Source organism: Sciurus vulgaris, assembly GCF_902686455.1.
Source record: "Sciurus vulgaris genome assembly, chromosome: 3".
In the NCBI taxonomy this organism is placed as follows: Eukaryota; Metazoa; Chordata; class Mammalia; order Rodentia; family Sciuridae; genus Sciurus; species Sciurus vulgaris.
Genome location: NC_136463.1, coordinates 189,349,098 through 189,485,876, shown reverse-complemented (window position 1 = coordinate 189,485,876; position 136,779 = coordinate 189,349,098). Strand labels below are relative to the sequence as shown.

Below are 136,779 nucleotides of genomic sequence, written 5' to 3'. Positions count from 1 at the left end.
GTCTCAGGACTTACAGAGCGACTAGTCCAGTGTCCGTGCACAGGAAGCCAACCAGCAGGACCACCACCAACGCCAGGAGGGCCCAGAAGCACCTGTGGGCAGGACTCTCAGTGCCACTCAGGGCCACCCAGCGCACCACCCGCCTGTCCTGGAGTCCATCCAAGCCTGTGGGCCATAGCCCAGCAGGGGTCTGGGCCCCTCGTCCTGTGACAGCAAGTGGTGAGCCCCTCAAGTGCCGCCAGGGTGGGCGGGCAACCAGGGCTCCCCTGTTCTGCTCAGAACAGGTCACAGGGGATGCTGTGAACTGAACTGTGCCCCAAATCCACGGCCACCAACATGGAGCTACCAGCTGCTGTTCCCACTCCACACTTGCTGTTCCACCCAGCCAAGTCCCAGGCCTGCAGAGGGGACTCCTGCCTCTCTGCTTCTAACGCTGCCAGGAGGTCTGGACACTGAGCTCAGGAGCCACCTGAGGGGCACCCAGTGGCCACAATGGCAGAGTACCAAACCCTGAGAGGCTGGGCCGGGCTCCCTGGTCCTCCAGGTCAGGTAGAGAAGCCCACGAGGGGCGAGGTCCCCCAGGAGGTGCCTGCACCGAATGAGGGGTTAGCTTCGCAGCCTGAGTCGTCTGTGATACCAACTGGCCACTGGCTGCTACTCCAGGGAGGAGCTGCAGTGCCCCTGAGCAGGGTGACCAGCTCTATAATACATCAGAGTGGAACCCTCACCTGGTAAGAGCCACGCACAGCCTGGCGCGGGGCCCAACCCCTCACAGCCTCCCCTTGTCCCCCACAAGCCCCTTCCTCAAACACTGAACCCTGTGGGTCTCCCAAAGCTCCAGCACACACTGACCATCTGTCCAGTGGTTTGCCAGCACCCAGGCTGGGCGGGAGCAACCCTGAGAGCTGAGGACAAGGCCAGCCGGCCACCGCCTGTGCCAGCTACAGTGCCCCACAGCCCCACACAGCCCGGCTAAGGAGGGGCCCAGGGCAGGCACACCCGGCCCTCTGCACCCTCCCCACTAGCCTGTCCTGCTCTGTGTAAGTGTGATGGCAACACCAGACCTGGGATCACGCCAGGCAAGGGTCGGTTCCGTTCCACTCTCGGCTAGCCCTGGTTCCTACCTTCTGGACTGTCAACAACTGCCCTAGGAGTCTGATCTCCCTCTTGAAATGCCACAGCTGCCGGTGAAGAGCCTTCTTATCTGTGAGCAGCTTCATGCTAGAGACCCTGCACTGGCCTTCAGCGGCAGAGATGAGGAACGTTTTTTTTAAATGCTTTTTAGTTGTAGATGGACACGATAACTTTATTTACTTATTTTTATATGGTGCTGAGGATCGAACCCAGCGCCTCACATATGCCAGGCATGGGCCTACCACTGAACCACAGCCCCAGCCCCAGGAATTTTTTTAAAAAAGAAGGAAAAGCCCTAACAATAGGATAGGTCTTAGATGATGTCAAATAACCTATAAATATTGTGAGAAACTGTGGATCAGGGCTCAGAGTTTGGAGCTTTCTTTTCCTCTGGGCCCACCAGCATAAAATACAGTTTGGCATTCTCTTCGAGTAGCTTGCTCCTCCTCGGCCAGTCTATTTCCCGCAACATAAAGACAAACAGAAATTTTAAACTTTTTAAAAAATAAATTGTAGTTCCCTGGTGCAAAAGAGAAAAGAACTTCCCTTCTGAGAGTATCAGTGTCACACACTGGTAACTGAATGCTTGCTCTGCCCCTCACTTCACCCACGAGATGGAGAAAAACCTCTTTAAAAACTTGCTAAGCCCACTGCCTGCTTCACGGCCAGCACCCTTAGGCTCCTGGGCAGCCTGGGCAGCCTCCTAGAACGCTGCTCACCACAGCAGGGCAGCTGGCCCCTGGCTCCAAGGCAGTGGTCTGCTCCCTGATGTGCAGATCAGGAAGTTTGCTCTTCCTTTGTATAAAGTCGATCAGCCAATGCAGGTTGCCACCCAGTACCAGGTGGACCTGAGAAGAAGTCCATGTAAGAGGAGGTGCTGTGGAGTCCTCTCATCTGAGGGCCAGCAGCTGTCCATCTGGAGACCATGGTGTGAACCTGCCAGAACTCCTGAGCATGCCCAGTGCCCGTCCTTCTCCACCCGGACAACCCCAGGCCCTAGTCCATCTCTGCCCGGAGAATAGGCCGTGCCCACACCCCTGCCCAGCGACCCCAAGCTGTCCCATCTCTTCCACCTCACCCTTCCTCAGCCTCTGAGACCCTGTGGAGCACCTGGACGCCAGAGCCCCAAGGACAGGGACGGTGAAGCCCGCTCCTCCTCAGCCTGCCAGGGCTGCCACCTGCCCAGCCAGCAGAGCTGCCACATGAGCCACGTCAGTCCTGCAGGCCAGCTGAGGCCAGAGGAGGGGGCAGGCAGGGCCTTGGCCTTCTGGTGCCCAAGCCCGTCCTGCTTCTCCCCAGTGCTCAGGACTACTGTGGGGCCCAGGCGAGCCCCCAAGAGAGACAGCACTTTCCTGCCAGCCCCTGCCCGCCTCCCACTACCTCTGCTTGGGCAGCCGTGATGTGTGGGGCCACAGCCTGTTCTAGACCCTAACATAACTCTGGGAGGACCACTGACCACGGTGTCTGCCTGCAGAAGAGGGGTCTGGCCCCTCACAGTGACCAAACCCTGTCCAGGAAACTCCTTCCCCCCAGGGTGGCAGCTGCTCCTGCAAGCAGCACACACTTCTGCAGCCCTTCCCATCCGTCTCGAGAAGCTTCCGTGGCGAGCCAGGCCTGGCTCAGAGGTCCAGCCACTAGCTAGAACCTGCTCCCACAGCCCCTGAGAGCGAGACCTCCCCTCCTGGTGACACCCTCCATCAACCCTCCAGACTGTCTGGCACAGGCCCCCGTGGAAGGTCCAAGAGAAAGACCACCAGCCCCACAGCCTGCACCACCCACCAGGGACAAGAAGGGCGACGGGCCTGCCCCGGAGTCCTGCTGCCACACGGCTGTCCCCAGGTCCTGGCAGGCTGTGGGCAGCAGGCCTGCCCTGGGAGCCACTCCTCCCCAAGCGTCCTTCAGCAGAGCTTGACTAGGGTTAGGGAAGCTCCCAGGATGGCTGTCCCCAGCCACCTGGGCACCGTGCCTTCCCCTGGCATGAGTGCCCCATGGAGTCCTGGCTGCACCCTGGCCAGGGGTGGCCTGCTTCCCAGCCAGCCCGGCTCTGTGGGCATGGGTCTCTCCACAGGTCAGAGTGCGGTGCCAGCACTGTGTCCCCTGGAGACTGGACTGGCTCAGATGCCAACCGGGCTTCTCCAGGGACACGCAAAGTAACTCCTGAGGGACAGGCAGTCCCTCCTCAGGCAGGCTGGAGGCACACTGATGGCAAGAGGGAAGTGCCCGCCTGGAGCCATCAGCCAGCCAGGGCTGGGCTCAGCCCTCCCCTGGCCATATGTGACCAGCACCACTGGCCCAGCTCCCCTCTCTCCTGCAGCCCAGCCAGCCTCTGTGCAGGCCACCAGCCTCCCAGGGCCCAGCTGAGCACAGGGCTCGCAGCCCTCCTGAGCCACACAGCCTCCCATGGGGCCACCATGGGGCCACATGCCCCACCTCAGGGCCTCACAGCCATTCATAGGTCCCCACAGCCCTTTCAGGGTCACATAACCCCCATGGGCAGCTCTGTCCCCTGGCAAGACTCCCCCAGACTCAACACTCTAGGAATGCAGACTTGGGGGCGGGCCCATGGCCTCAGGGGAGTCCCCAGCAGTGCCGGGAGACCAGCACAAATGCCCGAGTCCAGGACTCCCCGACCCTCCTGGTAGCTGAGAGGCTGTGCCTCCGTCGTGGTGTGGAAGGCCACTCAGGCCTGGGCCATGTGGGCCTCTGCAGCCCAGAGGCATCTCAGGGCATGGGGCTCTGCACGACCCCACTGTCCTCACTGGGCAGGTTGGGTCCGCTGTAGGCACTGGAATTGGGCGACCAATTGGCAGGTGACCTCGTCTCTGCTCCAGGCAGCTCCACAGACTGCCCAGGGCCACAGACACCTTTGCCGGCCTGCACTGCCCACGCTGCACCTCTCCCCAGGCTGTGGCCTTCTGCCTTCCAACAAGCCAAGCTTGCTGGCCCAAGCATTGCACAGTTCTAGGAAAAGAGACAAGGGGCTGGTCAGTGGGTTCAGGCTGTGGCAGTGACTCAGCACAGCCCAAAGAGCGCGGTGCCCAGGGCTGAGCAACGGTGTGGTGTGCTCAGGGCTGCCAGCCTGTGTAGCAGGATGTGAAGCCACAGAGGAAACATAAGAAGCCCACCCAGGAGCCCAGAACCCGTGCCAAATTCCTAGGCACCTTGCAGGCAGTGGGCTTACGCAGATGGCTCCTCAGAGCACAGCAGGGTCTGTGCAGATGTGCCCTGGCTACAAAGTCAGCCGACCTCGGGGACCCTGGCAGCCAAGGACCTGAGCGTGGCACCTCCCCCAGGGAAGTGAGCAGAACCCCAGCTGTGGACCTTCACAGCACAGCAACATGCTATGAACATGCAGCACAGCAACATGCTATGAACATGCACATGCAAACATGCAGTCCCCGAGCTGGGCCTGAGGGTGAGGGTGGGGAGGCAGCCAGGATGGAGGCCCCCTCCCTCCCTCAGCCATGAGCCGGAGGGGCTCCGTCAGCTGGCTGGACCTGAGCATCCATCCTCAGAGTCCATCCCAGGTCTATGGCCCTGCAGGGGAGGCCGTGGGACCCGGCCAGAGGAGGCGGACTGCACTTTGCAGGAGTCTCCCACACACGTGAGCCACAGGATGGAAGTGCAGAGTCTGAACCACCCACGTCCCCAGAACTGAAGAGAACCCTGCTCTGATCCCAGAGGGGAAGCAGCAAGCCTGAGCTCAGCCAACCACCATGGCTGCTGGGGCCCGAGGGATTGCTCCCAGCCTAATGCAGCTCAGGCGTCCCCTGCCCTCTGAGCGTCCCAGACTATACAGAAGCGTCAGAGACTCACACCCCAAACACAGGGCCCAGCCTTGGGACGGGACCAAGACCTCCACACCAAGCCAGTCCCATCCCAGAGCCCCCTCCCTGAGCCATCAGCCCAGACACCCAGGTGGTACCCAAGTCCCCACGCTGGGGGTGCAGCACAGACCCCACAAGTTCCCAAAGTACCAAGGACCTGCCCTGGAAGAACAGAGGAGTCTCCTGTCTGAAACGAGACCAAATGGCCAAACTCAGGGACATTCCAAGGTCAATCCCCAAAGCCAAACAGACTTCCTTTTAAGGACAAACAGGAGTTCATTGTGTACTTCTCAGAGTGTCCAAGAAGTGAGGTGCCCCTGTCCACCTGCTGCTGGCCCAGGGCCTCACCTCAGCAAGCTTCTCCGCGCAGAGGGCATGCTGGCCTCAGAGCCCCCAACGCCACCGGGTAGGTCCAGGTGCCCCAGTCCCCCAGGCTTGGGCACCTGCTGGTTACAGCTCCCCAGGGTGCAGGCACCAGGCAGGTGTGGAGGCTGAGCAGAACATGAATCTAAACCCCCAAGAAGCTCACCTGAGGCTCAGGTGTCAGCCACACCCTCTCTCACCTCAATCCCAGGGTTTAACTGTTCTGCTCTTGGGAAGAACCGGACCTTCTGGGCTCCTTCCCTGCACCTCCCCTCCTCCATCAACAGGCAGGGCCTGGCAGCTGAGGTGTGTCTGGGGAAGGTGGGCTTGGAGGAAGCTGTCCCCACTGGAGAGGGGCCCACACAGACCAGTAGGGCTTCTGCATCCAAATAAGGACATGAGCAAATGTTCTCATCTCTGCATGTGGAAGGCTGAGAATCTGTGGATGAAGAAGTAAGGCAGAGCGGGAGGTGGCCTTCTAAAACCTTCCTTTACAGCAGGCAAAGCTTTTGAAATCTTGGGGCACAAGAACTTGTGAAAGAGGGCACTGGAGCAAGAAATGAATGCAATTATCTACTTGTAGATTTCATGGCATGGAATTTCACTTCTTTGCCCAGGAAATAAGCATCATTCTGAGATGAATGACAAACCACAGAAATATTTGGTACATTTGGTCCTAAGAGTTAAGTCTGTATGAATAAAAGTTTTTTGCAAATCAATAAGAAAACAACAAATACCCCAAAGATGCACAGGTCACGTGTAGGGTCAGACCCCTCTCCCCATCCAAGGTCCTGCCATGGGCCACCTGAGTCTGAGTCCGCACATGATGGCTGTGCCTTTGGAGCCTGGTGCACAGGACACATATCTGGGGTACTTGGCCCCCCAAGCAGCCCCATCCACCATGTCCACTGAACCTCAACTCCAGATGAGTGCTGGCCAGTGACACAGGAGGGGGAGCGTGCCCCACTGTCAGTGGGGTAGGAATGAGGGGTGGGCTGTGACTTGGAGGTCTTTGCCTATGGCATCCCACTGCCCAGAGCGCAGAGTGGACATGGGCACCCAGAGACTCTCCAGCATGGCCTCACTGTCCTCAGAGATCCTGAGCTGGGCAGCCTTGAGACCGTCCTGGCAGGAGCCCAGCACAGTTTTGGGCCCAGCTCTCAGCACAGTAGCTCCCGTCCAGTGCTCCAGAGTGTCCAGCTGCCAGTGAGACCCCTTAGTGGTACACAGACCTTTGGAGAGCATCCCCGTCTGAGGTCAGTGCAGAACCCTCTGCGGACGCCCAGAGTTGTCCCGGAGCACAGGGCTGCAGACCAGCCCCTGCTGCAAACAGCAGATAAGCAGGCCGTGGGGGTGGCAGGGCTGGCTGGACTAGTTGCTCTCTCCGGATGCTCCCTGTGCCCCACATTCCACCTTTAGACAGGCTCCTGCTTCTCCTTCTTCTCCTGCCCAGGCTGCCCAGGTGCAGGAATGGCCCCAGCAGCCTCTCAGACACTTCTGTGGTCCATGCTACAGTGAGTGGGGCTGGCAGGCAGCAGTGGGGAACCTCCTTCCCAGTGGGGCTCAGCTCCCCAGATGCTGAGTGACTCTGGGCTCTGAGAAGGAAGAGCAGGCCAGCTACCTTTGTGCCCCTGGGGCAGGTCCAAGATGAAGATCAAGAATGGATGTCCAGCTGGCCAGAGGGAGGCCAGTGGGCCCTGCCCACAGACCACATGAGGTGAAAGGTGTGTGGCTGCGGGCCCTCTCGGATGCACCAGGCGCTCAGAGTTGGTGACTCGGGACACCGAAACACAGTGTGTGCCGGAGTGCACGTCCTTGCCCACGGGACCTTGGACAGGTACTGCTGGCCCACCCACTGCTTCACCAGGGATGGTTCCCTGTGCCCAAGGCACTGCCTGCATTCAGAGCAGCTGTGTCCATGTCCTGGACCCACAGTAGGGACACATCCCAGCAAACTCGGGGCAAGCAGGTGGAGCAGAGAGGCCAGGGAAGCACAGGCTAAAATCAGCAAGCTCAGCTCACTCCAGGCAGGGGTGAGAGGGCAGGACAAACATGGCTCCCATGGCAGAGGTTCAGGAGAGGCGTCCTGCCCACAAGGGGCGCAGTAGCAGTGGGGTCGCACAGCAGGGGCATCCGTCCAGCACACCCTCCCAGACCCGGGCTCAGTGACACCAGGCGGACCCCTGCCAGCCGCCCAGCAGCCAGCATACGCCAGCGCACACAGGCACCGAGGGCCACACCCCACACACGCTGTTGTAGCTGGTACCTGACCCCAGGTCTCCTTTCCAGAGTTGTGGGGTTGAATGTGGTTCACACCTCTTGCCAGTCCCCCTAAATGTCTCTGGCTATCCTTTGTGCCCATCTTCCCTCCTATCCCAAAGGCCCCAATAGCCACAGAGCCCAAGAGTTGGCTCTGGGCACCAGACAATCTGCCATAAACAAAGGGATTACCAGCTGACTTCCTGGGCCACTGTTCTGTGGAGCACCTCTTTGCACCTGCTGGACTTGGGCCAGCTAGGAGGGGCGGCTCTGCCTGGAACACAGGGCCAGGAAGGCCAACTGCAGACCTGCCCTCAGGCACCACCTGCCCCCACCCCGCGTGCCAGCCACGTCCAGGGCACATCTTGGCATACCCAGGAGTCCTCCCCACCCACTGCCCTGCAAAGTGCTGTTCTAGAAACTTCACTTTGATTCACTCTTTCCACAGGGCATGAACCCAAGGGATGAAACTGAGACAGTGTATGAGACAAGCCATGTGCATGAGGCCACCCGGGGGCCTCCCAGGCTGTGCTCCCCAGACCCCTGAGGTTGGAGGAGCTGTCCTGGGGGCCTCCACCAGGGTCCAGGGAGGAGCAGCAGGGGCAATGGGCACCCACACTGCAGCCCTCCACAGTGACAGTGTGGCTGCCAGGGTGCACTGGGGGTCTGAGGGTCCTCCAGGGCACCCCCCAGACAGCAGAACAGCGGGTAGGTGTTCAGCTTTCCCGGCTGGCTTCAATTCCCATGAGCCACAGGAGCCACAGGAGGGCGATGTCAGGGACAGCCACTCCGTGGGGTCTAGCCAAGAGCAGGGCCTCCTGGGTCACGTGCCCTGGGGCAGTAGGGTGGCCACCACCAGCACCGCATCTCCTTCAGACACCTGAGTCCTGAGCACCCAGGGCAGCTCTATCCATGGCCTCCCAGGAACGGCACCTCCTGGAGGGTGTGGCCCCTTTGCTGGGGGCAGATTCCCCCAGCTGCATACCCCACACTTCCCCAGGGCCGAGACCACGGGGCCACCCCTGGCTGAGGCCTCCTCCTCCCAGGACCACAGGCCCCAGGTGACCCAGTGCGGTCTTGCATTGTGGCAGCAGCGAGTGCAGAGGTGAAATCAGAACCTACCACAAAACAGTCTCCCAGTGCCCTCCACAAGGACGCCGGGGTCATTTCCTCCCGTCTACATCAACCAGCAGATTCCAAGAGGCCCATCTCCCTGGAAGTGACAGTCTTGTCACTTTTCCCTGCTGCTCTAACAGGTTTTTCCGGACGTGTGAAAACTCACAGCCTGACATGAGTGATGTGGTGTGGGCAGCCGGGCTTCCTGGGGCAGCTCTGCCTTCAAGACCTGCAGCCATTTACACAGCACAGAGGGGTCGGGCGTCTTGGAAGCACCCCTCTGTGACTCATGAGCAGAAGCTGGCCACATGTGGCCAGGAAGCAGGGGAGCAGCAGGGCCCCTGGCCCCTGTGAGCTCCAGGCACGGTGCCAGGCAGCCAGCAGGGCCAGGGCGAGGCTGGCATTGGCAGAAGTGCCTGGCACGTGCCCACCCTGGGCTCCACGTCACCATGGCTGTTCAGGCCGGGCCACTGCTCAGATTAGCCGCGGGGCCTTCCCCCTGCAGCATGCCAAGAACCACAACCCACCACATCCGGGGGCCCCAAGGACGTCCGGCTCCCAGCACTGGTGTCTATCCAGTCTGTGCTGAGCCCAGGTCTCTGGCAGAGGCTCTGAGCCCTGGTCCAGCCGGTCACATTAGCCTCTGCTGACGACAGGAGTCAGCATGCATCCCAGGGTTGGGCGGGGCTCTCAGGCCAGGGCTGAGGACTGTGGGTCCTGACTTGGCCAGCCAGTTGTGAGGATGTCCAGAGGAACAGGCAGAAAGACCTGGAGCTAGCCCTGGGGGACAGCAGGGATGCGTGGACGGGGTCGCCAGGTTGGTGGTGTTGGCCACCCACTCTGGCCCACACCTGTCTGACCTCTGGGTCAACAAGGACCACAGGGCCTGGAGAAGCACCAGCCTCCATCCCCAGGGCCCGAGCTTGGCTCAGAAGGGCAGACCCCAAGCCTCACTCAGGAACTCTCATGCAGCATGCCCCAGGGCTGCCTAGGCAGACCTGGCCAGGAGGGCAGAACGTGGCCACAGGTACAGGGGACTGAGCCAGCTCCCAGGCCAGCACAGGAGAGGCCCCTAGAGCTGCAAAGAGCTGGCCAGGTGTCCTGACACGCCACCTGCTGGCCAGCACAAGGGCTTCAAATTGCCCCCTGATTGGTGTGCTGGACCCAAGACCAGAGAGGACACCCACCTATGCCAGAACATGGAGGGTCCATGACCAGAGGACCCTGGCCAGGGAGGAGGCCTCTGAGGGGCAGCAGGGTGTGTCCTCCTTAGAACAGCCTCTCCCAGTGCCTGGACCCCCTTGGGTCAGAGGAGGGGCCCTCAGATCCAGCTCACTTGGGCCCACTGCGAGAGTCACATGAGGACCCTTTCTACCCAGCCCCCAGCTCAGGTCCCACAGGAGTGGACACTGGGGCACAGTGGACAGCCACTCCTGATAGCTGGCCGAGTGGGGTCCTGGGGTCCCACTGCCCCTGACACCCAGGTGGTGCCATGTACATTCCATGACAGAACCAGAAAGGTAGGGGTCATTCCACTTTTTACTGGAAATTCACAATGGACAGAAGAAAATGTGCCCGACCTCCCAGACTGCCCAGGGGCCTCAGGTCAACAGGGTGCCCAGGGAGCCCGGCTCAAGCCTCTGGCTGCAGAGGAGTAAGCGTGGGCAGCCTCCTGTGGCACAGGCACCTCTGTGCCAGGGCCCCTCTGGCAGCTCTGACGCTCCCTGAAGCAGCAGAACCAGAGCTGTGGGCATCTCCAGCCTGAGGCCTTCGAGAAAAGGGGGACGACCAGGTCACCAGGCCCAGGCTGCTCGCCTGGCGGCCGGGTCCCTCCACCCATCACTCCAGGTCATGGTGGTAGCATGGCTCCCTGCCCATAGGCCTCTTCCCAAGGGCTGGGCTGACCAAGTGGAACCAGTGAGACCCGACTGTGGGGTGGGGACCCCTCTACCACAGCCCCACAGGGCGGCAGTGTCCAGGAGAGGCCTGCCCAGGGCCCACACCCTCGACCCAGTGTTGGTCCTGGTCTCTCCAGCAGGGGACAGGTCACCTTGCCTGCCCCTGGTGCTGAGGGCTGCAAGACTGCAGACTGACCCCAGCGCTGCGTGCCGCCATGGAGGCCCCATCAGGCCCGGGCGGGCAGTGTCTTGTAGGGGTTCAGGATGCCCCTGGGGTCCAGCAGGGCCTTGACCTGCCACATGAGCTGCACAGCAGCAGGCGGCTTGCTGTGACCAAGGGCGTCCCTCTTCCTGAAGCCCAGGCCGTGCTCGGCACTGATGCTGCCCCGCCGCCCTGCCGTCCAGGCATACACATAGGGCTCCAGGGCGTCCAGCAGCACTGCACTGAAGGCCTCCGCCGTCACATTCAGGTGAAGGTTGCCATCCCCTGGGGACAATGCATGTGATCAGGCTGGACAGGGGACCCAGGCAGTGCCCAAAGAGCCCTCCCCTAGAGCCCCAGTATGCCCCTCCTGCCACTGGCCGCCTGGGAGAGGGCCTGCTGTCCTGGTTCTGTGGTGACAAGGCGGTCATTGTGTCCTGGGCTTCCGTGGCTTCTCTTGTCTTCCCTGACCACCACCCCACTGACCTCCATGCTCCTTCCACCTATGTGGTCACCCCTAAGGTGGTCAGTCCAGGGTTCCCATCTCCAGACACAAGTGTCCACTAGTCCCATCCAGTGCTTCCATGCTGACCCTGACAGCCTTGGGCTGGGACCTCAGGGTTGCACCCCCAGGGCCTGACCACAGTGGAGGGGCAGGCAGCTCCACCTGGTCGTCCCAGCGGGGCCAGCACCGGCTCCTGTGCTCGACATTCCACTGCCCAGCTTGGCCCCCAGCTGGGACCCCAGGATCGAGCCTTGATCTTGGCTTCACGGTGGGGACACCCTGAGCACAGGCAAGCTCAGCCCTGTCAGTGGCAGGAGCCACAGAGGCCTGGGCCACCAGAACTGGGGATGGGCAGGTGGGGACAGCCTGGCCAGGGCAAGGGGCAACAGGACACAGCAATGACAAGTCACAGATGGAACCAGGCATGACACAGGGGACACAAAGTCATAGCAGAGCTACCCAGCCCAGGGGGATTCAGCCTGTACACCACAACCAGACTTGATGCTCGCAGATGGCAGGAGGGACCAGGGGGCCTGTCAGACTCAGGTGCAGGTAGATGACCCAGCAGGGGTTGAGGACCCTGACCACCCCGGGGCGGGAGGCCAGGAGGTGCTCACTGCCTCCCTCTGCAAGACCTGCCCTCAGGAAAGCAGAGTGCTGGGTGTGGCCTCTGCACTGCTGCTGCCGGGAGGCCTGTGGGGCAAGGTGGGCATCTGAGGCACGTGCTCAGGGCGCAGAGGAACAATCCTCCTGGGCACGCTTGTCGCAGTCCACCAAGTCTACCGAGGGCCTGGGCCGGAGGACACTCTTCCTCCTCCAGCCTGCTGGGCAGCTCAACGGGGACCGCGCCCCACAGGTGCATCTGGGGTGAAGGCCACTGAGAGCAGCCGCATTGGGGAGCCCAGGGCGAGGCCTGGGGTGGGCAGGGAAGAAGACACCCACAGGAGCCGGTGGTCCCAGGACCCAAGCTGAGCCAGGGGACAGGAGGGGCTCCAGGGCACTGCCCACCCCCACAGCACTGCCCCAGCCGCCGGGGCAGCTGGTTCCCACAGAGGAAACTTGACCACTCTTGAGCTGAGCCAGGACAGAATGCCACCGCGCAGAACCGGTCAACAAGCCACACAGCCCCCAGAGGACCAGGGAAAGGCCTGGATGCCCAGAGTCTCTCCCAAGAGCCCAGCACAGGCTGGGCAGCAGAAAAAATCAAAGAGCTTCTGGACTCAAGGAGTCAGGGATCCGCAGGAGAGGCAGGAGGTGGGAGACCTGGGCAGATTCTGGAGCCAGAGGAACACAGCTGAGTAGCTCCTGACACTGTGGAAGGCCGTGGGCCAGCGGCCCTAGCAGGGCCAGCAGAGTGCACTGGGAAATCAGCAGCAAGAGGCCACACACCACTGCTGTCACAGGCTCACCACGTGGCCTAACAGGAGCCCAGGGAAGGCACCCTGGTAGGAGAATCCGAGCTCTCCACCAGACGGGGTCAAGGCCCAGACACAGCGAGGCTGCAACCAGCGCAAGAGGTGAGGGAGGTCCAACAACCAACCTCAAGAAGGATGGGGCAGAGACACCAAGACCCAGGGCTCAAAAGGCAGAAATGAATGCTCCTGACAGAGACGGCCAGTGGGAAGGGACCACAGGATGAAGTAGAGGAGAGGGATGAGGAAAGGGACCAGAGGACAGACCAGAGGGAGGGACCAGGGGGTGAACCAGAGGGAGGGACCAGGGAAGGACCAGGGTGTAAACCAGAGGGAGAGACCAGGGGGTGAACCAGAGGGAAGGACCAGGGAGGGACCAGGGGGTGAACCAGAGGGAGGGACCAGGGAAGGACCAGGGTGTAAACCAGAGGGAGGGACCAGGGGGTGAACCAGAGGGAGGGACCAGGGGGTGAACCAGAGGGAAGGACCAGGGAGGGACCAGGGGGTGAACCAGAGGGAGGGACCAGGGAGGGACCAGGGGGTGAACCAGAGGGAGGGACCAGGGAGGGACCAGGGGGTGAACCAGAGGGAGGGACCAGGGAGAGACCAGGGGGTGAACCAGAGGAGAGGGACCAGGGAGAGACCAGGGGGTGAACCAGAGGGAGGGACCAGGGAGGGACCAGGGGGTGAACCAGAGGGAGGGACCAGGGGGTGAACCAGAGGGAGGGACCAGGGAGGGACCAGGGGGTGAACCAGAGGAGAGGGACCAGGGAGAGACCAGGGGGTGAACCAGAGGGAGGGACCAGGGAGAGACCAGGGGGTGAACCAGAGGAGAGGGACCAGGGAGAGACCAGGGGGTGAACCAGAGGGAGGGACCAGGGAGGGACCAGGGGGTGAACCAGAGGGAGGGACCAGGGAGGGACCAGGGGGTGAACCAGAGGGAGGGACCAGGGAGGGACCAGGGGGTGAACCAGAGGGAGGGACCAGGGAGGGACCAGGGTGGAAACCAGAGGGAGGGACCAGGGAAGGACTAGGGGGTGAACCAGAGGGAGGGACCAGGGGGTGAACCAGAGGAGAGGGACCAGGGAGGGACCAGGGGGTGAACCAGAGGGAGGGACCAGGGAGGGACCAGGGGGTGAACCAGAGGGAGGGACCAGGGAGGGACCAGGGGGTGAACCAGAGGAGAGGGACCAGGGGGTGAACCAGAGGAGAGGGACCAGGGAGAGACCAGGGGGTGAACCAGAGGAGAGGGACCAGGGAGAGACCAGGGGGTGAACCAGAGGGAGGGACCAGGGAGGGACCAGGGGGTGAACCAGAGGGAGGGACCAGGGGGTGAACCAGAGGGAGGGACCAGGGAGGGACCAGGGGGTGAACCAGAGGGAGGGACCAGGGAGAGACCAGGGGGTGAACCAGAGGAGAGGGACCAGGGAGAGACCAGGGGGTGAACCAGAGGGAGGGACCAGGGAGAGACCAGGGGGTGAACCAGAGGAGAGGGACCAGGGAGAGACCAGGGGGTGAACCAGAGGGAGGGACCAGGGAGGGACCAGGGGGTGAACCAGAGGGAGGGACCAGGGAGGGACCAGGGGGTGAACCAGAGGGAGGGACCAGGGGGTGAACCAGAGGAGAGGGACCAGGGAGGGACCAGGGGGTGAACCAGAGGGAGGGACCAGGGAGGGACCAGGGGGTGAACCAGAGGGAGGGACCAGGGAGGGACCAGGGGGTGAACCAGAGGGAGGGACCAGGGAGGGACCAGGGGGTGAACCAGAGGGAGGGACCAGGGGGTGACCCAGAGGGAGGGACCAGGGGGTGAACCAGAGGAGAGGGACCAGGGAGGGACCAGGGTGTAAACCAGAGGGAGGGACCAGGGGGTGAACCAGAGGGAGGGACCAGGGAGGGACCAGGGGGTGAACCAGAGGGAGGGACCAGGGAGGGACCAGGGGGTGAACCAGAGGGAAGGCCTAGTCACAGGGTGCCCACCAGTGGTCCTCAGATGCAGAACCAGAGAAGCTGTGCATGAGTCCAGATGCAGAAAGAGGAGATGGACACACACAGAGAGGGATCTGGGTGCCCACAGGTGCAGGAGAGGTCAGGAGAGGGACACAGTTGCCTTCTCGATGTTCACTGATGGACAGTCAGTGCAGGGCACTGTGGTCTGGCCAAGGACCCCACTTTGCTGTCGTGGGACAACAGCACGGATGCCCCCAGCCTGCCAGCTGGGACGCCCACCAGATGCCTACCGCGCGAGGACTCCACCAAGCATCAGCACCGAGTGTCTGGCAGTGCACAGCCTCACCAGTAAAGGGAAGGTGCACAGAGGCACCGACCAGAGGGTCACAAGCTGGAGGAGGCAACGAGGGACATGGAGGAGGCCGAGGAGGCCGAGGAGGGTGAGAGTAGCCCAAGCCCCCTCCCAGCACACCAATCAGCCCCGAGCTCTCAGGGACAGCGTCTGGCCACCTGGATGGGCAAACATCTTCAGGCATGGTCTCCAGCAGACTCCACCCTGAGGACTGAGGGCTGCAGAGGCAGGGCTGAGGGGAAGTGTGCAGAGGCCTCAAGGACAAAAGGTCCCGCTCACCAGGGCCAGGCCGTGGGGCCCACCCCCTGCCTCCGAGCCTGCCCTCAGACATAGTGACAAGGAAGACGGATCCCACCCTGGGCAGGGACCCCACCTCTCTGACAGGGGTGCCAGCTGCAGCAGGAGGCAGACAACATGGACATCTGTGGGGTCTGGGCCAGCTGACCCCACCAGCTACAGAAAGCTCACGCTTCCAGTGCTCATGACATGGCCCTGAAGGCTTCCCCCACCATCCAGGCACATCCTGGCCAGTTGCCCAGCCAACAGGCAATGGGCAGGGTTTCTAGGTGCTGGGGATTGAGACCAGGGATCTCTATCACTGAGACACATCCATGGTCCTTGTTGTTCTTTATTTTAAGACAAGTCTATGCAGACTTGCCCGGGCTGGTCTGGAAGCTGGGATCACAGGTGTGCGCCAGTGCAGTGGCTCGTCAGCCTTTAAAACAGCTAGAAACCACCTGACGTCTGAAGACCAGGAAGCACATTTCTGTACAACCTGTGGGTCAATGAAGACCGAGAATGGAGAGAGCAGGCATTTGCACCAGAGGGTGGCGGGAGCGGCCTCCAGCCCCAGGCCCAGCCAGCACAGCCCTGCAGCAGGGGTGCCATCAAAGACCGGGGTGCCATCAGAGACCGGGGTGCCATCAGAGACCAGGTGCCATCAGAGACTGGGGTGCCATCAGAGACTGGGGTGCCATCAGAGACCGGGGTGCCATCAGAGACCAGGTGCCATCAGAGACTGGGACGCCATCAGAGACTGGGGCACCCTCTGCGTGAAACTCAGGCCAGGCCAAGACTGTGCAGTAAGAAGAGGAACAACCAGAAGACTGTCACCCATGTTCCCTGCACAGGACAGAGGTAGAGGAGAGGCAAGGGCGGCTAGTGGACACAGAGTGACATGCACTGGGCCCCTGTCACCACAGCCCAGGAAGCCCACATTGCCAGTGGAGTGTCACATGGGTCCCAGAGCCAGCTGTCTCTGCTTAGGTGACAACAGTGTCCTCACCAGGCCTCTGAAGTCACGCTGCTCCTGACAAAGAACGTAGCAGAAACACCTGAACACAGCCGACTGTGGAGGCCACCTACTCAGAGGAAGTCTACATACACACAGAAGGAAAGTCAATGGCCCATGAGCCAGCACTCTAAAGTTAGAGAAAGAACTGAATGAAGCTCAACGCAAAGGGAAAGAAAATGACAGAGGCATTGGCAGAAAATAAGGCCATGAGAGGAAGCCAGTGTCTGAGAGGAGCATCCAGGAAGGTCAACCAGAACCCAAGGCCCCAGGAGAAGAACAGGCCAACCAGAACCCAAGGCCCCAGGAGAAGAACAGGCCAACCAGAACCCAAGGCCCCAGGAGAACAGGCCAACCAGAACCCAAGGCCCCAGGAGAACAGGCCAACCAGAACCCAAGGCCCCAGGAAAGACCAGCAAGCCAACCAGAACCCAAGGTCCCAGGAGGAGAAGAACAGGCCAACCAGAACCCAAGGCCCCAGGAGAACAGGCCAACCAGAATCCAAGGTCCCAGGAAAGACCAGCAAGCCAACCAGAACTCAAGGCCCCAGGAGAAGAACAGGCCAACCAGAACCCAAGGCCCCAGGAGAAGAACAGGCCAACCAGAACCCAAGGCCCCAGGAGAACAGGCCAACCAGAACCCAAGGCCCCAGGAGAACAGGCCAACCAGAACCCAAGGCCCCAGGAAAGACCAGCAAGCCAACCAGAACCCAAGGTCCCAGGAGGAGAAGAACAGGCCAACCAGAACCCAAGGCCCCAGGAGAACAGGCCAACAAGAACCCAAGGCCCCAGGAAAGACCAGCAAGCCAACCAGAACCCAAGGTCCCAGGAGAAGAACAGGTCAACCAGAACCCAAGGCCCCAGGAGAACAGGCCAACCAGAACCCAAGGCCCCAGGAGAACAGGCCAACCAGAACCCAAGGTCCCAGGAAAGACCAGCAAGCCAACCAGAACTCAAGGCCCCAGGAGAAGAACAGGTCAACCAGAACCCAAGGCCCCAGGAGAACAGGCCAACAAGAACCCAAGGCCCCAGGAAAGACCAGCAAGCCAACCAGAACCCAAGGTCCCAGGAGAAGAACAGGCCAACCAGAACCCAAGGTCCCAGGAGAAGAACAGGCCAACCAGAACCCAAGGCCCCAGGAAAGACCAGCAAGCCAACCAGAACCAAAGGTCCCAGGAAAGACCAGCAAGCCAACCAGAACTCAAAGCCCCAGGAGAAGAACAGGCCAACCAGAACCCAAGGCCCCAGGAAAGACCAGCAAGCCAACCAGAACCCAAGGTCCCAGGAGGAGAAGAACAGGCCAACCAGAACCCAAGGCCCCAGGAGAACAGGCCAACCAGAACCCAAGGCCCCAGGAAAGACCAGCAAGCCAACCAGAACCCAAGGTCCCAGGAGAAGAACAGGCCAACCAGAACCCAAGGCCCCAGGAGAACAGGCCAACCAGAACCCAAGGTCCCAGGAAAGACCAGCAAGCCAACCAGAACTCAAGGCCCCAGGAGAAGAACAGGTCAACCAGAACCCAAGGCCCCAGGAGAACAGGCCAACAAGAACCCAAGGCCCCAGGAAAGACCAGCAAGCCAACCAGAACCCAAGGTCCCAGGAGAAGAACAGGCCAACCAGAACCCAAGGTCCCAGGAGAAGAACAGGCCAACCAGAACCCAAGGCCCCAGGAAAGACCAGCAAGCCAACCAGAACCCAAGGTCCCAGGAGGAGAAGAGCAGGCCAACCAGAACCCAAGGTCCCAGGAAAGACCAGCAAGCCAACCAGAACCCAAGGTCCCAGGAAAGACCAGCAAGCCAACCAGAATCCAAGGCCCCAGGAGAACAGGCCAACCAGAACCCAAGGCCCCAGGAAAGACCAGCAAGCCAACCAGAACCCAAGGCCCCAGGAGAACAGGCCAACCAGAACCCAAGGCCCCAGGAAAGACCAGCAAGCCAACCAGAACCCAAGGCCCCAGGAGAACAGGCCAACCAGAACCCAAGGTCCCAGGAAAGACCAGCAAGCCAACCAGAACTCAAAGCCCCAGGAGAAGAACAGGTCAACCAGAACCCAAGGCCCCAGGAGAACAGGCCAACCAGAACCCAAGGTCCCAGGAAAGACCAGCAAGCCAACCAGAACCCAAGGCCCCAGGAGAACAGGCCAACCAGAACCCAAGGCCCCAGGAAAGACCAGCAAGCCAACCAGAACCCAAGGCCCCAGGAGAACAGGCCAACCAGAACCCAAGGTCCCAGGAGGAGAAGAGCAGGCCAACCAGAACCCAAGGTCCCAGGAAAGACCAGCAAGCCAACCAGAACCCAAGGCCCCAGGAAAGACCAGCAAGCCAACCAGAACCCAAGGCCCCAGGAAAGACCAGCAAGCCAACCAGAACCCAAGGCCCCAGGAGAACAGGCCAACCAGAACCCAAGGTCCCAGGAGGAGAAGAGCAGGCCAACCAGAACCCAAGGTCCCAGGAAAGACCAGCAAGCCAACCAGAACCCAAGGCCCCAGGAAAGACCAGCAAGCCAACCAGAACCCAAGGCCCCAAGAGAACAGGCCAACCAGAACCCAAGGCCCCAGGAAAGACCAGCAAGCCAACCAGAACCCAAGGCCCCAGGAGAACAGGCCAACCAGAACCCAAGGTCCCAGGAAAGACCAGCAAGCCAACCAGAACCCAAGGCCCCAGGAGAACAGGCCAACCAGAACCCAAGGCCCCAGGAAAGACCAGCAAGCCAACCAGAACCCAAGGCCCCAGGAGAACAGGCCAACCAGAACCCAAGGCCCCAGGAAAGACCAGCAAGCCAACCAGAACCCAAGGCCCCAGGAGAACAGGCCAACCAGAACCCAAGGCCCCAGGAAAGACCAGCAAGCCAACCAGAACCCAAGGCCCCAGGAGAACAGGCCAACCAGAACCCAAGGCCCCAGGAAAGACCAGCAAGCCAACCAGAACCCAAGGCCCCAGGAGAAGAACAGGCCAACCAGAACCCAAGGCCCCAGGAAAGACCAGCAAGCCAACCAGAACCCAAGGCCCCAGGAGAACAGGCCAACCAGAACCCAAGGTCCCAGGAAAGACCAGCAAGCCAACCAGAACCCAAGGCCCCAGGAGAACAGGCCAACCAGAACCCAAGGCCCCAGGAAAGACCAGCAAGCCAACCAGAACCCAAGGCCCCAGGAAAGACCAGCAAGCCAACCAGAACCCAAGGCCCCAGGAGAACAGGCCAACCAGAACCCAAGGCCCCAAGAAAGACCAGCAAGCCAACCAGAACCCAAGGTCCCAGGAAAGACCAGCAAGCCAACCAGAACCCAAGGCCACAGCAACCAACACAAAGAGAACAAGAGGGTCCTGAGTGCCCACCCAGGTGCAGGGATCTGGAATTCTACCAGAAGTGGACAAGTTCCTACAGGAAAAATGCACCAAAACCAAGTCCCAAGGAAAGGCAAAGTTAAATAGACAATAACAACGATGAAGTTGTCCTATCATCAAAAACGTCACCCTTCAAATAAAAACAAAAGCCAGAACCCCAACTCACACGTCTTCACTGCAAACCCTGCCAACCCTTCAGGGAGAACATGCCCCAGGCCCACAGGCAGCCAGGCCACAGCGCCCTGAGCTCTGAACTCTCGGGGTCTCCCTCTGTGCCCGTCTGCAGCCAGCATCTGCCGTCCCTTGGGAGGGTGCTGCTCTCTGCGGGCACTGTCTGCCATCTGCCATCTGCCAAACCCCAAGTTGGGCCCCTCCAGGCTGGAGGGCTGGCGGGCTGCTTAATGTCTCTGTGCTCCTTTTCCGGGATGGAGAGCCCAGCACCACTCCTCAGAGCCACGCAGCTGTGAACCGGCCCGCACCCCTCTCCATGGGCAGCACCAGCACCCCATCCTACAGACCCCCAGGCAGGTGGCCCCGGGCTGCAGGAGGGTGGGGGCAACAGAAGCAGATCCCACAGCCCTGCCACCAACCTGGAAACTGGGATCCAGGTGCCAGGCACCAAAGGCTGCAGGATTCCAAAGAAGGTATTTCCTGCCCCCAAAAGCCCACCCAAACTGGCTCTGAGCAACTCATTGTGCTGGAAAGCCTAGGGGCGTGAGGAGCCCCATAAAGCCCAGGCCTGGGCTCCAAAGAGGGTCTGTGTCCTCCTGCCCTGCGTCCAGCAAAGCCCGGGGCCTCAGCAGGCTGGGCATGTATTCTGCCATGACAACTGCATAACGGCTCTTTTTCAAATAGTCAAGAGCAAGGAGCACACGGCCTCCTCACGGGTCCCTCAAGCCCAGCACAATGCACTCAACTGCAGAGATGGCCACGGTCACTCACCCAGGTGGCCATAGCCCACCACGTGCCTGGCACGCGAACTGAGGCGGGCTCGTAGGTCAGCCACCAGGTCATACAGCTGCTCCACGGGGAGGGACAAGTCGTACTTGTACACGTAGCCATCCCGGCTCAGTGCCTCCGTGATCCTCTCCCGCAGGGCCCACAGCGCCTAGGGTGGAGAGAGAAGGAGCGGTCAGGACACGACTTGGCCAGGCCCCTGCGCCACTGTCAGCACGTCCACATCCCCGGAGATATGGATGTTGGTTCAGTTCCAGAACCAACATAGGACTGTGACCCAGGACCAGTAGAGGCCCATTCACACAGGACCAAGCTCTGAGGGACCCCGGGCTTCGAGACACTGGGCAGCCCAGGGCCCTTCCAGAAGGGGAGCGACAGGGTACCAGGTGCAGCTCTAGGTCTCAAGGACAAGCAGCTGTGCAGGGCTACTGCACAGGGCCAGGGACCCTGGAATCCAAGTGGAGGCAGGAGCGGGCAGGGTGGGGCAGGGGAGGGGTGGGCAGCAGAGCAGAGGGACCAGGCTGCAGGAGGGGGCTGCCAGAAGGACCCTGGGCAAGGCTGGGAGCAGCAAAGCACTGGTGGCTGGGGCAGAGAAGCCTGGCGGAGCAGGCAGAGCGCCCGGCGGGCAGGAGAGTGCCCATCCAGAAAGATCACCTGGTGGCTTTCTTGGTTTTCTCCTGCTATTGGAAATCTGAAGCCACAAGGCTCAGTGGTCCTGAACAGCTTCCCTGCACCATGACCCAGACCCTGACCCCTACCTATGCTGGCCAGAGAGACCCCACAATTTCAGAGGACATACTAAGTGAAATTTCTAAAAGATAAGCACTTTCAATGCTAGAGAACAAGCAATCCCACCCAACACCCACCCCACTCTCTACCAACCCCTTCAGCTCCTCCTCTGGAGGGTCCTGATGGATACTGCTGCCCACAGGCTCCTCCACCCTGGCACCGTCTGCTCATCCCAGCAGCTACAAGATCTGCTTTCCCTGCCTGCAGCCCCACCCCTCTGCTCCAGCCCCGCCCCTCTGGAACATTCTAGAACATGCGGGAACCTGCCCAGCTGCTCCTGCATCACCAGCCCGGCTCTGGGCATCAACCTAGACTGGACCAGGATGTGGGAGGGCTGGGGCAGGTGTCCAAGGAAACTGGTGGGCAGGCTGTGCAGGCCTGTGGGCAGCTCCGGGAGGGATGCAGGCCTCTGCTGCCCTCCCCAAAGACATCGTCTGCTGGCCGGGGCCATCACTAGCCAGCAGCCACCGTAGCTGAGGCCCGAGGTCCCTGCTCTTCCTCTCTGTGAGAGAGTGGAAGGCAGCTGCTGTGGCTGGGCCCCAGTGACGAGGGGGTGGAGCGAGTGACGAAGGAGAGGAGTGCCCTGGCCAAAGCACCTGCCGGGCTGACCAGAGCACACAAGGGCATGCCGGTCTCCCAGTCAGTCAGATGGACTCCAAGTCCTGCCAAGTGAGCAGCCAGCCAGCACCAGCTCAGCACCCCTGCCCCCTGTCCCCAGGGGCAGAACCACCACCTGAGGGGAGGAGCCAGGGAGGTGGGAGCGGGCAAGGGCAGTGGCCATGGCAGACACAGGACCAGACACCTGCAGACGGGCTGGGGCAGCCCTGGCCGAAGGCAGCCTCTGTAGCAGGACCGCCAACTGCAGAGACCCTCAATGAGTAGCTCAGCAGCTAAGTGGCTCCTCACAACAGGACAGCTAAAGCCTGGCCAAAGCCCAGCCCCACAACATGAGAGCCCTGCCCACCCACAGCCCTGAGGCGCCTTCCTGTCCCCTGCTGGCCACTCACCACAGAGGAGGTCTCCCTAGTGCCTGGCCCTTGGGTTCCCACTGGGCCCTCCTCCTCAACCTTTCCTCTGGACACTCCTCCCAAGACCCACCAGAGTTCCACTGACTGCCAGCTGCATCAGGGGTGCTGGTGCTGGCCACACAGCCCTGTCCACCCTGCAGCATAGGGGTGGGGGCACGTTTAGGTATTGATGAAAATTATCTAGACACCAAGAACACACGTTCCACCCCAAGAGGTTCTTCTACCCACATTCAGAAGCCCCGCCACGTCGTGGCCAACGACCTAGTCTGGAGACTCTCCAGGCCCTTCTACAGCGACGGCAGGAGGGCGGGAGCACCTGGGCTTTGCTCTCGTCGGTGGCCACGGTGCCGTCGGTCACCAGGCCTGAGCCCAGCACCTGCTCCAGAAAGCAGCTCAGCTTCTCAGTGTCGTGCTCTGTGCTGGAGCCCGAGGTCTCGACCAGGAGGTAGAAGGGACTCTCTGGAAGGGAGCAGAGAACAGAGCAAGCAGCGCCCGGGGTGTGGCGTCTGTCAGAGACTCTCCAGGCCAAGGCCCGGCAGCCCAGAAGCAGCAGCTCCCTGGACAGGCTGAGATCCAGACGCTCCACCCAGCTGCACTGCTGTGGGACGACATGGGCTCTCAGCACTGGCTTGTCCACCCTCACCAACACCAGCGCCCAGGGAGAGGCCACTGTAGGCAGACACCCACCAGGACCTCAGCCTGGGCTAGTGCACAGAGCCTGCTGTGTGGGCTCTCAAAAAAGATTCGACCAGGGCTGGGGAGACAGCTCAGCTGGTAGAGTGCTTGCCTCACAAGCACAAGGCCCTGAGTTCGATCCCCAGCACCGCAAAAAAAAAAAAAAAAAAGATTCAACCAGTCCAGGAGCAGAGGCCAGGCCTATGCTCCCAGAGGCTCAGGAGGCTGAGGCAGGAGGAGCACAAGTTCAAGGACAGCCTCAGCAACTGAGCAAGACCTGTTTCAGAATGAAAAATAAAAAGGGCTGGGGTGTAGTTCAGGGGTGAAGCACCCTGGGTTCCACTGCTGGTACAATAAGAATCCAACTGTGCATCACTTGCGTAGGAAAGTGTCAAATCTGGAGTTTGTCAAGGCTACTGTGAATTTGTTCTGCATTTATTGAAATCAATGCATTAAGATTTCTTCCAGAACGACATCACAAGTTCACCCTACTACAGAGAGGACACTAGTGTGAAGGACAGCTGGCCCACACAACGTGCCATGGCCACACAGTGCTCTGCCCAGGGACCCTCTGTCCACCCAGAACCCCTGAGCTGCCCAACATGTCCCGTGGCTCAGGAGGAGCAGGAAGGGTGCCACCCAGCTGCTCAGGGCCAGTACCTTGTACTGGGTTGTCCAGGCGGAGGTGCTGCTGGACCAGCTGCATGCATCCAGCATCCATGAACTCGAACGCAGACAGGATCTCTCCCAACATCCCCTTGCAGGTGCTGAAGGTCTGCAGGACCTCTGCAAAGCCAGGGCAGCCTGCAAGGTCACAGGGCATCAGGGGCCCTGCAGCGACAGCATGCAGAGCCACCCCACACCCTGGCCAGGTCTCCTTCAAGTAGCAATGCCCATCTGTGAGGGCAAGGAGGTGTGGCACGACAGGAAACACCCGCAGCTGGTCAGCATGGACATCTCAAGGTCACCACCGGTGTCCAGATCTGGACAGAAAATGCCTAGGAATTGCCACACAGCACTCAGGACAGTGGTGGAATCAGGGGACTCATCCTGGAAAGCCGCCAACAGTGCCTGATGGGGACGTTTGGAAACAGCTGTTTCTCAGCACAACCATCCACTCCTGGGAACTCGCCCAGGACAGTTACAGGACACCGGGACCTCACCATAGGGGCGGGGGAGCCACTAGCACAGCTGACCACAGGGAGCTGGCCACCAAGTGTGGAGGCAGAGGAAGCCAGTGGGCATGCGAACAGGTGACAGCCCGAGACCCCATGGAGGGTGCAATTGCCCACCTCGGGGATGACCAGTGCCCCTAGCAGAAGAAAGGGCAGTCCTGGCCAAGGCCACTCCACCTTGGGGCTTCTAGGGACTCAAGGAATCCTTCCTGGGAGCTGAGTACATGTAAGAATCAGCAGAAACACAGACATTAAAACAGCGCCCCCACACACACAGAGCTGGAACTGCCTGATCACGAAACACACACATTAAAACAGCGCCCCCACACACACAGAGCTGGAACTGCCTGATCACGAAACACACACATTAAAACAGCCCACACACACCACACACACACACACACACACACACACGGAGCTGGAACTGCCTGATCATGAAACACACACATTAAAACAGTCCACACACCACACACACACACACACACACACACACACACACGGAGCTGGAACTGCCTGATCACGAAACACACACATTAAAACAGCCCACACACACACACACACACACACGGAGCTGGAACTGCCTGATCACGAAACACACACATTAAAACAGCCCACACACACGACACACACACACACACACACACACACACACACACACTACACACGGAGCTGGAACTGCCTGATCACGAAACACACACATTAAAACAGTCCACACACCACACACCACACACCACACACACACACACACACACACACACGGAGCTGGAACTGCCTGATCACGAAACACACACATTAAAACAGCCCACACACACGACACACACACACTCACACTCGGAGCTGGAACTGCCTGATCACGAAACACACACATTAAAACAGCCCACACACATGACACACACACACACACACGGAGCTGGAACTGCCTGATCACGAAACACACACATTAAAACAGTCCACACACACGACACACACACACACACACACACACACACGGAGCTGGAACTGCCTAATCACGAAACACACACATTAAAACAGCCCACACACACCACACACACACACACACACACACACACACGGAGCTGGAACTGCCTGATCATGAAACACACACATTAAAACAGTCCACACACCACACACACACACACACACACACACACACACACGGAGCTGGAACTGCCTGATCACGAAACACACACATTAAAACAGCCCACACACATGATACACACAGAGCTAGAACTGCCTGATCACGAAACACACACATTAAAACAGTCCACACACACGACACACACACACACCACACACACACACACACACACACACACACGGAGCTGGAACTGCCTGATCACGAAACACACACATTAAAACAGCCCACACATACCACACACACACACACACACACACACACACACACGGAGCTGGAACTGCCTGATCACGAAACACACACATTAAAACAGCCCACACATACCACACACACACACACACACACACACACACACACACGGAGCTGGAACTGCCTGATCACGAAACACACACATTAAAACAGCCCACACACACGACACACACACACTCACACTCGGAGCTGGAACTGCCTGATCACAAAACATGCACATTAAAACAGCCCACACACACGACACACACACACACACACACACACACGGAGCTGGAACTGCCTGATCACGAAACACACACATTAAAACAGCCCACACACACCACACACACACACACACACACACACACACACACACACACACGGAGCTGGAACTGCCTGATCACAAAACACGCACATTAAAACAGCCCACACACACCACACACACACACACACATACACACACACACACACACACACACACACACACACACGGAGCTGGAACTGCCTGATCACGAAACAGTAAAAAATAGTCAACTGTGTTTAAGGACAGGAGCACCCGAGAGGTACAGAAAACTATGAAAAGCAACAGCACATGTTTGAAAAAAGTGATGAAACTTCTAGAATGAAAACTCCGACGGGCACACCTGAAACTCAGGGGAAGGCCCTCTGTGGAAGTCTGACAGCACCCCAAAGGCAGCAGAGGCGGCACGTGAACCTGACCACAAAACAGGGCTCCAGAAGAGGGTGGCGGGGCAGTTCCACGCTAAGCCCACCACCTCCCCAAGGAAAGGCCACACCAACTGCCCTTCAAGCGGCGTGGCCGAGCATCTCCCAAGTCACAGGCCGAGAGGAGATGTGTGCAACACACAAAGACCTCTGAAGACAAGCGGAAAGGAGCAGGCGGCCGGCCAGGCGTCAGCAGGAACAGCCTCCCTCCAACACGATGCAGACAGCGCACGGAGGAAGCCAGGGCCAGGCTGCTGCTGGACGCCAGTGGACTTCAGAAGCAAGGGGTGCAGGCAGCTCCGACACACTGCACACATGGTAGCGGCCTGCAGGATGTGGCCAGGACAGACCTGCAGGACAAGATCCGGTGGGATGCCTGGTGCACAGCAAGGGAGCAAGAGAGCCCGTGAGGTCATCACAATGGAGACCCAGAAAACAGGGCAGAGTCAAGATGCAGAGGTCACGAAGGTCACAATGGAGACCCAGAAAACAGGGCAGAGTCGAGATGCAGAGGGCAGAAGGGCCTGCAGGAGGGTGGGCGACCTGCTGTCCACTTCAGAAGACTGTGGCTTGTGAGCTTCCAGCCCAGGCTGGCAACAAGGCCATGCTAGGCAGCTGCCCCATCCAGACGGAGGCAGGATGGAGGACGCGGTGTGAAGGGAATGAGGGACGCTGTGGGCACTGCTGAGCCACAGACTGAGGAGAAGATGCTGCTCCTCCTCGCAGGCCACCAACTTCCCCACAGCTGACAGCCTCCCCTCAGAACCTCACCCCACACACCACTGAGGCCGCGGCACACTGGGGTGCAGGAGCCCAGCACCTCCATTCCGTGACCACAGGCAGGGAAAGGCTCCCGCCTGCAGGCCTGCTCTGTGGACCAGGAAGGCCAGGCTCGGTCCCAGCACCCCACTGGCCCAGCCTTGCACCAAGGCAAGGCCCAGAGGGCCAGAGCTGCCCCTCCACCTTGATAAGCGGGGCAGGAACACCTACCAAGAAAAGCCACGTTCACAGCCTTGGGCCTGGGTGGGCACAGGATGGACACGGCAGTGATGACCCCCAGGGTGCCCTCTGACCCAATGAACAGCTGCTTCAGGTCATAGCCTGTGTTGTCCTTCCTCAGGGAGGTCAGGCAGTCCAGGATGGTGCCGTCAGCCAGCACCTAGGAGGGGAAGAAGCGGGCCTCACACACTGACCGTCTCCCAACAGGTAACCTGCTGGTCACCTGCTCCCCACCCTCTGGCTACCACACCAGGGAAGCCAACCTAACCCCAGGGCACCCAGAGAAAGTGGCCATTCCTGATCCCAGCTCCCCTAGCCCAGTAGTTAGGGGATGAAAAGGGCTTGGGAAAGACCAGGAAGACCCACCCAAGCTCACTGAAGAAGGGTCCTTCCCAGCTGGAGCCAGAGCCCAGCCTCCCTCCCCACCCGGCTAGGAAGCCGATTGCCACCTGCAGGGGGATGGGGGGCCGCCTGAAACAGGACACCCACCAGGGAACAGGAGGCACACCCATGGGGACAGGGCCTGGACACAAGAGATGGCCCTGCATGGAAAGCTGCCTGCGTCCAGAGAGCTAAGCCTGAAGACAGAGGTGCAAGATGCAGCTCAGGAGCAGGAGCTCAGGAGTGGAGGCACCAGCGAGCACTCAGGGCCCTGCGTCAGCGGGGGCGGACAGAACAGAACCGGTCCTCCAGAAACCAGGACACACAGGGCTGGTGAGGGACCAGGGACATGGACTTCAGGGTCCTGGGCAGCTCTGCTGGCTGGCCTTGGTGGCCACCCTTCACACTGGCTTCTGTGAGCCTGGCCCAGACAGAGGCCTCAGTGCTTGTCACATGCACTAAGAGGCAGTGACATTGTGTCCTACAGAAGCCAGAGCCGCGCTCAGCTCCAAGGTCCTGGCAGCCTGCAGGTCCCTCGGGGCCTGGGCCAGGGTCTGCTGAGATCTACGATGGCTGCAGCCCAGTCCACCTGGGCCTGAGAACAGCTGGGGAGGCAGAACCCGGCCTGCTCACCACTTCCAGGCCCAGCACGGTCCCACGCAGGGAGCCATACCGCAGAAACCGCAGGCCGCCCGCATTGGTCGCCACATTGCCCCCAATGTGGCAGCTGCCCTTGGCTCCCAAGTCCAGCGGCATGACGAAGTCCCGCTCCTGCACGTACTGGCTGAGCTCCTCCAGCACACAGCCTGCCTGGCAGACCAGAATCCCTGCAGAGAGCAAGAAGGGCTGTTCTGGGCCCTGGCTCCCAGACCAGCAAGAGCTCCCACCGCTGGGCCACCCTGCACCTGGCCACCCAGGGAGCACCTGCCCCAGAGCCAGCAGAGCAAAAGACTTCCAGGCCTGCCTCCCCCGAGAGCAGATGCCCCCAGACCTCAGGGTCCCTGTGACTGCAGAAAGGCAGCACTGCAGGACACTTCCTCTCTCCCCCTCCCCCTCTCCCTCTTTCCCTCTTCCTCCCTCTCTCCTCCTCCCTCTCCCTCTCTCCCTTTCCCTCCCCCCTCCCCCTCTCCCTCTCTCCTCCTCCCTCTCCCCCTCTCCCTCCCCCCCCCAGGGCTGAGAAGACTGCCACAAGGCAAGTAGTCCTCAACTCAGGTGACCTCTACCCCCAAGACTGACAATGTCTAGACACATTTTGGTGGGGAGGCCGAGATACCCTTTGACACCCTGGTCACAGGTGTGGCCAGCATGACCCCAACAAAGGCCAAGAGTGTGCTGGACAAGCCCTACCCTGGACAGACACCACCCCTGCACCCTCCAGAAAGGCCTGGTGGCCAGAGTGCAGGGTCCACAGGGACCAGAATGTGAGCCCACACAGACCCACCCAGAGATGCAGGCAGGCCATCGGGGTCCCACGCACACGTACACGCACAGGCCTGCCTGCCAAGCACACGCCCCACCCGGTGGGCCACCTGGGCTTACCAGACACTCTGTCAAAGCTGGTGACCTGGTTCATGAGGGCAGTGGACAGGATGATCTCATCAAAGACAGGGACGCTGCCCCCCACCAAGCCCGTGTTCCCTCCCTGTGGGTTCACAGCCAGGTTCCTCTCGTGGCAGTGCCTGCGGTGAGCACAGGAAGGACATCAGGCCAGTGTCTCTGCTCCCAGCACTGCCCCCAAATCTGACCCCTCCTAAGACCCTTCTGCCAGCCAGCAGGCCACAGGCATCGCACAGGGAAAGGGACCCCAGCAGGCCGGCCACGCACCTCCAGGGGAAAGCCCCAGGCTCACAGGTCTGCAGTCCTCAGACCAGCCTGGCACCCAGGGTCAGCTGCAGTGCCTCCTCCCCAGCCAGGCGCGCATGGCAGCCTGAAGCAAGGGCTCCAAGGGGTAGGAAGCAGAGCATCAGGTGCTCCCACCCACTGGGCAGTCTGTCCATGCACATTCAGGGAGCCAAGCCTAACCCAGAGGCAGCAGCACAGGGCCCAACCCCAGCGTCCGTGTCCCCACGTGACCCTGCCTGGCATGCTCCAAAGCCCCCGTCAGCCACGTGCACCCCAGCCTGTTACCTGAGGATGCGGGACACCTCCTCGGACGAGCGGGGCTTCAGCATCACCTGGCTGCAGCCTGTGACAGAGGTGGGCAGCCAGGACAAAGGGCAGCCAGCACAGCCAGGGGGCAGGCCCCAGAGGCATGGCTGGTCCTCACGACTCAGGCCCCAACATGCACCTGGGAGAGCAAGCTGTGCAAGGGCCCAGGTGGCACGCAGGGCAGAGGCGGGGCCAGAGTGCTGTGGTCAGTGCTGTGGGTGCTGTGGGGACAGTGAGGGCAACCTGGACCCTGTCTGCAGCTCCTCTAGTGCAGGGTCCTTGGAGACTATGCTGCATGCTACTCCCGGGACTTCCACCAGCTGGCAGGATACGGGCTGAGTGTCCGGCTTAAGGTCACTGTGACAGCTGCCAGTCGATGCCCTTCCCAACCTACCCACCCTACACCTTTCACCTGGTTCCTACAGTGAGGGAGGCTGAGCCTCCCTCCCCAGACTCCTTGATTTGGCTGCCTGTTCTCATAGGGCAGCTTCTGGGTTCTTCTCTCATTGCTGGTATGCAATTCTTTCTGCCTGTACCTCTCTGATGCCCAGAGATGGTGGGGGGAGCCTTTCTAGGCTCAAGAGTGGCATTCCTGACCACTGGCACCCAGCAAGGCTGGGCTTCTCCCTGTCCTTTGGACTTCTCTGAAGGCTCTCAGGTGGCAGAGGTGGCGAGAGACCACAGGGACTCTGGGAAAAGCTTCAGTCAAGTTACACACAGCGCCCATCTTACTTCTTATTCTGAAAGACACCAGGTTGCCGTTCATCACACACACCTTCTGCTGGATGGGCTGCTGCCCGGCTGGGCTCTCCACCCACCAGAGATCCTGCGGGTTACTCAGAGCACTCTGCTGACAAGACTGAGCTCTGCAGGCAGGAAACCCCCCACGAATCTGCAGCAGGGCCAGAGAAACACGAGTGCCCCCCCGAGAGTCTGCCCCCTGCAGCAGAGGACAGGCAGATAGGCCCTCCCACTCAGTGTCCTCTAACAGGCAGACAGTGAAACAAGGGATGCGGTCATCCACAGGCTGCTTTCAACTGAGAGAAGAGGGTCGGGAGGCAGGAGGGGAGGACCCAGGAGGAGAACACCCTACGCTGAGAGTCCACCTGGAAAGGCCTGCCACTGCCCAGACAGGAGACCCACCGCAGAGCCCCTCCTCCTCTCCTCGGGCTGTCTCCCCACCACTCTGGCCAGGTGCTTCTTGGCAGGATGCCATCCTCTGGGTTTGTGAGAACCAAGAGGCACACTTCCATTGGCCTGGCCAGGGCCAGACCCCAGAAGCCGCAGTTGAGAATGGCCTGCACTCTGGCCTCCACCCCAGAGCTGGGCACTGCAGCCTCCACCATCTTTCCAGCAACCCCTAAGGACAGGGCTCCTCGTGCACCCCCATTGCCCCCAGGCCTCCCCTGGCCTATCCCACCACTCCTGCACCTGAGGTCCCATCGCTGTCCCAGCCTGGCACCCCAGCTCTCCTCTTGGTGACCTCCTCAGACCTCAGCGTCCACCTGTGTCAGGTCAAACCTACCTGCTGCCTGATTTGTAAACAAGCCTGCCTCTCTGTGGCTGCCTGCATGCTAAGCATCTGCAGAGACCATCAGCCTGCAGGCCTCAAACACTGACTACTCAGTTGCTTTTGGGTTGGGTATGTTTTTGGGGGGCGAGCTGCAATGCTGGGGCCTGGACCAGGGGTGCGCTACCACGGAGCTGGATCTCCAGACATGGTCTCTGCACTGCCTGGCAGGGCTGGAACTGCTCCTGCCTCAGCTCCTGTGTCGCCGAGACCTCAGGCATGGCCCCCACACCCAGCTCCACTGCCCAGCTGTGTGGAGAAAGCATGTGCTGGCCAGCCACACACACTCCCCCACACCAGGGGCTCCAGCAACAGGCCAGCTGCTCAGGGCCTGTGGTGCACACCTCAGAAACCTCCAGGCCAAGCACCGACACCATGCTGACTTCAGCTCACCCTCAGCTCCCTGGCCATCTGGCCCACAGCCAGGACCCTCGTTCCAATCCCAACCCTATCTGCACCTCTCTCTCCCAGTCCTCGCCCACAGACTGCTCGAGGCTTTCCATCGCTGTGACACAATGCCTCAGAAAAACAGGAGGGAAGATTTATTCTGCCCAGGTTTCAGAGGTCTGCATCAGCGCAGCTGGCTGACATGGGCATGAGTCCAGGCAGAGACCAGGCGGAAGGGAATGGCAGAGGAGAGCCCATCCAGAGTACACCCTAGTGACCGGCCCTGCAACGAGTCCCCACCCCTGTGGGGTTTCCACTTCCTCCCAATAATGCCATCAAATACAAATCCACTGACAAACTGACCCAGCCCTGATGTCAGAGCCCTCAGGCCCCATCACATCCTGAAGGCCGCACCTCTGATCACTGGTACACGGGGGACCAGGCTTCAACACACCTGGGAGCCTGTGGGACATTCCAGATCCAAACCACGACACACTTCCATGTCACCCCTGGCACCCTGTCCCCACCATGGTGCCCTGCCCAGCACACTCCATGCCTCCACCACCTGCCTCTGACCTTCCCTCACCCCCGGCCCCACCCCTGCATCCTGACCCTCCTGGCTATTCCCACCAACTCCGAACCTGCTGGAACTCTTTCATCTTAAGACCAAAATGTTGCCTTCAATATCAAGAGTAAATGAAGAGGCCGGGGATGGTACCACCACTGCCACTGTACTGGCACGCTCTATTGCAAAGGAAGGCTTCGAGAAGATTAGCAAAGGTGCTAATCCTGTGGAAATCAGAAGAGGTGTGATGTTAGCCGTTGATGCTGTAATTGAGGAACTTAAGAAGCAGTCTAAACCTGTGACAACTCCTGAAGAAATTGCCCAGGTTGCTACAATATCTGCAAATGGATACAAAGAAATGGGCAACATCATTTCTGACGCAATGAAAAAGGTTGGAAGGAAGGGTGTGATCACAGTAAAGGATGGAAAAACACTCAATGATGAATTAGAAATCATCAAAGGCATGAAGTCTGATCGAGGTTATATTTCTCCCTACTTCATTAATACATCAAAAGGTCAGAAATGTGAATTCCAGGATGCTTATGTTCTATTGAGTGAAAAGAAAATATCTAGCGTCCAGTCCATCGTACCTGCTCTTGAAATTGCCAATGCTCACCGGAAACCCTTGGTCATAATTGCTGAAGATGTTGATGGAGAAGCTCTAAGTGCACTTGTTTTGAACAGGCTAAAAGTTGGTCTTCAGGTTGTTGCAGTTAAAGCTCCAGGTTTTGGTGACAACAGAAAAAACCAACTTAAAGATATGGCTACTGCTACTGGGGGCGCAGTGTTTGGTGAGGAGGGTTTGACCCTAAATATCGGAGCTGTTCAGCCTCACGACTTAGGAAAGGCTGGAGAGGTCATTGTCACCAAAGGTGATGCCATGCTGTTGAAAGGAAAAGGTGATAAAGCTCAGATTGAAAAGCGTATTCAAGAAATCACAGAACAATTAGAAACCACAACTAGTGAATATGAAAAGGAAAAACTGAACGAATGAGTGGCAAAACTGTCAGATGGAGTAGCTGTGCTGAAGGTTGGTGGGACAAGTGATGTCGAAGTGAATGAAGAGAAAGACAGAGTTGCAGATGCCCTCGATGCTACAGGAGCTGCTGTTGAAGAAGGCATTGTTCTGGGTGGGGTTGTGCTCTGCTTCGGTGCATTCCAGCCTTGGAGTCACTAACTCCAGCTAATGAAGATCAAAAAATTGGCATAGAAATCATTAAAAGAACACTCAAAATTCCTGCAATGACCATTGCTAAGAATGCAGGTGTTGAAGGATCTCTGATAGTTGAGAAAATTCTGCAGAGTTCCTCAGAAGTTGGTTATGATGCTATGCTTGGAGATTTTGTGAATATGGTGGAAAAAGGAATCATTGACCTAACAAAGGTCGTAAGAACTGCTCTACTGGATGCTGCTGGAGTTGCTTCTCTGTTAACTACAGCAGAAGCTGTAGTTACAGAAATTCCTAAAGAAGAAAAGGATCCTGGAATGGGTGCAATGGGTGGAATGGGAGGTGGTATGGGAGGTGGCATGTTCTAACTCTCAGAATAGTGCTTTACCATTATTAATGAACCGTGACAGGAAGCTCAAGGCAGGGTTCCTCACCAACAACTTCAGAGAAGTCAGTGAAGAAAATGACTGAAGAAAAGGCTGGTTGATGTTTAAGAAAATCACTATAACCATCAGTTACTGGTTTCAGTTGACAATACATAATGGTTTACTGCTGTCATTGTCCATGCCTATAGATAATTTATTTTGTATTTTTGAATAAAAAGACATTTGTACATTCCTGATACTGGGTGCAAGAGCCATGTACCAGTGTACTGCTTTCAACTTAAATCACTGAGGCATTTCTACTATTATTCTGCCAAAACCAGGATTTTAGTGCTTGCCATCATCAGATGAGAAGTTAAGAAGCAGCCTTTCTGGAGAATAAGAATAATTGTGTACAAAGTAGAAGAAATATCCAATTACGTGCAACTTTTGTGTAATAAAAATTTGTTTAAAGTTAAAAAAAAAAAAAAAAAAAAAAGACCAAAATGGGAAAGGAGCTGTCCTGGACCCTGCTCCCACCAGACCCACGCCCCTCCCCGGACGGCCGTTCTGACGACAGAGACGCCATGACTCTGGCCTCTCACCTGCAGCAACTGCCCCACACACACCCTCTCCCCACAGCCCTGTCCACCAGCTTCTGGAACACACTTCCATGGCTCTGCTCTCCCCCTGGCTGGCTCCCACTCTTCGCTGACTGTGGTCATCCAGCTGTGGGACCCTGGATCCAAGGGTGGCCAACTGGACCAGCCCCACTCCCTTGCCAACTGCCCTGGTTCTGAGGAGCACGTAGGCTTTGTGCTGCCTACTCACCCCTGAGTGTCCTTCCAGATTCTGCCACAGGCTTATGCTGGAGGCTCAACCTTGAAGAAGTCACAGCACAGAGTCACCCCTCCTGACGCTGCCCAGGCACGTGCCCTGAGCACCCAGCACCCAGCAGGACCCCTACCCTCCAGCCCACGCAGGCCTAGGCGGTGCTCACTAAAATCTGCAGACTCACTGCCGAGCAAGTCATCAAGTTCTGAACAAGGATATGTTTAACAATAATTTTCTATTTCAAATAAAATATTTCCTTTTTAAAAAGTTCTACTGGGCTGGGGAGAGATAGCTCAGTCGGTAGAGTGCTTGCCTTGCAAGCACAAGGCCCTGGGTTCTATCCCCAGCACCGCAAAAAAAAAAAAAAAAAGTTCTACCAACCAGCCTTTAGTTTATATTTTCTGCAACACCCTGAGGCTCAGTTGTTTAAATGGCCAGAAGTTAATGCAAACTCTCTCCAAAAGAAACCACATGAAGGTGCTTTCCAGCGTGATTGACAAGCCTCTGGACACACATGCTCACCTGGCCAAGCCTATGGACCCAGAAGGGAGACCAGTGCTGCCCCACCAGGTGCTCAGGGTGGCGGGATATGCAGGAGGGGCCACCACAGGCACAAAGACCTGAAAGAACAGCCCCGAAGTAGATAAGCTGTCCACAGCAAGGACGGCCAGGAAGGGCCACTTATCAGAGAGGAGCCCCTGGGGCCAAAACCAACCAGCAGCTGGCTCTTGCCCATTGAGGCTCAGATGTGGCCAGGGAGGGGCCAGTGGGGGACACCTACCCAACCCCAGGTATGGCTTCCTCCCCACTCTTGGAAGCCCACCAGGATAGCAGCTGCTGGCCCTGGGTGTCAGCAGGGAGCAGAGCCCAAGAATGGAGAGGCTGGTGTGGGGTTTGCCATGCACCCTTGTGCAGGGGACACTCAGGTTCATCTGCCTAGGGCCTCCAGGCAGGGGCGCAGCATGGCTGACCTCCTGCTGCCCGCCTGCTCAGTGCACAGGTATGGCAGGGGAGCCCTCCCTCCGCTGAGGGTGCTCCTGCAGTGCCAAGGGGCCCAGTGACGTCAGTGTGTCCTGCCAGCCTGCAGGGCTCAGCCCCTCCACCATGAGCCTCCGAGACCTCAGCACTGCACTGTGCCATGACATGGTCTGGAACCTGCTCGGGGTCTCACAATCTGGGAAGATTTGCCCCACAACAGTACGAGCTGGCAGGAGCAGGGCCAGCCTAGGACCTGGGTTTTCAGGTTACACGTGTCACTGTGTTGTCGAGTGCTTCTCTGCTACACCTCTTCACCATGACAGCAAGAATTCCATGTCAGCAGGCCAGGCACAGTGGCCACACCTGCAATCCCAGTGGCTCAGGAGGCTGAGGCAGGAAGATCAAAAGTTCAAGGCCAGCCTGGGCAACTTAGCAAGACCCTGAGCAACTTAGCAAGACCCTGTCTCAAATGAAAATTTAAAAAGGACTTGGAACAACTCAGTGGTAAAGTGTCCCTGGATTTAATCCCCAGTACCAAAATAAATAAGTAAATAACCAGTGTGAGCATGCAAGCTATATTACCTCTGAATCATTTTAAAAGAGAAAATCCAGCACTGTTATCAAGAGGGTCTAGACTGTTAGGTCAGACTGCACTCCTGCACTGGGGGCAGGTGTGGGAGGAGTGGGCAGACAATGGCCAGACCAGCAAACCTGCCTCTTGCTCTGCTGGGCTATATGGACCCCAAAAGACACATCTACACCTTAACCCCAGGAACCTGCAGAAGTATCCTTATGTGGAAAAGGCTCTTAACAGCAGCACCTAAGAACCTAAGATGAGGTCAACCTATGTCAGATGGGCCCTGAACCCAGCACGAGTGTCTCACTTGACGTAGGAGTGACAGATGGGGAGGGGCCGCATGAAGCTGAGGCAGAAGCTGGAGTGCTGCTGGCAGAGATCCAGCGCCTGGAGAGGCAGGAAGGCCCCAGGAGACTCAGGCAACCCCCTGCTGCCCAGGCTTCTGGTCTGTGGAACCGAGAGACCGGTGTGGGCTTGGGTTATGGCAGTCCCCAGAGAAGACAGCAGCTGGTCAGAGCACCAGGGCTGGCCCAGCGCTGGACCCACAGGCGTCACATTGAGGAGCAGGACCTCCCTGTCTCACAGCTCGGCTCTTCTTCAGAGGCAGCAAGGGGTGCATGTGACAGGGACCCACACTTCCTGGCTGCACCCCAGGGTCCTGACTCACCTCGGGCCATCCTCAGCCAGTCCACATTGGATGCCTCAAGTGCTTCTGGGTCTGTGACAACCCTGCCAGGGACAATGTGCTCGAAGGCCACCAGGTCCTCCTCAGACACCACAGAGAACGGCAGCCGCTGCACAGGATAGCGCTCCTGGGTCAGGGTCACTTCAGGGGTGCGGGAGGCCACTGAGGAGAAGCCTCTGTAGGCCAGGGGGCCAGACATTCCCCCAGGGCATCCCAGCCACCTCCTCTGTCCCACCGAGGCTCTGGGAGCACAGGCCTGGAGGAGCCATAAAGACCATCTGGGCACACGACACAGCTCCATGGCTTCTGTCCTGAAAAACAAGGGATTGGACCTGTCACTTGGGAACACTGGGGCAGAGAAGAGAATCCCTCCCAGCCACAGCCCACAGCACGTCTTCTCTGGGCAACTGAGGCCAGGGCTGTGGGACAGAGCAGGCCTGGGGGGCGCAGGGGACACAGCCCTGGGCCCCAGCACGGCCACCTGCACAATTCGCTGGGGGGAACTTACTGCATGCAGCCTGTGGCAGGCACCTTCTCTCTGGGTATCATACTCCAACATTCACAGAACCCATGACCCATGACCTCCTTCCAAGTCCTTTCTTTTCAGAACAAAACCGGGATTTAAGGTGCTAGAAGGAAAGGGCAGACACCACTGCACTGTGCACCAAAAAGCAGCTAAAAGGTGAACCCATGTTGTTGCTACAAGTTTAAAAATGCTTCCATTAAAAAAAAACACAGCAGGCACAGTGGCACAGACCTCCCAACTGCTTGGGAGGCTGAGGCAGGAGAAGCACAAGTCAACTTAATGAGAAGCAGCAAGCAGTAGAGGGTCCCTGTGTTCAACCCCCAGAACTGGGGGTGGGGTGGGGAAGAGAAGGGCTCCTGAGTGTGCAGTGGTCAGGGTGGACAGTCATGTACCAGTTCTCACACGCAGCTATTTGCACTTCACTGGGGTGGACACCTGAGCCACACACGTGGGACAGCCGGGCCCCCTCCTTCACCTCGGAGCCTCTGGAAACCGGGTCAGACCCAGCTCTGCTGCAGCAGGACCTCACTGATGTGTGACGGGCAGAACCAAGATTAAAAGTGGTAGTTCGGTGGCATTCCCTGGTACCACATGTTCAAAAAGAACACACTATCTACTTCCAAATAGGACCTCCATGCAATGGGAAGAAATAAAACTATCTACAGATTTTTAAAGTAAGAGGTCTACATGGGCCTAGCCACAGTCCTTGCCAGTAACTGACACAGGGAGAGCCAGGACCCCACACCAGGACGGAGACTGGGAGCAGGGGTCAGGCTGGACAGTGAGGCAGGATGACGGGGCCTGTTGCACCGTCCCCAGGATCCTTCTGGGACCCACAGAGCCTCCCCAGGATCAACTCGGAACCCAAGAACACCCCAGGGTCCTCCCAGGACCAGAGACGCCCCCCATGTTCGCCCCCGACTGGAGACACCCCAGGGGCGTCCCTGAACCCAGACCCCCCCACCCAGGATCCCCCCAGGACCTGCAGACCCTCCCCAGGATAGCCTCGGAACCCAAGAACACCCCAGGATCGTCCCCAGGCCCCGAGACCCCCCCCCCACAGGACCGTCCCGGGACCCAGAGACCCCACAAGCTCACCCCAGACCCGGAGACCCCCCCACAGGACCGCCCCGGGACCCAGAGACCCCCAAGCTCGCCCCAGACCCGCAGACACCCCGGGAGCCTCCGCGGACCCAGAGATGCCCCCACAGGACCTCCCGGGAGGCGCTCTGCTCCCCGCCAGGGCTCGCACCTGCCAGGGCTGAGGCCAGACCACCGCGAGGACCCGGAGACCCAGCGACGGCGCGACGGGACAGGCCCCGCCCCTCGCCTCCCGGCGGCCTCAGGCCCCAGTGGGGACTGCGCCTGCGCACTGGCCCCCGCCCGCGTCCAGACCCAGGCCCCGCCCCTGCACCGCCCCAGGAGGAGGCTGGCCCTGCCCAGCGGGCTCCGCAGCGGGCTCCGCAGGCCACAGGATCCTGAACATTCCCTGTGGGCCAACAGCCCAGGAGGAAGGTAAATGCTCACTTATTAGTCCTACAGTGTGGCCCCTACCCGGGGTCTCAAGGCCTCCACCCCACAGGAGCCCTTTCTTCCCCGGAGTACTCCAACCCCCAAGGAGTCTCTGGGCAGCAGGGCTTTGTCTGCTCAGGGTGCCTCCATGGTGTAGAACAGCAGCTCTCAAGCTGTGCCTGCCCCGAGCAACTCCATGGTGTAGAACAGCAGCTCTCAAGCTGCACTGCCCTGAGCGACTCCATGGTGTAGAACAGCAGCTCTCAGGCTGCGCTGCCCTGAGTGACTCCATGGTGTGGAACAGCAGCTCTCAGGCTGTGCTGCCCTGAGCGACTCCATGGTGTGCAGAATAGCAGCTCTCAGGCTGTGCTGCCCTGAGCGACTCCATGATGTGGAACAGCAGCTCTCAGGCTGTGCTGCCCTGAGCGACTCCATGGTGTGGAACAGCAGCTCTCAGGCTGTGCTGCCCTGAGCGACTCCATGGTGTGCAGAATAGCAGCTCTCAGGCTGTGCTGCCCTGAGCGACTCCATGGTGTGGAACAGCAGCTCTCAGGCTGTGCTGCCCTGAGCGACTCCATGGTGTGCAGAATAGCAGCTCTCAGGCTGTGCTGCCCTGAGCGACTCCATGGTGTGCAGAATAGCAGCTCTCAGGCTGCGCTGCCCTGAGCGACTCCATGGTGTGGAACAGCAGCTCTCAGGCTGTGCTGCCCTGAGCGACTCCATGGTGTGGAACAGCAGCTCTCAGGCTGTGCTGCACTGAGCGACTCCATGGTGTGCAGAATAGCAGCTCTCAGGCTGTGCTGCCCTGAGCGACTCCATGGTGGGAACAGCAGCTCTCAGGCTGTGCTGCCTGAGCGACTCCATGGTGTGCAGAATAGCAGCTCTCAGGCTGTGCTGCCCTGAGCGACTCCATGGTGTGGAACAGCAGCTCTCAGGCTGTGCCTGCCCTGAGCGACTCCATGGTGTGGAACAGCAGCTCTCAGGCTGTGCTGCCCTGAGCGACTCCATGGTGTGCAGAATAGCAGCTCTCAGGCTGCGCTGCCCTGAGCGACTCCATGGTGTGGAACAGCAGCTCTCAGGCTGTGCTGCCCTGAGCGACTCCATGGTGTGCAGAATAGCAGCTCTCAGGCTGCGCTGCCCTGAGCGACTCCATGGTGTGGAACAGCAGCTCTCAGGCTGTGCTGCCCTGAGCGACTCCATGGTGTGCAGAATAGCAGCTCTCAGGCTGCGCTGCCCTGAGCGACTCCATGGTGTGGAACAGCAGCTCTCAGGCTGTGCTGCCCTGAGCGACTCCATGGTGTGCAGAATAGCAGCTCTCAGGCTGCGCTGCCCTGAGCGACTCCATGGTGTGGAACAGCAGCTCTCAGGCTGTGCTGCCCTGAGCGACTCCATGGTGTGCAGAATAGCAGCTCTCAGGCTGTGCTGCCCTGAGCGACTCCATGGTGTGGAACAGCAGCTCTCAGGCTGTGCTGCCCTGAGCGACTCCATGGTGTGGAACAGCAGCTCTCAGGCTGTGCTGCCCTGAGCGACTCCATGGTGTGCAGAATAGCAGCTCTCAGGCTGCGCTGCCCTGAGCGACTCCATGGTGTGGAACAGCAGCTCTCAGGCTGTGCTGCCCTGAGCGACTCCATGGTGTGCAGAATAGCAGCTCTCAGGCTGCGCTGCCCTGAGCGACTCCATGGTGTGGAACAGCAGCTCTCAGGCTGTGCTGCCCTGAGCGACTCCATGGTGTGCAGAATAGCAGCTCTCAGGCTGTGCTGCCCTGAGCGACTCCATGGTGTGGAACAGCAGCTCTCAGGCTGTGCCTGCCCTGAGCGAATCCATGGTGTGGAACAGCAGCTCTCAGGCTGTGCCTGCCCTGAGCGACTCCATGGTGTGGAACAGCAGCTCTCAGGCTGTGCTGCCCTGAGCGACTCCATGGTGTAGAGCAGCAGCTCTCAGGCTGTGCCTGCCCTGAGCGAAGCCATGGTGTGGAACAGCAGCTCTCAGGCTGTGCCTGCCCTGAGCGACTCCATGGTGTGCAGAATAGCAGCTCTCAGGCTGTGCCTGCCCTGAGCGACTCCATGGTGTGGAACAGCAGCTCTCAGGCTGTGCTGCCCTGAGCGACTCCATGGTGTAGAGCAGCAGCTCTCAGGCTGTGCTGCCCTGAGCGACTCCATGGTGTGCAGAATAGCAGCTCTCAGGCTGTGCCTGCCCTGAGCGACTCCATGGTGTGGAACAGCAGCTCTCAGGCTGTGCCTGCCCTGAGCGACTCCATGGTGTGGAACAGCAGCTCTCAGGCTGTGCTGCCCTGAGCGACTCCATGGTGTAGAGCAGCAGCTCTCAGGCTGTGCCTAAACCAGAGTTGCTCTATGTTATAAAGCAGTAACTTGCCATGAGCTGCTCCATTTTGAGTTTACGTTTTGAGGTGGATGACTCTGTACAAGTGAATAATCCATCTTCCCAGCACCACCATAAGACACAAACTGAAAAATTAATTGTGCTAGTACAAGTGACCACCTGTGGACTTATGAAATTAATCGGAAGCACACAGATGCACAGGCATGTCAAACTCATTTGAATTAGAATAACTAGTCTCTTGAGCTTATCGAACACACCAGACCATCAAATGACTCAAGCCCCTCCCTCGAGGCACATAAAAGGGGAACATCCCAGGAGTGGACACAGGTACTCTTACCCTGTCACCAGGCTTGCCCAAGAAAATGGCCACGGCAAAAAACCTCCAAATCTTATCCTCTGGTTTTAGAGGAGTCCCCTGACCCCTACCCAAGTCCCACTCTGAGCCTTGAACTGACACTCTAAGCTGACACAGCCTGAAACGGCAGGCTGTGTGGACCCTCTGCCTTAAAAACCCTCACTGACCACCTGCAGTGGTGCTGAGACTCCACCCTCATCTCTCCCTGTCCTCTCCGCTCTGCGTCCTGTGACTTTGCAGCTGTTTTAACCCTTTCTCAGTTTTTCTGTGATCTCATTACATATCATTGTGTGACGTGTGACGTGTGACTTGAGTGCATGGACATTAGAATTAATATCGCACTGGAATGGAAGGACCTGTGATTGCCGGATTGTGACCGCAGGTGACCCAAAATAAATTCAATAAGCCCTGACTGTGGAAACACACAGACTTCTTTATCTATATTGATGCCACAGCTCAATCGTGAGAGTCCTCTTCTCTCCAGGGGTCTGTCCCCAGGGGCCTCCACCTCTCCAGGGGTCTCTGTCCCCAGGGGCCTCCACCTCTCCAGGGGTCTCTGACCCCCAGGGGCCTCCACCTCTCCAGGGGTCTCTGTCCCCAGGGGCCTCCACCTCTCCAGGGGTCTCTATCTCCCAGGGGCCTCCACCTCTCCAGGGGTCTCTGGCCCCAGGAGCCTCCACCTCTCCAGGGATCTCTGTCCCCCAGGGGCCTCCACCTCTCCAGGGGTCTCTGTCCCCAGGGGCCTCCACCTCTTCAGGGGTCTCTGTCCCCAGGGGCCTCCACCTCTCCAGGGGTCTCTATCTCCCAGGGGCCTCCACCTCTCCAGGGGTCTGTCCCCAGGGACCTCCACCTCTTCAGGGGTCTCTGTCCCCAGGGGCCTCCACCTCTCCAGGGGTCTCTGGCCCCAGGAGCCTCCACCTCTCCAGGGATCTCTGTCCCCCAGGGGCCTCCATCTCTCCAGGGGTCTGTCCCCAGGGGCCTCCACCTCTTCAGGGGTCTCTGTCCCCAGGGGCCTCCACCTCTCCAGGGGTCTCTATCTCCCAGGGGCCTCCACCTCTCCAGGGGTCTCTATCTCCCAGGGGCCTCCACCTCTCCAGGGGTCTCTATCTCCCAGGGGCCTCCACCTCTCCAGGGGTCTCTGGCCCCAGGAGCCTCCACCTCTCCAGGGATCTCTGGCCCCCAGGGGCCTCCACCTCTCTTAGGGTCTGTCCCCAGGGGCCTCCACCTCTCCGGGGGTCTCTGTCCCCAGGAGCCTCCACCTCTCCAGGAGTCTCTGTCCCCCAGGGGCCTCCACCTCTCCGGGGGTCTCTGTCCCCAGGGGCCTCCACCTCTCCAGGGGTCTGTCCCCCAGGGGCTTCCACCTCTCCAGGGATCTCTGTCCCCGCAGGGGTCTCTACCTCTCCAGGGGTCTCTGTCCCCCCCAGGGGCCTCTCTAGAGGTCTCTGTCTCTCCAAGGGCCTCCACCTCTCCAGGGGTCTGTCCCCCAGGGGCTTCCACCTCTCTAGGGGTCTGTCCCCCAGGGGCCTCCACCTCTCTTGGGGTCTCTGTTCCCCCAGGGGCCTCCACCTCTCTTGGGGTCTCTGTTCCCCCAGGGGCCTCCACCTCTCCGGGGTCTCTGTCCCCAGGGGCCTCCACCTCTCTAGGGGTCTCTGTTCCCCCAGGGGCCTCCACCTCTCTAGGACTCTCTGTCCCCCAGGGGCCTCCACCTCTCTAGGGCCTCTGTCCCTCTAAGGGTCTCTGGTGCCCTGACCAACAGGCAGACACCCCCTGGGTGATGAAGTCTCAGTGCAGGAGGTCTTCCTGAAGGAGGGCCAAGGGCTGAGACTCTATGCAGGGACTCCAGAGGGCAGCCCTCTGCTCAGCACCATGCCCAGCCCTGAAAGCCACCTACTCCCCAGCACCATTGACTCTGCAGGCACATCTGCCAAGCAGCAGCCTCCTGAGCCTAGTCCCCGCTGGGGCCCGGGGGCCCTCCCTGCACGCCCACTGGGGTCCAGGCACAGCTGTAGGCTGCTGCTCCCTGCAATCATTGTTACCCAGGGCGCCCTTCTGCCCTTTGAGCCTGCTACACCCTAAACTGAATCATTAAAATAACCCTGATGGCTTTGGAGAAGGACTGATCTCCCCGCTGCCTCCCTCCAGCTCATCTGGTTCCACTTGTCCTGGGTGAAGGACAGAGGATGTTCTGTGGGACGTTTAGCTCTGATTTTGACACAGCAGGGTACAGGAGTCTGCCCAGGGCTGAGGCGGGCTGCACAAGTGTGTGCTTGCTTGGCCACCTGGCCAGCAGGTCCATGAGGCCTGTGGCAGTCGGCAGTGGCCTGCTGTGTTCCAGGACAGGACGAAGCAACACCCAACTGGACCTGCGGCTGCAGTTGCCACCACAGCCTGTGCCCCAGAGACTGCATTCCCTCGGCCCTGCCCACCTGTGCAGGCAGATCGGTTAGAGTGCATGAAGCGCCTTGCCCAGCACCACTCACGCAACACAGCCTTCCACTGTTGGGCATTTTGGCCACAGTGATAAAAGCTGAGCAACAAGTCCACCCACCCTGACCCAAGAAAGAACGAGGTCTTCCTTTCCCAGGCCTCGGGCACCTGCGAGTGGCTGAAGGTGACCTGGGCATGCCCAGCGGATGGAGCAGCACTGGTGGCAACTGCCAGTGTGGGCCCAGTGGTGAGAAGCTGTGACCCAACCAGGTTGCCGTGAGCTCTTCTGACACTGCTCAGGGGGACTGTCTCAAGTCCTGTGCAGCTCATTGGGCCCGCCCCGCCCCCAAAGCCTTACACAGAAGCCCTGACCTCAATATTTGGAAATGGGGCCTTCAAGGAGGTAATCAGGCTAATGAAGTCCTATGGCTGGGCCCTGACCAGATAGGACAAGTGTCCCCATGAAAAGACACCGTGTTCCTGCCCTCCTCCTCCTGAGCACACGGTGGGAAGCCGGCTGTCTGCAGCCCAAGGGCAGAGCCTGCGCCAGACACCAGCCCTGCTGCACCTTGATCTTGGACTTCTAGTATCTAGAACTGTGAGAAACAGATTCAGATAAGCCTCCAGTCTTAGGTATTTTGTGGTAGCAGCCCAGGTGGACTAGGACCGCTTCCCAAGGGCTCCTGACACCCAGGCAGTCCTGGAAAGCAAGCCCCCGCTCGAGAGAGGCCACAGCTTCCCTTGCATGCCACCCCCAAGTGCCACCTATTTATGCAGGCCTCCCCTGGGAGGCAGGGACCCACTTCAGGTGCTTCAGCACAGCAGGCCCGTCTTGCCACCAACCTTCCCGAGTGCCCAACCAAGGTGAGGCCCAGGGTCTCAGCCAGGCCACAGACCAGAGCCCCCACATGACTCCCCTCCAGCACTCTGTATAGCCCTTCAAAGTTGATGATCACGGCTGGGTGTGGTGGTGCACACCTGCAACCCCAGCGGCTCAGGAGGCTGAGACAGGAGGATCATGAGTTCCAAGCCAGCCTCGGCAAAAGCCAGGTGCTAAGCATCTCAGTGAGACCCTGTCTCTAAATAAAATACAAAACAAGGCTGAGGAGGTGGCTCAGTGGTCAAGTGCCCCTGGGTTCAATCCCTGGTACTCCCCCACGGCCAAAAAACCCCCAAAGTTGAGGACCATGCCCAGTGCAACACAAGAACACAAGTTTCCCAGAAGGACCTACCCTTAAGTGTTTGTTCCAAAAATACTTTATTAAACAATATATCCATGATCTATAACATGATCCAAAAATACAGATGTGCATCTTTACATTATTTAATAAAAAGATTTACAATAGCATCTTTCCTTTACAAAGGGGACATAGATAATTCCTTGAAAATAAAATGTGACATTCATGTCAAAGCTGCATGGGACGTGGCGGAGCAGCACACCAGGGAGCCTTCACACACGCAGGGGGAACTGTCCTAGACTCTTCTTTGAGACTCCTCTTGGCACAGCTGAGGGAGGCCCACCCTGCTCTCCGAGCATCTGGAAAACCTTAAATCCTCAGTGCCCAAAGGTCCCTTGTGCCATCTCAAGCCACAGCCACCAAGCTCCAGCACTGCAGTGGGAACCTGGGCCTCACTGGTGCCATTGCTAAGTGGTCCCCGCCTGGCTCCAGAGACAGGCCAGGCCAACCACGAGCCCTCGGCACCATGGCTCCCCACAGCCCCCACCTGCCCAGGGGAGGGGATGGGGCAGCCCACCGCTCATGGTGGTCACCCAGGCTGTGTCCTTGTCCTGACTGACTCACGACCAGCACATCTGCAGGTGTGGGGCTGCCCAACAGGCTCTCCCAACACACAGCAGGCCTTCCCGGGACCACTGATGCACAGGACGGGAGGGCAGCAGACCTGCCCTCCCAGGAGTGCACGCCCTTGCCCACAGGAAACCCACACCCTCTCTGGGAGACACGCCAGTGACCCAGGGCCAGCAGATGCCCTCTGTGCACCAGGTGGGCTTGGCTCTGCAGCCACCTCCAGGGCCCCAGGTGGAAGGCAGCCAGGCCTCTGGGGCAGTGTCTGGCAGGAGCGCTGCCACCATGCTCCCTTCCAGCTGAGCTGCCCAGCGTCCCCCCACCAGACAGGAGCAGCAGCAGGAACAGGAGGCCCCAGGGCCCAGGTGGCACCCCAAGGAGTCTGCTCGTGTGTCCTGGGTCTTCCCCAAAGCTATGTGCATATTATTTTTGGTGATATTATTTTAACTGGCAAAAGTAAACATAAAAAACAGATAAACACAAAACCTTAAAAAAAAAGAAAAATAGCAAAGCCACACGAGGACATGCAGTGTAGGGGCACCCTCAGCTCCTGGATGCTGGGCAGGAGGCCGACCAACCTGGGCCTGCCACGTCCAGCACACCCACTCCCCAGGGAGCACGTGAGGTGCAGATGTGCAGCCCAGCCTGAGGTAGTGTCAGCAGCCTCTGGCGAAAGCCCTGGACTCACAGAAATGGGGACAGCAGCCGGTGAGGCCCAGGTGACCCGGCACCCAGGAGGAGGAAGAGTGAAGACGTCTTCCACAGTTTATCCTCGGTCACCTTTAAATACCTGTGTCCACCCGATTCATGAGAACACGCGGAGCTTCGCGGCTGCAGCTGAGTAATGACCTCCACCTGCTGGTTCTGAGGCAGGAGGGTCTGGGCTCTGGACGCTTCTGGCTGGAGACCCGCAGGGACGAGCAGCCAGCCCTCCACCCTCACCACCTGGCACCTGACCTTGCGGGGCCAGCGCCCACCACAGGACAAGTCCTCCGGCATGCATGCTGAGCACAGGCCCACCAGGAGCATGCAGCCAGGCCGAGGGTGGTCTCACCCTGCGTGGATGGAGGCGCGGCAGCCCCAGCTCCTTCCCACGGGGACTCGCCCTCACTGAGACTCAGCTGGCACGAGGCCCTGGGTGAGGGCCACAGCACTGAGAGAGGAAAATAACAACGTGACCAGCCAGCAGAGGGGACAACAGCGTTCCCAGTGACCTCCTTGGACAGGCGAGGCCCTCTGTGGGCTGCCTCCCACCCAGCCCTTGGTTCTCCCTCTGGTGGGACAACAGGAGCCTCCTGGTTCTCAGCAGGAGGCCCCCAGAAGCCACCCTGAGGTCCTGGCATGGATGTCACATCCCCACTGTCCCCAGACGCTGCAGTGCTGGTGTGCGGGTGCTGACTGAACAAGAAGGTGCCAGCTGCAGGGCAGCACTGTGCTGGGCACAGCAGATTCACAGGCGGGCTGACGGCTGACCCTCCTGGGTGTGTGCTGTCCAGTTGTGTGCAGCCCAGGGTGCCCAGCCAGCTCTCGGCAGGCAACTCACGCAGACAGACGAGGTCTTCGTGCGATTACAATGATTTCATCTTCACAGTAAAAAGAAGTTCCCAGAGCTGTGGAACCCAGCCTGGCTGTCAGCTGGTCACTGACAGCCTAGGACCAAGGGAGGGCCGACCACTCCAGAGGCGAGTCCCCTGGGGCCTCGAGTCCAACTGAAAAGGCAGTGCAGAGGCAGAGCCCGATCTCCTGGGAGGCACCCCAGCACCACAGGAACACCAGGTGTCCAGCCCAGTCCACAGTCCTGGGTGAGGTTGCAGCGGAGCATGGAGGAGGCACCAGCCTCTGCGCTCAGAGCACCAGACGTGCTGACGGGTCTCTGGAAGCACATGGTGGCAGTGTCCCAGGCTAACATCCCCCATACCAAGCACCTGGCCTGGCAGCCCAAGTTCACCAACACCCACCCCAGGGCCCTGGGCTGGCTCAGGGGCCGCCATGCTCAGTGCTGGGGTCTAAAGAAAGTCACTGTGGCAAGGCCCTGTGAGACTGCTCCTCTGTGCAAACAGGGCATGGTGGTTTCCCGTTTAAGAAATATCCAGAATTACAACTGGCCATCGAGTTATTAAATATCAGTCAAAATAAGGTAGTTTTAAAATGAAGAAAGAATTGCAACATGGACGAAGGAGTGTGTGGATGTGCCCCCGGAACACAGCGCGCCTCACTTCTTCTTCCTCTTATCCTGAACACATCGTGGACAGAACCTGCAGCAAGAAGGGCACAGGGGTCAGCCCTTGGGTCATGTCCATCAGTGGCCAGCGCACAGGATGCCCAGCCCTGCCCCACACCTCCAGGGGCGGACTCGACACTGCAGGGCAGCCTCCTGTCTGAAGTGGGGGGTGTGCATCGGCAGTGGCCACCGGGCCCTGGTCACTGGCGGGGCTGTGTGCTGGCCACGGAGATGTCACCCCATCAGGCTGGGGGAGGAAGTGTGGCTGCTGCAGTGGGTGCAGGCCTGTCAGGCAGACCCAGCCCTGGAGCCTGCGTGGTTCAGCAGGCCCCTGTGCTCTGGATCCTTGGACCTTCCTGCACCTGTGGCTGCTTGTGCAGGAGGCAGCCCACACACACGACAGCTGGCAGGCCTCCTGTAGGCTGTGGGCTTACGTGTGCCCAGGGCCCACCGAGCTCAGAGGCTCGGAACCCCAGCAGTCAGGGACACAGGCTGCCCCACACCACCAGCCTCATGCCTCGTGTGTCAGGATCCGAGACCAGGGAGAAGGCACCATGCCCCACCCAGAGGCACACAGATGGACAGCCGCCCAGCTCCCAGGCTGGCCCGCACAGCAGCAGCACCACCTCCCCTCCCCGCCAAACTCGCCACGTCCAGAGCAACTCACCCCAGCCCAGGCTACACACCTGTTCTTCCCTCAGCCCAAGGACTACCACGTCCTCAACCAGGCAGGGGGCACAGTTGGGGACCTGCCACACCCTCTCAAAACCCCAGGGAGTCATCCGGGCAGAAACAGTGTGCACCCTGAAGGACAACCCAGCTTGCCACCCACAGGTTGTCCATGACAGCGTCCATCTGCGCACGCAGCCAGCAGATCACATGACCAGCCTGGTGCTGCACCTACAGACCACACACTTTGCACAAGCGACAAAACTGTTTTATTGTGTTGCCTTTGGTTCTGGAAATCTCATGCTGTGCCACCAAGCTGCACCCCAGCCCCGTCTGTCTGAGTGTCTATCCACCTATCTCCATGGTGCTGGGCAGTGACCCCAGGGGTGCTCTGACACCAAGCTGCACCCCAGCCCCGTCTGTCTGTCTGTGTGTCTATCCACCTATCTCCATGGTGCTGGGCAGTGACCCCAGGGGCGCTCTGACACCAAGTTGCACACCCAGTCCTTTTTTGTTCTCATTTTTTTAAGACAGGGTCTCACTAAGTGGCTGAAGCTGGCCTCAAACTTGCCATTCTCCTGCCTCGACCTCCCAAATTGCTGGGATGACAGGCATGTGCTCCAGTGCCTGGCTAAAACCAGATTTTCTAAAATGAACTCTTAGGAACATCTGAACAGTTGCCACTGCTGGCCACAGAAACACAGGAAATACGTGGACCCCGAGGCCACTTCTCCATCAGACACAGCTCTTCCGAAGGGACGCTGGCTCCCGCTCCACCTGCTCAGAATGACCTGGGCACGAGAGCGGCACTCCCACCTTCCCTTGAGATGCTCACCACCAGGCTGGCAGCAGGGGCCACACTGGCCTGGCACACAGGAGGCCCTGGGCTCTATCTCCAATACACAGAACAACGAGAAAGGCAAAGACCACCTCCGCCCAGGGAGCCAGAACAGCCGCTGCTCAGCTGGCGACAGCAGTGAGCAACTGCAGCCGAGCGGTGCCGGACGTCTCTCTGCAAGCTCGGATCCCACCCGGCCGGGCCAGCGCCCTGCAGCGCCAGGACTCCAGCCACACCCAGAGCCCCCGACGGCAGCGAGGGGCACCACCAGCCCGGCTCCTGGACCCAGAGCCTCCCCTGGGGAGGCCTGTGCAGCAGGCGCCCCGCAGCACCCCGTACTGACCACTTTCCTTTGGGCTTTGTGGTGAGGTCCACGCAGGCGAAGTGAAACCACTCGATGGGACACTGCAGGAGAAAGGGAGAGTCTGAGTCAGGGTCTCGGCACGCCCCGGGCCGCCAGCGCCACGCCTGCCCCCCGCCCGTGGCACGCACGTCTGGGTTGTCGCAGCCGATCATCTCCCCGTAGGACACCTGGTGGCACAGGCAGTAGGTGGGCTCGTTGGGATCCACAGGCATGTCCAGCACATCCGAGGGGTGCACAGACAGGATAGTGTCCGTGAATTCAGACCTGCAGGAGGGAAGGCGCTGACAGCCTGGCAGGAGGGCGCCACCTTCTGCCCCTGGCCCGGTGCCCCAGCGCATGGCTGCGCAGATGGACGACGCTGCCCAGGAGGAAACCTGCCGTGGGCTCCAGACTGCTCGCCATAACCACCTGGCCTCCAGCTTCCCTAGGGCAAGCTGGGACCTGTTGAAATTCCCAGTGCTGCTCTGAAGGCACATTTTCAATGAAAACCTCGAAACCCCTGAGCACACAGCGCCCTCCTAAAACGGGTACCGACGTGAGCATGCTGTCAGGCCCAGACGTCGCACCAGTGACCCCCAGACCACCAGCAGGATCGAGAGGCAACAAGGGCAGCAAACTGGGGGAGTGTGACACCCTGGCAAGACTGTAGGGTGCCCAGAGGCAGCTCAACTAGGGGACAGGACCACCAGGCCTACCGACCCTCCTCAGCCCCCAGCCACCTGTGGGGCTTGCACACAACCCTACCGGCCAGGGACAGCTGACTTTTGAGAGAAGCTTGCCTGTACCCCACCCCAGGCTGATCTGGGGTCAGGGGGCTCCCCAGGGTTCCAATAACTTGACAAACATGACCTCCCACCACAAGAGGGCCAGTGCATCCTGTGCCCAGGCCCCCATGCATATACACAGAGACCTTCACCCCCAGCCAGGACCCCAGCAGCTCGGGAGCACAGCAGCTGCCCACTGGCCAGCAGCAGGCACTTGCAACCACACCCCTGTAATGCCTCCAGCCCACAGCTGCCCCTGGGTTTCTGAGCAGCAGCTGGGCCCAGATCCCTCCCCACCCTCTGCAGCCTGCTGTCACCACACTGCGTCCACACCACACCACAGGCTGGCAGAGCCTCTCACCCACTCAAGACACACACACTCAAGTACAAGGTCTACCAGAGCCCAAGAGGGCTCCAGGAGAGCAGCCCCTTTACCCTGTCGAGAATCATCTCTACCACTGTCGCTGCATCTCTGGAAACAAAAGAATTTTCTCTTTATATCTGAAATCTGTGCCACAAAAATGTGTCCAAGTTCATGTGCTCTGACAGTCTTGCTTCCAAGCAAGCCACGCTCGTCTTTTGGGTCTGTAAACAGTTCTCTCTACTTTCCCTGAGGCCTGGCACTCCGCAGCTCAGTCACCTTTCCCACCTCTGTGTCACCATGCAGCCTGGCTGCAGCCTCTAAGGTGGCAAACCCTCTGGCACTAAAGGCCTGGCTCTGTCCACTCCAACTCCTTCAGCTGGCAAGTGTGCCAGGAGCCCGAGTCACACCCCAGTGCAGTCACAAGCCCCGCTGCTCCAGATCCCTGCTGGCCAGCAAGGACACCCACAGGAGTTGGGAAACCCAGCTGTCAGTGGCTGGCCACCAGCTAGCTCTGGTTCCACAGGTGCTGGTGTGGTGGGCTCCCCTTGCTGGACAGGGCCAGTGTGCCTCCCAGTACTGCAGGTAGCCCTCAGTGTCCACCCTTTGGGATCAGGGGCTCAAGAAACTGCCCTTTGGCCCCACGCACGGACCTTCCTTGGTAGAAAGTCAGGCTCTGGGGTGCAGGTCTTGAAGGTGGAAAGCAGTCTGAGCTCTGGGTGTTCTCTCAGGACGACCCGCAGCCTGGTCTAGGAGGTAAGCGAGCCACAGGAACTCGACCAAGCACCTTCCTAGGTCCCTGCAGGGAAAAGAGCTCCTGGGACAGAGCAGGGACACTGAGCACTCCAATACCACCAAGCCCACACTGTGGAGCCCTGCACGGGCAGGTTCCTGCACACGTTCAGAACCAGGTCCTCGTGGCCACACCAGGAGTCCCGAGTTCACATCCATCTGTTACCCCCTGGGACGCCCTCTAACCCTCTGCAGTGGCTGCACAGCAACACAGAGCTTGGGACCTCTGTGCACCCTGTGCTCTAGCTGGCCTCTCCTCATGCCTCCACGCCTACAAAACAGCATAAAGGCGGCACAGCCATTCAGGGGCCACAGAGAACCTAAGATCTGCACATGAGCAGATGCAGCCAACTCCCACGGGGCCATTCACAATGGCTGCAGTGACCCACCCAGGCAAGACCCCGTCTCTAAATAAAAAAAATATTAAAAAGGGCTAGGGATGTGTCTCAGGGGTTAAGCACCCCTGGGTTCAATCCTCAGTACCAAAACCAAAACACAACAAAGCAGAAACACACGCTTCAAGATGTCAGAGGCACAGGGCAAGGGGGACGGACCTGCAGTCAAAGGAAGGTCCGCCCATCTCCTGGTCTCCTGGCTGGGCAGCCCTGATCCCACCCTGCCACGAGCCAGCCCAGACCCACACTTCCTTGACACCAGAGGTCAGACAGACAATAGGAACTTTGCCTGTGGCACTGGCTGCTCGGGAGGCTGAGGCACAAAGGTCATAAGTTCAGGCCTAGCCTGCGGAACCTACTGAGATCCTGACTCAAAGTAAAACACTGACAAGAGGTACAGCTCAGTGGTAGTGTGCTTGCCTAGCAAACACGAAGGCCTGGGTTCAGTCCCCAGTACTGGGGGAAGACACATCATGAACAAATTGCTATCAGTCAGTGATAAAGAGAAATCTTACAGAAAAAAAGAAAAAAATGACTTATTACAGGAATAAAAGTTGCACTCACCATTGCACATCACCATTCTGACTACATCAGAAGTGATGTAAGACAGAAAAGCATGAAATGTCATCATTAGTGAAAAAAGAAAGCAAGACAACCTCAAGATCTACCTCCAGCAGAACTGTCCTTCAAAAGTGGAAGAGAGGACCAGGGCTAGGACTCAACACAGAGCTTGCTGGGCACACCCAGAGGCCCCAGGTTCTATCCCCAGCACCATACAAAAGACAAAGCATTTCCAGAGAAACAAGAACCGAGACACAAGAAACTTGTGTCCATGGGTGACCCACAACTGCAGGGAAGTCCAGGCAGAGGAGCAGGGAGAGCAGGTGCCAGCAGCTCCCAGCGGGGACTTCTGTGCAAGAACCCCACCCACTGTCATCCTCCATGGCAGCACCTGGCAGGAGGACCCGACGTCCTACTGACCAGGAGGGTGCCCGTGGCCACCCCTCCCAGCCCACTACTCCCCACCCTCGCCCACCAGAATCCAGCCTCACTGACCACACATGACAGATCAGTCTGCACCCTGAGAACACACATGCAGGACAGGCTCACGCCACGTGCAGACGGGCAGTGGCTGCCCAGAGGCCGCGCACGGTGTCCACATATCCAACATGAATAGCATGCTGCGTGAGGTCCCTAGTGAGTCCACACAACAGCACACCTCCGAGAGCAGCAAGTCAGACAACAGCAGGAAAGACGGGGCACTAAGAACACACCCAGCAAGTCCCTCAGTCAGGAAGGGAGAGGAGGACCAGTAAAACAGAGGGCAGGTCGCACACCACACATCACCAACCACTAACCCGAGTGGTCCACACACCACAATCAGAGGGCAGAGACGGCCAGACTAGAAAAAAGGACTCAGTTACTTGCTACCTATGAGAAACCCACTCACCAGGCACAGTGGTGCATGCCTGTAGCCAGCAGCTCAGGAGGCTGAGGTAGGAGAATGGCAAGTTAAGAGACCAGCAACTTTTGAGACCCTGTCTCAAAAAAAGGGCTGGGGGTGTAACTCAGTGGTTAAGTACCAAAAAAAAAAGAGAGAGAGAGAGAGAGAGAGGAAAAGAAAGAAAGAAAAAAGAAAAACCCACTCAATACAAAAAATATGTGTTGAAAATAAAGGGTGAGCCAGGTGTGGGGGCACACACCTGTAATACCAGTGAATTGGGAGGCTGAGATAGGAGGATTGCAAGTTCAAAGCCAGCCTCAGCAACTTAGCAAGACCCTATGTCAAAATAAAACATGATGGGCTGTGGATGTGGCTCAATGTCCCTGGGTTCAAAAAAGAAAAGAAGAGCTGGAAGGAAAAGGGACGTATGTACCCAAGCTGGAGGTGCAGAGGCGCCTCCCGGCAGCCACCAGCCAGCTGCAGTGTCAGCAAGACAGGCGTGGCCTGGGCAGCACCGTGAGCCTGGGGTCTGACCGCCCACACACTCATCTCCTCTCCCGCAGTTTCAGAATATAATGTTCTGCCCACAGCGCATTTAAAAAGTAAGATCAGCTATCCCAGAAATTGAGACACAAACTTCTATATGAGTTTTAGGTCAAGGAAAATCAGAATGCAAATTTTGATTTTTATATTTTAAATTTAAATAAAAATTAAAAACCAACGTATCAAAATGTATAGAATGCAACTAAAACGAATTAGAAGGTGTAAAAATAAATGATCTAGGCAACTCAGATCTTAAAACGCCAGAAAAAGAAAAGCAAAGTGAACCCGAGCTGAGCAGATGGAAAGCAAAAGGCAGAAATACACAGCAGAAGCCAAGGGGATGAAGGCCAGCTCTCTCTAGGTCAAGACAGACCACCAGCATCAGGACAGGAGAGAGCGGTCACTGGGACAATTCCACCACAGCAGACCCACAACAACGCGATGTCATGGGCAGTCTGACGTCAAGAAGTCCGGAACACGCCAGACACCATGGCAAACCCTGCCATCGCAATGCCTCCCGAGGCCAAGGCAGGAAGACTGCAGGCAACTCAGTGAGACCCTGTCTGTAAATAAAATACAAAACAGGGCTGGGGATGTGGCTCAGTGGTCAAGTGCCCCTGTGTTCAATCCCCAGTACAAAAATAAATAAATAAGAAATGAATTTAAAAAATAAAATATTAAAAAGGCTGAGGTGTGGCTCAGTGGTAGAGCTAAAGAATCCTCTGGTTCAAAAAAAAAAGAAATTAAGAAAGAAAACGAAAAGAAAGTTACCTCAGTTTTTTTTGTTTGCTTTTCGTGGTGCTGGGAATTGAACCCAGGGGCACTTTACCACTTAGCCACATCCCAGCCCTTTTTATTTTTTGAGATGGGTTCTCATTAAGTTGCTAAGGCTAGCCAGCCTCAGACTTGCGATCCTCCTGCCTCAGCCTCCCAAGTAGCTGGGATCACAGGCATGTGCCACTGCACCCAGCAAGACAAATTTGTTGGAAACATATATTACCAAAACTGACTCAAGAATAACTTGAGAAAGACACCGGATGCAGCCCCAAACTGTACACTTGAGATCATGACGTTTACACTGCGTGTGAATCCTTCCCTGACAAGGCTGATTTGGAAGGCTGAGTATGGGGCAGGATGTGGTCAGCAAAGGAATGCTGGCCTCACACGGCAGCCTCTGGGTTCCACCCCAACACAACAAAAGGCAGTGCCAGGCCAGGTCCCTGACACACTGCTGTCCCACTACTGTCAGGAAGAGTGGGTGGCCAGCCCGCCCCTGGTCCTCGGTCATGCCTGCAGAGGCCTCTGGCAGTTGCTGCGTTTTTTTCTAGTGCAAAGATCACTTCAGAGATGCCAGGCCTTTGGGGCGTTCAATAAAATATCTTGAAGAAGTTCAAGATAAATGACACGTACGTTTAATAAATGCAGTCACACAATTCAACAGTAAACACACGCAAACACATTCACGTATGATCCCTGAGAAAAACACATGCACCACTTGCAGATGGGCCGGGAGACACCTGCCCTGGCACCCCGCACTCTGTGGTCCCTGAGGGCAGCGTGAGGGGCAGAGGGGCTCCGGAGTCACTGCCTACTCGCACACACTGGCCTGGGGCGCTGGCAGGGTGGACCTGCTGAGCACATGCCCAGCACTAGGGACCAGGAGCCGCCTGGCCTCGGCCAGTACAAGGCAGTCCTGCTGCCGCCACACCCCCAACCAGTGTGCACCACGCACCTTTGGGTAAGCGAGGGCAGAAAGGCCCTTACCCTCCTTTGTGTTTCTTCTTCTTAGGAGTCTCTTCTTCTGAGGTCCTCCTGCCACGGCCCCGGGAGCCTCTTTTTTCTTTCTGACCCCGACCTTCTGAAAAACAAGAGAATGACGAGAGTCACTCCAGGTCACTGTGACACGTTCTCCACGCAGAACAAGGCTCACCAACAAGAATCCACCACGCGTCCAGACGCCCACTAGACACACCCGCAGAACCCCACTGTCAACAATGACAAGACGGGAAGAACGTCAACTTGCTTTTCAACCCTCGCGCCCCGGTGCTCTCAAAGTCACTGCCGTCCATCTTGTCCTTCAGATCTGCTTCAAAGCGTGCCAGGTCAGCATCAAGCCTCCGGATGTGTTTGTCCACCTGCAAACACACACTCGGAAGTCTGACTCAAAGGTGAGAGCAAAGCTCAGGGGACGCAGTCACACGACAGCCCTTGTCCTGAGTCTCTAGTCACAGGAGCTGGACAGGCCAAGGAAGGGCTCCCTCTGCAACCACATGTTCCTACCAAGAGTCCTGCCTAGGAAGAAACAAGCACAGGCAGGCGAGGAACAGGTGTGGAGTGCAGGTAAGAGGGCACAGCTGATGTGGTCCTGACCTGAAAACCCAAAGGAGGACCAAGTTCTGGAAGGAAGGGAGGGAGGGAGAACTCCCACCATGCTTCAGGCACAGGACCCGTGCACCAAGATGGTGCCCCTGCCTCTGTTGCTGAGAACCACCATCCTTCCTGTGCAACAACATACAGCCAGGGCTTTGCCCAGAACGTGGCCACCATCCACAGGGCAGAGATAACAGCACCCTTCCAGGTCTGGAGATGACCTACAACCTCAAACTCTGCCGTGCATCCTACAGACAATGAGCCAGACCTAACCTTCTAGAAAGTCTGCTTAACCCAAAACTCTGGCTGTTTGGGGCATCCATCTGGGCAGAACCCCAGAGTGGGCTCTGAACTCTAGAAGCCCACAGCTTCAGGATGGCTTTGTGACACAGGAATCTAGGGACAGATGTGAGCTCTGCCTGCAGAAGCACCAGAGAGCCCAGGGTGGGGCTGGAACAGGTGTGCAGCAGGTGTGCAGCAGCTGTGCAGCGCTCACCCAGCAGAAGCCGCCCAGGGAGCGGAGCACGGGCGGGGCCTCACCATCTCATAGGTCTGCATGGCCAGCTGCACCTTGTCGTCACTGTACTCCTTGCACTTGCTGTAGGCGCTCTGGATCTTCTGCAGGTGCTCCACACGCTGGTCCGGAGACAGGGTCTTCACCGTGGAGATGTACTCTGCAGCCAGGAGGTCGATCTCTGCTTTTTTATCTGGTGGAAGACGTGCCGCACGTCACGAACTAGCAGCAGTCTGGCAAGGCTGAGTGCGGCAAGAGCTGGCCCAACAGGCACCAAGCCCTGCCTGGGGCAGAGCCCCTGACACCCAGGAGGCAGCTGCTCTCCCGTGGCATGCGCTCGCAGGCATGCGCTTCTGAGCAGGCGGGCACAGTGCCCTCGGGGAATCTCCAGCACCCTGACTGCTCGGGGTCCAAGAAGCACAACAAACATAAATCTGTGTTTAGACTCAGGTCTCATCCCCAAAACAGCTCACATACTGCAAAACTGGAAAACATCAAAAATCTCAAGCACTTCTGGTTCTAAGCATTTTGGACAAGGGATACTCAACTCACATGTGCAGTTTGGAAGCAGGAAATTTTTAAAAAGAAAGAAAAAAGCAGTAAGTACTGTGACTGAAGATGACGATGGCTAAGATGCACTCACATGGGGTCTGGAGACAGCTCAGTGGTGGAGCACTTGTCTGGCATAAGCGAAGCCCGCAGTTCCATCCCCAGCACTCCCCACCCTCAGCACACGAGCATGGTCCCGCATGTGCACACACATGTGCGCCTGCACGTACACACGCACGCACACACACATACACAAGATGTGACATGAAGATGTGTAAAAATCCAACAGACTACAACTGACTTTAAGAGTGCCAGTGCTCTCTCAAAGGCACTGGTGGCCCAGCTTCCTGGCTCCCCTCCAACCCCGCACTGCCTCCTCTTCCTGGCCTTGGGAACTGCTGGCTGGAGGCAGCACTCAGCTCTGCTGAACCCACCTTCTGTCCTCTGGTCCAGCTCTCGCATCAGCTGGAAGTTCCTCTGAAGTTCACAAGGAAGGTTCTCAATGCCTGAAACAAACATGGAGTTCTGTATCTCCCGGGAGAGCAGCTCTGCCTCCTGCCCACAGTACACCTTCTGTTGCTCCTCCTGTCTGAGGAGCAGAGGGATCATGACCTCTTTCTAGAGGTGGGTACCAAAATGTTCTGGCTGGCTTGAGAAGCCACCAAAGCTGGAGAAACTAGCAAGAAATGCAGGAAAAGAGCAAGTGAGCAAGCAGAGGTAGGGAGACAGCCATGGCTCCTCCGGTGGCCCCACCCCCCTCCTCACCTTAGGTCACCCCCTCAGTGAGCTGCATCCTCCAAGGCTAAGCCAGAACCCCTTGTCCTCCCTGATCTCTCCCTTGCTCTGTAGTACAATGCACCAGGCAATGGACACAAGGTGAGCATGTTCTCTCCACCCTGCCCAGCACAGCAGCTTCTGGCCACATAGGGTCACTGAGCACTGGAAATGCAGCCCACGTGACAGACAGCCCCTGCAGCCAGCAGTGGCCCTGGGAGACAGCCGGAAAGGATCCCACCCTGCTGTCCTTTCTGCACTGCACCCCTAGTCCTGGCTGACATGCCTCAGCAGGTGCCCACTTGCTCTCTCCTCTGGTCTACCCCCTTGGGTATGCAGCAGCTGCCAAGGCAATACTTTTTAGCCTAAATCCAATCTTTCAAATCTGCTATCTCAAGCACTGTGGCTTCTCCAACTGGCAGCAGCCTCTGGCTCCCCATACCTCCCCTGGCCCTCTCCACTCTGCCCAGGGGGCAGCACCCGCAGCGCCTGACCTGTTCCTTTGCCCCATAACCTTCTGTTAACTTTCAAACCACCCGTGCTCCCCTGATGGAAAGCTGCAAGGAAGCGGGAGTCCCGCTCCAGACCTGCACACAGCAGGTGCCCTGAGCACGGTGCCAGCGCAGGAAAAACCTCGGTTAAGCCCGCCTTAGGAGGCCCCCGGGTAGGCACTGACACGGAGACGCACCGGCTCCTCTGGCCCCGCCAAGGGCGCAAAGCCCAAGGGCGGAACCGGGCGTCCCTTGGGGAAGGGATGGATTCCACACCCGCTGGGGCCTCAATTACTCTTCGGGGAAAAGAGGGAAATAATCGCCCTCCCGCTCTCGGGAACACATGCTGGTGCCACCCGCAGCCCGCGCGGGCCTGCCGGGGACGTCAACCCACACGCGGGGCATCCCGGCCTCGGCCTCGGCCTCGGCGGGACCGCCCTGGTAAGAGCCCGGCAAGGCCGTGCCCCGCAGCCCGCCAGGCCCGCACGCGCTCCGCCGGCCCGCAGCGCGGACGGAGGCGGACGGAGGCGGACAGAGTCCCGGGCGGCGGGGCGGGGCCGGCGGCGGGGCGGGGCCGGGGCGGGGCGGGGCCGTCCGTCCGTCCGCCCGCCCCGCCCCGCCGTGACGCACCTGGAATTGGCGCGGCCGAGGCGGCGGGACCCCGCGCCGCACCCCCCCGCCCGCTGGCCCGGCCCGCCGCCGCCCCGCCGCCCCCGCCCCCGCCCGAGTTCCCGGGCCCGCGCGGGGGTCCGGGGCGCGGGGCTGGGCGGGCCCGCGCGCGCGGAGGCGCGGCCCCGGCGCTTACTGTCCAGGTAGTGCTCCAAGTACATGGCGGTCGCCATCTTCGTCCGCGGCCGCGCTCGGGGTCTGCGCCGGCGGGCGGGGCGGCAGCGCGCTCACTATTCATGAGTCGCCTGCGCTGATTGGCCCGCTGCGGGGGCGGGACGAGGCGGGACGAGGCCCCGGCTTCCGGCCGGCGGGGGGAGGGGCCGGCCTGCGCTAGGGGCGGGCGCGGGCACGTGGTGCGCCGCGCGCCTGAGGTGCGCGAGCTGCCAGGGCGGCGTGCGGAGCCTGCTTCCCAGCACCCATCTCTGTGGCGGGTGCGCAGGAGAGCGTCACGCCTCACCTGGGTGCCCGACCGCACCTGGCGCGCAGGTGCCTCTGTAGCAGTATGTAGGATGCAGCCCAGGAAGACACCTCGCGGAGCTGCATACCAAAGTGCCTGCAGAATGACCCGGAAAGGACCGGCAGAAGTGGGGCAGGGGGATCGCGAGTTCAGAGCCAGCCTCAGCAATTCAGCGAGGCCCTAGGCAACGTAGCCAGACCCTCTCTCAAAATAAAAAATAAAAGGGGCTGGGGATGTGACTCAGTGGTAGAACTCCCTGGGTTCAATCCCCAGCACTAAGTGTGTGTGTGTGCTTCGTGTTGTACGGGTAGACCAAGTAAGGGTGATTTTTTCCTTCTGTGTCCAGAGTATCATGGCTAGTGCTAGCCAGTGTCTGCAATGACTCAGGAGGCTGAAGCAGGAGGATTGCAACTTCAAAGCTAGCCTCAGCAACTTAGCAAGACCCTCAAAAAGGACTGGGAACGTCACTCAGGGGTAAAGCACCCCTAGTACCAAAGGAAAGTTCATTTTTAAGGCTTTCTCTCCTTCTGTGAACTCTTCCCCACCCCATCAACTATTGGAAAACAAGCATGTATCCAGTTCTGTGCTCATTATGCACATTCAAACCATAGAGGAATTAGCAAAGTTTCCCATCTCCCTAGGGTACCAGGCCTGGGGTCGCACCAAGATGGATCCAGGTGTTAGCAGTTTGGGTACATCTTCCCTGACACATCTAATGCCTAATGAGAAAGCAGACACCCAGCTGCACACTACCACTTCATTTAACTAAGTTTATTTTCACTACTAAACTATCTTTTTTTCAATTCCCTAAAAATTGAGCAGAAAGTGGCTCCCATGTCCCCTCACCCACGATTTCCTGTATTACAAACACTTTGCATTCTCATGGTACCTTTGTTACAATGGAAGAGATCATTTTGATACATTATTATTAACTACATCCCATAGTCCACATCAGGGTTCACTCCTGTGTGATGTATTCCGTGGATCTCTGCAGGTGCACCTCAAGTACCCCACCACATCACACAGAGTAGATAGTTTTACGGTCTAAGGCCCTCGTCGTCCTCCCTCTCTCTTTCAGCACCTTGTATACATGAATCATTTTATTGTTTCCATGTCTGGAAAATTTGCTTTTTCCAGAATCATACAGTATGCAGTCTTAGAAATTTTTTGCAGGGGATAGGTACTGGGGATTGAACTCAGGGGCATTCTATCACAGAGCCACATCTTCAGCCCTACTTTGTATTGTATTTAGAGACAGGATCCCACTGAGTTGCTTAGTGCCTCACTTTTGCTGAGGCTGGCTTTGAACTCATGATCCTCCTGTCTCGGCCTCCCAAGCCGCTGGGATTAAAGGCATGCAGTGCCGCAACCGGCTTAGTGTGCAGTCTTATTAAACGACTCCCTTCACTTACCAATATACACTTAAAATTCCTCTATGTGTTTTTGTGACTTGATAGTTCGTTTCTTTTTAACCTGAAAGACATCCCAATGTATGAGTTACCACAGTTTATCCATTCACCTATTGAAGGACCACTTGGTTGCTTTACATTTTGACAATTGTGAATAGAGCTGCCATAATCCCTCATGTGCAGGTTTTTCTGTGGACATAGTTTTCAACTCATTTAGTAAATGCTGGCCATCTGTGAGATGTTCTGCACAGAACTGCCAGTCTTCCGTGGGGCATGCATCCTTTATTCTCCCAAGCAATGAATGTTGCTCCTTGTTCTCACCAACATCTGATGTGGCCAGAGTTCTGGGTCATGGACATTCTAATAAATGTGGGCAAGTTCCTCACTGTTTGGATCTGCAGCTCCCTGCTGACCTTGATGTGGGGCAGGTTTTCATACCCACCTTTGGCATCCGGAATATCTTCTTTGGTCAGGTGTCATTTCGGGTCTGCCACCCCCCCAGAACTGAGGATTGAGTGCGGGAATGCTCTACCACTGAGCTACACCCCCAACCACTTTATTTCTTCTTTTGCGACAGGTCTCACTGAGTTACCAAGCTGGCCTGAACTCGTGATCCTCCTGCCTCAGCCTCTCCAGACGCTGCAATTGTAGGTGTGGCCACCATGCCCAGCTTCTGCTGCTCCTGTGCTGGATGCTGTCCCTGAACAGTGGCCACGTGTCACGGTGCTTCCAGCTTGCGTACAGGTGCATTCCACTGTGTTGGTTGCACACCTGAGCGCACTCCTTGGTGGCAGACACTGCCATGAACAAGCCTGTACACATAGCTGTATGTATCTCTCACTCAATCATCTGGTCCTGAATGAGGGACTACCTAAAAATGCAGTGCCTTACGAGAACCATCAAATTGCATGCCACAGTTTTCTCAGGCAGGGATTCCACACAGACTCTAATTCCATTCACGCTGACACCTCATTCCCAGCAGATCTGCATGCCTAGAAGGCTGTGTTCAGCTGGCTACATGAACCAGAGCACCTACCTGTGGCCTCTCCAGCACAGCAGACCCAGCTAGTAGGATAACTTGCCTGATGCTCAGGGCCTCCAGAGAGGTCCTGGAGGCCAGAATGGGGGCTGCAAGACTTCACCTGATGATGTTCCACTGGCTCAGCAAGGGTAGAATTAGACCCTAGGTAACAATGCGAGACTGGCAAGTTCATCGCCAGTCTACCACATTACCTCATTAGGGCTTCAAGATTCACATCTGAAGTGGTATTCTGCTTCAAAGACCGTAGCACCTTCTAAATGCCGATCTTTCTGATTGCTAAGGACGGCTGGATCAACTGAGGCTGCAGGCCCACCACACCAGGGAAGGGTACCCCCATAATACTCTGCTCTTGGGGAGGCTGGGTTGACTGACACTTCCACCATCTGTGACTGTGTACTTTCACCAACACCAGGTTCATCAGGCTTAAAAAAAATTCTATGCTAACTTGTTAGGAACAAAAGAAAAACTAACAATAACAAACTTCAAATTTCTCATTGTATTTCTTTTTAAAAATTTTTTTAGTTGTATATGGACATAATACCTTTATTTTTGTATGGTGCTAAGGACAGAACCCAGTGCCTCACACGTGCTAGGCAAGTGCTCTACCACTGAGCCATGACCCAGCCCTCACGTAGTAAACGTGAAGTGATGCTGAACATTATTTACATATCGTTCAGCTATTGATAGCCCTTCCATCATTTTCTTCTGTATGCCCTCCACCCATTCTCTGTAGGGACATTGGTCTTCCGTCTTTCATCTGTAAGATATATACTAATAAAGATAGTGAGGACCGGGGATGTAGCTCAGCAATAAGGTGCCTGCGGAGCATGCTTCAAGCTCGGGTCTGGTCCCTGGTACTCCACTAAAATAACACTCTGACTTTAAATATCGTCACATTGAGAATGACTTCTCCCAGATCGTTTGTCTTCCTTCATTCATACAGGACAACTGCCAACCCCTCTTGCAATCCTGTTTTAGAGACTGACAGAGAGAGGGAAGACCCCATGCCTCTACTACCACTTACAAGACAGTGCCTCAACCTGCACACAGCTGACCTTTGAGGCTTCCTAGCTGGTCAAGCGCACAAGTGTGATCCCAGCAACTTGGGAAGCTGAGGCAAGAGGAGTGCAAGTTCAAAGCCAGCCTGAGCGACTCAGAGAGCCTGTCTCAAAATAAAGAATGATCCCCAGCACCCCCCAAAAAAGAGTGACTGTGCTGTGAGGGTCATCGTGTGTTTCGTAGCACCCACCCCTCAAGTCACCACAATCAAGGCGTCCCTAACTGCCTGGTGACCAGCCCAGCAGGCATCTGGTATCTTCCAGCCCTGACAGGAAGTGCACACTGAGGAGGGAAAAGGGCCCAGATCCTCCTAGGAGAACATCAGAAGTTCTCCATGCGGTGGCCGTTTGAGGAAGACAGAATAAATCGGGAAAAACAGTGTTTGGGACGTGGCAGGGTCAGCCCATCTCCAGGCGGCTTGTTGAACAGGGGCTTGTGAGCTGAGGCAGAGCACCAGCATGACCTGGGCTTTCTTGAATTCCCCCACAGAAGCAGCTTCCCTGCCTTACAATGGCTCAAACAAATCCACAATTCATACCTGGCTTCCAAGACCTGGACATCACCAATGTCCCCTTGGGGGTGAAATCACCAACCGAGAACCAGTGTTCCTGGGGAAACCTAAGCTATTCCAACCAAGAAACCCAACTGAGACCCAGGCTTAGCAAAGACAGATTGTGCTTCTTCCATTTAGCATCCCTGTGTAAACAGTCCCAGGGAAGGGAGGTCACCCCTGCTACATGGGGCCACTCGGGGCGGTTCCTTCCAGCAGCATCTGCCCCCAGAAGGGCTCACCTCTGCATGACAGGGTGTCAGGGAGAGAGCAGTGAGGATGCCCACCCGGGGTTCGAGGTGCAGACCAGCCGCAGGTGCTCATTCCACTGACAGGAACTCAAACACCTGTCCTAAAGGCAAGGGGGACCGGGAAGGGGAGGCTGGCTAAGCAGGGACAGGTCTGAGAGAGTCTTATTCCGGAAGCAGATGAGTGAGACTATAGGCTGAATTCTGTCCCTCCAAAATCCTTATGCTGAAACCCTAACCCCCATCGTGATCATGGAGATGGGACCTTCAGGTCAAAATAAAGTCACAAAGACGGATGCCATCTGGTGGGGCTGGTGCCTGAATAAGAGGAAGAGACAGCAGAGGGTGCTGTCCCTCTGCCCAGCGAGGATGCAATGAACAGGACAGCGGTCTCCTGACCTTGTCCTCATGTGTGCAGAACCGTGAGGAAACACACTTCCCACCAGCCTGACCACGGCATTTTGTTAAGGCTGCAGGAGCAGAGGCACAGGGAGGAAGGCGGTGGTGGTCGGCACTGTGGACGCCACCCTGAGGGTGAAGCTGAGGAATGCTCACACTGAGGGGGCACTGGCACCAGCAGGCTGCTGTGCCTTTACACGTTTCCGTGGAAAAACCTCAAAAGCAGAGGGAACCTAATAGGCCCTGTAACCCCACACCAATGGCCAACCACTCAGACCCCCATCTCCTATTCACCTGTCGGGGGTCAGTGTCAGAAGGCACTTGATCCCACAGGCCCAAGGCAGTCTGTGCTTTTAAAGCTTCTGCCTGAATACGATGTATCCTCTTTGGAAGCCATGTCATCAAGCTCCGGGAAGGAAACACACAATTGGGAATATGACCACCATCCTTCCACACCTCAAATCAGACAAGGCAGGGTTGAGTCAGGGACCACAGAGCTGCTCTGCCTGTCCCAGGCAGCAGCACAAGGGTCTGTCCACCATCTGGAGTGGGGCCCAGAGCTGGAACCACTGCCCGACTTGCCTGTACCCTCCGTGCCCCGACTGCTTGCCTGGAAAGCGCCCTCCTGCCTCTCCCTCAGCATAAGCCGCAGCCGTGGTCCTGTGTGCTCAGCACATGCTGGGCCCTGGGTTCTATCCCCAGCGGGCAAAAAGAACACAAAAACTTAGCACCAAAAAACAAATAACCCACCCAATAAATGGGCTAAGGAATTGAACAGACACTTCACATAAGAAATACAATTGATCAACAAATACATGAAAAAATGTTCATCATCTCTTAGCAATTAGAGAAATGCAAATCAAAACTACTCTAAGATTCCATCTCACTCCAGTCAGAATGACAATTATCAAGAATACAAGCAACAGCTGGGCATGGTGGTGCACACCTGTGATCCCAGTGGCTCAGAAGGCTGAGGCAGGAGGATCTCAAATTCAGTCAGCCTCAGCAATTTAGCAAGGCCCAAGTAACTCAGCGAGAACTTGTCTCCAAATACAATACAAAAAGGGCTGAGGATGGGCTGGGACTATAGCTCAGTTGGTAATGTTTGCCTTGCATCCACAAGGCCCTGGGTTCAATCCCCAGCACCACAAAAACGTTTTTAAAAAGGGGGTCTGGGGATGTGGCTCAGTGGTTAAGTGCCCCTGAGTTCAATCCTGAGTACCAAAAATAAGTAAATAAATAAAAATAAAAGCAACAATAAATGTTGGGGAGGATGTGGAGGAAAAGGTTCACTCATACATTGCTGGTGGGACTGCAAATTGGTACAACCATCATGGAAAGTGCTATGGAGATTCCCCAGAAAACCTGATAATGGACCCACCATCTGACCCAGCTATCCCACTCCTCCTTTTATATACCCAAAGGACTTAAAATCAGCACACTACAGAGACACAGTCACATCAATGTTTATAGCAGTTCAACTCACAATAGCTAAACTATGGAACCAAGTTAGGTACCCTTCAACAGATGAATGGATAAAGAAAATGTAGAATATTACTCAGTTTAAAGAATATTATGACATTTGCTGTTAAATGGATGGAGCTGGAGAATATCATGCTAAACAAAATAAGCCAATCTCCAAAAACCAAGGGTCAAGCTAAGCATGGTGGCATACGCCTGTAATCCCCCGGCTCAGAAGGCGAAGGCAGGCAGGCGTATTTGAGTTCAAGGTCACCTCACCAATTTAGTGAGGCCCTAAGCAATTTAGCAAGCCCTGTCTCTAATAACAAATAAAGATGGCTGGGATGTGGCTTAGTGGTCAAGTGCCCTTGGGTTCAATCCCTAGGACAAAAGAAAACAAAAAAACACAAGCCGAATAAATGTCTTCTCTGATGAGCGGAGGCCAATCACAATAAGCGGGTGGCTAGGGAAGAGGCAGAGGCTGAGGGAGGCGCGGGGCCGGGCAGGAAGCCAGCAGAGTGAGTCGGGTGCGACCCGCGCCACCAGCAGCAGAGGCCGCACTCGATCAGGGCCGAGCGCACTCCACCGACACGCGTGCCCAGGGCGGACTTCGGGAGCGGGGAGCACAGCCTCGAATCTCCCATCTGCTGCCTCCGCTCCGTGGGAGTGGCCCGGGGTCGCCAAGCTGCAGAGGCGCCAGGGACTCGCGGCCCCTCGCTCTGCTTCCAGCAGGCGGCTCGGAGAGCGAGGTCCGGCCGGGCGCCGCGCCAGGGCACCTGAAGCAGCCGACGCGGCCCGGGGCGCAGGCCCGTGCTTCGGCCGAGCGCGGAGCCCTACCGCCCCGCCGTCCTTCTGGGCCACGCCGACCCGAGCAGCGAGGCGGCGCCTCCAGGGCCTGGCGCGCAGGCCCGCCCGCCCCCCGGCGCCGGCGTCCCCCGCACGCGGCCCGAGGCCCGGAAGAGGCGGTGCGGCCCGAGGCGCATGCGCAGGCCCCGCCCCCCGCCGCAGCCAGTCCTGGCGCGCGCCGCGGGGGGCGGCGCGGGTTTGGCGGGAGCTCCGCTGAGCGCGCGCTGGACGACATGGCGGGCCGTCGCGGGGCGCTGATCGTGCTGGAGGGCGTGGACCGCGCCGGCAAGAGCACGCAGGGCCGCAAGCTGGTGGCCGCGCTGTGCGCCGCGGGCCACCGCGCCGAGCTGCTGCGCTTCCCAGGTGCGCGCGCGGGCGGGCCGGGCGGCTGCGCGGAGCCGCTGCGCGGGGGCTGCGGGCGGCGGCCTCCGCGCCGAGCTGCCGCGCTTCCCGCGAGCTTCCCCAGCCTGCTCTCGCGCGCGCTGCACCATTGTTAAGGTAGACCGAGCACGCTCGTGTCTCCAGTGTCAGGTTGTTCACAGGTGCGACCCTTCCTCCAGCCTCTGCTCCCTGGGTACTCGGGCGCCTGGTCGTCATAGGACGGGCAATCGCAAGTTCTTCATTCCCGTCTTGATCCCTCGTACCTGCAACACTCAGCCCACAGGTGGCCTTCTGAGCTCTGGGTGGTTGCGTGCAGCACCAGTCTTGGGGTGCTCCTTTTGTGCATCTCAGGTGAGAGGGTATTACATTCGAGGACCTGGCGTTTCAAGCTCAAGGACTTCTTTTTTATGGGGTTGATAACCCATGCATCCAAGTGCTTCTGATCAGTAAGTTCACAGGTGGTCGTCTTTATAGCACACGTATTTACTAGTTTGCTGTAGGTGGTGCTGGGCAGATGGGGGCTGTTCACTTGTGCAGAAAAGGTGTGCAGTCGTCTACCTTGGCACCTGTGCTCAGGATGGAGCAGCTTGTGGCAAAGGACTGCTTTACAAGTCGGAGTAACTCAGGGCTAGGCACAGCCTACTCTCCTCTCACCTGTGGATTTGGTTTTTGTTTTTCTTTATTTAGGTGCTGGGAATGCAACCCAACCCCATGCACGCTAAGCACATTCTACCACTGAGCAACACTCGCAACCCAATATTGTTAGTTTTTAAAGGAAAGCATCGATTCTGAAAAGGTTTATGGAAATTTAACCACCAGTTTTTAATGAAGAGACAGCATATAAATGCGGGAAAAAGATTTCTTGAATATTTAACAGGTTCCAGTCCTCAAATCTTACAAGTTCCTTCCTTGGTGTCACAGTGTACTTCCCTGAATTACTGTCATCAAGGAATCAGCACATTGCCGCCTTTCTCAGGGAAGCTCTCTTGGCTTACTAATCTCTGAGATAGTAAAGTAAAACTCAAGAGTTAGACTTGAGAACAGGATGAGAAATTCAGCATGAACTATATTCTAAATTAAATGGACTGACCTCACAAGTATTTGTGTTCTTTTCTTTTTTTCCTAGAGAGATCAACTGAAATTGGCAAACTTCTGAGTTCCTACTTGGAAAAGAAGAGTGAACTGGAGGATCACTCGGTGCACCTGCTCTTCTCTGCCAACCGCTGGGAACACGTGTGAGTGCTGTACACTGCTGCCCTCCCGGGCTCTGCTGCTGAGCGCACAGTTCTCGATCCCGAGTGGCCCTGCCCAGGTGGTGTCTTCCTGGTCCTGTGAGCAGAGGCGGCTGGTCCCTGCTTTTCCTTCTAACCATCCCCCCATAGAGTTAAATTTTCAAAACATATTGTGTCGTGCTGAGAATTGAACCCAGTGCTTTATACATACTAGGCAAGTGCTCCACCACTGAGCCATTATCCCAGCCCTACATAATAGTTTTAGACAGACAGAAAAGCTGATGGAAAGCAGAGTCCCTGCACACCCCTCCCCAGCTCCCCCGGGGCTGCATCATGTGTTACATTCATGGCGGTTGGTAGCAGTGCTGGCTGCTTAACTGGAGCTCACGGTTCACGTTCAGGCGGACCACAGCCTCCTTTTGTGGCTCGCTTCATCCTGGTGGTGTCCACAGACTCCTTGGAGCTTGTGGTTCTCACGTTCCTCGTACCTCTGTGGCAGTACCTCAGTACTGATTCACTGAGGTGTGCCCTTCCGTGCACTTCCACTCACACGTACATGCAGACGGCACACACACAGCGTGCAACCTGCTCTGCTGCCACGGACTGCACGTGGAGGGAGGTCGTGCTCCGCCGAGGTCTGTGGTGTGTCTCGCTCATCCTGCCAGTGAGCTGGCAGTGGTTCCCTGGCTGCAGCGTGCTTCTTGCTGACGCCAGGCCCTTCCACTGTGTCTTCCTAAGATCTTGAGCCTGGGGCATGAAGTGGACCCGTGTCTGCTCCGTGGAGGGCGTCCTGTCCTTGCAGCCTGGGTTGTGGGCGGCAGTGTGGCGGTCCCTCCTGACGGCACTCAACCCTCCCAGCTGTCCTCTGCTGTCTTTGCCTGGCTTCTCTTTGGCAGACAGTGAGCGCGCCTTCCCTTACTGCCCATCAGTGCTCACTGTGTGCAGGGCTGTCTCCTCCGTGTTGGGCTTTGTTGGAGTGCCCCGTGGCGCTAGCTCACTCTGTGTGTGTGTGTGTTCTGAGCTGCACAACCAGGATGATTTGAGAATGACCACTCAGGCCTGTGGTCCCAGTTCCAGGCTCAGGAGCACCCTCTGTTTCAGACCGTCCATGAAGGAGAAGCTGGGCCAGGGCATCACCCTGGTTGTGGACAGATACGCGTTTTCTGGTGTTGCCTTCACGAGCGCCAAGAAGGTGAGTGCTGCTGGCACCCTGGCTGCGGCGAGTGGAGGGAGCCCCTGGTCGAGGCAGCAGCGCCTGCGTGCCTTTGGGGCGTGCTGGAGTTTGGTCTTGCCTCTGTGGCAGACCAGCTTTGCTGTTATTGATAAGAAGAGTAAACTCGTGTGGCTTGTTTTCGAGACGTGACCACACTTTTGGCGTGGATGATTCATCTCACGGTGTCTTCAAGGTGGTCCACTGCCCGTTTTCATCCATGTCTCGCTGCCCCCCCAGAGGCCTGGGTGCGTCTGCTGGGCCTGAGTGAGCTGTTGCTCGTTGCCTGTGCGTGACCCTGGTGACCTGCTCTCCATTGAAGAGTTTCATTGCCACCCGTACCACACTAGTTGCAGGGACCCTTTGCTCTGCCATTCCAGACATTGTTGGTTCCTTTGTGTTTCAGTATACATCCAAAAATGACTTTTTCCCCCCTCCCCTGAGGCGCAGGGAATTCGAACCGGGGCCCTTGGGCGTGCTAGGCAAGCACTTGAGAAAACGAGCTATTTCTTCAGCACCCAAAAAATTACTTTTAAAAAAGAGAATCTCATCTTTAAAAAAATAAGTTAGCAGCCATCCCATAGTATCCTCAGGCCTCTGGTCAGCCCAGGTCCCAGCTCCCCAGCCGCTGCTGTCTTGCTTGCACTTTCAGTTCTGTTGGATCCCAGTCCAGTGAGGGTCCACGTGAGGGACGACCTCTGATGTCGCGGTTCTCGACTCCCTGCTGTGCAGCAGCCTTGGGTCTTGTTTTGGAGGCGGGGAGTGTGGCTCGGTGGTAGTTTGTGCCTACCACCGGAGGCTCTGGGTCCGGTTCACAAGTGCTGGGCCTCCCATCAAGAGCAGATGGGGCCAGGCGTGGCACACACGCCTGTGCTCCCAGCAGCTCAGGAGACTGAGGCGGGGGCCGCACGTTCAGGGCCAGCCTGGGGACTGTGCGAGGCCCTGTCTTAAAAGTAAAAAGCCTGCGGTTGTAGCCCGGTGGTAAGGAGCCTCGGGGTCAGCACCAGGGGCGGAGCAGGCAGCACTGCGTCAGGCTCTTTTTGTGGTGAGCCTTGACAATGACTCACTGGTGGCCTACCTCCGCGCGTCTTCCTCTTCCTCACGGGTCAGCTGAGACTCTTCCCTGGCGAGGGGTTTGGTCAGCACGGTGGGGAGGGCAAGACAGGGCCCCGCACCAAGGTCCCTGTGAGAAGGACCTCTGGGTGAGTCCTCAGCTCGTGGTGTTGGGGGGGCTTTTGGGCTTCTTCCCTCCAGAAGCAGGGCACCAGCTAGCGTGTCGGCAGGACGAGGGAAAGGCCGGTGCCGGCCTGCAGGGGCCCAGGGTTGCCTGGCTCCTGTGCCTCTCGTCACAGGTGTATAGAAGGTTGTGGCCCAGAGTCCTATGCCTGTCTCTGGAGCTGTCTGCTCCCTGCCCCAGGTCTTCCAGCCCAGATGCCTCCACGGTCTCTGCCCCGGACAGGAGGCCGGCCGTGGGCGAGTGCTGAGTGTGTGGGTCACGCTGCCATTCTGTGCACCTGAGACATTTGCTGGGGAGAGCTAGAAGGAGGTGGGGAGGAGCACGTTGTCTGGGGGTCCACCGGGGTGAGCCACTGCGAGTAAGACGACTGATCTCTTAGCCAGAGGCAGTGGCCACTCCTGTAATTCCAGTGGCTCCAGCAGCTGAGACCAGGGGATCGCCAAGTTCAAGACCAGCCCAGATAACAGGGTGAAATCCTGTCTCAAGATTCTTTTAAAAGGAGCAGGGTTGTAGCTCGGTGGGAGTGCCCCCTCGGTTCCATCCCTACCACCATCCTCCCAAAAAAGAATTCTCGCCTCTTGGGGTTTATTAAGTGTTAGTTTTTTGGCTTTTTGTTTTGTTGTTTTGTTTTGGTACCAGGGATCAAACCCAGGAGTGCTTTGCCATTCAGCCACATCAGCAGCCCTTTTTTTTATTTTTTGAGACAGGGCCTTACTGAGTTGCTGAGGCTGGCCTTAAACTTGTGGTCCTCCTTGTGGTCCCAGAGGCTTCTGGGGCATGCCCAGCTCCTTCTCCCCCGTTTTCAGTGACTTTTGAAATGAGACACTAAGCTGTCTTTTTCTCATTGACGGGTTCTTTGTTGGCAGAACTTCTCCCTGGATTGGTGCAAACAGCCGGACGTCGGCCTTCCCCAGCCCGACCTGATCTTGTTCCTCCAGCTGGGAGTGGCGGATGCTGCCACGCGGGGAGAGTTTGGCCGCGAGCGTTACGAGGACAGGGCTTTCCAGAAGCGGGCCCTGCAGAGCTTCCAGCAGCTCATGGGAGACTCGACTCTGAACTGGAAGGTGCGTGGAGGATCGAGGACTGGGGACTGTGGTGGACACGGCTTCCCACCTGTGGAGCCTGGGGTAGCGGTGCCAGGTGCCCGCAGGGTGCTCTCCTTATTTGGTGTGGTGCTCGGGGTTGGGCCCAGGGCTTCAAGCTTGCCAGGCAAGCTCTGCCACTGAGGTTCCGCCCATCCCTGATCCTCCATGAGTCAGGTGACAGGCCTGGCTCCTCATCTGGTGGGCCAGGTGTGTCTGAGGAGGGGTCCCGGTGAGGCATGGGCGTGTGCCCAGCCTGCTCCTCCGCCTGGCCCCCGGCCCATGGACATGAGGCTCAGTGCAGGTTCTTCACACAATAGCTACTGTCGTCCTGCCTGGAGCAGCACCTGGGCGTGTGGTTAAGGTGGGGCACACCATCTTGGGGTCAGTACTCGGCCTCTCACTCCTTGTAGTCCAAGGAGTGCCTGGGCTATAGGATTCCTTCCAGCTGACCCATGATCACACTGGCCTTCCTGCACTGTCCCCTGTGCAGAGCCACTGGGGCTCTGCTAAGCCACGTCCCCACACAGGACAGTGCCATGCCCCAGCTTCCCTCCAGCCCACGGTCCCAGAGTCGGCCCACCTTCCTTGCCCTGCCAGGACGCACCTCTGCCCTCCCCGAGCCCCTTCTGCACTGTTTGCTCCCACCCTGACCCTAGTGCTTCTCCTGGACACTTGTTACGGGGTGTCTTCCAAAAGGACCCAGGGAGGTACGTAGATCAGGAGTGTCCACATGGTCCACCTGTGCCACCAGCTCCTCCAGGGCGGAGTGCGTGGCTCAGGCATCACCTGTGCAGGTGTGCAAGGTGCCGGGCCAGCTTTGCCTGCAGACAGTGCTGGCCTCACTGGGTCTGCCCACGCGTTTGTGTTTCTTTTTTTTTTTTTTTTTTTTTTGTACTGGGGATTGTACTCAGGGCACTTGGCCACTGAGCCACCTTCCCAGCCCCGTTTTGTATTTTATTTAGAGACGGGTCTCACTGAGTTGCTTAGTGCCTTGCTTTTCGCTGAGGCTGGCCTTTAACTTGTCCTCCTGAGCTGCCCGGATCACAGGTGTGCGCCATTGCACGCGCCTTGAGTCTCACTTCTTGATCATGTTGAACAGCTCATCCTGGGTTCTGCAGGTCGTCCTGCTTTTCAGAACAGTCCTTTTAGTCTTGTCCTAGAGGGTTGGGCTGGGTAGGGCTGGGAGGTGCCATCTGGGAAGCTGCATGAGTCCTGCACAGCCATGTTCATGCAACCCTCAGGGCATGAACACCCTCGGTGTTTTCCAGAACTTGCTGCCAAGGGTCTCTTCCAGCCCTCACAGATGTGAGGGCCCCCACCCAGCCCTCAGCAGGACAGCAGACTGACGGGAGGTTCTAGCACTTCTGTCTGCCCTGCCTTCTCTCTGGTGGAGAGGAGTTTCTCTGGGGCTGCTTGCCTGTGCAGGTGCCCCTGGGCTGGGTCTTACTGTGCGCCTTTGCTTCAGCACCCACATTCTGAGCAGCACTCCTGGGCCTGTGGAGCTGCCCTTGAGCAAGACCATGCCTTCATGTCCTCGCTTGGGAGCTGGGAGGAGGTCCCTCCCAGCTCTGTGCGAGCTCACCTGCTGGCCCTGGCTCAGCAGCACCCCCACATCCACACACAGTCCCCGTGGACTTGCTCAGGCCTGCGCGAGTGTGAGGCCAGGGTTCAGAGGAAAGTGGGGTGAAGGGCACGAGCGTCGCTGTGCTGGGGACTTGGGTTGGCCCTTCCAGCTCTTGGCCCACCCGAATCACCATGTGGACCTGGAGCAGAGGGTGTTATGGTCTTTTCTTCTGCGTCCTGTGGAGCAGGTGGTGGACGCTTCCAGAAGCATTGAGGATGTGCACCAGGAGATCCGCGCACTCTCCGAGGTCGCCATCTGCAGTGCTGCACAGAGGCCACTGGGGGCGCTGTGGGCGTGAGCCACTCCTGCCCTGGGTGTTCCTCTACTCGCAGCTCCTGGAAGCCGAAATCTAGAGGCCACCTTTGGGGACCTAGGGCTGGGTGTGCCAAGAAGGACCCTGTCACCAGGGACCTTGGAGGTGTAGGCGCCAGGTGGTGTGGCGGAATGTCCTCTGCCCGCTCCCGTGTCCTAAAAGTGCAGGTGTGTTGTGTGTGTGAGGTACTGGGTGTGGAACCCAGGGGACCTCTTCCACCGAGCTGCACCCCAGGCCTTTTTGAGACAGGGCCTTGCTAAAGTGCCCAGGCTGACTTCAAGCTTGTTACACCCCAGTCCTTTTTATCTTTTGAGACAGTTTCACTCAGTTGCTTAGTTGCCGAGGCTGTCCTCACACTTGCAGTCCTCTTGCCTCAGCCTCCCAAGTAGCTAGTTATAGGCGTGCTCCCTCAGAGCCAGTTTCATTTTGAACTTTTGGTTTTTGTTACCAGGGATTAAATCCCAGCTCATTTTACCACTGTTACATTCCCCACTCCTTTTTTTGAGACAGTCTTACTAGGTTACTTAGGACCTCACTTAGTTGCTGAGGCTGTTCTCACACTTGGAATCCTCCTGCCTCAGCCTGCCAAGTAGCTGGAATTACAGGTGTGCTCCCTCATAGCCAGCTGCCATTTCAACTTTCTGTTTTTGGTTACTAGGATTAAACCCAGAGGTGCTTTGCCACTGAATTACATCCCCAGTCCTTTTTATTTTTAATTTTTTGGTACTGGGGATTGAATCCAGAGGCACTTAACCGCTGAGCCACATCCCACATCACCAGCTTTTATGATTTAGAGACAGGGCCTCACTGAGTTGCTGAGGCCAGCTTTGAACTTGCAGTCCTTCTGTCTGTCTTGAGCTGCTGGGATTACAGGCATGCACCACCATGTCCAGCTTTATTTTATATTTTGAGACAGGGTCTCATTAAGTTGCTTAGGGCCATGCTTAGTTGCTGAGGCTGGCTTTGAACTCACAATCCTCCTGCCTCAGCATCTCAAGTAGCTGTGATTATAGGAGTGTGCCCCTGCATCCACCCTTTATATTAAATGACTGAGCAGTTATCATTGAGATAATTGGAAATGATAATTTGTTGGAGTTTTTCTGAATTCCTTGCAAGCCCCAATAAAAATTACCCTACAAATGTGTCCATAGAAGGCTTTGCTGTTCTCAGACACCCACTGTGGACTGAGCTGGCTGTGTGGAACCTCAGTCTGAGTGGAGAAGGGCATATCCCAGCCCCCTGAGCACTACCAGCTGCGCAACCTAAGGCTGCTGTTCTTGCTACAACCTTGGAGCTTTCCCTTCTCAGACCTCCCTTGCCTCGTTTGGGGGAGGTGTGGTGTTACTCAAAATGTTCAGGGACACTTTACCACTGAACTGCATCCCTCTCTCTTTTTGAGACGGCCTTTTTGTTAGGTTGCTGAGGCTGGCCTCAAAACCTGTTGTCCTCTTGCCCCAGCCTCCAGAGAAGCTGGGATTACAGCATGGTGTGCCACCATGCTTGGCTTGTTCTGTCCCTTTTTAAACAATTCCAAAGGAGAATGGTTTTGTTGTAACTTCCTGGTAGAATCTGCCCTACACAGAGAACCTTCTGGTTCTCTGTGCCCCCTCTACAGAACCTCCCATTAGCCAAGACAGGGCACTTGAACAAGCACTGAAGGCTCTGCAGTGGGATCAGGTGGAGGACCCATGTGGGTGGCAGGACGCTGGACTGTCCTGAGGGTCTCCTGCCATTGCAGGGTCCTTACCACCCGGAGTTGGGTCACGGTTGGGGCCACAGCTGAGGATGCAGGTGCCTCTGGACACATTCTCCCCTGGAGCCTCCAGAAAGGTCATTCTGCACAGCATGAAGTGGACTTGTGCCCTCCAGGACCATAAGAGTGCTGTTCCAGGCTGGCTGTGCAACGTCTGACCACAGCAGTCACGGCCAACGTGGGTGTTCTGATAAGGGTGGTTTGCCTTCCATCCACAGCACCTGGGCCAGCAATGGCTCCCTGACTGTGGGTCCCTGGCACTGATATCAGAGGGTGGGCAGGGTGTCACTCAGGACTTAAGGAGGCTGGGCACCCAGACAGTCCTCACTTAGCTTGCCTGCGGGAACCTGAAGCCATCCTAGCCTTTGGTTGCTTTACAACTTCCTCCTACTGAAGGATGAGCAGAAACACTCCCCAAATCCTCTTGAAGATCACACGTTACCCAGCATGAGGGCAGATGTCAGCTCCTTGCTGAGCAGGCTGGAAGCAGGGCAGGCTATGCTCACCCATCTCAGGGAAATCTACCTGTGACTGAGCTCAGCCATCACATCCAGTACAACTGGAGAGAAATCAAAAGACATAGACTTTGTTTTCTACTGAAACTTATTATTTGCCATTAAGAATTGCCAACTATGCTACTGAGAATGCTTCTCTTGGGTGAGCTCTCAAGATGGCTCCCCTGCTGGAGGCTTTCTGCCCACCCACCCTAGGAACCCAGAGGATGGAGTGGTCCTAGCCTCCCCTCCTGCCCAGCTGTCTCTGAAGGAGAAGAGAGGGAGGGTGGAAAGAGAAGGGACAGTTAGAGGAAATAATTTATGTCACAGATCTGGGGGCTGCTGGGAACTGCCTGGAGCAGGCGTGGCTGGACACTCTGCCCACTGGGGCCAGTACCAGGACTTCAGAAAGGCTCTTAGAGCCAACCCCAGGCTCCCACCTCCTGCATCAGATGCATCAGACCTCGGGTGCCAGGACCAGAGGGCCAAGGGCCTGGGAGCCAGAGGCCCTGCCCACCCTTGCCCTGTGGTCCACACCAGAGTTCCTTCCCCTTCCAGCCCAGACCATGTGGAACCTCAGCTGCCTGGGGCAGGGGGCAGGCGTCCCTTTCTCCCCACCCAGGAAGTGGGTTGACTAGCAGCAGGAGGCAGAGCGTCTCCACCCCAGGGAGGCAGGGATGGGCCTTGGGGACCTCGAGGGCCAGCTCCAGGAGACACCCAGGGCGTGCCAGCTGCCTGAGACTCGGTGTCCGCCAGCATCTCTGGCTCTCCCAGCGCCGTTCCATGAACAGTCTCCCCGAGGCAGGGAGACACCTCACCACAGTTCTCTCACCTCATCTCCCACGGAGGTAGCCCTTGATCAGCCACGCTGGACAGGAATGTGGCCCACAGCCGGCCCTGCCCAGTATGAGGCCACAGAGGCCAGTACTCCACACGTGCCAACCTGTTGGTCCTGACTGACCTGGGAAGTGCCCCAGAAATTCATGTCTGTGTCGAACAACTTCAAACAGGGCTTTAATTCCAAACAAACCACAGGCCTGGGTGCCTAGGAGGAAGCAGGGCCAGAGCCAGGGCACCGAAGCTGCTGGCAGCGCCAAGCAGACTGCCCTGGAGGCTCCTGACTCACGGCACAGGCTGACAGGTGGCCCGTGGTCAGCCCCACGCTGCTCTGGGCTGGCAGTCCGACTCCTGTGGTGAGGCCTCCAGGGCAGCACAGTCCTCAAGGCCCTCTGGGTGAGGCGGCAGGGGAGACTGGAGGGATGGAATGCAGAGGCTTCGCACGAGGCTGAGCTGGATTCTCAAAGGCGCCTGCAGCAGGGGCCGTGGAGGCCAGGTCCCCAGCCCAGGGTGTTCAGAGGGACAAGATCTCAAAGTCTTCATCTTCTGAGTCAAAGAACCTTTCTAGTCGCTCTACGTCAGAAGAATCTAGAAGGAACAAGGCAAAACCTCCTCAGAGGCCTCTGGCTGCTGGGACTGTGGGCCAAGGGGACAGCCTGGGACAGCCCTGTCTGGCCTGAGGCCTCACATCCACAAGGGTGCCAGCCTCTTCTGAACTGAAGGTCTGAGCAGCTGGGAGGGGTGCAGACCTGTGGCAGGGGAGGCTGAGGGTGGGGCAGCACGCCCAGGGCCAGCCTGCTCTCCCAAGTTGGCCCTGACCCTCTGCAGCCACAGTCTGGAGGACCTGGGCAGTTTCCTTGGGCACATGGCCTCGATTCAGAGGCAGCATGGTGGGCCGCCCAGCTGTGGCCCTGCAGCCTTGGCACTCACCCAGGGACAGGTTCAGGACGTCGGGGCAGGCGAGGTGGGAAGGCTGCTGCTCCACCAGTTCGAACATGGGCAGGGCACCCCCAAGCAGGGACAGCTGTGGGGACAGGAGAGGAGCCCTCATCACAGCCCCGCCCCACGAGGCCACTGCAGCTGAGGAGGGCCAACAGGCACCCCACCTCACTGATGGGGGCAGCGCCACACTGAAGGCCAGGCAGACCCAGCACGGTGCCCAGGGCAGCAGGAGCCTGCCCCGTGGGAAGCGTGTGCCAGACACACCTGCCCCAGACCCAGAGGACGGCACAGCTCACCACTGCCCTGGGCAGCAGGGAGGGGTGTGTCCTGGAAGCCCCCACATGACGGTCACGCAGCCCTGAGCCGAGGCTACGGGACAGTGCCGCCTGGGCTGAGCCTGGCCTGCGCCCAGGGGCCCACTGACCTTTCTGACTCGCTGGCACCAGTCGGTGAAGTCGTCCTCAGACTTGCAGAAAAAGCCCTGGAACAAGGAGGTGTAGCTGTGAGCCAGGCGGGCACTTGGGGACCTGGCTGGCCTGAGAGGGGAGGTGCAGCACTCTGCGCCCACTGCCTCTCTGGGAATGAGGCAGATAGGTGGAGAGAGCTCCCTTCCCCCACCTGTGTGGCAGGGTGGGTGGGTGTCCCAAGAAGCTCACGTGCCGGTGGCCACCAAGAGCCATCTGAGGCCCCGGCTGACAAGGAGTCACTGGAAACTACTCTAGGTAGTGCTAGGGACGGGACCCAGGGCCTCCAGGAGGCCAGACGAGGGCCCCACCACTCGCCACATCTCCAGCTGTGGAAACTGCCCTCAAGGCCCCACGCCACAAACCAGGAACTGACACAGGACAGCAGGCACAAGAGGTTGGGCAGAGCTGCCCAACCTGGACGCACTGTCCTCCAGCCACTGTCCCTGCTTTGGTGAGACACATGAAAACCTCTGGGATGTGGAAGGCTCATCTCTGCAAGCAGCAGTGTGCACTACTCTCGTGGTGACGGAGGGTCACTCTGGCACCTGCCAGTCTCCATGCATCACCCTTCCGCTGCCCAGCCAGTGCACAGTGCCCGAGCTTCTGTATGCTACAGACACTCACCCAAAAGACAGGCCCTTGACTGGAGCCAGGCTGGCCCACCACCCTCCCTCCCCAGGACATCTGGGAGGCACCTGTGGCCAGTCCACAGACCTGCCCCACCTGCCACAGAACAGGGACACAGCTCAGGCAACAGCCGTCCTAAGCAGGGTGTTGCTTCCAGAGCCTTTCTTATTTGGCCTCCTTCCCCATCAAGTACATCTGAAGCGCAGGCAGGCTGTATGCACCACGCATCAAGGCTGCAACTACAGAATCGAGAGGGAGATGAAGGAGGCCCCGCACACGAGCAGACCAGGAACACCGAGGTGGTGCGCAGGGGGCTTCGGCAGGTGGCCTGTGCCGCACTTGGCACTGGCACACCCACACCAGGCAAGGCCCTCTCTTGAGGGCTGGGAGGGGCTCAAAGGCGGTTCACTCTCCTGCCTCGGACTCTGCACCACATGAGTGCAACACTCAGGAATGCTGGAGGAACCACACCAATCTGAACGTTTCCTTCACTCTAAAACAGGGCTTGGCACAAAAGGCTTCAGAACAACTGCCCGAGGGCCTGAGGGCAGGACACACCACAGCAATGGAGGGGTCGAGCTCCCCGATGCCCATCCTACATGGAGGGTGCTGGCAATGGAAGCTCTCATCAGGGACAAAGCAGCTGTCCGTCAGCTCCACGGCCGGCTGGGTGGTGTGGGGGTCCAGGTAGATGAGCTCCTCCCCTGGGCAAAAGGACAGAGGAGTCAACAGGGATGGGGAGCAGGCCAGTCCCACCTCCAGACCCCCAGGGCCATGCAGCTCAGCTGGACACGAGCAGCTGCGGGCACTGCTCCATGGACTTCTGAGCCCCCTCCCACAGGCAGGCAGGCCCAACTCACCAACACAGCCAATGAAGTAGTGGGCGCTGTTGGGCTTCCCGCCAATGACTCCCAGGGACTGGGGCATCATGAAGCAGTGCTGTGGAGACGGGGGCTGCTGAGCACATGTTCCCTGCACTCCCGAGTCCCCCAGGAAGCTTCCAGCACAGGAAGATCAACCACACACAGCCACTCAGGAGGAGGAGGGCAAATGGCCCTGGGGGGCAACAGGCAGGGGCAGTGGGGGCCAGGCCCGGGGTGGGCCGGGCAAGGAGGAGGAGGGGCAAAGGGGGTGACATGGCTAGAGCAGGAGGCCAAGATACCACAGAGCAGTCAGGGCTGGAGGAAGGGATGAGACCAAGGCAAGGGAAGGGTCCTTTTTCTTCTGTATTGGGGATAGGTGAGTGAACCCAGGGGCACCCTACCACTGAGCCACATCCCAGCCCCTTTTACTTTTGAGACAGGGTCTCGCTAAGTTGCTCAGGGCCTAAGCTGCTGAGGGTGGCTTTTGAACTCACCATCCTCCTGTCTCAGCCTCCAGAGCTGCTGAGATTACAGGTATGCACCACTGCACCTGGCTTCAACAACCCTTTTAATTTTTTATTTTGAGCAGGGCCTTGCTAAGTTGCTGAGGTTGGCCTCAAGCTTGTGATCCTCCTGCCTCAGCCTCCCAAGTCACTGGGCATAGGTGTGTGCTACTGCCCAAGGCTATCAATAAAAGGTAGTTTTCCATTCCACAGGGTGAGGATCTGAAACCTGGGTCATCTGGAGGTAGACGGGCTTTCCTTGCTTTGGTGATAGACAAATGGAGTCCACAGGGACCTGAGGGGTCACAATCGCCCTTCCTCACAATGCTGCTCATGAGGCTCAAGGAGTGCAGAGAGGGCATGCAGGGCACAGAGGCCCCAGAGGGAGAGCAAGCTTGGAGTGCCAGGCAAGCAGGACACCTGGTCCTGAGGTCCCGGTAAGGTCCTGACACCAGCTGCACCGTGCAGGCCTCCTTGCCTCAACTGACTGAGGGACACACCGTCGGAGCCACCCTCTGGTGAACTGGCTCCAGCTCCTCTGGAGCTGGCCGAACAGGGGCTCAGAGCACCCTGGGCCCGTGGGTGTGCCCCAGACCCACCTTCAGCGTCTCCACATAGGCCTCGTTGATGTCTGTGAGGCCCAGGCGCAGGGGGATGAGGAGCACCAGGGGCCTCCACAGTGATGGCCTGCTGGTAACCTCGGCTCCGGCAGCGAATCCGTTACAGTGCCCTTCAGAATCTGTGGGAAGTGCAGCGGCCCCTGCGCAGGGAGGGCTGGCCCTGCACAACCTTCCTGGAAGACAAGCAGAGGAGGGCGGACTCTGCAGGCACCCCCTGCTGCAGGCGTGGGGGCCAAGCACAGCCCTGTGCTGCCTGAGGCATCTCTGCTACTCCGAAGCACAGCTGGAAACTGAGAGAGCATGGCCACGCAGTGAGGGAAAAGCAGGCGGACCTACAGACACAACCTGAGAGAAGCAGGCCGAGCTGGCCTGCCGAGGGAAGCGCCTCTGCCGTCCACACACCCCAGGAGGTGCGGGCAGCAGACAGGCCCCGCACTCCAGACCAGGCAGGGGTGTGCAGGAGGAGCGGAGGAGAGAAAGCCTCCATAGGCTGGAGGTGGGGCCTGCGGCAGGCATGCCCCAGGCCAAGGGCAGCACCATGCGGGCATCCAGAAGGACAGGTGGGCAGCAACACCCAAGTGAGGATGAGCCCACAGAGTCCTGGGCTTGGAAAAAAACATCCATCCTTCCAATTTACAGGGGAGAACAGACTCTTCTCAAGAGTGCCAGCCAGCAAATGTGCGAGCAGAGAGGACATAGAAACAGCACCTCCACCATAGGAAAGAAACGGCTCAGACCAACTCAGCCGTGCATATGGAGAGTCAACCAGGCTGTCATCAGCCACAAGAGGAAAAGGTCCCTTAAGACAGACGCGGCCTTGCCCAGGTGACCCAGCTTGGCATCAAGGACAAGGGCACACAAGACAGTGCCACCCAGGGGTGTTCTCCGTCGACACACTTAGCCTGAACCCTGCTTAAGGAAAAAGGCCCAGCGTGGGGGGAACGCTAACAGACCAGGACTCTTCAAAACATCAATGCTACGAAGCGGGAGGACTTTCTAGATTAAAGGAGACTAAAAGGTAGTTGTAATTCACTGAACTTTTTTATAGGATTAAAACTTCTCAAAATAGCTCACTAGGAAAAAAAGGAGGTTATCTGAACTTTCTGTTTAGCTGATTTCTGAATGCACACCGCTGTTCCCAAGAGCCAGTCCAGAGTGTCAGTTCCAAGGGCCATCCTGCCACCTCCACCCAGTGCTCCAGCTGTGGCTCTGGTCTTCCAATGCCCTGGGGTGGGATGCGGGCTTTGCCCTAGGGACTCAGTCACAGCTGCGTTGCGGTGGCCTCCTTGCTAGCTAGACCTTCTCCACTCCCTGACCTTGGTCAGCACATGCAACAAAGGCCTGTGTGAGCAGCGACACATAGGGTTTGCTGGCCCAGCTCCCACGGAGCCTTTGCTCCCTGCCCTTCTTGGGTGCTCACCTGCCTGCCTCCCGTGACACCAGCCTTCTCCACAGAACCCGACCACAGGAGAGGGACCCTGGGCCAGCAGGTATCACTAAGTGGCTGCTTATAGGAGTTTCTCCTTTGAAATGTGGAAAACAGCACCAGGAATGTATACACCTAGGTGCTCCTGAGTTTAAAAACTAACGGGTGTTGCCAGGAGCAGGTGCACACCGGTGATCCCAGCAACTCGGGAGGCAGGATTGCAAGTTCAACTTGAGCAATCTGGTGAGGCCCAAAACAACTCAGCTGGTCTCAAAATCAAGAAGTGGAAATGGTTTGGGGTGGCTCAGTGGTAGAGTGCTTCTGGGTTCACTCTCCAGCACCCAACAAAACAAAGCCACCAGATGGGGTCTTGCGCTGCAAAGACTCACCCTTACGACGCGGGGAACCTCCTCCCGTCCCAGAGGTTCCTACCGCACACAGTGGCTTCAAGCGGCTGCACTCTGTTCAACACCGAAACCCGCCTTCAGCCACGCACTCCCCCTCCCGCTTCTCCATGCGCTCGCATCCTGGGGCACGTGTGCTGGCCCTGCCCGAGGTGTTCATCGGCATCTTCCCACAGAAGCTACGGAAGTCCAGAGTCAGCACTGCCAGGGCTGGCACAGGCTGCCGTGAACACCCTGGCTGGCGGCCCCTTGCCCCATGCACTGTCTGACCCGAGTGGGGCTGTCGTCCATTGGCCCTCCCTGGAGAGACCAGCGTTGGTGGAGCTTCTGAATGCCAACTCCTTCCACAAGCAGCTCTGAGAAACAGCCAAGGTGTGTCTCCAGCTTTTGCTTTGCTGCCGTCTCTCCCAGGCGAATGGCCCTGGGCATCTCTTGGTGGTGGGAAAGAAGAGCAGCTCACTTCCTATCTACTGGAGCCCTCTGCATCTCTCAAACCAAAGGCTCACCCCATGTACCCCTGGCCAAGCCACACGGCGCTCAGCACCCCACCTGCCTGTCGCTTTTGTCCTGGACCACCCTTGCTCACAGGTGTCAGTCAGACCTCTGACCTCTGCCCCTGTGACAAGCATGTCACTTGTGACTGGGCCCTGGTCAGCTCAAGCCAGCCCCCCAGAACCTGTCAAAACATGGGGACTCTGGCTCCTCCCAGGACCTAATTTGCACCCTCCTGGCAAGACCTGGGTTCGAGGACTTGTTGGTTCCAGCAGTGTGCTCAGACAGCCCAAGTCTCAGGGCTCGGAGAGGCGCCAGGAGCTGAGGGTGTGGCTGGTTAGACCTTGAGGATGAAGGATGAGGAAGAGCGGCTTCCCCAACATGGGCATGGTGGGGGTGAAAGCAAACTGACAGACTGCAGCTTGCTGACAAGACAAGCTGTCACTTTTCATTGCAGGAGGAAGCTCTGGGTACCGTGGGAGCTTGTTGTGGTACTGTGCTGGGGAAGGTATCCAGGGTGCTCTACCAGTCTGCGACACCCTTACCACCATTTTTTATCTTGACACAAGGTCTTCTTCAGTTTCTGAGGCTGGCCTCAAACTAGTCATCATCCTACCTCAGCCTTCTAGTAGCTGGGATCATAATGTGCACCACCGTGCCTAGCTATGTCTGAAAAGTATCAAAAACATGACATGTATGATTACATGAATGGTGTGAGTCCACATCCTGCACAACCATGGAAATGAAAAGTGAACCCCATTGTGTGCATGAATCAAAATGCAGTCTATAAAACAGAAAGAAAGAAAAGAAAGAAAGAAAAAGAAAGAAAGAAAGAAAGAAAGAAAGAAAAAAAGAAAGAAAAAGAGTGAACGAACGAACACAGGAAGAGAGCATGTCCACAGCCTCAACAGGGACTATTTCTGAGTGGTAGAATCAGTGACTAAACTGGCACAATGGCGCCACCCGGTAATACCCGCTACTTGGGAAGCTGAGGCAGGAGCAACCCTAGTTAGAGGCTGGCCTGGGCAACTTAGCAGAATCTGTTAAAATAAAAAAGAAAAGGACTGGGATGTAGTTCAGTGTAGAAAGGCCCTGGGTTCAGTTCCTAGTAGTGCCAGGGGAAAAAATCTGGCTTCTTTCTTTGTACGTTTCATGAATTTCATAAAAAGCGCCAAGAAACAGATGAATGGAGACGGGGGTGGGGGGGCAGAAGGAAACACACCCTGTCAGTGTCTGAGCCTCGGGTTCCGAGCACAGGACCACAGCAGGAGGGCTTGCCACAGGGAGCACCTGGCAGGGGCTCCTGCTCTGCTGGTCCCTGCTCCCTCCTGACACTCGGCAGTGGCTCCCCAGGTGATCCCGGATGAAGAAGGCGGATAGGAGGGTCACTGCTGGCAGGAAGGGACCCAGCTCCAAGGTGAGGTGCATGTGTGGTGGCCAGCACACCACGGTGGAAAGGGTCTCCTCCACACACTGAGGACCACGGCTCTCAACCTCTTCTTGTAGGCAAAGGCAGAATTCGAGGCAACAGCCCACACACAGCTCCAACAGAGCCGGCTGACCAGCACCGGGAGGGTCCTCCAGAGGAAGGTGCGCTGCACATAAGCAGGCATAAGTGCCAGGGGAGGCAGTGGGGCTGCACCACAGCAGAGGAGACGGGTCCAGAGGCTGAGTGGTCTACTTCCTTCAGGGAGGCCTCTGCTCTTGCAGCCCAGGATGGTGTGTGGACACATGGTGGCACTCGGCCAGAACCCCTGCATGGGTGCAACTGAGCACATCATGCCTTGACCTACGACTAGCTTCTGTTTCTGCTTTTTTTGAGACAGTGTTTCCCTACATTGTCCAGGCTGGCCTCTAACTCCTGGACTCAAGTGATCCTCTGGCCTCAGCCTCCTAAGTACTAGGATTACAGGTATGGTCACTGCACCTGACTTTGATGTGGAGTTTTAAGCAACTCATCACTGGAGAGGGCCTGGGCTCTCCTCCCTCCCACATTCATGGGGATGCCAGTGCAGATAGATACAGGACTCTCCAGGCAGGGCTCCTCCCTGGGTTCAGCAGGAAATGCGTCGCTCACACTCCCTCCCCCGCAGCTGAAGCGCAAGCCACTTACGGATCTCCTCCATGACCACCGTGTTGTCCATTGCTATGTGAACAGCCAGGGAGCTCCAGGTGTCAAATACAGCCAGCTTCCTAGGAAAGTGGGACAGCGTGCCTGTGAGCTCTCGCTGGTCCAGGTCCCCTCCAGGACACCCACGCCAGCCTCTGCCAGAGCTGCTCTCAGTCCAGGGCACACCCACACCATGGACAGGAAGGAAGCTGAGCTGGCCTGTCCCTCCTCACTGACACCCCAGCTGCCCTCTGCGAGGAGAAGACACACACAAGAGCCCCTGGGCTGCACAGAGGCAGAGTGGATGGAGCCCAACTCTCAGACCGTGGCTTTAGCCAGTGTGCGGGCTGCCCGCCCCCGGTCACCCCACGCTGGCCACCAGCAAACTGGAGTCAGTCATAGTCCTGGCAGGACCACCTGCAGCCTGCTGGACTTGTGGTGGGAGAGCTGTGGCTACTGGTGGAGCTGGAGGAGGAGCAGTTGGCAGCCAGGATCTGCCCTGATGGTGGTGCTGTCGGGCAGGGCAGAGGGCCACATCAACAGCAGATGCCTAGAGAGCAAGGAGGGACATTCCAGGCACAGGGACAGCTGGTCATGCCCTAAGCTATAAGAACAGAGTACCAGCTAGTGCCTGGGAGTCACTGGGGCAGCCACACAGAGCCCCTTCTGATGCAGAGCCTGGACAGTCCTGGGAGAGCAGCCTGCTGCACAGCTACAGGCCACGCCAACACTCAAGTCCACCACAGCAGGACTCAGTCCTGGGAGAGCAGCCTGCTGCACAGCTACAGGCCACGCCAACACTCAAGTCCACCACAGCAGGACTCAGTACAGCACTTCCCAGAGCTAACTTGGAGAAGATGAAGCCAATGGGCAGTGGAAGAGCAGGAGGGTCTAACACAGGGAAATGCTCCAGCATCTCTGCAGCAAGACAGAGGTGGGGAGCAGCCTGGGGACACTGGAAAAAGGCTCTGTACTAGGGCCCAAGCACGCCCAAAAGCCCAGGGGTGTGAGCGTACAGGGAAGAGCGCAAGTTCATCGTGTCAGAGCACAAGCGAGAGGGCCAGCAGGGGCAGTGTGGGGCACACCAGCAGTCAGCTGGGAGGCCCAGGGCAGCCCAGGGCAGCAGAGGGCCTACTGAGTCTTAGAAGACCATGCTGGCTGCCACTCAAAGAGTCCACCAGAATGGCAGAGAAAGAAGGAAGACCAGCAAGCAGGCAGGGCCAAGGCACAGAGCAGGGTGGGGGAAAGGGTCAGAGTCCAGAAGCCTCAAGTGGGTATGTGGGGGGTGTTGCAGGAGTCTGGACCTCAGCCTGTGTGTGTGGAGAACAGCTCTGCGAATCCCGCACAAGCAGCCTCGGGCTGGAACCTAGGCCTGCAGCACTCCCAGGTCAGGGAAGAGGAGCCAGTGTCAGAGAGGAAGGCAGGGGACAGGAGGAGCGGAGCAGCCTGGTTTGGCGTTTCTGGAAAGGGTACAAGCACCTGTGCCAAGGCCTACTTGCCGCTAGCCAAGTCAGGGACAAAGTGTGGCTCTGGATGCCAGGAAGCGCTGGCGGACCTGCGGGCCACACCAGATGTTCCGGCATGCAGCAGATGCCAGGCAGCCCAGCCAAGGAGGCAGTCAGAGGGCACAGGCTTGGGACGGTGGGAAGCCAGATGTGGCACAGAAGGATGGTTCAGGAAGAGCCCAAGGAACCTGACCAAAGGAAGCCAGGGAGACAGGAGGGCAGAGGAGGGCAGAACGAGGTCAGGGCCCATCTCAGAAAGGGTGTCAGGTGCCATGTGGGCCTTGGGAGGACAGGAAGGGGGTCTTTGAGGGAAAGTCACAGCTGGAGTTGGACTTGGAAGATCATGGCCCTCTGTGCAGCAGGGAACATGCCCAGAGATGCCAGGATGCCAGGCACAGAGCCGGAGGGAGAGGGCATCAGGCAGAGCAAAAACATCACCTGCAGGACTGAGAAGTGGCACGTTCCTGGCCACTGCAGGGAGAACAAAAGGGACTGACAGTGCTGGGGCTGCATGGATGAATACCACCCCCCACAGGGAGGCAGGCCCGCTCCAGACACTGGGGCACCTGGGGAGCAGAGGGCACAGGAGGGGACTCACAGGGTGTGCCGCCCAGCAGACCCTGGACAAGGTGGGAGGGGACTGTGGCCTGATAAGCACCTGTACAGAGGACCACAATAACTGCTGTGGTTCCAGGTCATGGGCAACCCCACACATGCAGATCCACGTACCAAAAATAGGGGCCCGGGGCCACAGACATGATCTGGGTTAAGGTTGGATTGTTTTCCTCCCCCAGAAAACAAATCCCACTTGGCCAGTCACCTCCGAGGACCCCCCAGGAGCCTGCAAGCAAAGGATCAGGAAGGATCCTTATCTCCTGAGGCAGCAGGGACAGGAAGGCCTAAGTGTCAAGGAAAGCTCACGCGGCCCCGAAGAAGCACAGGCTGTCTCAGTACGCACTTGAGGACCTGGGCCACTGTGTTCGGTCCATACCACTGGCCTATCGACTTCCCTTCGCCGACTCCCATTTGTGCTGTAGGAAACAGACCGGGTCAGTGACACGCCGCTGCCCCTGGAACACCCAATGTTCCTGCCCCCCCTCTGCTGGCACATGCAGTCAGGAAAGCCTGCACAGGACACTCCCAGATGGAGGGCGCTCAGGTGAGACGCGGGAACGCTTGCTAAAAACGGAGATGGAATGGGGACAGAGGACATTGCAGGTGCTGTCCTTCACCAGGGACTCAAGGAGGGGCTGGAGGCAGGTTCACCCTCCCCTTCTGTAGGCGGGACAGAGCCCGGGGCTGGTCTCCTGCCTGAGCACTCGGCCTCACTGGCAGCAGAGGAGAGCCACCCTTCAGGATGCGCGTGGGTCCCACAGAATGCTCCAAGCAGCAGCCAGCAGGTCACCAGGGCAGAGGTCAGAGTGCCTACAACCTCATACTGCACAAGACCAGCCTGCTCCCGGGGAGGTGCAGCGCCGCTGCCCTCTGTAGAGCATGCTGGCGTGCGTGCGAGGCCCCCACCTATCTGGTGTATGGAGTAGCAGCTGTCCTTCCTGTCCAGGAAGGCACTGAGGACGCTGAAGTAGCTGTCAGGCTGCCTCTTCCGCTGCGCCCACCTCCAATCTGTTGGGAACAAACACCTGAGGTGAGTCCGCACACAACGTGAGGACAGTCCCGCTGTCACACACCCCAAAAGAGTGTGTTCAGGCTTTCCGTAGTGGTGGTGGTACTGGGGATGGATCCCAGGGTCCCACGTGTGTGTTCTGCCACCAAGCTATGTCCCCACCCTTTCAATTTACTTTTTATTTCGAGACACCGTCTCACTAGGTTGCTGAGGCTAGCTGGCCTCAAACTTGCAATACTGCTGCCTCAGCCTCCCAAGCTGCTGGGATCATAGGCGTGCTCTGAACCGTTTTTGAGCCTTTCTAAAGTTAAAGGCCAAACTCTCCAGGATTTCATATCTATACACCAACACATCAAAACAAATCCAGAGAGAAAACAGAAAATAGTTTAACAATAACTTCTTTTTTTGTTTTTTGTTTTTTTGCAGTGCTGGGGATCAACCCAGGGCCTTGTGCTTGCAAGGCAAGCACTCTACCGACTGAGCTATCTCCCCAGCCCAACAGTAACTTCTAAAAAATTGACACCAGCATTGAAATCAGTCTTGAACTGATGAAAACCAGTGGGTCACAATGAAGAAAAACCCCCACGCATACTCTAGCCTCTGCTTCGGCGCGACTGTGCCTGAAACACCCCTGACCCCAGCCCCTCCTGATGCGGCGACTCACCTCGGCCTAGGTGCCGGCACACCAGGGGCCTGAGCAAAGATCATCTGTCCACAGCGCAGCATGCAGCCCCAGCCCGTGTCCGAGGTGGGGCCAGTTCCCCCTGTCATGGTGAACAGAGAGAGAAGCACTCAAGACCAGAGGGTCCATCAGATGCTGGAGCCAGGGGCAGGAGGTGCTGACCCCTCACGCACCAGCTATCTTGGCAACAGGCACCTCTGAGGACGCAGGCAGAGGCTGCACTTGCTGGGGAACAGGACGTGCTGACACACGAGCGTGAGATGGTGACCACACGAGCATGAGATGGTGAAGCGTGGACAGGCCCGTAGGCAGGCACAGGAAGACCCAGGCCCCCACAGCCAGCCCAGACGGTGGAGCTGAACCAGAAAGGCCATCTTCCAGCTGCCAGAAAGCAGAGGGCTGCAGGCTCCAACCACACTGGACTGCTGAGCACAGCGGGACACCACGCAGTGGCCAGCCAGCAGTGTCCCTCCGCATCTCAGGTCTACTCCCCAGGGCCCAGACAGACAGCCCACACTGTGGGACTGTGTGCGTTGTGACAGGCATAGGAAACGTCCCCACCAGCCTACAGCAGGACCCCCAGGAATGTGGCCCCTGGCGCAGGCAGTGGGAGCAGATGAGGCGGGCACCTGCCCTCGCCCACACCCGGCACAGGCAGCTCCAGGGGCTGTGCGCCCACAGCGACCCACCCAGCCTCTTCTCCCCGTGTGGCCAGGGAGGAGGGCAGCTCTCGAGCCCCGATTGCCTCCCCAGCACCCTGGCCATGGGGGACAGCGCCATGCAGAGAGCAGGCCTGGAGGTGTGAACTGAGCAACTGGAAGGAGCGACCAGTCCGGACTGTGCCCTGCAATCGCCAGGAGGGCGCTGCACGCCCTGTGCTCTGGTGTCCTAGAGTGGGCCTACTTTACTTTCACTTTTTTTTTTGGTACCAGGGATCAAACTCAGCAGCGCTTAACCACTGAGCCACATTCCCCAGTCCTTTTTATATTTTGAGACTGGGTCTTGCTAAGTTACCTATGGCCTCCCTAAGTATATGAGACTGGCCTCAAACTTGCAATCCTCCTGCCTCGCCTCCCAAGCTGCTGAGATCATAGGTATGTGTCACCACACCTAGCTCCACCTCACTTCTGGAGACAGTGAGATGCCACTGGAGACGGGAGGAGCTCACTGCCTAACCGGCCCCTGGGTGGTGTGGGATTGGTCTGGGGCCTGACATCCAGCCTTGGGTCCTAAGAGAGGAGAAGGCAGGCCAAGCGCTGGCCCAGCCCTCTCTCACTGCAGGGCACATGGCAAGGAAGCATCACTGAATGCTATGTACTCCGTGCTCACAGGAAAACACGTCTCGTTTCCCTTGCCTCCAGCCTCACAGCTAAGGGCTCCCTACATGAGGACACACATGCAGACACAGACTCAGGGACACTTCAGGCTGTCTGCCCTCCTTCCTGGCCCAGTGTGCTCCACATCTATTTCCTCTGTCCTTCAAGTTCTAACCCATCACAACTACTGATGCTGAACTACAGCTCCGGCAATGAGCCCTGGAACCTAGAACCTGGCCTGCAGTCCAGCTCCCCTGACTGGGGTCAAGACCTCTCGGCACCCTGAAGCCACCTTGCAGGTGGAAGCTCCCTGCCCCTGCTCTTCAGTGTGTGCCCTGCACAGACGGCAGCAAAGCGGGGTACTCACCAATGGCTGGGAAGTTTCTCCTGTAGGTAAACCAAAGTCTGGATGCCACGTCCGACAAGATCTCATCCTTCTCTGCATTGTTAAAAAGAGGAAGACACACAAAGCTTTAAGTCTGTAAGTCAAACCACAGAGGGTGAGCAACTGCTGTCTCAGATGCCCCAGAGGCAGCAGGCAGCAGAGGCGCTGGCAAGGCACTACCTGTGAAGATGCTGTACTTTCTGCCCAGGATCCACACAGGCTCCGAGGTCTCGGGGAAGTCCTCAAACTCAGCAAACCGGAGGGTGTCATAGGTCAGAGTGGCTGTGGGAACCAGAACACAGAGACCGTTCGCAGCACCTCTGCACCCCAGAGAACACCAGCTGCCTCTCGTGGCATCGCCCTCACAAAGCTGACGCCAGAACGCACAGGGCAGGGCGGCACAGCTGCCTGCTGAAGGTTGGGGATGGAGGTGGTCACCTTCTCAGACACGAGGCCTCTGTTAAGTGTCTGGCAGCTGATGTGATGGGGAAGATGGAGTTGGGGCCAGCATTCAAGGGAATGAAGCTGGGGAAAGTAGTTGACCTTACACATGATTATCTCAGACTTACAGCATTTAAAGCTAAAATAAAAATTAACGAAACCACGTACTTTGTCTCCACAGACCAGGCAGCCACAGAAGTCCATGGCCACCCTAAGGTCACCAACTGTCACCTTGGCAACATGTTCAGAAGGTGAAGTGGCTTGGCAGCTGTCACCTGGGCAGCATGCTCAGAGATGCTGTGATGAAGGCAGCCACTGAACTCTCAGAAGAACCAGCTACAGAGGGACAGAGTGCTACTCCAAGTGGGAAGCTGAAAGACGGACTCCTGCAAAGTCCCAAAGGCAGGCAGGTGCCCAGAGACCTCGGTCAAGACCTGGAAGGTTGTGTTCACTTCACAGCTGTACCAAAGGGCACAGTCACCAGCCCTAAGGCGGAAAGGCCTGCTGGCTAAGGAGGGGTCTGGGCACAGAGCCGTGTCCATTTTGCTTCACTGAAGAACCCAGAAGGGCTCAGGGTCCTCCTGTCTCCAGAACCCTGAGGAAGGGCTGAAGAAGCCCACATTCTGCCAGCCAGCAGCAAGGCAAGCAGTCCGAGCCAAAAGGTCAGCTGCACATGGTGTCAAGGACAAGGGCATCTCCAGCTGCCCTTAGGAAACCCTGAGCACACGCGTGTCGGCTGCCTCTTAAGTTCTATGGTGAGACAACCATTCATATGATCTTCTGAAAACCAGGTTCCATACATTTCCCCCATATTGGAACTTTTTTTTTTTTTTTTTGGTACTGGGGATTGAACCCAAGGGTGCTTAACCACTGAGCCACATCCCTAGCCCTTTTATTTTTTATTTTGAGGCAGGGTCTTGCTGAGTTGCTAAGGGCCTCACTAAATTGCTCAGGCTGGCTTTGAATCTGCATCTTCCTGCCTCAGCCTCCCAAGTCGCTGGGATTACAAGTGTGTGCACCATGCCCAGCTGGAACTTATTTTCTGGTTGACTTACATTGATTATTAAAAATGCTGAAAGGCGCAAAAGTATAAAATCACCTGCAGTGTTACCACACGGAGCACACCCTGTGGGTAGACCCGGGCGTGCGCTCCCGGGACAGTGGGAAGCAAGCCACTCCTGAGATCCTTGCCTGTGCCTCTCGCCCTGCGTAGCACAGATCTCCATGGCCTCACAGAAGTGACACTGCAGCTTGTTCAGTGTACTGCCGTGGGCTGTGGTGAGGGCATCCCGTTTGGGGCTGCTTCCTCTGGGAAGGTAGGGAGCATGGTGGCTCTGCTCCCTGGCAGCCAGGGATCAGAAGCTACAGGCTCCTGGGCCATTTACTTAGCTTTGGAGCATGAACAACCTCTCATTCATAAAACGGGATAATAACAGCCTTGCCGTGCGGCTGTGATGTCTCCGTGAGACACTCCTCACCAGACAAAAGCCAGTAGGCAGAGGGGCACAGGCATGGGCAGTGTCCCGGCAGGGAGGGGCGCAGGGGAAGGCCACACCCTTTGCCATGCCCAGAGGTTTACCTGCACACAGCTCATCTGCAGGCACAGGCCAGCAGCAGGGGCAGAACCCACAAACCACAGGCGCTCCAGCCAGCTCCGCCCTCGCCTGGTGCTGCTGAGACTTCCCCAGCATGACAGAGGTTTGTCTGGCTCTGAGTTCAGAGTCAATGTCAACCAGGCAGCTGGGCTACTGTGAATTAAGTCCAAGTTTACGTCTCCCATCGATTACACACGATTGTTTTTGCACAATCTCTTTAGTTTCCTAAAAGACAGGCATGGACTTTAATGTGTCCCAACTTAGACTTTTTTATTTTTATTTTTGGTACTGGGGATTAAACCCAGGGGCACTCAACCACTAAGTCACATCCCCAGCCCTATTTTGTATTTTATTTAGAGACAGGGTCTCACTGAGTTGCTCAGCACCTCACTTTTTGCTGAGGCTGGCTTTGAACTTGCAATCCTCCTGTCTCAGCCTCCTGAGCTGCTAGGCCCAACTTAGTTTTTAAAGTCCATGCCTCTCTTCAAGAAGCTGAGAGCCAACGGGTCATCCCTGCTCTCCAAAGCCACCTGGGTCTTCAGAAGTCAATGCAGTTCTTCCCTCTAGGCTTCAGCCAGCGTGCAGACTCAGATCCAGAAATCTTATTCTTAAGTGGAAGGATGCAAACAGCCTTGTGGAATTTCAACTGACAACACCACAGGAGAGAAATTCCAACCTTGCTGGAAGACTGACTGATGTCTGAGACCCTGCCAAGGCACGCGCTTTATGAAAGCTGTGTTATCTGCTAAGTCACTGGAGCACCGAGGAGCAGGCTGGGCAGGCGTCTCTGTACATCACTTCACAGGACATGGCATCTGCTCTTAGGACAAGGACCACATCACCAAGTCGACCAAGGTCTCAATCAGGAAACCGGGAAAATTCTATGACATCCAGCTTCCCACGCTATAGATGATAAAGGGAGCAAATGATAAAGGGAGCAGACAGGCAGACGAGGAAGCAGGAGATAAACACTCACTCTGAAAGTGGGCACCAGGCCAGGGCAGCTTTGAAGTCAACACCTTCATTCCCAAAGCAGCAAAACGTGGAGCCACAACATTCCTGGTGGCTGGGCAGCTTTGTAGGCAAGAAGCCAACTCCAGAGTTAAGGTCACGAGCACATTCAATCCCGCCCTCACCTCAGCTCCTGCTGTAACTGCCAAGATAATGGGCTATGTGGCCTCCTGAATCAAGTCATCTTGAGGAAGGAGAAACCCAATGGGAGCAGCTGGGCACAGTGGCCATTCCTGTGACCCAGCAACTCCAGAGGTTGAGGCAGTAGGATCCCAAGATCAAGGCCAGTCTAGGCAACTTAGTGAGGCCCTGGCTCCAAACACTTTATACAGGGGTGAGAATGTAGATTGGGGGTAGATCCAAACACTGCCCCCCAAGGGGAGCACAAGTATCAAGAGGTGCCCAGAGCTCCCCCCAGCTTCACAGAGCACAAAGCACAGCACCTACCATCCAGAGTCCCTGCCCACCCCGTGCTCCACGCCCCTCATGACTAGACACGCCTCCTCTGCACCCTGCCTTGCCTCACCTGAGTCCCAGCTGCTCCAGGACTAGCTGTGGACACTGCACCCTCCTCAGAGCCAGACTTGCTTCACCTCTTAAGTGTCTGACAACACCAAGGGCGGAAGTGCAGGGCCATGGGGCAGCGCGGAGTGGTGGTCAAGGCTGAGCTGCTCGACACGGGTCTGAGGACTCTGGTACCAGGCACGGGATCCTATGTTGGCAATCTTTCTGGGCCTTGGTTTTATCACAGCTCAGCAAATGGCCACAGCTCTGCTTCCTCAGCGCTGGGTGGGGAGGACGCCAGGTCACAGAGGGCAAGAACTGTGAACCACACCATGAGTGCAGCAAGCTCGCTTCAGGGTTGGCTTCCGCGCATCCCCAAGCAGGTGAGATGGTCAGGACACTACGTGGAGAAACTTGCACTCTGGGCCCCAGCTGTGGTGCCAGGACTAAACACGTAAGCCTCTTCGCCAAAGTGGAACCTGACACTACAAACGTGCCTCACAGAGGCAACAGCATCTGAAGAGCAAAAGCCAGCTGTCCCACGGTGCTGGGGTCCACGCCTGGGGCTTCTGCCCTGGGGAGTGAGCTACAGCATTCCCACCAGAAGAGCTCATGGAGGGCCTCCCATCCCTCTGCACTGGGGGACAGGAGGAAACACACAGCTCCGCAGCAGAGGAAGACACCCCAGGTGCTATGGACAAGGCACCTCCAGGGAACACAGGCTAAGACCATGGGTGGGGCAGAGCCCCCAACCTCAGGATCTTGCTCTAAATGAGAAGGAGGAGATTTTTCAAATGGACACTTGTGTTTTCCCCTGAGGTTTGTTTCTGGAGACAGGACGCCCACATGCCAGCTGCAGGGCACACACCTGAGCTGCCCTAAGACTCACACTCCTTGCATGGGCTGGGGCAGCACTGCCAGTTCTGCCCAGGTGCGTAAGAACCAGGATGAAAGCAAAGCAGAGCTCACAGTCCTGACTCAAAGACTGACTGGCACAACTACTGCACTCTCTGGGCTCCATGTAGCTCAAGGCCAGCAACCTCTGCACTTGTCCATGTGGGTCCCCAGCACCATTCACAGTCCTTGCTATAATGGCACCGTCTTTACACACCACCTCATTCCACTTACGAAGCAGGCACGTGGCTTCTGAGCTGAGGAGGCAACCCTAGCAGAGAAAATCAGTCTCCAGACTGCCAGGCAGTGGTGCAGACTTGATGCGGCAGGGCAGGAAGATGGTGAAGCACCTCCACCCCGAAGGAGGCCCTCCGAAGGAGACCCACGTGGCCACCTGCACCCCAGAGGCATGACTTTCACACCCTCTTCCTGGGACTTCTGTGATCACAACCCAGGAGAAAGCAGAAAGTATTTTAATGATATGGTAATTACATTCAAAAACAGCATTGTGATTTAATAGTGTTAATCTGACAGGCAGAAAAATAGGGAAATGTGCTCACCGAATTTAACTAACCTCTCTTAGTACTGACTGCATCGTCATTCAGAGAAACTACAAAAAGTATACACATGATCAAACATTTCTTAAAAGAGCTTACTGTAACATACCTCATTTTGAAGACATTTACTAAAAGATCATACTGTATGAATAAATTTAGGCAGGATCTCCCCCTCCTTTAGAAAACTAATGTTTAAGGCAGCAAGTTTGATGTAAAAGAAATGAAGACAGACAAGACAGTGAGAACCTGAGCTATGTCAGAAAACGAGAGAACACTGCTTCAGGGAACACACAGGACAGAACATCCACACTGAGCCTGCTGCCCCGTGGTCACCGAATCTCATGCTAACAGAACAGACTCACATCACGCACAAACCCACACAGGCCGAGCACCCCTCTGGCTGCCAGAGTCACGCAAGTAAGGACACTAGATCTGGGGCCCACTTCTGTTTCGCCTGCGCCCACACAGCTGAAGGCAGTCACACGCCACATCCAGTGGACTGCACCACGACTATGGCCTGTCACCAGAGGCAGGTGGGGACTCTTCCAACAGGGGGTCATGCCAGTGGGCAAAACACTTCAGATTTTGAGGAGTTTCAGGGCATTTCTGTGTCTAGATCAAGAATGCCCAACCTGTAGTGGGAAGCTATGAATTTGAGCTGTTTCATGAAGTATCGACAGGTGCTGACACAATGTGAGGCACGGAAGACACAGGCACTGGACACCACCTCTGTCCCAGGGAATAGTGCTGGCTCGCAGCAGCGCCTTGAACCAGGAGTGCCTGCCAGCTGCCTCCCCACCCCCACGGCAGCAGCCCTGGGCTGCCCCTGGCCTCGTCTGGTGCCTACTCACACTCGGACTCTGGGCCCCCTCATCTGATGTGGGTTCCTACACATCTTTGGCACAGGCTTATTATTCTCTTAGCTCCAAGTCTGTAAACCAAAAGGCCCCCTGGACACTGCTCCACATTCAGCACACATAAAACCATAGTTCCGGCAGCTCCCCAGGGAGGACCTCCCGAGCTCAGGGTGAGCTCTAGTGCTCTCTACCCCTCCCCACCCTTCTCCCAACATGCAATCTGTAAACAAATGCTGCTGTCTTGACTTCCAGAACGCATCTAGAATTCATCCTCTTCTCCGCAGCCTGACCTACGTCTCCAGCCTCTCTGTGCCTGCTTATCAGAATAGTTCTGTCCTCATCCCTGGCACTCTGAACTATGCTTTCTACCCCAACCCCGTCTCTCAAAGAACAGCCTTAGGACCCGAACGTCAATACGACGGGATAAGTTAGGGGAAACTCCATTCGTTTGCCCACTCCGTGTCCCCAGCAGTTTGACAGTGTCTGATGCTCACTCTACAAAATAACCATCAGAAACGCACATGGGCCCACACACTCCTCGAGCAAGGGTCGGAGCGGTGCTCCCGCAGCCGCCCGCGACGCGGGGAGCCGTCAGCGGGACAAAGCGACGCCACGCGTTCCGGGCGACGGCCAGGGTCAGAACGAGACCCGACGAGAGCTTCCTTGCCCACGAGGAAGGGTGCCTGCCGAGGCCGAGCGGTGCCCTCAAGAGCGGGCAGCGCCAACGCTGCTGGGGACGGCAGGGACCGGTCTGCGCGCCCAGGAGCGCAGGCGAACGCCGCCCGGCACAGACCCGCCTCCCGCCATCTCGCCCCGACCCTCCGACGGCACACACAGCAGCCCGCGTGCGAGGGGAGGTGCGCGCGGTGCCGGGGGCCGCCCGGCAACTTCGCGGGAGTTCGGCGCTCGGCGTTGCCACCCGGCGGGCCGGGCTGCGCTCCGCCGCCCTCCGCGGCCTTCGAGCCCGCGAGCCCGGCCCGGCCCTCCCGCGGGCCGAGGGCGCGGGCGGGGTGAGTGCCGCCTCCGTCCGCCGCGGGCCTCGGGCCGGCTGTGGAGGGCGAGCGAGCGAGCACCGCCACTGAAGTACCGGCGCCGGCCTGCTCACCTGCGTCCATCTTCCCCGGCGGCGGCCGACTGACCGCGGCGTCGCTCCGACGGCCCCAGCGCGACGCGGGGACGGGAAGCCGCGGGGGCCAAGTACTCCACGGAACGCGGGCGCCGCCATGTCGGCGTACGGCAGCCATACGGGGCGGGGCGCGTGGGGCTCGGGACCGCAGCTCGCTAGGGGGTGTAGGGGCGCGGATGGGCGTGGCCATCATGCCATACGACTGGGCGCGCGCGCATGTCGCCGTACGGCCTCGCCGATCCCGGCAGCTGTGCGCCTGCCGCCGCCGCCGCCGCCGCCGCCGCCGCCACCGCTACGCCGAAGCCGGCAGCCGACTGCGGCGGGAGGGCGCAGCGCGCCGCCATCTTGCCGTACGGCGCGGCCGGCCCACGTCCCGGCCGTGTCGCCGCGCTCCCTCGGGGCGGGCCGGGCGGCGGGCGGCGAGGCCGGAGCCTGGCGGCGCGCTGGGCCGAGCCCGCGATGGTGATCTGTTGCGCGGCCGTGAACTGCTCCAACCGGCAGGGCAAGGGCGAGAAACGCGCCGTCTCCTTCCACAGGTACGCGGCCCGCCACGCCCCCGGCCCGGCCCGGCCCGGCCCGGCCGGCGGGGAAACTGAGGCCGCGCGGCGGGCGCAGGAGGGCGGGCGGCGGGCGTGGCGCCGCGTGACCTTGGCCGGGCCGCCGTCTCCGGGCCGGGCGCCGCGAGCCGGGCGCCGCTACGGCCGCGCGGCGCCCCCGGCCCGCGTCCCGCCCCGCGCCCAGGCCCTCGCCGCAGGCCGCGCGGGACCCGACCGCGGCCCCGGCGCTGCGCGGCCACCTGCGCGGCCCCGGGACGGGCTCGGCGCGCGCCGCGCGGCGGGTGGGAGGCGGCCGCCGCGGGGCGGAGGGCCGGCGCCGGGCCCGCGCGCTTCCGAGCACGTGCCCAGAAGTTTGGGTGCAGGCCGAGCCGTGCGGGCCGGCGGTTGGCGCTCCCAACGGCCTGAGGTGCCGCGGCGGCGGCCCAGACGGGCCTCGGGAGCGGGAGGCCGGAGGTCACGTGGCCCGGCCTCCGCACCCATCGGCTCGGGCTCTCGGCCCCCGGCAGCCTAGGCGGGTCGGAGGACCCGGTGGATGGAGCTGGACGGCGCCGAGTGGCGCCTGGCCGGACGCAGCAACGGTGAGGGATGTCGGCCCGGCAGCCCTGGAGCCGGGAGTGCGCCGCCCCTTCGGCGTCCCCAGGGTTTCCTGCCCCATTTTTGTTTTTCTGGTTCTTAAAAGTTGTGGCGTGATCCGCATGACAGTTGCGCTCCTGGCCGCGTTTAGGTGCTCCTTTCAGTGGCTGAACACGTTCACGTCGTCTCCTGAAGGCTTTCTTCTGGCGAGGCTCGACTGCACGGGGCGCTCACTCCCCGTCTCTGCTCCCCAGCCCCTGGCCGCCCCCAGCCTGCTTTGTCTCTGAAGGGCGCGCTCCGGGCCGCGGTCTGAGGGCGCACTGTGACCGGCGCACTCCGCTCGTCGCAGCCCCGGCCGGTGGAAGTGCACAGATCCGCAGCCTTGTGCTCCGATGCGCTTCCAGGCGCACTCCGTGCCCGGGCTGCGGCCGGCGCTGCCTGGCTTCTCAATAGCGGAATCGGACTTCCTGGTTTTGGTGCCCAGAGTTTACCTTCTAGGCACACCAGGAGGGTTGGTCAGTGGTCAGCTTCCAGAAACTACTTCCAGTTGTCCTGGTGCCCTCTTGATGGAGCCTCCTCTGTGCTCAAAGGGCATCTGCCACATCCCGTGAGGAGTGACAAATTTTTCCTCTCTTGTTCTACAGACTGTGGGTTCCCAAAGGGTAGGCAGTGGATCTTTCCCTCTCCTGTTCCAGTGGTAACTTGTAGGTACGCGGTGTTCCTTAAGTTAACCCAGGGGCGCTTAACTGAGCCACATGCCCAGCCCTTTTTATTTTTATTTTGAGACAGTGTCTGAGTTGCTCACGGCCTCACTAAGTTGCTGAGGCTGGCTTTGAACTCATCATCTTCTGTTTTAACCTGTCAAGTCTCTGGGATTGTAGACAAGGGCCACCGTGCCCAGCTCCTGTAAGTCTATAGCGGAGTATTTTTTTAAGTAAATGAAGTCAGTGCAGGTTTCCACGTTTGGAACGATGCTTGTTTTGATTTTGTAGTTGGGGAGAGACATGCAGTTATTTTTGAGCACTCTGTCATTTGTCCTGCAGGTTCCCCCTGAAGGACTCAAAACGCCTGATCCAGTGGTTAAAAGCTGTTCAGAGGGAGAACTGGACCCCCACCAAGTACTCCTTCCTCTGCAGCGAACATTTCACCAAAGACAGCTTCTCCAGAAGGCTGGAGGACCAGCACCGCCTGCTCAAGCCCACAGCAGTGCCCTCCATCTTCCACCTGCCCGAGAAGAAGAGGGCGTCTGCCGGTCATGGCCGCACCCGGAGGAAGGGCGCCAGCAAGGCCTCAGGGGCCGTGAGGGGCCGTGGGAGCACCACAGCCGGGAGAGGGGCTGTGAGCACCACGCCGCCCTCCAGTGGAACCCTGATGGCCCAGCCAGAGTCCCGCAAGCTGAAGCGAGCCCCTCTGCAGGGGGATGCCACACCCAGGACCACCCCAGACCCCGGCGGCCAGGGGCAAGCGCAGCAGCCTCTGGGAAAGACCCAAGGAGATGGACCAGCGGCCCCTCGGGCGGGCGGCCAGGCAGAGGCAGAAGCCTGTGCTGAGGAAGCCAGGAGCCAGGATGCTGCTTCCTCCACCCAGGGGTCCGGGGCAGACAGAAGCGGGGTGTCCATGGACGACTTCAGCCCCCCAGGGTCGGGGGCGTGCAGGTTCATCGGCTCGCTTCATTCTTACAGTTTCTCCTCTAAACACACTCGAGAGAGACCGTCTGTTCCCCGAGAGCCCATCGACCGGAAGAGGCTGAAGAGAGATGTGGAGCCCAGCTGCAGCGGGAACAGCCTGGGGCCCGACAAGAGCGTGGCCCAGAGCCCCCCGAGGTCCTCGCTTACGGCCACGCCACAGAAGCCTTCCCAGAGCCCCTCCGCCCCTCCCACTGACGTCACCCCGAAGCCAGCTGCGGAGGCCGTGCAGAGCGAGCAGAGCGATGCCAGCCCCATGTCCATCAACGAGGTCATCCTTTCCGCGTCGGGGGCCTGCAAGCTCATCGACTCGCTGCACTCCTACTGCTTCTCTGCCCGGCAGAGCAAGAGCCAGGTGTGCTGCCTCCGGGAGCAGGTGGAGAAGAAGAACGGAGAGCTGAAGAGCCTGCGGCAGAGGGTCAGCCGCTCCGACAGCCAGGTGCGCAAGCTGCGGGAGAAGTTGGACCAGCTGCGGAGAGCAAGCTTCCCCTACCTGAGCTGCCTGCTGCCCCCCAGCCGCGGTCAGTACCAAGCCTGTTCCCCTCCCTCCCCCCAGGAGGGGTCTTTGCAGCTTGGCTGGGTCTGGGGTGGGGGCTGGTAGTAGCCACACTTAGTGGACTGGGAACTCAGACTAGGTAGCTGACCTCTCTTGCTCCTGACCACACAAGGGGCCCTGTGTGTGTGGAGGTGTGAGCAGTTCCCGGGGGGCCAGCCTGCACTGCACAGGTCGTGGTGCCTGGGCAGTGGGCCTCGTGTGGACCCCAAAGGCCTGCTCCTATTCCATGCTCCCAGAGCCAAGTTCCAAGCAGGTTAGGGTCTCACAGAAATAAAAGAGAGTAAACTCTCAGAGAAATGCAGGAGACCCTTAGAATCCTGGGGAATCTTCCATTCCTGTTTCCTGAACATCCTTGAGACTAAATCATTTTGGGCCCCTGTAGTCATTTAACATCTATCCAGTGTGAAAACGTCTATTCGAGTACAATATGTTCTGTTCTGTAAAATATAGAATACCATGGGCCAAGACGTGGTGAGAATTCCCATTGTTCACCTGCCTCCCTGATCTTAGTACTTGCTAGTATTGAAACCCGGTCATAGTCTTTAGACTATATTCTGTGCTATTGTGGACACAGGTTTCTCCCCGTGCTGGTCAGCAGTGTGTGTTTTCATGTATTTATTGTCTGTTCTCACTCTATTTTACTTTTATATGCTTTCGAAAGCTAATTTCCAGGTCCTGTTTCTGTGCCGAGAATATTGTCCTCTCTGTTACATGGCCATGGAAAGCACTTTCCTGCCCACTCTCATGTCACCTGCGTCAGCATTTGTCCTGAGGATGTGAGCGGCTCTTCTGGTGGGATGAGAGTTTCAGGGGCTCCTGAACTCATTTCCAGTGCATGCTGAAGCTAATTTTTTGGAGTTATTAATTTTATTGCATCAAGTTTCAGTAACGTCTCTTGGAGCAATCTGCTTTTTTGAGATGTTTGGAGGTTTTTTTGTTGTGGCTGAAGACATGTCTGATCTTGTGACTCACCTCTCCACAGCTGGCTGCCTTTTCTCTGCACTGGCTTCCTCTCAGGCCTCCCCTGTTGGTTTCTGCAGAGGCGGGTCAGCCTTTTCCTGGGATTCTGGAGGTGCCCTTTCTTCCTGGGCTTCCGTTGAGCTCTGCTCTAGGTTTCAAGGCCTTGTTGTCATGTGTGTATTTTCCTGACAGCCTGTTAGGTCTGAAGTCTTTCCTGTCTCCTTATTCTCAGGCTTTCCTGTCACTTTGTTTGATAGCTACATTTTTAATTCCGTCTGAGAATCATCACCTTTATGGAGCAATGCAGTACAGTTGTGATTACTGACACGTTGGGATTTGGGTTTACCTTTCATTTTGTTAGCATTTCTTTTTCTGTTCTTCCGGTTTATTTTATTTATTTTTTTATTTTGGGGATTGAACCCAGAGTCACTTAACCACTGAGTCACACCCCAGCTCTTTTTATTTTTTATTTTGAGACAGATTCTCACTAAGTTGCTGAAGCTGGCCTTGAACTCGTGATCCTCCTACCTTAGCCTCTGAGCCTCTGAGATCACAGGGTGTGGCCTCCACCTCTGGCTGTTGTTATTTTGAGACAGATTCTCACTAAGTTGCTGAAGCTGGCCTTGAACTCGTGATCCTCCTACCTTAGCCTCTGAGCCTCTGAGATCACAGGGTGTGGCCTCCACCTCTGGCTGTTGTTTTGTTTTGAAGATGAACATGGCAGCCTGACTCTAAGTGTAGAGCTGAGTGGTTCCCATATGCTACCCTCCCCAGGTTCAGTCTTCTCATTTCCCCCTCAAGGAACCATAAGCATTTAGAGTTGAACATACATTCTTTTGGTTACTTTGTTCATGGCTATTGACTGTTTCCACATTTGTCCTTTGAGGAAATATTTAATGATTTTTTTTAAAGTTCATATTCCAATACAGTTTTGAGAGTGGTGGGTTGGGGTTGTCAGTTTTTCTGAGTCCTTGGGCATGAGGGAACATTTGGTTGGGACCTGAAGTAACCCTGGGCACCTGTCTGATGTGGCGGGCGCTGGCCCCTGTGTGGGTGGGCGAGGGCTCTTCTGTCCCTGGGTGTGGAACGTCGTGACTGGGGCTGAAGTGGGCCCCACGCTCGCCCCTGAAGTGCCCTTTCATCGGAAGCTCGTGGGTGTTCACGTGTGCAGGTTGTTCCCTCGCCCTGTCTTCCTGGATCTTAAGCAGCCTGAGGTGGTATAGATTCTGTTGACCCTCCCACGCTGTGGAAAGCTGCCAGAGGAGTCCCAGGGTAAGGAGAGGCTCTGACTCCTCAGTGGTCCCAGGATAGACAGCTGTGGCTGAGACCTGAGGGCAGGGTGCCCGTGAGCAGGGATGCCCAAGGACCACGCTGGGGAGGCTAAGAGGAAAAGGAGCACCCAGGCCAACAGCTGGGTCTGTGCTGAAGTGCCCAGGAGACAGTGGTGCCTTCCTCGGGGTGAGGCAGGCTGGAGGGAGCAGGCACCCAGCCTCCCAGGGAATCTGGGCAAGGTCAGCGTGTTTGAAGCCCTGGACAGGGTGCCTCTCCCAGGAGCCGCCAGGTGGCCCCAGGAGAGGAGAGAAAGGCTCACCAGGAGGAGTGTGGCAGGTGTCTGGACCTTGGCTCCCTGGAGCCGAGGGAGTGGAGTGGGTGCAGGGGTTGCTGGGGAGGCCTGGGATGGGGCACTCTCTTTAAGAGCTGCCTCCATGAGGGACATGGACAAGTGGACTGTAGACAGAGGGGCCATGGCCCCTGGGGAGTCTCGTTTGTCAGTGGTGAGGACTAGGAAGGCCCCGTGGGGCCTGAGGAGGCCCTGGGCTGGGCTCCCAGCAGCCTGGTGAGCGGCAGTGGTGGAGAGGGCAGATGTTCCCTGTGTCCCTGTGCCTCTCAAGGTCAGGTTGGGGCTGAGAGAGAGCCTGGCTCCCTGAGGTCTGCTGGAGGTGCCCTGGCTCTGGCCATGGTGGTCTGCGGTGAGGTCTCAGTGGAGCAGTTGTGTAGGGCCAGAGACCGGAGCAGGCTATGGCCCCTGTGCTGCTCTTTGCCAGCTCCTGGCCCCGACCTCCTGGCAGTCCTGGGTGTGTGCTCCTCAGGTGCTTGTCCCCACTTCCTGGCTGGGGTTGCCCACCTTGCTCTCTGACTGACCACGTACTTGATGCAGGAATATTGATCTCTATCAGGCACTGTTCAGCCAGTGCCCTAGTTTAGTAATTGAACACTTGCTTCAAAAATCCATATTCTTCCTTTTCCTTTGTGATTTGTTATCTACATATAATTTTTATTTTTTGGATTTTGGTGGTGGTAGTACTGGGGATTGAGCTCGGGGATGCTCTGCCACTGGGCTATATCTCTTACCTGCCCCCTTTTTTTGTTTTGGTACTGGGGATTAAACCCAGGGGCCCTTAACCATTGAGCCACATCCACAGCCCTTTTTATTTTTTATTTTGAGACAAGGTCTCACTCGGTTGCTTGGGGCGTCATTAAGTTGCCGAGGCTGGCCTAGAACGTGGGATCCTCCTTCCTCGATCTCCAAAGTCACTGGGATTACAGGTGTGCTTGGCCCATATTTAAATTGAGTTGTTGGGGGTGGGGATATAGTTCAGTTCATAGAGTGTTTGCCTGTCAACCACAAAATGCTGGGTTCAATCCCCAGTACTGCAAAAAATAAAATAAAATAAATTGAGTTGTTTTCTTACTGTTAAGTGTTAAGTGTTCTTTGTATAGTTTGACTACAAGTCCTTTTGCAGATGTGTTTTGCAAGTATTTCCTCCCTTTCTGGCTCATCACAGTGTCTTTGGCAGATCAGAAATTTCCAATTTTAATAGAACCCAGCATTTCGATTATTTTTAAGTGGATCATGCTGTTATTTCTAAAAACTCAAGTTCAAGTCCAAAGTCACTTAGACTTCCTCCCTTGTTTTTCTAGGAGTCTTATGGTTTGCATTTTACATTTGGGTCTATGGTCCGTTTTGAGTTAATTTTTGTGAACGTCTGTGTCTGAGTCCTTTTTTTCTTTTACGATCATCCATTTGTTAAACAGGTTAGTTTTTCTTCATTGACTTGCTTGTGCTTCTTTGTCAGGAATCGGTTGCTTTTATTGGCTGGGATGCTTCTTCTCTCTGGGCTGGTCACTGAACTGTGTTCCTTGGTCAGCTCCACACTGCACAGATGGCTATGGCTTCCTGGGAGCCCTGTGGTGAGGCAGTTGCCCACCTTGTTCTTCATCGTGCTGTGGGCTGCTCCAGGGTGTTTGGCTTTCCCTCTACCTGTAGTGTCAGCCTGTAGCATCTACCCAGCAGTTTGCTAGGGCTTAGGTGTTGTGTTGAGTCCATAAATCAAGTTGACTGACATCTTGACACGTGGAGTTCGAGAACATGAGGTACTTCCATTTATTTAGCTCTTATATAACATTTTTTGTAGTTTTTATGGAACTCTATACATATTTTGTGTGTGTGTGTTTCCTTAGATTTATACCTAAATATTTCTACTTTGGGTGCAAATGTGAATTTTCTTGTGTTTTACTTTCAGGTTCCAACTGTTTGTTGCTAGTAAACAAGAAAGCAGACAACCTTCGTATGTTAATTGCATGTCCTGCAGCCTTACTGTCGTTGCCTGTTAATTCCAGGAGATTTTTGGGGGTTCTTGAGCTTTTTCTGCATTGTGTTGTCCACAAACAGTTGTGTTTTTTCCTTCCTAGACCATCTGCTTCTTTTTATGCTCCTGTTGCACCAGCAGGAGTCGGGTGGTGTTACGCAGTGGTGGGCGTGGCGACTTTGCCCAGCTCCTGTCTTGGCAGGAAAGCTCCCGGTCCTCGTTGCTGAGTGTGGTGATGCTGTAGCAGGAGAACTGGGGTCTGGCCTGGGCTGGCTCCTGGCACAGTGCTCCTGAGACTGCGTTTCCTGAGTGCTGGGTGAGAGGAGCATCTCTGTTGTTTTTTCAGAAGCCCTTTCAGCCATACCTCAGTTGTGCTTCTGAGTCTGCTCCTGGGGTGGGACTGGTCCTTAGAGGGTTGGAGCTGAAAGCTCTATTGACCCCTGGCCTGGGTGTGGTCTGTAGACTAAGCTAACCACTTGTGGCCAGTGATTAACCAGTAGTGCCCACACAGCGAGGCCCTGTACAGACCCTGAAGGTCCAGAGAGCTGCTGTGCCAGCCAGCACTAGCAGTGCCTGAGGCAGGGAGGTCCAGGACATGCTGAACCCTCCCCCAGTCTGCGCTCCACGGTCCAGATGTCCAGTTCATTGTGGTTGAGAGCCGACCACGTAGGATTTCTGCTTCTAAACGTGTGAAGGTGTGTCCCAGGCCTGGAGTGTGACTCTCTTAGTGAATGCCCCCCATGGACTTAGGAAGAGTACTCGCTCCGCTGTTGAGGGGGAAGCCCTCCCAAGAGGCCTGCTCCTTCCGTGAGTGCTGGGGCAGGGTGTGAGGGCTGCTGCTCCAGGGCCCTTGACTGAAGGGCTGTCATGCCTTCCTGATGAGCGGTCTGACCTGGTGTCTTTGCATTGGTGCCTCTCTGGTTGTGTTAGCATGGTGTACCTTTCTCTTTTTTTTCACGACTGTTTAAGGTGAGCCTCTTATGGACAGCACATAGTTGGATTTTATTTTAAAATCTGCTCTGATGTTTGTCTTTCTTTTTAGGTTTTTAATTTTTTTTCCTTTTTGTGCTGTTTGACGGTGTCACCCAGCTGGTGTGCTTGGGCCAGTCCCCCTAGGGGCTACTGCTGGTGCTGTTGGATTGAATGGGCCTTGTTGGCAACTGCCTCCTGTCCTCCGCCTTCTGTGGTCCCGCTGCGTGGGCACACCTTTCCTGCTCCCACCTGTCTGACTTGCTCCATCCCGGAGTCGGCTCTTCACATTCACAACGAGTCAGCTCTGCCTAGCACTGTCATTGGTGGGTGGAGCACAGACCTGTGATAGGAGCCCACTGTCCTTGTGTCCCTATGAGTCGAGCTTGGTGTCAGCAGGAGGAGAGGAGAGCGCCCGCTGCCCTCCCTCCCCCACGGGCATCAGACCTGCCTGCACACTGTGCATCCTGACACTGAGCACCCTTGGCCCCGCAGGCCTGGGGAGGCTGCTCTGTCTCTAAGCCTTTGCTCCACGGGTGAGGCCTTCCCTCTGGCTCCTTTCAAGACCCTCCTGTCCTGGGCTTCTGCAGCTGGAGTGTGATATGTGGTGGGGGTCGGCGTCCCGCTGCTGGGCATTCTGCCTCCGCTGCCTCTGAGGTTGGCTGTGCGGCCACTTGGGGAGGTCCACAGCTGTTATCCTGCCCATGCTGCTTGTGCTCCTTCCTGCCCTTTCTGCTTCTCCCGCTGCTTGTGTGGGGTGCTCTGGGCACGTCCAGGGCTTGCTGGAGCTCTGACTCGGGCGCTGTGTGGTGCCCCTCTGCACCTCAGTTGGGGACTTCTGGTGACCTTGCCTCAGCCCCAAGGAGCCACTGAGGCCAGTCCTCCCTGGCAGCACCTTCGCTGAGCACGCCTTCCCATCCTGTGCACCTCCTGCGTGACCCACCTGCTTTCTCGTGGCGCTGAGCTTGCCAGTCATCGTCCCATGCTCTCAGGTGACGACTCCAGCACCCCTGCCAGAGACCCCAGGGGAAGCCTGCTGGAGGCAGAGCCTGAAGACGCAGGTGCCAGGCTGCAGGTTCTCCACTGCCACTGTGGAGCCCTGCTCCAGTGCCCTGCGGCTGCTGCCCAGGTGGGCAGATCTGGCTGTGGTTATGTTAGGGGGCCATCTGCGGCCCCTCCCCTGGTTGTCCATGTTAGGGGGTCGTCACTGGACCCTCCCCTGGTTCTTTGTGTTAGGGGGTCGTCTCTGGACCCTCCCCTGGTTGTCCATGTTAGGGGGTCGTCTCTGGACCCTCCCCTGGTTCTCTGTGTTAGGGGGTCGTCTCTGGACCCTCCCCACCATTATTTTTAGTCTGGTTGTTGATTACATAAGAAAAGGCGGCTAACTGTAGAACTCAGCCATTATGGTGATTCTCCTGTCATTGAGTTGTTCTTAAGTTTTTTGAATGACTGGATGGCCACACATGGTGTCTGCAGGTGATGGCCATGTGACCCCATTATTGTCTGCAGGTGATGGTCACGTGACCATTACGTTGTCTGGTGCTGTAGGAACTCCTGCTCTGTCTTCCCTCGTGGATTCTGGTTTCCTCCGCGTCTGTGTGCCACTCTCGTTTCATGTGTGATAAAGCCAGGGCCTTGCTCGTGGCGGAAAGAGCAGCTAGCTCTGGGATGCCCCAGCACGGCAGTGCCTCCCCCTGGCACAGCCCATGCTGGCCCGCAGCTAGGACGTCTTCCTTCATGACCTGCTGTATAGTTGGTGCCATTTTCTTCTGTGACGGTGGGAGGCATCCTTGTCACCAGTGCAGAGTGATGTGAGGTGGCCCAGCAGGAAGGATTCTGCCCTAGGCCCAGTGCCTGTCTGCACTGGCTCCCACCTCCACGTTGAGAGCAGAATGAGCAGCAGCCATCCCACGAGGAGACAGTGCTGCCAGAGCTGTTGGGGGCTGTTCTGTGCCTGACTCACTGTGGCTCCCTCTGTTGTGGTCAGTGGTGTCCACAGGGTGCAGTCTCCTTCTCTGCATAGGACAGCTCACATCTATGACCTGTCCCTACAAAGCTCCTTCCAGCTCTGCAGCTCTGTGAGGTCACTTCCTTGTGAGAAGTGGCCTCCTGAGTGGACTACAGTTCCCAGAATGCTCCTGGACCTGGCATCCGCTTCCCGCAGTGCCGCCTCAGCCAGGTGCAGACATTTCCTGGTAGTTGGCAGAAAACAACCTTGAGGAACCTTGCGGTGTGCTGTGATTCTGAAAACGTGGGGATGGGTAAGCCTGCTTTCAGCATTGGGGTAGGAAATGAAAGTTTAAATTTCTTGTACAAAATTTAGATTTTTATTTTTGCACTTTGGCTAGATTTTAATAAAAAAAAAAAAATGAGATCAGAAAGAAATTTGTAGAAAAGCCTGCCTGGTTTATTTGAAGAGATTGAAAGTTGCAAATCCACTGGATCTTCATTCATTATACTTTTGTTTCACTTTTAAATCCACTGTTTCTCTAATGAGGTGATTTACATTGGAATCGCAGGCTCCTGAGCGTATGTTGATGATCCCAGCACACATTCAGGCTCCCAGGGTGTCCTCGCTGCAGCTCCAGGCTTTTGTGAGAACAGGGCTGAGGGGCAGTGGCCAGGACCCAGGGGGTGGGGGCGGGCAGGGAACCAGGGGCCCAGACTCAGGTGTCCCTGCCCAGCCTGCTGTTGGTGTCCACATCGGGGCCATGAGGAGCAGAGCCTAGGAGGGCTCAATGGTGCCTGCAAATGTCCAGGGCCTGTGCCTTCTGAGGACCTGCTGGACTTCAGCGGGCGCACAGGCGCACCTTACCCACCTGCCTTGTCCAGTGCCGACCACGTCCAGGCGCTCCTCCCGCTCTCCCTGACACAGGCCTGACCCCTTGCCTTGTCTTTCCTGAGCTTGCCCACCTCTCCTGCCGTCAGCCCTGTGCGGGAGCAGGCCGCCCAGCGACCTCGGCTTCCTCCTGCCTGCCCCTGGGCGCTGCCCTGACCATGTGACATCAGAAGCAGCTCCCCTTGCTCCAGCAACTCTGCCTGCTGGCCCTGGGCTTCCAACTGCAGCCCCTCCCCACCTGAGCCCCCAGGCACCGCTCCTGTCAAGACTTCACTTAGACCCGGCCACCCGGTGTCACAGAACTCAGATGGGACAGAGCGCAACCCTGCTGTCACCGGGGGCAGTACACTGCCCTGCCTGATTCCCACCAGCCCATGGATCAGCGGCACCAAGCAGCTTGTGGTCCTGGGCGGCCTGGCCTCTGAGAGTCCCGCCCACCCTAAGCCCCCACCAGGCCCACAAGACCCCCAGGCCTTGTCACACAGTTCCCTTCCCTCCCAGGCCACCACTCTCCCCCTGCCCCCGACCCCCATGGGCTCCTGCATCTCTTCTGTCCCCCTGCCGTACTCCATGTGCTTGCGGATTCCTCCGGTCAGCCTCTGCTAGCAGTTAGGAGGGCTGCCGCAGAAACTCCTGGGTCAGCATCTGACCTCAGGCCACACTGCAGCCGGTGGGCACCACGGGCCCTGACTGGGGCTTCAGGCCTGCCTCACCCGCCCACGTCATGAGACCAAGCTCCTTGGGCTGGTGGACGGGATAGCCAGGGACAAGGGCACGTGACTCACACCACAACACAGGAGCTCTCTGTTTTAGTTTGGAAAAGTCTTTAGAAATTGGGGCATTTTATCCCCAAACCAGTATTTCTGGCTTTTCCTGACAGTCGGAAGACTGGAGCAGCAAGTGGCCTCATGTGGTCCTAGCCCTGGCACCCTGGTTGCTGGGCCACTTAGGCCCTGGGTGCAGCCCCGCAGCCTGGACGCCTAGTGGCCCTTAGCGTAAGGCGGGAGACTTACTTTGGTCGTGTTTGACTTGAGCCCTGTGTCCAGCATGGTCTGAGCCATGGTCGAGGTCACTGGGGTGCTGGGAGTTCTTCTGGCGCTCAGCACGCTCCAGGGACAACCATGTTCCTAATGCCTGTGCCTGGCCTCTGCCTCGAGGCTTCTGTGTGGAGAAGCCCCCGCAGCCCCTCCAGTGGCCAGGCCTGTGCGGTGTGTGCTCGGGTCTGTTTGCTGGCTTGGCACCTGGCTCCTGGCTGTGTCGTCTGGACATGGCGTCCACTCACCAGTGCCGACCACGTCCAGGCGCTCCTCCCGCTCTCCCTGACACAGGCCTGACCCCGTGCCTCGTCTCTCCTGAGCTTGCCCACCTCTCCTGCCATCAGCCCTGTGCGGGGGCAGTCGGGAGGGCGACTGCCCACGGTGGACGAGAGCTAGCTCGTGGCTCTGAGAGGAGGTTCTCGTCCCAAAGCAGTGCCGGTCTGCCTGCTGTTCTCAGTTGTGTTTCTGAGTGTCCTGGGCGCTGCCCCGTGACCCCTGTGGGGGGCGCTCCTGCTGGTTTTCCTCCTCCTTCCCTAGCTTCCGCCAGCCTGTGGCCTGCCGGTGTTTTCTTCCCTGAGTTCTTGCACTCAGGTGCTTGGTCTTCCTTCAAGCTCAGAAGTGGCTCGACTCAGCACGTGCACCTGCAGTCCCAGCACCTTGGGAGGCCGAGGCCCTGTCTCAGAATGAATAGATAAACCAGGGGTGGACACACCCTTTGCTCTGAGCGCCAAGGACAGCACGTGTCTGGGACCAGTGGGTTGCTGAGGGTCAGTCATGTTGCCTGGTGAGATGCTGGCCGGTCCTGCACCTCAGGAGGTGTGGAGTCTACCCAGCCTCTCTTCTTGGCAGCCTGGAGGGCCACGGGAGCTGTTCCCCACTGCCTGCCCACTCTTCACTCTTCTGGTGGACAGGGGCCACTCACCTGCCTCCAGCTGTGCCGGCCTGGTTCCCTCATCTTCCAGCCCCACCCTGGCTCTCCCAGCTGGCTCCCACGGCCCCACGTTCTGGTGGCTGTGGAGTCTGTGACCTGTTTTCCCTGGAAATCAAGCTCAGGGAAAAGCTCTTGTCATGGCATTCTTGTTAACTCCAGAAGAGGTGGAGATCATTCTGACCTCCTTGGTCATGTCCCCAGAAGACCAGAGACAGACTGAGGGACGGAGGAGCAAGGTCACTGCCTCTCGTCTGCTTCTGTGCCTCAGACTTGTGGGCTGTTAGAGGCCAGTGTGTCTCAGGCTCTGTCTTCCTAGCCCTGTCTCTGAGGACTGCCTTCCAGGCTTTGGGCCAGCTGCCGCGTGGCCTAGTGCTGGATCAGAGGGACTGAGATGAGGAGAGCTGCCTAGGGAGGGTGGCCTCAGGTCTGGGGAAGGCGGGGTTGTGCCCACTAAGGCGTGGGTTCAGATGTCCCTTTAGTGAGTGGTGTGGTCCCTGCTGGCCTGCGACCCTGGCCCTGCCTCCTGAGTGGTGTCCAGCTCTGCTGCTACTGCTGAGCATCTCCCCACCAGGGGGCGGCATGGCTTATCCCAGGCCCTGGTCTGCTGAGTAGAGGGACACCCAGGACCTCCTGGGGAGCCTGCTGGCCAATGGGATGGCTTTCACATGAGCTGCCAGCCTCCAGTGTGTGGGCAGGGCTGGACGAGCACTTCTGAGCCTCCAGGGCAGGCTCCCTGCCCTCCAGCCAAGTGCCTTGGTGCACTGACCCCTGCAGGGTGCTGCCGGCTCATGCTGGCCTCTGAAGGGCCACAGCAGGGCATCTGTGCTGCTCTCCCTCCCTAGAAGGCTCAGGTGTGTGTTGGGGGTCAAGGCTGCAGGTCACCCCTCGGAGGGGCAGCAGGTCAGATTCTAGTCCCCTGGACTGAATCACTGGCAGACTAGCCCCCGTCCACTCCTCTGTGCCCAGGCTGCTGCGTTGGCCCACACCTGGGCTGCAGCACTGCCCGAGGACCAGGACAGCTGGTGAGAGCCACAGGCAGGGCTTCGGCCTCAGCCTGTGAGTCGGCCCTGCCTGCCTGGGGGTCAGAGTCTGGGAGGCCCGAGGTATGAGGGGAAGACCCCTTCTCAGTGCTGAGCAGCTGTCAGTCAACCTGAACAGCCAGGAGGAAGGCGCCCAGACGCTGGCCTTTGCATTGGGGCCTCCAGCACTGGGCCTTCAGCTCTGGGCCTCCAGCTCTGGGCCTCCAGCTCGTCCTCAGCCTGCGTCTCCAGGTCAGCATGTCAGCTCATCTTCCAGGCGCTCAGGCCAGAACCCTCAGAGCCCCTCCATCCCATGTCCACCTGCTCTGACCTGGGGTCCTGAGCCTGGCCCTTCCCCCACCGCCCCTCCTGCCATCTGGCCAGGCCACCCCTCCACCACCACTGTCTCGTTGTGGTTGGTGCCCAGGCTCCTAAACAGATGGCCTGGAGGGTGGGCAGAGCCCCCTGTACTCCTGCTGTCCCTAGTGTCCTTTTCCAGCCTCCAGACACAGGCACTGGGAAGAGCCCACAAGAGGCAGCCCCTACGGGCAGCCCAAGGTGGGGGACGCAGAGGTACTTCACCCTGCTGACCTGTCCCCCACGAAGCCACTCGGCAGCACTCAGTACCCCCACCCACCATCCCACCTCTGCCCACCCCAAGCCTCTCAGCCAGCTGTGGCGCTGGCTCACCAGCACAGCAGGGGAAGACCCTGAGCCCTGTACCCCGCTCTCCACCTCCAGGTCCCTGAGCCCACGCAGGAGCTGCTGTCCACCCTGGGTCATGTTTCTGTGGTCACTCATGAGGTTCTGACCACGTGGCGCTGCTGGTTCCAGTGCTGCCCGTCTGAGGTGTGCGCTGGCAGCACGTGCCTCTCCACGGGAAGCCCAGTAGGGTGCGCAGGAGGAGGCTGCTGACTGCTGTCCTTCTGTCCTCAGAGCCTCCCAAGATGAACCCAGTGGTGGAGCCGCTGTCCTGGATGCTGGGCACCTGGCTGTCTGACCCTCCAGGAGCTGGGACCTACCCGACCCTGCAGCCCTTCCAGTACCTGGAGGAGGTGCACATCTCCCACGTGGGCCAGCCCATGCTCAACTTCTCGTAAGTCCCCCACGCAGGCTGCGGTTCTAGGCTGATTCAGAACAGAGAGGGTCCAGCAGGAACCTGCAGGCCATCTGAGGCAGGAGTGGTGGCATGGTCTTCCTGAGGCCATTACGTGTGTGACGGTTTTAGGCAGCCCACAGGGTCGTCGCTGTGAACCAAGCGTGCAGCAAGTGCACGCTTGTTTCCATCTGATCTTGAGCTGAATTCCCGTGTGGAAGTCAGTCGCCCCAGTGTCTCTGAGAACAAGGGGTGTGGCTTTCCTCCTGATTTGCCCTGAGCTGGTTGCGAACCGAGGAATCCGTGAGTGCTGTGGTTCTGAGTCTTCGCCACAGTGAAGTCCTCAGTGGGGTCCCACAGCACACTCACTGGGAGAGCCCTGCTGTTCTGGAGGAGGCAGAGGGTCCCGGGCCTCTGGAATGAGGGCCCTGTGCTCCTCTGGCCTCTGCTGTGTGACAGGGGCAGCAAGTCAGCTTGGGGCTCAGGACCAGACCTGTTCCTGGCTGCACAGTGTTGGATAGGATGTGTGCACAGACTGCCGGTTGCACATCCTAATCTGGAATACTCCACAGGCTAAGCCTTTCCGAGCCCTGACGTGATGCTATTTTGAGTTTCAGATTTTAGAAGCTCCACTTGTATTTATAACACCTCCGGTCTCGGAGAGATTTAGAAGATCTTGTTTAAAAACACTGTTTCACAACCAGGCTCAGGGATCCTTCCACCGCAGCCTCCCAGGCTGCTGGACACAGGCACCACCGCCATGCCCGGGTGTGGAGTTCTTGATTGAGCAGACAAGGGCATGTGACCCGAGGGAGTGTTTGAGTCAGCTTTGCTTCACTGTGACCAGAAGACCCGAGGGCAGCTGAGAGGAGGCAGAGTCTGTGGGGCTTAAGTCCCTAAGGTCTCAGTCCACAGAGGGCCTTCTCCATTGCCCTGGGCCCGAGTGAGGCAGGGTGTCATGGAGAAGGGTTCCATGGAGGGAGCTCATGGTGGGGGCAGGAAGCAGAGAAGGGCAGGGAGCACAGGGAAGATGTACCCTGGGCCACAGGGCATGCCCATCTGCTCACAGTCCCATAGCAGTAGTGGACTGATGAGGGCCAGCTGTCAGTCCACCATTGCAGTGGGATTCTGGGTGGTAGATATGATGCAGACCAGTGTCGTTGGCCTCTTTGAATTGTGGCCTGTGCCAGATGATCGGAAAGTCCACCCTGCAACTGGCATGGGAGAGCAGTGGAGTGGGGTCCGGTGCCGGCACAGGTGGGCACGTGTGTGCCCTGGACTCCGCAGTGCGCGCCCTGCGCGCAGGTGCCCCAGGCCAGGCGCAGCCGGTGACACTTGACCTGTCCAAAATTTGCCGTGAGAGCCGTAGACAGGCCGCGGGCAGTGTGGCGTCCTGAGCCATGCAGGGAAAGGGCTTCGGTCTGGGTGCTTGCCCAGCGGAGTTGTGTCCCTCCTCCTGCATCTGCTGCAGGGCGCATGCCGGCGAGGGGCCCGTGCCTGCTCTGTCTCCACCACACAAACCACCTGGATTTGGGCTCAACAGAAGGAGGTCCTAGAGCTGTCCAGTGACCATGGGCATTGGACAGCACTGGGTAGAAGGTGGGGAACAACAGGCCTGGGGACAGTGATAGCCAGCCAGGACCCAAGGGCCTGGAGGGGCAGAGGCAGCAGGGCCCAAGGCCACTTGTGTGTCAGGCTGTCGCTGGGCGCCTCCGCACCCGGGCATGGGCACTGGCAGGCCCGGCACCTGCCCTAGGTCTCGGCTTCCTGCAGGTTCAACTCCTTCCACCCGGACACGCGCAGACCCCTGCATAGAGAGTGTGGCTTCATCCGCCTCAAGCCTGACACCAACAAGGTGGCCTTCATCAGCGCCCAGAACACAGGTACTGCCCACACCCAGGGTGGCAGGGGAAAGGGCTTGCAGACGACCTCTCAGGTGTGCTTGCTCGGGGACTATGGAGGCGTGGTGTGGGTGTGGGCTGCGGCCGCCTCCTGAGGAGCAGGGCTCCTGAGGAGGACAGTCTGGCGGCAAGGCCTTCTCTGGAAGTCTGCTTGCCCCAGTTGAGGTCCTTCTGAAGTCGTTCATCAGCCACCCTTGCCACCTCATCACTTCAGTCACTCAGGCTGCCAGGTCGTGGCGCACGCCTGCAATCCCCAGACTCGGGAGGCTAAGGCAGAAGGATCCAGAGTTCGAGGCCAGCCTCAGCAACTTAGAGAGGCCCTAGCCCTGGTGGTCAGTCTCCAGTACCGAAAAAGAAACCACTCTCAAGAAGCTTGCATGACCTTGACCTTGCCCACTTGCCCAAAAACTGCTCACTTCCTGGATGTTCAGGATGCACCCAGCTCAGAGTGGAGCTGTTCAGGCCCTGGTGGGCATGGTGGTGGGTGGAAGTCAGTGGGTAAGTCCACCCCACAGTGCTCCAGTGGGGGCTTCTGGTAAGAGGGCTGGATCCAGGGCACCTCTGCAGAGGCCAGAGCCCCAGAGTACCCATCCTGTGCTGTAACACACTGGAAGCCCAGTAGGCCATGTGCAGGCGAGAAGGGCCTTGTGCTGGAAGTCTGAGTCCAGCCTCCTGTGGGGAGGAGGCTGCTCTCTGGAGCCAGAACGGGAGGCTGCAGCTGAGCTCCACCCCTCGCAGGTGTTGTGGAGGTGGAGGAGGGCGAGGTGAACGGGCAGGAACTGTGCATCGCGTCCCACTCCATCGCCAGGATCTCCTTCGCCAAGGAACCCCATGTGGAGCAGGTGAGCCCGGCCCTCCCAGGATAGTTGTGGTGTGTGTGTGAGGTGGCCAGCGGGGCCTCTGCAGGTGCTGCGCCTCCTTCCCCGAGCCCATCTCCCGGGCCTCCTGGCTCCTCCCTGGCTGATGGGCAGGTGGTCGCCAGGCTGCTTCCCTCTCACGAACACCCTCGTGCTTGTGTGTAAGTGTCCAGGTTGACTCACTGCTGTGTGTGCCGCCCCGTCCCTGGCCTCACTCTGGTGCTGTGAGTCTGACAGCAGCAGATGGTCCCTCGTTCACATTCGAATCCAGCCTTTGGTGGAGGGCTCACACTTGCTGGGGTCATGGGTTCTGCTGTTGGTGTGGGTGGACACGTGTCCGCCTGCGGTCTGCTCTCCGGCCTGGCTGGTGGTGGGAGCGTCTCTAGCCACCTTTCTTGCCAGCTTTCCTTTCTCTCCAGGGCTTGGGTTCTTGCTCCGTGTTTGCTGTGCTCCTGCGGCTTCCTTTAGTCAGACCCCTGACCTCCCAGATGGGTGCACCTGGTGACCGCTACAGTCCTGGCTCTCTGCGGGGTGAGCAGGGTCCCTCACGGACGCTGCTGCAGGGCGTGCAGCTGGCCCCGTGACACCCGGCGCAGGTTCTGGGCTCTTGTGCCCTTTGTGTCATAGGAGGGTCCTGAGCGCCTCTGTCCACAGGTTCTTTTCATTGAGTGTTTCCCTTTCTGGATGGGCTTCTGAATAAGACTCGAGGTTCCAAACCTTTACCTGGAAGTCTCATCGAATGTGTGAATCAGCCTGGGAGTGCCGGCTGGCGGCTGTGTGGCCGGTGTGCTGAGAGCTCTCAGTGCCTGCTGTTGGGCTAGCACTCTGCTGCTGGGCACCCTCCCAGCCCGCAGGCCTGGGGGTTGGCTTCCAGAGGCTCTTTGCAGCCTCTCTTGGAGGACTCTGCTTCTCCACTTGAAGCAGCCCGTGCAGGAACTGGGCAGGGGAGGTCCTCCTGCGCTGGCTCTGTCAGGTGGCATCTTCCGTCCCCAGCCGCATTCCTCCTAGTCCAGGTAGAGCGCTCTTGTGGCTCTGCTTTCTCCTCCTGGCTGTGGGAGCAGGGCCTGCGCCCTGGCTGCTGCTGGTGCCGGCGGCCTCTCCTGGGTCCTGGTGCCTGCCCCGCTCCCTCCACCCGGCTCTCCTCAGCCGCCTGCCCCGCTGTCTTCTTGGTCAGCCTTTCTCCTCACACTTGCCAGCGGCCATCTGTTCTTCCAGGGTTTTATTTGGATTTTGTTCATTTTTTCTGGAGAACTAGCTTTGGGTTTTAACAATTAAACAAAATGTTCCTCTTTTGCCAGGGGGAGGAGGCAGTGCACCGGAGTGGGGGCCTGGGGTGTAGCCTAAGAAGCCAGCACCCAGGCCTGGGTCCTCTGCTGACCTGACTGACCACAGGTGGGAAGCAGGCCTGGGTCTTCCCCTTGGATCACTGTGGAAACAATGTCATTCTGGGGTCGGGGCCCAGGATGTGGGAGGTGAGGGACTGGTGCTTGGTGAGCAGCTGTCTGCCCTGCCAGGTGCTGCTGGGCAGAAGGCCATGACCCCGCCACGACCATGTGTTTGGAATTTTTTGGGGGGCGGGGACCAGGGATTGATTCCAGGGGCACTCGACTACTGAGCCACATTCGTAGCCCTAGTTTGTGTTTTATTTAGAGACAGGGTCTCACTGAGTTGCTTAGCACCTCGATTTTGCTGAGGCTGGCTTTGAACTCGTGATCCTCCTGCCTCAGCCTCCCGAGCCGCTGGGATTACAGGCATGTGCTCACTGTGCCCGGCCTGGAATTTTTTCACAGCCAAACGTGCTGTGGGTGCAGGACATTGCTGAGCATGAGCTCTGCTGTATCCTGAAGCCTCTGGCCTGGTTGCTGTGTCCCCACGCTGTTCTGTTCTACGCCTTGACCTTTGGTGGGAGTTGCAGGCTTGGCCGGTGCCGCCATCCCTCCACATTCCTGCAGCTCGGGTGGGTTCGGCGTGGGCAGTGTGTCTGTTGCTCCTGGTGAATGTTCCTTTGGGGAGCCTCACGCAGACTCACACTCCTCTTCTCCTGGAGAAGGTCGAGCTCCCTCAACCCCAGGCCTGAGCGCACCTGCTTCCCCAGGCTGCCTTGCTGCGGCCAGAGGTGGCTCCTTTCTCACACACCTTCTTGGTGCTCAGAAGGGCCCTTTCCTCTGCTTCATTAGGTGCTCTTCCCACATCCAGCCCCACTCTCTGCCAGTTACCTAAGCCCATTTCCATACACCAGAAACGAGATGCCTGCGTCTGAGTGCGAGAGCTGCCTCTCCAGGCTGATTTCTGTTTTGGTCCTTTTGTCTTGCTCTCCAGAAGATTTCCTCATCCCTGTCTCCACGCGGTGGTGGAATTCTGAGCTGTGCTGGATGGCTCCTTTCCACGGATGGTCTTCCTCTCCCACCTGCCTATTTATTTATTTATTTATTTTATTTTATTTTTGCGGTGCTGGGGATCGAACCCAGGGCCTTATGCTTGCGAGGCAAGCACTCTGCCAACTGAGCTATCTCCCCAGCCCCCACCTACCCTTTTAAACTTGCTGCTCTGGTTTCATCCATGCACGGGTTCGGCAGCTTCTCCAGCCTCTCTCTGAGAGCCTTTGTTTTTGTTTTTGTTTCTGAGATGGGGTCTCACCTTGCTGCCCCAGCTGATCTGAACTCCTGCCCCCGCCTGCTGAATAGCTGGAGCTGCAGGTGCTGCCTGCACACAGCTTCTCACCGAGGTGCTTGTGACGGTTTTAGTCTTCTTCTTTCACCATTCCTTTCCTTCCAAGTTGCTTTCTAGTATCTTTTTGTTTTGATGTTGCATTTCTTCTTTGAGGTTTCTTTAGATGCATGATGTGCTGAGGGGCCCCACCACTGCCCCCAGCCAGGTTCACAAGGAGGACTGAGCACAGAGTGGCACTGGCAGCTGAGACCCCCACAGAAGGGACACAGGGAAGGCAGGAAAGGGATAGGGGCAGGTGGGTCTGGAGGAAACAGGCTCCAGCTCCCAGGCGGAAGGCACCCCAGGGTCCACCAGAGAGGCAGGTGTGCAGCACTGCAGGCTGCAGGCCCAGGGCGCACCCTCCTGGTGTGTGCTGTGCAGACCCCAAGGGAGAGAGTTTTCTGCGTGGATCCCAAAGAAGGAGACTGTCCTGCTGCTGGAAACTGGCCCAGCTGCCAGGTTCAGGGCTGAGCATCTTGCCTGGTGGCCCTGCACTCTGGGCCTAGCCAAGGGCCGGGCTGCTGGTCTGAGGCACCAAAGCCCTGCTCTGTGAAGATGGAGCAGGATCTGCAGAGTGTCCACTTCTTCTATGTCCCCTTTAATTTTTATTTTCCATGCATCTGCTACTCAGCCTGTGGACATATTTTTAACAGTTTTTAAAGATATGATTCATGTACTGTAGCAATTAGTTCCTTAAAGTGTGCAATTCTGTGACTTTTAGTGTAACTACAGAGTCGATTTTAGAGAATATTCACATCCCAAAAGAAACCTGGTGCCCCCAAGTGTCCTCCCAGGTCCCCACCCTCCCTGGCCCTCAACAGACACTCATCCGTGTCTCCAAACTGGCCAGTTCTGGACACTTCTAAAGTTGGGGCCATTTTCTTATGTCTGGCTTCTCTCCACTGAACCTGATGTCCTCAAGATGTGTCCAGGGCTGTGGTCAGGAATAGTGCCTAAGGGCTCCTGAACACACCCTGGGCCAAACTATTCCTAGGCTGTGTTCCCCGCTGCCACCTGGGTCCAGCATGTTGGATGACTGCCTCCCTGTGTCCTCTGCAGACCCTGCGGAGCCCAGGCTGCTGGAGGCCGCCTGTGGGCACTGCTCCCCAGGCCTGGCCATCTTGTCTGTGTCATCTACTGTCCATCCACTTGTGCTGCAGCCTGCCATGTCCCCCAAGGTTCAGAGAGGACCCAGGACCCAGAGCCACCTTTCCTAGTGTCTGGCAGGAGCTCTTACGGCCAGAAACTGCCCTCAGCCAGTTACATGCGGCACAGGTGGTTCTGCAGGTGGAGAAGCAGACGTCCAGTCCACGTGCGTCAGGGTGCAGTCCTGACAGCCGAAGCCGTCTCCGGACCCTCGCACTCTGCCTCCTGAAGCTCACAGTTGCATCCGGAACCTCTGAGTCCCCAGCCCACTGTACAGTGGGGCTTGCCTGCCCTCCCAGGGGCGTCCCGCTGCCCACACCTGCAAGGAGGCACCACCTGCCACCTGCTATCACTGGGCCCCTTCATCTGTCCCAGTTCCTTGGTGGAACACGTTTTGGCTGTTTGAGAATCTGCACTGTTGTGGTCAGTTTGCATACGATTCTCCCACTCCCCATCCCAGTGTGCGGTGTGATACATGCAGGTGGACAGTCAGAACGAGACCCTCACAGGAAGTCTGCTCCTCAGGCGCCCACAGGGTCCCTGGGGCACGTCCCTGAGCTGGAGGGCTGGCAAGTGGCCAGACAGTGCCCACCTGTGTGTGTCTGCCCTTTCCCCCAGTGGGACCCACAAGAGGCGAGGGCGGGGCGGGGGCATGGCTGTGACTGCGAGGGCAGGGCCTGGGGGTGGGACCAAGGACTGGGCACTGTCTGGGCACCTCTGGAGGCTGGGCCTTGGGGAGTGGACAGGTTCTGGGGGCTGCCCACATTTTTGGTTTGTTTTCTTTCCTCTTGTATGTACTGGGGATTGAACCCAGGGGTGTTTAACCACGAAGCCACACGAGCCCCAGCCCTTTCTATTTTTTATTTAGTGACAGGGTCTTGCTAAGTTGCTGGCCTGAAACTGGTGATCCTCCTGCCTCAGCCTCCTAGCTGCTGGGATCACAGGTGTGGCCCCTGCGCCCTGCTGGCAGTCTCCCACCCAGACCCACCCCACCCTCCGTCTCCTGTGAGGGTCTCATTCTGCCTCTCCACCTGCACGCATCATGCTGCACTTTGAGACATGCAGGGCTTGCCGCCCTCCTGGGCTGGAGGCTCATCTTGCCATCCTGTGGGTGAGTGCTTGCTGCCCTCAGGGTCTGCTGGGTCTGTGCTCCAGTCCTGGCCCAGCCTCCCTTCTTGAGTGGTGCTTTTTGAAGAATAGAACACTTAGCCCTGTTACCAGTTCCTTGTTTTGTAATTAGCGTTTTCTGTGTCACATCAAGTTTTTTACTTATGCCAAACCGGAGAGAGTTCCAGCTCATGTTCCTCAAGAGGCTTCTCAGCCTTTCCTTTGGCTTGAGGTCTGTGGTGTGGGGCCAACTGGTCCTTGCAGTGTGCAGTAGTGGCCGGGTACCCCCACCACACTCCCCGGCTGCAGCACCGGTTCTTAAGACTCCCTTCCATGTGAAGGTTGAGTCCATGGGCAGTGCTCTTTCTCCCAGCCTCACACTTGTGGACGCTGTGCTTTGTATTGAGGTAGCTGATACTCATTGTCTAGCAATTCCATTTTTCCACAATTCTCCTGGCTCTTCTGGGACCCATGTAGAACCTGCTTGTCAGTTTCTAGAAGAGCATTTATGGGGATCAGTTGAGTTTCCTAGGTGAATTTGTAAGGAGGCCCCATCTTGTTGACTGAGTCCTGAGGTGCAGTCCATGGTCAGCGTCTTCATACTGTGGACACGTGGATGTCTGCCTCTGAGCAGCATGGGGCTGTCACCCCACAGGGAGAGGAGGAGGTCGGCTGGTCCGTCGTGAGGATGGACTGACGGGTCTGGGTCTCTCCTGGCCAGGTTCATGGCCATCTGTGAGGTTTCGGTGTTGTACATTGTTAGATAAAATCTGAGTATTTTGTGGTTTTGGCTGCTGTTATAAATGCTTTTTTTTATTTTCCAATTATTTTTTGCTAATATATAGAAATAACAGTGGGCCCTTAAATATTCTCATATCACATGACCTTGTTGAAATCATTTACTTGGGCTGTGGCTCAGTGGTAGAGCATTTGCCTCGCACGTGTGATCCTCAGCAGCACGTGAAATTCAATAATAAGATCTAGGTATTGTGTCCATCTACAGCTGAAACAGAGATTTTTAAAAATCATTTACATCACTGACTTTCTATGGATTTCTTCCTGGGCCTTGGTCCTGGGTGTCTGAGTGTCTCGGATGCCCTCGTTGACTGACTGGATGGGGTGCTAGGTGGCGCTCTGGCGCTGGGCCACCCCACAGCCCTTTCTGTTTTGGGACGGGGCCTCCCTGAGTTCTAGGCGGCCGGGTTGCAGGCCAAGGGAGATTTCTCCAGCACTCCCTTGGAGTGTTGGTGAGGCACAGAGTGGTGACATGGCCAGCAGTGGGCCTGCGTGTCACACGGGAGCCCTGCCGTGGGGCCCTTCAGAGCACTGTGTGTTCTCGGGTCAGCAGCGCTGAGCAGGCCGGACTGTCTGACTTGAGACCCGAGGACCATGTGCTCCTGTTCTCGTGGAAACAGCCTCGTTGTGATTCTTGTGGACTGGTGGCTCGGAGATGCTGGTGGGTTTCCAAGGACACGTTGGCAGTGAGTTCAGGCTGCAGGTGACGGTGGGAGTCACAGCAGGATGGCACGCCGGGTGCTCCTGGAGATCGGGAGCATGGCATCTCAGCCTGGGTGACCAGCTCCTCTCACCTGTGTGCATAGGCCTGAGGCCGGAAACCAGGACCTCAGTGCCCTGCAGGGGCCTGGGCCCAGCCGTCACCCGCGGGTGTGACACCTGGGTGAGTGGCAGGCACCAGAGGGCATCAGTGTTGGCTGGGCCTTCTGTAGATCAAACAAGGAATCTCTCGTTCTCTCCTCAGATTACCCGAAAATTCAGGCTGAATTCTGAAGGCAAACTTGAACAGACCGTGTCCATGGCAACCACCACCCAGCCACTGACCCAGCATCTTCACGTCACCTACAAGAGGGTGACGCCGTAGCCAGCACTCCAGAGCCCGGGCCCTGCGAGGCTGCAGCTGTTGGGCGGCTCTGTGCAGACGCTCCTGGAGTGGTGTAGAGAAGCCAAATAAAAGGCCTTTATTTTTATGGCTGAGAATGTCACCTGGTACCTCTTGTGTCGATGGCATGCGTTCCACCTGCTGCTGCTGATTTCCTCCCACAGACTTTTCCTTAGAAACTTGGTCTTGGCTGGGGTAGAGCTCAGCAGGGCAGCTCCCGCTGGGTCCACCCTTTGCCCCGCAAGAGAAGTCATGTGATAGGCAAGTTCCTCTCTGTTCCTGCAGCTTTTAACAAGATCTGAAGAACCCAGCAGCCTTCTATAGCACGGGCTACAGTGTTGCAGACAAAAGACAGAATGCAAAGGGTCGCAGCACTGGGCACAGTGACCACACCTGGGGTCCCAGCCACTCAAGGCTGCGGCAGGAGGGCTGCCTGAGCCCCACTCCCACCCCCCATAACGTCTCCAAAAAGAGGAACAGAATGAAGGTCATTTCCATCACCTTGAGGAGCAAGAGTCTAGGCCTCTTCCCCAAGTCAGGTGCCTCAGGAGCCAGGCGGTGGTGACCGCCAGCACTGTGTCTGTCCTATGCATTACCCCACGACGGCTTGCTTTCGTTTCTGGTGACCCCTCCGGGGCACCCCCCAGCCCAGGTCACCTCTGCCTCCCCACTTGCTGCTGCGTACCTGTGAGCGGTTCAGGTGCGGCGGCCCCAGGACTGCCGAGCCTGGGCACCACCTGCACACCAGGAGGCCCCTGGAGGCAGACCTGACAGTGATGGGCACCAGGCTCAGGCAGCTGCAGCCCCAGGGCACGGGGACCTCAGCGCAGGGGAGCGCCCAGGTCTGTGTCCAGCCTCTGGCAAGGACCCAAGCTGCACCACGGCCCATGTTGGGGAACCTGGCGGCTGGGGCTGTACGCGACTCTACTGCCAGCACCTGGGAGTGCTTGCCAGGCCCTCCCCTGGGCACCCCAGGCTCCTGCCTGCTCACAGCAGAGCTGGGAGGCGAGTGGCTGGCAGCCTCCTGGGCCGTCCTACAGTACACAAGAAGGCCCTATGCTCCGCAGGGCGGCGCTCTTCCCTCCTGCCCGCGTGCCCTCCTGACTGCCCCAGACAACCCCCCACCCCGGGTGCCGCTGTCAGGGTACCCAGCCCTCCAGCGGGCTCCACACCCACCCTTCTCCCTTTCAGGGTGGTCCAGGCTATTTGCTCCTCTCTCTGACCTTGAGTCAGCTCGTTTAGATTCAGGGCAGGACTCTGCTGCTCTTATAAGGGCTGCATTTGATTTGTGGCTTTTTTTGGGGGTGTCCGACTTTGCCACCAAGACACATTTCTCTTTGCACCTGTTCATGTCCACTTTGGGGCCCTGAAGATATCCCTAATCTTCCTCGCCTCGGGCTCACGTTGCTTTTCCACTGGTGCTGCATCTGTCCCTGCCCTGATGGGCCATCTCTTCCTGGGGCCAGGCCACTGACCTCTGCCTCTTAAACCTGCCCTTCTCTGGGCCCTCGGCACGGAGACCTTCCTGTGCTGGACTAGATCACAGGCTTTGCTCTGGGAGGTGCAGACGGGAGCCTGGCAGCCTGCAGAGCTGCAATCCCTGCACCCTTCACTCAGGCTGCTGCCTACCAGGCAGGCAGAGCCAAGACCACCCAGCTGGTGGTCATGCAGAGCAGCGTCCACCCTGAGCTGACTTCAGGCTTCTGGGACCCTGTCCACATTGCCTGGGGCTGGGGGATGTGAGAGGAGTAGGTGGGGCTTCCCAGGAGGGGCAAGGAGCCAGGACAGCAGCAGAGGCGCTGGGGGGTGGGCAGGGTAGGGTGGGCTGCAGCGTCCTGAGGGCCAGGCAGGGCTAGGAAACCTTGATGGTTGGTGTCTCAACCCTGTGATGTGTCCACCTTCCAGCAGTGTCCCGTGACCCAACCTGGAATTGGGTGGGCCTTGGGAGAATGTCCCTGCCTCGGAAATCAGGCCCAGTGCTGGCCTGGAAGCAGATGGACACAGGAGGCTAGAGGGAAGGGGCCGACTGCAGCTGTGGGGCGAACTGGCCTGTCCTGATGTCTGTGCACGTGCGTGAGCCTCTGGCGGCGCAGCAGAGTGCAGTGTCCCTGGGAGGGCTCCAGGCCCTCACTGTGGTCCATTCGATTCAGCCACCAGCATCCCCAGGAGCCTCTGCAGGCCTGTGGGAAAGGACGGCCAGCCCTGCCCTAGAGGCCCATGCAGGACCCCAGTGTGCAGCTGAGGCGCATGTCCATGGCTGTGGGCCCAACGGGGGTCTGGCGTGGCACCACCCCACCTGTGCCTGTGGAGACGGACTTGGGTTTGAGGACCCGAGTTGCCAGCCCTGGGTGAGGGCAAGGTCCAGGCTGCCCATGGGGCAGGGAGGGAGGCCACGCCCACTCCAGCACACCCTCCAGGCCTCTGGGCTGCTCCCGGAGAGCAGAACTGCTTGCCTGGCGGACTGTGCTCCTTCTCCCACTCAGTCTGCCTTGTGTGTTCCCGGTGGTCTGCGTGCGTGACAGCCACCAGTCCCTCAAGGCGCCCGGTGAACCCCAGCTCCAGGGGCCTGCAGGGCTGGCGTCTAGAAACAGGAGATGCGGGGGGTCTGCGTCCTCCTGCAGGGCAGCTGCCTCAAGGCCACACTCTGGGACAGGTAGACAGCTGCCTCTCGGGGTGGGAAGCAGCATCCACTGGCCAACACCTCTGCGGGATGCCGGGCTCAGTGCCCTGCTTCCTCAGGATGCCGCTTCTTCCCGGCCCACGCCCTCACAGGGCTGCCCTGCAAGGCCAGGGTCTCGCTGGTTCTGTGATCCAGCTCCAGTGGAATGAGGTCCTGGTCTCCATGGTCTGGGGTCCCTCGGGTGAAGGAGGGCAGACACAGCCCTCCAGTCACTGTGGGGACTGACCCCTGTGCTCCTCTTCCTCTGAACAGCCAGGCAATCCCATCTGCTCCTTGATGTTCTGAGGTCACCTGGAGCCTGGGAGCCTCCCATGGCAATGTCCCTGTCCCTTGTATGTATTTCTACTGCCACATCAAACCTGGACTGTCGGCAGCTTCGACTGGGAGAGGTGTTGCACATTTTCATCTGTACACGTCCACCAGACCAGACCAGAGGGCCTGCCACAGCTCAGACAGCATCCTGGGCACATCACTGGACACAGGGCAACTAAAATGAAAACCTCGGTTTGGACTTTATTTCCAGTCTGTACCCCCAATGGGACCTGAAGGCCACACAACCCTGGGGCTGCTTCCTGCAGGGCCCTCTTGGCCAGGTAAACGACCTGGCATGTGGTCTCCCACTGGGGCCTGGGGGCAGGTGCAGCTACAGGGCGGGCACAGGAGCCAGAGGGGAGGGCACTTCAAGCAGCCATGTGGGGTGCAGGACTCCGCCTGGGCCAGCCTCAGCCTCTAGTGCACCCCAGGGGCTGGGCTTCCCAGCGTCGAGGACTCACGACCGTCCACGATGCGAAGCTTCAATGGGTCCTGCTTGCCCATAGGATCAGAGGTCCACTGGTCAGGGCACTGGCCTGGAACCCACCACAGTCAGGGACACTCCCTCCCTCTAGAAATGGGTGAGGCCACCAGCATGGGAGCTTTGTTGACCAGGCCAGTAGGAGCTCTCGGTCCTCCAGCTTCAGCAGGCCAGTCTCCTTCAGATCAACTGTGAAAGGCCCACTGCCCACAAGGACCAAAGCCAGCTTGTGTCCTGAGACGGCCCTTCTGGGGCAGGGGCATCAGGGGGCATGTGCTGCAGGGAGCTGACCCTGGCTTCCTAGCAGGGGTCCAGGAGGGGCTGCAGCTGAACTGAAGTCAACCCCTCTCCGCTCACCCCTCCCAGGGGTCTGGGTCTGCAGAGAAATGGGGCACAGAGGGGAGAGCTGCTTCCCAGGTGCTGCTGGCCTCCGGGGGTGGACCCCAGGGGCCAAGCTGCAGCTTCCGTCCAGCGGGGCAGCTCATCTCTCTGGCAGCAGCACAAAGAAGACAGCCTTCAGGAAGCGGCCAAAATCGCAGAGTGCGGCCACCAGCCAGTGTGCACGGAGGCCAGGGTCCCTGCTGACCACACACCTCAGGACGTCAGTCTGCGAGGGAAGAGAGGACGGTCAGAGCCAAGCCCAGCCCCAGGCCCAGAGCACATGAGCCACACAGCCAGCACCAGGCTGCCTGGGGAGGGGACGGGGCTGGACTGCAGGCCCTGAGGATTGGGGCAGCAGAAGGGAGGGCTCAGGGTGGAGAAGGAGAGAGGTCACCTGCACCAGGGCTCCCAGACATCCCCCTGCTTGCCGGCCATCCCAGAGGAGCCTCAAACAGCCATCCCACAGGGCCACTGAACAGCTTTGGACTCCTTGCTTGGAGTGGGAGCAGAGGCGGGGCTTTCCAGAAGCCAAGGAACCCTGGACTTAAGGCCCTTCAGGAGGGATGGGTGCATGCCTACGCCTTAGCCCCTCTTCCTGGACTGGCCTCGGTGCTGCCCAGCGTACTCCCTGCTGGCCTCCTGGGCACCGGGGCCTGCCAGGGTCTGCAGGGAAGAGGCAGGTCAGCAGCCTCAGGTCTCCACTGGGAACGCACCCTCCCCAAGCAGCCCAGTGTCCAGATGGGACACAGGCCCAGCAGCGGGGGGACTGAACCCCACTACCCGCTCTACAGGTGCAGCCCACCTTCACGCCCAGGCCCAGGTGGCCAGTGGAACGTGGAGACAGCGGAGGGTCTGCCTCCGACACCCGCCCAAGGCCGCGCAGCCCTCCTCCAGTGGGTGAGGCTGGGCTCCAAGGAGGAGAGGGTGCTCTGGGCACACTGTGGGGACCAGAGTCCTGCTTCTTCCAAGCCCAGGGGCCTGCTCTGCTAGCCACCTTCTAGGGTCCACAGGTCTTTAGCTGGGGCAGGGCACAATGGGGAGGGGCAGGAAACAAGCCAGTGCAGGGCTCAGACAGCAGGAGCCAGCCGGGCGCTGCCACAGTGCCGTCCGCTCTGCCTTCCCCTGCGTCAGCACCCTGGCTCCCGGCACCCAGGGGCTCACCCATCCACCACGCCTCCTCAGCCAGGCTGCCAGGGTCCTGCGCACGAACTCCCCCAGGCAGTCCACCAGGGCGTGCACTACAGCGGGCTGGGCCTGCCGCACACAGTCCACGGCCAGTCCTGCAGCCACTGCATACAGAGAGACCACCTTGCCCCACGTGATGCCTGCAGAGAGAGTGCTGGTCAGACACTGGCAGTGGGAGATGCCCAGGTGGTGCCTGGAGCCAGGTACCTCCTGCAGGCCTCACCCCAGTGGCTCTCGGCCAGCCGATGGCCAGGCGGGAGCCTGCCACATCTCCCGTGGGTCAGGCCCACCCCCGCTAGGGCAGACGAAACGCCCAGCCCAAGGACAGAGGAGGCCCTAGGGAGGCACCTTGGCACAGGGCCAGCAGACCTGGGGCTGCGCGAAGCGACAGCGAGGGCTCCCTGGGCACACCTGTCCCTCTGCAGCAGGACAGTCCGTCATCCATTCATGACAGAGCCAAGGCCCACGGAAAAACCTTTCCCAGACAACTGACCGACTGAGCGGCAGAACAGAGCTGGGGCCACCTCGGGGAGACAGACCACAGCCCCGTGGCAAGTGCTCCTGAGCCCCGGGCCAGCTGCTCTCCCCTGGCCAGCACACCAAGTCAGTTCACAAACCTAAGAAGAGCCCCTCGAGACTCACGCTCAGGCTGGACGGGGCCCAGACAGCAGGTCTCCGACAGCCGTCAGGCCCGGGCTCCACTGAGAGAAACACATGAACAGCGGAGGCCTCAGAACAGCCCTCGGAAGGAACCAGATGCACAGCGCACGCACTGGGCAAGACCATGTGTGCAGTGTCCAGAACAGCACCTGCAGCCAGAGCAGGTCAGCAGCCTGGCGGGGTGGGCCAAGCCGGGGTTACCACACCAGTGTACCAAACGCCATCAAACTGCCACTTCAGGTAGGTGAAGCTGCTCTACTCACCTCACCTCCACACGAAGCAAGAGCCCTGAGCTCAGACCATGTACTGTCCAGCCACACCCAAGCCTCGAGCCTGGCTGCATGCCCGCTGGGCCCTGGCCCTCCACAGCTAAGCTCCCACCCCAGGGTTCTGCTCAAGGACAGCAGGGCAACAGGGCCTCCTGACCATGCCCAGTCACAACCCCAGACTCGACCTCCTGCCCACTGAGCCCCGGGCCTCCAGCAGACGCCAGTGGAGGGTGAAGGGGAGGATGTCCCATGGGGCCTGGCAGGGGGAACCGAGGTCATCCCACAGAGGACTGAGCACTCTGTGGGCGGCCAGCTGCCCAGGGCTAACCGTAACCATCAGAAGTGGGATACTGCCTCCTCTACATCCACACAGTCCACAACAGTCCAACTCCAGATCATGCCTGTATCCCCAGACCCACTGGTCACTCCTAACCTACTTTTCCACCTGGAGTGCAGGGTATTCCTGTCCAACACACCTCACTCAGCAAGGTGCCCGGCATGGTGCCCAGGGTCCTGCCACCCTGGTGCAGGGCACTGGTCACTCTTGTCCATGGCTGAAGTGTTCCATGTCTGTCTGCCAACAGAGTCTGTGGGCCGTGCCCACCTCCCAGCAGGATGAAGAAGGCCGCTGCCCACTTCCAGGTCTCTTGGGCCTCTGCCTAGAGCTGCCAGGTGACACAGAAACTCCACGTCTAACCCTGGGGACCTGCCAGGCTGTTGCCAAGAGGCCACACGCCTGGCCAGGTCTGGGGCTCACACACCGCCACGCTTGCAGCTGTGGGACTAGCCATCCTAGAACGAGGAGGTCCAGCCCTTCTTTGCCTAACAGCTGGTGGTGCTGGACAGCGGCTTGTCCTGCTGGCCTGCGTGTGTGTGGACGGGTGGAGCCCAGGACCTGGAGGGCTGAGCAAGTTCTGCCCGAGCCGTACCCCAGCCTGCTGGTGGCCATTTGGACATCGTCCTTGGAGAAAGAGATCCTGCGCTGACCTTTATTTCATAGCATGCACATACGCACACAGGCACTAGGGACCAGGCCACCTCCACAGCCCGAGCCACTCCCCGGCCCAGGCTGGCTGGGAACCTGCGGTCCTCCTGCTTCGGCCTCCGAGTAGTGGGGACGGAGCGGGCAGCATGCCCACCACACCCCGCTCCTCTGCCCAGCCTTCGCGTGGGACGCCTTGTCAGCAGTGGTCTCTGAGAGTCCCTCCGTACTTCTGTGTCTGCTCGTCTTTCTGTGGTAAGATATCTTGCTCTTATAATCAGGAGAAATAAAACCACTGCTGACTTTTGATCAGAAGTGGAAATGAGCGTGATGGCGCTTGGTCCCTGTGGAGCCGCCTGTGGCTAAGCCGGCTCTTCAATGTGCGACTCACTCCTAGAGTAAAACTCCTGTTATATGAGGGTCTTTATATAAGCTTTTATATTTTCTGAGATGTTCACATTTCTGTTAAATGTCATCATAATTTGCACTGTTGGCTTTTTAAAAATCAAAGCCACTCATGCTCTATGATTGCAAGAGTCGAGCATTGTGTCTAGTGGTGAAAACGTGTTCTTGAGAAGCAAAACAGATCCTGGTTTTAGAAAATACGAAAATATCATAGCTTTTGTATAAAGGTTTTCTTTTGCTATAGTGAAAGTCAAGGATTTTTTTCCTTGCTCTTATGGAGAAGTAAAAAGAAGTATCTCCCTCTAAGAGTAATTTTTTTAATTATCATAGCAATGATTCACTATTATTATTAGGGGGTAAATATGCCTTGTATAGGAAAACACATAATTTCTTCTTAGGAGTTCCCTTTATAACTTTAGCATTTTCTTTCACTTGAGAAAATTCCTATATTTCAGATTATTTTATCTTGAGCTTTTTTGAGCTTTTGTGCAATGTAATATTTTATTGTACATTTACAATATGTAAATTGTACATTTACAATTGTAAAATGTACAATGTATATTTTATTTGTACATTTTCATTTCGTAATGTCTGTCTCCCACCTACCTGTCTGAATCAGCTATAGCAAATTTTGAATTTGTTGGTTAAAAAGTAGTTTTATGTTTCCTCACGAGTTTGTGTTAGTTTTGCATTTTAATCTTCTATTTTGCTAAATTACTCTGAAGTTTATAGTCTTCGCTTTTGAATCCTGCCTTAGTGTATCATTATTTTTCTGTGCTTTAAGAACAGATCAAACTATTTTTGTTTATTTTGACAAACAAGCTACGTTCCTTCTCTTTTAGAGGAAGAATCATACTGTTTCACGAACTACTCTTTCCTTCAGTCAGGTTTCCTTAGATCAGTCAGGTAAACACAGGGCTACAACTTGGGGTTTCTCTGAGCTACTCTTGTCAGCTGCTGTCCTGTAAATATGTTCACTATGTTTCTAAAATCCATTCTGTGCGATTGCAGGTCAAGGTTGCTCTTCTGTGATATATGGGTATCATGTTTTAAAGACCATCTTGGAATGCAATTAGGGAACTTAGTCTTTTCATGTACTAAGACCTATTTTAAGTCTAATATTTTACCTTTGCAAAAAAAAAAAAAAAAAAAAAGGAAATGAGTGAACTCGAAGCCCCCAGGGAAGCACAAGGACCAGTGGCTGCTGCCCCACGGAGCCTCGGCTGTCCTGCCACGGGGGCAGCCTCTCAGCAGGGGGACCCTGGCAGGGGGCACTCCAGGCAGGAAAGCCAGCTGGAGGCCAGTGTGCAAGACCAGTGTGGGCACACCATACACAGAGAGGCCAGGAGGGCCCAAACCAGCAGGCCAGGAGCCCAGCGCCCATGAAGACTGGAAGGGGCTGGGGCGAGGTGTGATAGGCAGGCACTAGCTAGCCTGAGGGGTGTCCTGAGAGCCAGCCAGCCGTGGGAGGGGCAGACAACACCCTCACTCTCCCAGGATCAGAGAGGTCAAGAAACAGCTGCGGGTCACACAGCCACATGGGGCCAAGGACACTAACACAAGGGCCTGAGGCAATGGGTGGAGTGGGGGCAGCTGGCCTAGGTTCCCCCTGGGGAGGAAGGCAGTGCTGTGGGACCCCCCTCTCCTCCACCTCACCTTTGCCCCAGGACCCCCCAGAACTACCCTCTGGCTGCTGCTTTCCAGCTCAGGCTGGTCCTCCTGTGCCCACGTCCACCACCAGGCAGGGCCCCAGCTCAACCTCAGCTTGTGGCAGACACCAGCAGGCCAGAGCCATGCTAAAGGAATCAGGCGTCAACCAGTCTGCTGAAGCTGGAGACAGGCAGGCGGCCACCACATGGTGGGTCTGGAGGGCAGCCCCTGCTCAGAGAGGCCCGAGGATGCCTGCCACCCCTGGCTCCCTCCCTGAGCTCAGCCCACCCCCTCCTCTTAGGACACCCCCCTTGGAGCCACCACCTCACTGTGAAATGCCCAAGCCCACAGTGGGTGCCCAGCCCTCCAACCAACAGCCAGCTGTACAGCTCAGCGAGGTGCCACCCAGCAGTCCGGCAGAGCACGGCAGGGCACGCCGTGCTGGACCATAATGGCCTAAGAGACCCGTGCCAGCTGCCCAGTGCCAGCGGCCCTCAGATCCACCAGAGTGGCAGCATGAGTAGTGAGTACCGGCAGGTCTGGGACCCACAGGGACCCCGCCTCCTCGTGCCCTAGGGGCTCAGCATTCTCTGCACGCCTGCCCTGACCCACAGCCACTGGGCCCCACCTTGAGGTCCCCTGGGGTGAATGTTCCTACCTGCAGAGAAGATGTGTCCAGCAACAGCCAGGAACGCGTCTGTCACCACGGGCTCGGACTGCACGGAGAGGTGCAGCTGGCCAGCCACATTGCGGTACACGCTGGGCCGGATCTGCTCCAGCTCATCCCCTGCATGGCACAGAGAGGTCAGGCACGTGGCCTCCAGCTCGCTGCCCGCCCCTAGGTCCCACCTGACTTCGCCTGACTCCCCAGCCCCAGGGAAAGAAGTGCTGTGGATGCCCCTGCCGGGCCAGGCCCTGAGGCCAAGCCAGCTGAGCCAGTGGGGCAGGCCCCAGCAGGGGGCGGGACTGGGCAGGGAGACCCCAGCAGGTGGGCTGCCTCACAGGGCCCTGGCTCAGGCCCAGAACCAACTGGTGGTGTCTCTGGTAAAGGACTTAGAGGCTGAGCCATGGCCCTGGGCCACCAACACACCCACTCCAACTGGGCTCAAAGCCAAGCGGGCGTGTCCAGGTGTGGCACACCATCAGCCCAGCCCTGCTGGCTGGAGGGGTGGCGCCCTCAGGCCCCACCTCCCTCTTGGGCCACAGAGCCCTTGGCAGTGATGTGGGAGCTCAGGAGACGCTGTGGGAATCCCACCGGGCCTGGGCCGGTGTCCCTGCTGGCCACTTCTCCGGCCAAAGCCAACAGGGAAGTGCTGCCGACGGTCCAGTTGGCCAATCAGGAGGCGCAGCATCCCTGGGGCCAGCTGTGCTCCATCTCATGGATTAAGATCTGGAGCCAGGGCAAAACCAAGAGGCCAGCCAGAGGGTGGGGACATGGCATGGGAACTCCCAAGCTGGCCTGGCTGTTCCCAAACACCGACCTTGGGCCCCTGCGGACTGCTCTAGGGATTGGCTGTGGGACGCAACCCAGGCTGGGGGCAGCGGGGTCAGGCAGACGGTGCCAGGCTGTGGAGGCGCTCACCCCAAGCAGCCCTGGCAGCAGACATGAGAAGGAACACCCTGGGGTCCAAGCGATCTCCCTCTGGGGGTCTCCTTAGCTGTCTGGACCTGGCAGGGCTGGGCAGTAAAAAAGGCCCTGAAGGCCCTGCTTGCTGAGAGGTCCAGGCCAAAGCTCTCCAGGTGGGGCAGCAAGGACTGAAGGAAGAGAGGCCAGACAGCACCAGGGCCAAGGCCGGACGTCCTGTCTTCCCTCCCTAGAGGTCTGGTGGGCTCTTGGGAGGCCCAGGAGGGTCCCCTGGAGTAGCCCAACTGGAAGACACAGCAGAGGTGGGTACCATAGGACCCCACAACCAGACAGTCCCCCAACCTGCACACCCAGCCTCTCTGAACACCTGGAGGTTTCACCCTCCTTCCATTCCCAGATGGCATCCATCCCTCCTGGAAGCCCAGTGCTGGCACCCATGTGGTCTGACCCACATGCCCGGCACACTTCCGGGCAGGCCAGGTCTCCACAGCCCTGCTCCCTGGCCCGTACACATGAGCATCAGCCCACCAAGCACCTCTCTCCCTGAGTGGGCCAGCTCTCCAGGACAACTACTCAGGCTCCTTCCCTGGCCCAGGCCAATCTCAGTCTGGCTGGGTCAAGGTGGACGGCCCATGGCCAGAGTCTGGCAGTCTCTCACTTCTGGGTCCAGACCCTGGGAAAGAAGGGAGTTACTGGACGGTGTATGCCCCAGAAACAAGTGCTCCATGAGCTTTCCAGCGCCTCCCTTCCAGGCCTCCACATCCGGGGAAAGGGCAGCGGGTGTCCGGATTTCTGCCAGCAGCTGAAAGACCTATTTTCCAAAACAAACATCAGACACGTGGTCCCACAAAGGATTTTTGAGCCCTGCTGAGTACAAGGGTCACTCTAAAGTCTAGTCACTAAAACAGCATTCTTTCCGGAGCTTTCTACGGTTTATGGCGAGAATGTCTGAAATCTGAGTCAAGCAGGCCAACGGGCTAGGGGTGGGGGGCCAACGGCGGGAGCAAGCTGGTCATCCAGAGAAGGCAGACCCGGAGCGCCGGCCTCGAAGGCCTGTCCTGTGTCGCGGCCACTCCAGGCACACTGGGGGCACCCGGGCAAGCCCCCTCTCTGTCCCGGAGAAACTGAGGCCCGGGGTGAAAGGGCCTGGCGCCGTTGCCCGACGGGCGTGCCAGCGCAGGCACAGCCGGACGACATCGCGGGCCCCGCCCGGCCGGCCGGCCAGCTCGGGAGCGGCGGCCTGGGGACGCGCCCGCAGGGGCCCGAACTCACCCAGGCGCAGCAGCACGGCGCACACCTCCGCCAGGCGGCCGCCGGGGGCCGGCGCGGCTCGCTCGGGCGCGCTCCAGGCGAGGCCGGCGCGCAGGAGCCGCGCGTGCACGTACTCCCGGCCTAGCGCCTTGGCTTGGGCCACCAGCTCCTTGTCGGTGGGCGAGCGGTCAAAGGCGTCCATGATCTCGGCGGCGAAGACGGAGGAGCGCCGCAGCACCTCCATGACCGGCACGCGGGCTGGGGGCGCCGCACCTGCGGGCAGACCGCGCTCAGCCGGGCCCAGCCGGGCTGGCCGCGGGACACCGCGGTCCCCACCGCGTGCGCCCGGACCGCGTGGGCGCGCCGAGCCAGGGCGCACCGGGAGGCCGGGCTGGGCGCGGCCTCAGGCGGGCCCGCGGCCAGCTGCTGCACCCTGTGGCGTTTGCGCCCCAGATCTTTGAAAACACGATGTTACACGTCTGGGGATTCCAGAGGAACTCATCCCCGCGGCAGCCAGGGATGGAGGCCACGGTGGGGAAACGCTGACCTGCCCAGCGGCCGCAGTGCCCAGGCTCGATGACAAGCGTGCGGGCTGGGGACGCGGCGCAGCCGCCCGGACCCGCGCGGCCGCGGCCGGGTGTGGGTCCCCGCTCGCGTCCCGGTGGCCAGGCGCCCTGGGCGCCCGCTCACCTCTCCCGCCGCATGCCGCGGGCGCGCAGGCTGCAGGCCGTACCGCTCGCCTCCGCCGGCCTCCGCACCTCCTCCGCCAGCCTCCGGCCTTCCAGTCACGCCCGCGAGCACGCGCGCCCGCCCACTCTGCGCCCGGGCCGGCGCGCGGGATCCCCGCGCTTCCCGCACCCTCGGGCTTCTGGTCCCAGCCCGGGAGCACAGAGCGCACCGCGCGACGCCCGCCCGCGAGAGGCGAGGCTTGGGGCTTCGCCTTCTAAGGAGAAGGCAGCCCCCGGGGGCGGAGCCTGCAGCCGCGGCCAGAGCGCCCGGGCCTCGGCTTAAGGAGGCCCGAGCGAGTTCCCCGGAGGCGCACAGGCCTTGGCGAGGGGCGCATCAGCGCAGGCCGCCTGGCCCTGGGCGCCGGTCCTTTCTACTGCGTCCTGGACTCGTGTCTGGGGACTCCGTGGATTTGTACTGTAGCGACGATACCGCAAGTATCTCCTCGCACTGTGGTTTG

At 58.3% G+C, this 136,779-nt stretch overlaps 7 protein-coding genes, 1 long non-coding RNA gene and 1 pseudogene across 15 annotated transcripts in view; 4 read left to right on the top strand and 5 right to left on the bottom strand.

Annotated features, from left to right (window-relative positions):
• The window catches only part of GAL3ST2 (galactose-3-O-sulfotransferase 2), a 9,413-nt gene extending 2,888 nt beyond the window's left edge, over positions 1–6,525 (bottom strand). The window contains exon 1 of the mRNA XM_079132311.1: positions 5,310–6,525. Within this exon, the coding sequence (XP_078988437.1) occupies positions 5,310–5,338 (29 nt within the window). The 5' untranslated portion in view covers positions 5,339–6,525. The remainder of the gene's footprint in view (positions 1–5,309) is intronic.
• A 4,105-nt stretch (positions 6,526–10,630) lies between these two features.
• Positions 10,631–38,884, bottom strand: D2HGDH (D-2-hydroxyglutarate dehydrogenase). 2 transcript variants are annotated; one of them, XM_079133960.1, is made up of 10 exons: positions 38,791–38,884; positions 36,995–37,323; positions 29,866–29,923; positions 29,278–29,417; positions 28,372–28,565; positions 27,349–27,517; positions 23,755–23,898; positions 22,736–22,878; positions 20,588–20,753; positions 10,631–11,084 (listed from the first exon to the last, which is right to left on the bottom strand). In XM_079133960.1, the coding sequence occupies exons 2-10, from the start codon at positions 37,311–37,313 to the stop codon at positions 10,825–10,827; spliced, it is 1,593 nt and encodes a 530-aa protein (XP_078990086.1). In that variant the 5' UTR covers positions 37,314–37,323; positions 38,791–38,884; the 3' UTR covers positions 10,631–10,824. The 2 variants fall into 2 exon arrangements, with proteins under 2 accessions (XP_078990086.1, XP_078990087.1); XM_079133961.1 differs by having other exon boundaries at positions 36,995–37,318; positions 38,791–38,879.
• On the top strand, positions 32,515–34,194 carry LOC306658355 (60 kDa heat shock protein, mitochondrial-like; annotated as a pseudogene). Its single transcript has one exon. The product of its transcript is annotated as a 60 kDa heat shock protein, mitochondrial-like (transcript).
• Positions 38,885–47,525: 8,641 nt separating the features above from the next.
• On the bottom strand, positions 47,526–59,989 carry ING5 (inhibitor of growth family member 5). Of its 2 annotated transcripts, none has more exons than XM_079133689.1 (8): positions 59,872–59,989; positions 58,236–58,307; positions 57,279–57,445; positions 56,392–56,503; positions 56,133–56,226; positions 50,198–50,333; positions 50,049–50,110; positions 47,526–48,232 (listed from the first exon to the last, which is right to left on the bottom strand). In XM_079133689.1, the coding sequence occupies exons 1-8, from the start codon at positions 59,906–59,908 to the stop codon at positions 48,190–48,192; spliced, it is 723 nt and encodes a 240-aa protein (XP_078989815.1). In that variant the 5' UTR covers positions 59,909–59,989; the 3' UTR covers positions 47,526–48,189. The 2 variants fall into 2 exon arrangements, with proteins under 2 accessions (XP_078989815.1, XP_078989816.1); XM_079133690.1 differs by having other exon boundaries at positions 56,133–56,223.
• A 7,368-nt stretch (positions 59,990–67,357) lies between these two features.
• DTYMK (deoxythymidylate kinase) lies at positions 67,358–77,907 on the top strand. Of its 3 annotated transcripts, none has more exons than XM_079133693.1 (5): positions 67,361–67,569; positions 68,714–68,822; positions 69,921–70,011; positions 72,205–72,330; positions 74,163–77,907. In XM_079133693.1, exons 1-5 carry the CDS (start codon positions 67,440–67,442, stop codon positions 74,271–74,273), a joined length of 567 nt encoding a protein of 188 aa, XP_078989819.1. In that variant the 5' UTR covers positions 67,361–67,439; the 3' UTR covers positions 74,274–77,907. The 3 variants fall into 3 exon arrangements, with proteins under 3 accessions (XP_078989820.1, XP_078989819.1, XP_078989818.1); XM_079133692.1 differs by having other exon boundaries at positions 67,363–67,569; positions 72,133–72,330; XM_079133694.1 differs by lacking the exons at positions 69,921–70,011; positions 74,163–77,907 and having other exon boundaries at positions 67,358–67,569.
• Positions 77,531–98,516, bottom strand: ATG4B (autophagy related 4B cysteine peptidase; the record flags this gene model as incomplete). The annotated part of the gene is given in 14 exon segments (XM_079133679.1): positions 77,531–77,960; positions 78,303–78,396; positions 78,739–78,795; positions 79,967–80,112; positions 80,269–80,347; positions 81,374–81,567; positions 85,830–85,909; positions 88,290–88,362; positions 88,853–88,954; positions 89,620–89,644; positions 89,646–89,719; positions 91,321–91,392; positions 91,519–91,620; positions 98,303–98,516. Coding segments are annotated over 14 exon segments (1,386 nt in total). The 3' UTR covers positions 77,531–77,886.
• Positions 98,517–98,539: 23 nt separating this feature from the next.
• On the top strand, positions 98,540–123,840 carry THAP4 (THAP domain containing 4; the record flags this gene model as incomplete). Of its 3 annotated transcripts, XM_079133670.1 has the most annotated exons (8): positions 98,540–98,859; positions 100,497–101,659; positions 113,976–114,135; positions 115,909–116,018; positions 116,775–116,878; positions 117,313–117,424; positions 118,192–118,285; positions 123,615–123,840. In XM_079133670.1, 7 exons carry the CDS (start codon positions 98,540–98,542, stop codon positions 118,230–118,232), a joined length of 2,010 nt encoding a protein of 669 aa, XP_078989796.1. In that variant the 3' UTR covers positions 118,233–118,285; positions 123,615–123,840. The 3 variants fall into 3 exon arrangements, with proteins under 3 accessions (XP_078989796.1, XP_078989797.1, XP_078989798.1); XM_079133671.1 differs by lacking the exon at positions 117,313–117,424 and having other exon boundaries at positions 98,692–98,859; XM_079133672.1 differs by lacking the exons at positions 117,313–117,424; positions 118,192–118,285 and having other exon boundaries at positions 98,695–98,859.
• A 2,245-nt stretch (positions 123,841–126,085) lies between these two features.
• LOC306657556 lies at positions 126,086–127,526 on the top strand. The gene is made up of 3 exons (XR_013762826.1): positions 126,086–126,100; positions 126,685–127,350; positions 127,386–127,526. It is a non-coding gene; the product is annotated as an uncharacterized lncRNA (long non-coding RNA).
• Positions 127,527–127,692: 166 nt separating this feature from the next.
• Positions 127,693–136,483, bottom strand: BOK (BCL2 family apoptosis regulator BOK). Its single transcript, XM_079133691.1, has 5 exons — positions 136,284–136,483; positions 135,615–135,866; positions 133,416–133,544; positions 128,768–128,931; positions 127,693–127,832 (listed from the first exon to the last, which is right to left on the bottom strand). Exons 2-5 carry the CDS (start codon positions 135,835–135,837, stop codon positions 127,707–127,709), a joined length of 642 nt encoding a protein of 213 aa, XP_078989817.1. The 5' UTR covers positions 135,838–135,866; positions 136,284–136,483; the 3' UTR covers positions 127,693–127,706.
• Between the last annotated feature and the right edge of the window lie 296 nt (positions 136,484–136,779).

Excerpts from the sequence above, each read along its gene's own strand:
- D2HGDH (XM_079133960.1), bottom strand. The coding sequence starts at position 37,313 with ATGGAGCTGTGTCGTGTGCCCAGATGGTCTTTATGGCTCCTCCAGGCC. Across the intron at positions 29,418-29,865 it reads GAGGTGTCCCGCATCCTCAG|GCACTGCCACGAGAGGAACC; the intron begins GTAACAGGCTGG and ends TGCTCACCGCAG. Across the intron at positions 28,566-29,277 it reads CAGCTTTGACAGAGTGTCTG|GGATTCTGGTCTGCCAGGCA; the intron begins GTAAGCCCAGGT and ends TGCTCTCTGCAG.
- ING5 (XM_079133689.1), bottom strand. The coding sequence starts at position 59,908 with ATGGCGACCGCCATGTACTTGGAGCACTACCTGGACA. Across the intron at positions 58,308-59,871 it reads CTTGGAGCACTACCTGGACA|GCATTGAGAACCTTCCTTGT; the intron begins GTAAGCGCCGGG and ends TGTTTGTTTCAG. Across the intron at positions 56,504-57,278 it reads CCATGCAGACCTATGAGATG|GTGGACAAACACATCCGGAG; the intron begins GTGAGGCCCCGC and ends GTGTGTTTGCAG.
- DTYMK (XM_079133692.1), top strand. The coding sequence starts at position 67,440 with ATGGCGGGCCGTCGCGGGGCGCTGATCGTGCTGGAGGGCGTGGACCGC. Across the intron at positions 68,823-69,920 it reads GCCAACCGCTGGGAACACGT|ACCGTCCATGAAGGAGAAGC; the intron begins GTGAGTGCTGTA and ends CCTCTGTTTCAG. Across the intron at positions 72,331-74,162 it reads ACTCGACTCTGAACTGGAAG|GTGGTGGACGCTTCCAGAAG; the intron begins GTGCGTGGAGGA and ends CCTGTGGAGCAG.
- BOK (XM_079133691.1), bottom strand. The coding sequence starts at position 135,837 with ATGGAGGTGCTGCGGCGCTCCTCCGTCTTCGCCGCCGAGATCATGGAC. Across the intron at positions 133,545-135,614 it reads CGCCGTGCTGCTGCGCCTGG|GGGATGAGCTGGAGCAGATC; the intron begins GTGAGTTCGGGC and ends TGTGCCATGCAG. Across the intron at positions 128,932-133,415 it reads TGGACACATCTTCTCTGCAG|GCATCACGTGGGGCAAGGTG; the intron begins GTAGGAACATTC and ends CTCTCTCTGCAG.